A 140,022-nucleotide genomic window follows, 5' to 3' on the forward strand; every position below is an offset into this window, starting at 1 on the left:
CAGCTCCTTACTCAACTGACTCTGATGTTGCTCAATGTGATGGTGAAAATTTTTTTTTTTTTTTTTTTAATTTTAACAAAAAAGCCCTTTACAGACACAGTAAATACTTCTCTTCCCAGTAGTGACTTTGGGGTTTACCTGGTCAGAATGTGTTCAGTGTATGAAAATAAAAATTTCCCCTACCCTTAACATCATCCAATACAAAGTGCACTGGTTATGACTTGCAATGTAAAAGAGAGGTTTGAGGAAAATACTTGAGCATTTCATCCTTGGACTACAGGACATGAAAAACAAGTGTAATGTGGCACATGTAGCCCTTCATTATTCCACTCCTCCTGGCAACTTTACCGAGTACCTCTACCTTAGCAACTGATATACTACGTAGAAAAATCCAGGACCTGAAGAGTAAGAATATTTTTTAAAAATACTATGATATTTTAGTGAGATGGCAGCATTATCCCACAAGGCATTTACCACAACACCTAAGTGACCTGCAAAATCAGCTATGTAGGAGCTGGATGGTCTTTAAGAGGTCAAACAAAACTGTATTGGAAATTTAAGGGGTATTTTTAAAGGAAGTCAGTTAAGAAAGGAATCCTCCCTACTGGAGATGCTCCTTAGTGCTGGCTTCACTGTATTACCTAGCACAAGAGAAACCGCTGAGTCAAACAAATTTTCCCATTCTAAGGGAAAAAACTGACATGCTACAGCAGGAAATATGTATTAGAAAGTGGCTATATTACACTCTTGATCCACAACACACACACTTCCCACTGAAAATCAAAGGCACAGTAAGAGAGACCCCAAAATCTGTTTAGGAAAATGTGACAAAGCATTTTAAAAGGCCATTTTTATTTTCAAGGTTTACTTATTGGCAGCTTTTTTCATGTTAATACAAAAGGCCAGTCAACATCTTCAGCAAATAATACATGATATCGAGCTGATTAATGCTAAGTTACAATGTACCACAGCCACAAAGTTACCAAGAGTTTTAGCCTCATTCAGGTCAATAAAACGGATACCAAACATTTAAGAATGATTTACTACGTATGCGTCCAACCTCTTTTTCCAATTTTGCTTTAACATCAGTGTGTAAAGTCCAATGTATTATTAGAACATGGCACTAGAGGTGTAATATAACAAATACCATAGTGCTTCCACATTAGAGGTTTTATATAAAGAAATGGCCTAAGCAAATAATTATACATACATTGGTGTCTGAGACTTAAGAGTACAAAGTAACAAGAAAACTAAATGAAATCTATGGTCATGGATCCAAAAGCTATTAGAACACAGTCAATGCCAAACTGGTACCTTGAATTGCTTCTCCAAGGTACAGGTTCATAAGATGATCATTGGATGAGTAAGACACAAAATGATTCATAACAACACTTGCTGCCATTTTCACTTAAGCTTAAAAAAAACATACAAAATTGTATGCTTGCTTCTCAAGCAAGACCTGTAACTACAAGCTTTCATTACTCAAACACACTGGACTGCCATCTAAAACTGTGCTCTGCCTTTGAACCCTTATACGTGATCAGTGCAAACACAATATTTTGGTCAGATCTGATCTGTTTAGAACTCCATCAGTCAGTATTCTCAAAGCTAGTTCATTACATTAGGAAATTACTGTTTACAGAGCTTTTATGACTCAAGAAAAAAAAGTCTTTGCACCCCACAATTGACATCAAAGAAGCACAGTCCTTACCCACTATGTTCAGGCTGAGAAAAAGAGGTAATGATATTTTATGGACAGTGCTTATTAGCATACTTTCACTACTTACTCTAAGTTACACATTCAGAGGACAATAATGTAATAAAACTAGGTTTGGTCTATGAAATATTCAGCCGGAGTGCTAGCACCAAACGGAGTGACTAAGCCAGTATCCATATCTTTTTCCAAATTGTTGTTTGTTTGGAAACGTTGATATATACGTTTTTAATTCCAAGTTCATGAAAGTGCCTGCAGATGAGAGATATAACACTAATTCAAAACATACAATTGAGTCCTGCATCAGGATGCTGTGGGCATATACACATCCTAAGCATTCATTTGGCTGGCAGCCTGGAACAATGCCAGTACTGTATAGTCCAAGGCTTAAAGTTCATCTTTTTTCAAAAGGACTAAAGGCGTGCTGCAGAAGAGATCCTGCATTCTTCCGTATCATCCAGGGAGGCTGTTCTAGCCTCCAACGGAAAGTGATGTAGCAGCCCATGCTCTGGATTTGAATGAGCGCCGTGTGCAAACTATTTTTGCTAACCAACTCCAGAGACTGCAAAAAAGATTAAACCATATTATATTCTGCTATGTTGACCTGCAGGTGGAGCGGCCAGCCTGCCATGCTTTAAGATCGGGAACCTGACTTAGGTGTGAGTCAGATGGGTCAAAGTGGCAGGAATTGCCTTCACTGAGATAAATCTCTGCAAAAAACCTCTTGGCCCATTTGGGGTGGATCTTGGGCCAGCCCTTAATTGAAATTGCAGCAAGTCAAATAGCTGATACTTTTCCCCTCTCCTGGTAACGGGGATGCCACATTGTTCACAAGCGTATTCTGTCTTGCCTCACTGATCAGCCGGCAAGCTAAGTCCAGAAAGAGTTTTTCCACGTTATCCGATTCTTTAGCAGAAGTTTCCAGATAGTACATGTTTTGGGCCTCTGAAAATTCTTCAGCTCTTTGTTTGGAGACTTCTCTTTTCTCGGCTAAATCAATCTTATTACCTGCATCAATAAAATATTTTAAGAAAGGGAATTAATTTGACTTGTAAGACAAAACCAACAGAAATTGATCTGGAAGAAAGGAACCATGTGTCACCATGTGTCTCGCGTTAGGTTCTTTATTTTAAACAAACTATTCATCTTATAAAGCTACAAAACTAAATGCTCACTCTCCTGTCCCCCCAAAAAGTGGATTCTCTGATAGATAACCAAGGCTTTTTAATATTAGCTCGCTTAATGGAATTTTCCCCAGGAACATGCAAGCCATTTAGCATTAATTTTGTGCTAATGCACCTGTTTAATATCAATTGGCATTAAAGGATTTCCCTTTTAATGTCTATTGAACAATCACTGGTTCTTGCTCCAAGGAGCACTTAAAATGTCAATTATTGCATGTGGGGGCGCCAAATACAATATTTTTTTCACGTAATTATGAGCTTTAAAAAGAGACCTGCTCTCCAGTTTTAATTACATGTTTTTGTTCATTATATGGTTACTGAACATGGGGAATGAATGGATGTTAGAAAGCTGATAGAACTAGGTGAGGTGAGGAACCCTACCCCATAGGGAGATGTCATTTTCAGCTTATGGCAGAAGAGATCAACATTTCTGTAGGGAATAAACCAATTAATGATTAATCTGATATTAACTGCAGTTGGTTTGGGAAGAAGTGGGAGTTGAGAAAAGGATCCCTTTCCACTGCTGTCATTTCCATCCAATAACCTCTCCTTTACAATGTAATGGTTCATGGACATACTCTATATGAAGTTACATTTATAGAGAGTTAATAAGCAATTATTGGAGTATAGAAGCATATAACCATCTGTAATTTGGTAAGAAGCACATCAGTAGAAGGTGCTACAGATGGTTATAAGCAACCTACTGGATTCTAGCAATTTATTAGCACATTATTGTTTATTAATCTTTTATAAACTATTTATAAAATATACTGTACCTTTAATCTACAGTGTGAATGGTTTCTTGTCACAGAACCTCTAAGCATTTTAGATTGCATTGTTAGTGTGCATTAGGGCACCTAGAGTCTGGGATAAGGGTCTTTTTAATTTTAAAATCCAAATAAAGACTAAATACACCAGATTCTTCTGTAGAATTGTACTATCTACTCTTTAAATGTTAAGCTATTTAAAAGAGAGAGAGAGAGAGAGAGAGAGAGATATCTTTCTGTTGAATAACCATCTGACTAACGCTTTCCTCAAATTATGTGTCCACCATTCTTCGACTATGCTGAGACCTAGTCCCTTGACCAAGTCCCTGAAAAGTGATGTTTTGACAACCCGATTTGGAAAACAAAGTGCAGCATTGCAGAATGCTAATGGGCCTCATCACTGTGTATACCTTGGTGCACTCTTCTAGTAGCAAACTGATGGCTGGATTTGCTTCATCTCAAGCAAAGGACGTTACTCAACGTGGCATTTTCTTCATTTAAATATTTTTTAATTCTCTAAAAATCCATGTGAAATTCTGATTTAGTACCAGTGAAAGGTGTAGCCTCATGGCCCTGGAGACAGAATCCTTCTGTTTATTCACAGGACAGGGATGGTACAGACAGCAGCAGATGCTCTTCTCCACGGCCCTGCACTGTGCCTCATTAATGAGGGAGAGGAGGAAGACACTCCAGGCTCCATATGCCCACTGAGTCCTTGACCTCTCTGCTGAGAATGCCAACTGGAATGGTAGTTTTTGTGATGCTGACACATGCCACTGCAACAGGACTGAGGCCATCAAAGCATAATAACTTTCAGCCACTACCAACCTGATCTAGATATGAACTGGGAACCTAGAGGTGTAAAGCTCCAGTTACTCTTTCTAAACTGCAACTGCACAGTCAAAGCCATGGGGCTAAATAACCAAATACATAATTCACTCAGTGGAAGGGAAAGTGAAACAATCATTAAATGGTTCCTGGTTTGTTTGGGCTTTCTACCTAAATACGGCCCTCCATGCTGAACAACCTTATACGGCTTAAGATGGCCAACACTTTGAGAAGCAGCAGTTGCTATTCTGAGCTGTATTTTAGTGCATTGGCTTTATGTATTGGAGGAGTCATTCAGATACAGTCGTCGTCTTGACAATTTCACTCAGGTGAATGGCTTTATGGTAAGATGCTACAGAGATATAGGTTCAGAACCGACTGGCATCAAGGGGTGTCCAGTCCAGCATATTTGAAGGAGATCCTGGCACTATGAGATAAAATAAATGCAGTATTTTCCATTGGTAATGCCTCTACCTGCCAATGACCCTAGTCAAACTCCAGACGGACATGGCTGGTTATTCTCTCCTGGCGAAATGAGCTGTTATAAAAGCACAGTCCTCACTTACCCACTAGCACAGTTATGACCTTATTGCTGGCATACTGTTCTATTTCTCGCAGCCATTCGGGAAGGCATCGGAAGGATTCTTCACAGGTTATGTCATAGGTCAATATTAATGCATTAGCGCTGCGATAATAACTCTGCGTAATGGACCGGAATCTCTCCTGCCCTGCCGTGTCCCAGATCTGCAGCTTTTGGCACAACAGGAAGGGGAGAAAGGGGAGGAGAAAATACATATTTTAAAAAAACCATAAAAACCATCCTTTACTTAGCAACAGGGCAGCACCTAAATGCTTTCAGGGGAAACCCAATGGTGGGAAATCAGGTAACTTTTAATCCCTTTGGCTCCCTCTTCCACCCCACCCCCCAGTTTTGTTTCTCTTCTTGCATCTAAAGATTTAAATTCAAGGCACTAAGTCAGCGGGCATTCCAGCTGATTTCCCTGGAAGCAGCATGCCTGTAAGCTTTCATGTGACTGAGCATTTCAATCAGCAGTGGAAGAAGTAAGCCATGCTGGCTTGGAATTCTAATGCTGGCATTACAGGGAGAAAACAAATGCCCCCTGCATTGAGGACAATGACAACAGCTGAAAAACGACGACAAAACATCTCCCCCAGCTGCAGATGAAGTTACCCTGTTTCAAATGAAGAGTGCAAGGGAGGAGGGTGGGGAGAGAAACCATAAGAAAGAATCAACAGCTTGGACTTGTGTGTGAACTTTCAGCCAAGCATCTCAAGGTTCTCGTTCTGCATAGCCTTGCACAGGTCACCTCACTGCTCTCTGTCCCCAGTCTGGAACTGTAAGGAAGGGTATATACCCACTTACCTACATCAAAGGGGTTGTTAAAGCTGTTTGAGATCTTGAAAGGCAACACAGAGTAGAAGTGCAAAGTACTATCATTTACACCATCATATCAGGGGTGCGGTAGGAGACAGAGCTTTTAAAATAACATTGGCCCTGATCCTGTAGGGAGTTCTGTGTCCGACCACGCGTCTGCCTACACAGAAATCACTGCAGGATTGGGTCCCTAAAATCACGTTCGCTGGTCAATGGCATTTCAGATTAGTTGCAAAGATAACAAGTGACCTCAATCCATACTAAAACAGAGAAGTGCTTAATTGGAACATAACCAAAAAGGACACACTGCAGCCCATGTTTACACCGGGAGAATTAACCAACAATTTCAAAATCGTTCTAACTTGTGGTTCAGCTAATCTGGTATTAAATTGGGGAAAAGGTATGTAAACATGGCTCAGATGACAGAACCATTTTCACAGAGGTTTAGTAAATCTGCTGAAATGCCAGTCTAATCAAAATGGTACCAATCACTACAGCTTACAGCTGAACCAGTGTTCAAACCAGTCTGAAGTTTGGGGTAAGTTACTTCTCCACTCTATGCAAAGCTTTTAAGATTCTGAATTCTTAAGTGCTCTGTAGCAAGATGCCATTGGCAAGAAGGAGCTCAAAAAAAATAAACAAGTACATGTGGAACGGTAGATGCAGCCAGAGCTACAAAGAATTTCCTACGGCTTAGCAGAAATTTAGGAAAGTTTTGTTAGTGTAAGCAGATGTCAGGATGAACTCCACCCTGACATCTGGTGGTGAGTTGTGGCAAGTGGTGGAAAAGAACTTCAGGGGCTGATCTCATTTGCATAGGCAAACCCACCCCACCTAGCATGAGCCCATAGCTGCCCAAATGGTCACTTTGGCTGCTGTGGGATTCCCAGTTTCTCTGTTATTGGGGCAGGAAGAATAAATTGTTATCCTGATTATGTGAATCAAGGACAGTGGAACTGTACTTGGCCTTTTGTTATGATGGAGGGACTCGCCATCAACTAAGTAGCACTTGCTAGGCAAGGCACATGGGTTCCAAAACTCAGTGAATTGAGAGAGGCTTGGGATAGGTATCAAACGTAGGTAGTCTCTTGGCCTATCTAAGGCTGTGATCAAGTGTCTTGATGTTTTGGGTCTTTTGGCCTTGAGATGAAAACCTTGTCTGTGTCTCTTAGACCTTGAAGTGAAAAAATTATTTAAGTTGTACCTGGTGGTGTGGGCCCTTTGTAAGGGCCTGAATCATCAATTGCACCTCCTTCTCTCTCCACTGTGGAATATCAGAGCTAATTTTGGGTCTATTAGGAATCTAGTTACAGGTGCTGAGCTGAATTCGCTTTGGGCTTATGGTGCATGAGCACTGAGGCTCCTACTACTACAAGCTGAAAATCGCTAAAGAGCTAAAATTACTAAGAGCTGAAATCACTGAGCACTGTGTTAAGTAGTGGGGAGCCTGAAGATATATTGCTGGGCAGCTGCGGAGCGGACCGGCTAGCCAAGTGGAGCAGTTCGCGGGATGGCTGGCGGAGCGGAGCGGCTCGCGGGACGGCTGGCGGAGCGGAGCGGCTCGCGGGACGGCTGGTGGAGCGGAGCGGCTCGCGGGACGGCTGGTGGAGCGGAGCGGCTCGCGGGACGGCTGGTGGAGCGGAGCGGCTGGTGGATCGGATCGGAGTGAAGCCCCATGGAGAGGCGGGGCAGTCGGCTTTGGATCATGTAAGGTGCCCTTTACCTCTTTCCCCCCCACACCCCATTTTCACCCAGACTGGGGAGTAACACTCTGCAGATGAACTTTTGAACTTTGGGGCTGGACTTTTGGGTTGTTAGACTTTTGGGACTTTGGGTGATTTTTGGGTTGCTGGACTTAAGAGACCACTGGATTGTTGGACTCAAGAACCAAAGGGAAAGGACATGGCCCAATTTGCTGGGGTGGGTCTTTGCTCATGGTTTGGTTGATGAACTCTAGTTGTGGTGTTTTCCCAATTTAATGCTGATGTCATTTACCTCATGTTATTAAAGATTTTCTACTACACCGAGACTCTGTGCTTGTGAGAGGGGAAGTATTGCCACTTTGAGGCGCCCAAGGGTGTGTGTAAGGTTTTCCCAGGTCACTGGGTGGGGACTCGAGCCGGTTTTGCATTTGCTTTGTTGAGAGGGAACCCCTATGTACTGAACCCAGCCCTTGCTGCTATCAACTCGGCCTGGCAGAAGGGTTACATTAGCAAAGCCACATTATTACTGAAAGAAGAGACGTTGTAGGCCCTGTAGAAATCATGATTATAGTATGTTCTCCTGCAAAGAGACGTAAAACACTGGAAGTCCTGTCCCCTCTACACAAACAAGGATGATCTCCTGCCACTTTTCATAAAAGTAGTGCCAGAGTGCTAATGGCCATATTTCCTTTCCGCCACTGGTGGAATACTGCGCATTGGTTGTTTGCCACCCCTCGCCCACAGTGGGCTCTTTTCTGCTGTATATATTGAGATTACAGAATATCCTTTGGATGGAATTGGCCATCAACATCTGCCTTTGCAGCACATTTGTCTACCACCTACAACACATTTCTTGACTAAATTCTAATAAGTAGATCTAGAGATAGCAGATGACCTTAAAAATTCTCCAAATCATTGGTCTCATGCCTAAATACAACTGCTGCATGGAACAAAAATGTATAAAACTTTTGTCGGTTGTTAAAATGATCAACTTTTGGTCATCTAGACTAAAAGTCAATTTTGTTTAAATGTGGTCAATGATTCATAATGAAGGAATGTCTCAAATTTCAATATTTTAACTCAAAGGGGCACTTCTCTATTTCAGGCTTTGGTTTTTAAAGTGCCTATCACCATATCTGAACATCTGAATGGTTGAAATCTGATCACAAAGAACAACTACATTTTGGCAACCTTTGGTAGAAAGGTTAAAGTCAATGGGAATTTTCCCTGTACTCAGCAGACCACGACAGAGTGAACAAAACTTAAAATATTCTAGCTCAAGGGGAACATGAAAGTTAAATTGTGTCAATCATGACATTACAGGTAATCTATATTATATTAGCTTCTGAGAGATGAGAGCCCCACTTAGCCCATTATCTGATTCCAGGCCTTAGGGTCTGACTTTGAACAGCTGCCTCTGATTTTGTGGAAAGAAAATTAATTGTGGTACCAGTTCCCAGCACTCAGGCATCACACTGCCTGGTCTGTTGGCACATGGTGTTTAGATGGCTAAGTATTTAGAACTGCAAAATTGTAAGCACAATTCCTTGCGGGTGCAAGTCAGGTGTCAGGCTGAATCTGCTTTAAAAATCAGGGTCTCTGTAATTTGTTTTTCTTTCTGTGGGTTTGATGTTTCTGTTACTTTAATAATGGTTTACTGATGTGTACACACTTTGTATTTCTGCAGGATATTCTAGGGATGATCTCTCTGGACTCAAAATGGCTTTTTGATGAGGATGTTCTATCACACCAACAGGATGAACTTTGAAATTGGAAGAAACTGCTTTGGGGAACAACAGGACAGAAGCTTCTGTGATTGGATTTAGCTGTCATTCAACCCACTTGCTGGATGTTTAAGTCAGAAGAAGCCCTAGAATTTGTGTTCATTGATAAAAATCTGCTTTCAGACAAAATGTGTGTGTCTGTTTTTAATCACAGTTCAGCTTACCTCTGCCAAAGTAAGTGAATTTACCATCTATATTTTTCCATTTTATGGTCTTCCCAGGGAAGTCAAAGGATGTTGCTTGACTTACACATGAGAACACAAAGTTATCTGGATGTTATTTCTTGGGGAAACATCCTACAGGCCGGTTTCAGAGTAGCAGCCGTGTTAGTCTGTATTCGCAAAAAGAAAAGGAGTACTTGTGGCACCTTAGAGACTAACATTTATTTGAGCATAAGCTTTCGTGAGCTACAGCGCACTTCATCATGAATGCATCCGATGAAGTGAGCTGTAGCTCACGAAAGCTTATGCTCAAATAAATTTGTTAGTCTCTAAGGTGCCACAAGTCCTCCTTTTCTTTTATCCTACAGGCTGTGGGCACTGACTCTGTGGGTGCTCTGGGGCTGGAGCACCTACAGGAAAAAAATTGTGGGTGCTCAGCACCCACCGGCAGCCCCGTGGATCAGCTCCTTCATCCCCCCAAGCCCTCCTGCTGGGCCACACTGATCAGCTCCTCCTCCTCCCCCCTCTCAGCGCCTCCCGCCCCCTGCAATCAGCTGTTCAGCAGCATACAGGAGGTGCTTGGGGTGGGGGGGGGGGGGAGTGGAACAGGGTCAGGAAAAGGCGGGGGAGGGGGCAGAACGGGGCGGGATCTGGGGCGGAGCAGGAGTCGAGCACCCCCTTGGAACTGGAGAAGTCGGCACCTCTGCTACAGGCCTCAATCTCCAAAAATTCACATACATCTCTAACTTCATACATAGGAATAATTCTGTTGAGTTCAATGAGACCACCCCTATGCGTAAAGTTAAGCACATCCTTAAACGATTGCAGGATTGGGATTATGTCTGATTACCCCTTCAACTACTATCCACTTAGCTTGAATTTATTTTTGTAACCTTTTAGGCATTTCTCAAGGTTCCTTCCCCACTCTGAACGCTAGGGTACAGATGTGGGGACCTGCATAAAAACCTCCTAAGCTTACTTTTACCAGCTTAGGTTAAAACTTCCCCAAGGTACAAACTATTTTACCCTTTGCCCTTGGACTTTCGCTGCCACCACCAAACGTCTAACCGGTATTATTATTATTAGGAAAGAGCCCGTTTGGAAACGTCTTTCCCCCCAAAATCCTCCCTTACTTTTACACCCCCTTTCTTGGGGAAGGCTTGATAAAAATCCTTACTAATTTGCATAGGTGACCACAGACCCAAACCCTTGGATCTTAAGAACAATGTAAAAGCATTCAGTTTCTTAAAAGAAGAATTTTAATAGAAGAAAAAGAATCACCTCTGTAAAATCAGGATGGTAAATACCTTACAGGGTAATTAGATTCAAAACATAGAGAATCCCTCTAGGCAAAACCTTAAATTGCAAAAAGACACAAAAACAGGAATATACATTCCATTCAGAACAGCTTATTTTCTCAGCCATTTAAAGAAATCAGAATCTAATGCATATCTAGCTAGATTATTTACTAAATTCTAAGACTCCATTCCTGTTCTGTCCCCAGCAAAAGCATCACAGAGACAGACAGAGAGGCTTTGTTTCTCCCTCCCCCCAGCTTTTGAAAGTATCTTGTCTCCTCATTGGTCATTTTGGTCAGGTGCCAGCGAGGTTACCTTTAGCTTCTTAACCCTTTACACGTGAAAGGGTTTTTCCTCTGGCCAGGAGGGATTTTAAAGGTGTTTACCCTTCCCTTTATATTTATGACAGCATTAATCAGATCTACATAGAGTAGCTGTGGCTTGAGTGTTTTTTAATTTTGATTTTGTCAGAAAAGATCAGGCAGACCAAAAAACTAGCCCTGGATCACACAGAGAGTTTCATATGCTGTATCACGCAAAAGGGTATGAAGAGATTCAGAACTTTGTCTTGATTTTTACACTGACGTCTCTCCCTGAGTTTTCTTTGCTATTCTTCAAACTGAGATGACTTGCAAAGAAGTCTCACATTAGCAAGTCTGTCTGCACAGATTTTGGAATGCAATCCTAAAAGCTCTAAGGACATTTTCCCAAGCAGTCTTGAATACCAAGAACTACTCTATAAATAGTGCTGCTCTCTCATCTTAGCCCTTAACCGTGGTGCAGCCGGTGGGTGGAGTGGATGGAGTAACCACGTGGGAGCTTTGCAATGAGTTTATAGGCAGAGAAGTCCCTAGTTTGAGTGACAGGTCATTTTTATATCTCAACTTTGCATGCCTGAGTCACACCTGCTTTTCTTGGTAATATACAAGTATTTACTCCTGTTAGCACTGTTGAGCAAATACACCTGTGGGAGAGTAAGGTGGATTCTATTCTGCCTCACACATCAAGAAAAATCAATTAGGTTCCGATTGCAGAATCTCTTACCACCAGTGCTGGTGCAAGAGGCAGAAAGAACCCAGCTTGACTTTCAGACCCCAAGTAGTGACTGGCAGTTAAATCTGCAGGGCCAGTTTTCCCTTTCATTTACACAAGTTTCACATTGGTTTAACTTCACTGACTGACTTAAACGTAGTTGTTCTTGATTTACACCAGTGTCAGAGAAGAATCTGGCTCAGCATCTTTGGATCAGGACCATATAGAGCAGTGGTTCTCAAACTAGGGCCACTGCTTGTTCAGGGAAAGCCCCTGGCGGGCCGGGCCGGTTTGTTTACCTGCCGCGTCCGCGGGTTCAGCTAATCGCGGCTCCCACTGGCCGCGGTTCACCGTGCCAGGCCAATGGGGGCTGCAGGAAGGGCGGCCAGCACATCCCTGAGCCTGTGCCGCTTCCTGCAGCGGCGAACCGCGGCCAGTGGGAGCTGCAAATCGGCCAAACCTGTGGATGCAGCAGGTAAACAAACCGGCCCGGCCCGCCAGGGGCTTTCCCTGAACAAGCGGTGGCCTTAGGCTGAGAACCACTGATATAGAGAATGAACATGAGAATTCTTCACTCCTAAATGTCACCTGTCAATAGCACTGCTAAATATAATACAACCCTATCTAATTGTAGGCTGCTTGAAATAAGGGTTGATTGATTAGATAGATAGACAGCGCGCGCTCTCTCTCTCTCTCACACACACACACATTCAAATGTTTCAGGTGACCCTATCTGGATAGACAGGGCTGCGTCTGCTTTGTAAAGATTCTCGGCCTATAAGCCTTCTGCACTGTACAATGGTGGCTACTTAGGGCTGGTCTACATTAAAGGATTTTTGCACCAGTGTGCCAAACTGGTATAAAGCAAGGATTGTGTCAGTGTCACTTAACCCAGGGTGCAAAAATCCCGAATGCAGGCAAGACCTTAGTACGTAATGCTTTCTCTCCTGTTGCTCCCTCCCTAGCTTCAAAGCACTGTGCACAACATTGAGTTAATCTTGGTAGTAACGCACTTGTTATGGTAAGTAAGTGTTATCCCCATTTAAGGATAGAAAAATGGAGACAGAAAGGGACAGTCACTTGATCAAGGCCACAAAATGGGGGCGTCACCAAGGCCAGAATTAGCACTCTGGAGATTGCTGGTTCTCAAGCCTGTGCTCAGATCATATTTTGCTACCATCAGCTGCCTAGTATTTACTAAAGAACCTCCACAAGATGCAGGTTTGCACGAGCACCTCACTGACAACCTTCAGAGTGACTTTCCAGTATAAAAAGAAGTTGGAAGAGAGAAACAGAAAACTCCCAAGTTAGAGAAGAATGGGCCCAAGATTTTCAAAATCTGTTGCCTAGAACTAGGCTCCTGCATCCATAAGTGGTATGATTTTCAAGACAGCTAAGCAGCCAGCATTTCTATTCCAAGCAAGCCATTTATTTAGATGCCTAAATATTGCACTAGCAGCCTAACATTAGACTCCCACTTTAAGAAAATTTTGTCCTGGAATTGTCCTTGGGAGAATTAAAGTGGAAGAAAAACCCCTCTTTCTGTGTGGTCTGCAAACAACTCCTTCCCATATGTTATCTTGCCATAAAGGTTATGTCCCTTCTAATGCAGCCAAGGTCAGTGCGTACTGGGCTTACTGACACAGAAGTACAAGCTACATGAGTAAGAGCTGCCTGGTGCCCCTTCCCCAAGTATATCAATTGATTTTTCTGATCGATGCTCCTGTGGATTTCCATTTTTTCCTTCACCTTATATGAGCAAAGAGTCTATTCAGCCCCACTCATGAATTCTGTGTCTCTTTAAGAGGATGAATGTACATGTATACAGCACCCCTATGAAGAACCCAAATCACAAATTATACACATAGACCACCACTGGCCTGCAGCCACCCATAGTTTGAGGGTAGGAATGAAGACACCTCTGCATGGTAGGAGGTGTGTGGTAAAATGCCCTTCCTCTTTCTAAAATGTGCCATGAGAACTGTAATCCCTCTAGAGAGCAGACAGGACATCAAGGCAAAAACTTTTCAAACTAAGGAAGGAAGGATGGTCTTGTGGTCTTCAGGGGTCCGGGCTCAAATCCCAGCTCTGCCACAGACTGACTGTGTGACCTTGGGCAAAGTCATTTAGTCTTTTTGCAATTCCTTTCCCAGTTTATAAAATGGAGATAATACAATACTACTTCCTTTCTCTCACCCTTTGTCTGCAGGGATTGTAAGCTCCTATAGCAGGGACATTCTCTTACTACAGATTTGTACAAGCCCTAGCACAATGTGGCTGGGGACTCTAGACACTCCTATAATTAAAAAGAGTCAATCATTAGGTGCCTAAATCCCTATTTAGGCAAACTATAGCCTGATTTTCTGAGATGACCTGAGGACCCCAAGGGAGCTGCAGGTTCTCAGAATATCTGATAAAAATCAGGCCACTTTTCATCACCTAAATAGATTTAGGTACCCGACTTCAGGCACCTACATTTGAAAATATTGCCTTGTGTGTTTAATCCACACAGCAAGTAATTTGCACCACCTTGGCTCTCTCATCTTAGTACCCACTAGAATACCAGAAGGGAGAGAAGAGAAATCAACTATTTTTTCATTTCCATCTGTGAGCTTGTACTAGTATAGCAGGGAATTGAACTCTAGGAAAACTTCAGGGGTCAACTGAAACTTTCACAGCATTGAATGCACGGATCATCACACTTCCCACCCACCTTGTCACACTAGAGTCATCCAGTTTCTCCAAGGCCGGCCAGCTCAACCAAAATTGGAGGTATTTCTAGGGCCCTTCAGTCCTGCAGAACTCCACAAGCCTGCAGGTCTACACCAGTGAACCTTAGGAGCTCTGTAGGGACAGAGCTGCAATGACTACAGCTGGCGGAGGAGAGAGCATACCACATCCGAATTAACAGGAGTTCAGTAAATGGAGGTTGAACTGAAATAGTTCTTTGCACATCCATAAACCCTCATACGCAAGCGCTGTACAAATATGGATTGAGTTTTGCAACACCCTTCTTCAAAGGTAGACTATTATTATCCTCACAGATGAACAGAGGCACAGCACTGAAATGATATGCCCAAGGTCTAAACAAGTCGGAGCCAGGAATAGGACTCAAGAGTCCAGACTTTTCCAGGCAATAAGGCTACAAGCATGCTCTTTCTCTCCTATATGTCATCACAGAGCTTCAAACACCCAACAATTGCTTCCATCACAGATTACAAAGAGAAAAATTAATACTAATTCACCTAAACCTAGACAGTAGCACAACCAGTGGCAGATTTAGAGTTAGTGGGGCCCTGTGCACAGCTTCATTTTTGGGGGCCCCCCTTGGGACCCAGCCAAGAAAAAGAACATTCTCTCTTATCTCCCCCGCCGCCCCCCAATTTTTCATTCTTTTTTTCCTTCATCCCCCTCCTATATTAGAAGTAATGGGAAGTAAATGAAAAGGTGAGGTACCCTGATTGGGGTAGAGGGTTGGGGTGCAGGAGGGGGTGCAGGGGTTGGGCTCTGGGAGGGAGTTTGGGTGCGGGCTCTGGGCTGGAGTGCAGGCTCTGGGCTGGGGCAGGAGGTCTGGGTGAGGGAGGGGTTGGGCTCTGGGAGGACGTTTGGGTGCGGGCTCTGAGCTGAGGCAGGAGGCTGGGGTGCGGGAGGGGGGCAGTGCTTACCTCAGGCAGCGCAGCTCCCAAAGTGACTGGCATACTCAGCCCTCTGGCAGTGGCTCCTAGGCGGGGAGGGCCAGGGGGTCGCCGCATGCCACTGCCTGCAGATGTTGCTCCTGCAGCTCCCATTGGCCGCAGTTCCCGGCCAATGGGAGGTGCAGAGTTGGTGCTTGGGGCGGGGTCAGCGCGCAGAGACACACCTTCCCCAGGGGCCGCAGGGATATGCCAGCCGCTTCCTCTGCGATGTGCCACTCCCAGGAAGGAAGCAGAGTGGGCAGGGAGCCGCCTTAGCCTTGCTGCTGGCACGTCTCTTCGCGCCCTTTAGGGGGAGGAGGCAGCGGGTCTCCATGCACTGCCCGAGGGGGCAGCACACAGAGCTGCCTCCCCCCCACCAGGGGCACGTAGAGATGTGCCAGCAGCTGGCCGCTTCCGGGAGTAGTGTGGGGCCACCCGCCATGGCATGCAGGCAGCCTGCCTGAGCCCTGCTGTGGTCACCGGGGCCAGGACTCGGTGCAGGGTGTCAGATGAGATTTGTTCTGCATTTTGGGGCCCCGTGCCACTGCATGATTTGTTTCATGGTAAATCCGCTCCTGAACACAACAAAGCAAGTTGGTAGTTTCCTACCTTCACTTTTTCACCATTTATCTCCACAGTCTTAATCATAAAGTCAACTCCGATAGTGGCTCCTTGACCTGGTGGGAAAAGCCCCTACAAAGAAAGCAGTTTGGTTAAAGCAGATTCCGCAGTAAGATGAGAAAGAAGATTTCACCTGCTGATGAATCCCCTCCAGGCTTTTGTCCCATCCTGCTTCCTCTAATTCTACTTCCCTCTCCGCAAAACAGTTGTTTTCCCATCAGAGAGAAGTATCAATAGATGGGGAAACAACTCGGAGTCAATTTAGGATGATTTGATCACAGTCCATAAGTACCCACATGGGGGATAAATATTTAATAATGGGCTCTTCAGTCTAGCAAAGAAAGGACTAACACAGTCCAATGGCTGGAAGTTGAAGCTAGACAAATTCAAACTGAAAATATTGTGCAACTTTTTAACAATGAGGGTAATTACCACTGGAACAATATAATCAAGGGTTGCTGTGGATTGTCCATCACTGGCAGTTTTTAAATCAAGATTGGATGGGTTTTTTTAAAGACACGCTGAAGGAATTATTTTGGGGAAGAGCTATGGCCCATGCTATACAGAAGGTCAGTCTAGCCTTAGAATCTATGATCTATGAATTCATAGAGATCTCTGTACCACAGGAAATGCAATCAATTATTCTGCTGCCCTAGCTGATGGAGGACTGGAGTCTCCACCCACTCCATATACAAAGCTCCAATTGATTGCACTGGGAATCCAATGCTTGGAGTGGCAGCAAAATCAACTCTTACGTTACCTGGGACAAAAGAACAACTGATCATGTCTCTTGTTGTACAAAGGTCTCTCCAGCTCAACTCCAGTTGTTTTCCATAGAGTAAGGAATGTGACAACTGGACTTGTGAGGCAGGGATGGGGAGGGCAAACAAGAGGAAAAGGGGGATCGAGAAAGAGGAGGAAGAAAAGAAAAAAGAACTATAGATGTTTATACCCTTCTCTGAAGCATCTGGTATTGACTGATGTCAGAGACAGGGCACTGGACTAGATTGGCCATTTAGCTGATTCACTATCTCAAATTTCTCAGTTCCTAGGAGTGAGCGGTGGCAAAAGCTTTAGGAACATTCATTAGAAGAGAACATTTTGTCATCACAGCTTTCCATTTCCCCAATACTGTTGTGTAACTCTGTGAAAGCCACTTTCCAAGCAATCCTCTCACATTCTTGTACAAAGGTTTCTGTGAGCGAATCGACAGTCAGCTGCTATCTTGACAGTAGCAACATCAAGAGGCTTCAACTTACGTTTCGTGGTAGTATTATATCTTGGTATAGTTAAATAGAGGGACCCAAGCAACAATAAAACAACAATAGCTTTTCATTTATTGGTTTCCAGGCCTGTAGACCTACACAAAGCCACACTGATTTCTGGCCATATCTGCCTCTGCTACCAGTAGCAGCAAGCCAAAGCTTGGAAAGCAGCAGAACTGGCTGCCGATTTTACCGTTTAGCCCCTTGGGTTTAGCTCTAGTGCTGCCAGCTATTTGCTTGCTGCTGGAGTGGGAGGAAAAGAGTGAGTTTTAAGATTTCCAGAGGCTTGTTTTTAAAACCAATCACAGAGAAAAAGTGCTGAGACTTTAAAGTGAAACTTGCCCAGAAACCATAACTTGTGTTACATACAGTATCATGCAAACTTCCCCTTTACCTCGGTTACAGAAATCCTGCTCCTCCTTTTCCCCAGTATCATTGCACAGAAAAGTGCAGATTAAGTGCCCAACACTTGTAATTGTTTAATTTTCTGCAAGGCAAGCAGGGACTTGCCCAACCCCCATTTCTATTTTAAGGATTTAGCTGTATGGGTCACAGAAGAAAACAAAAACAGGAGGTTGAGAGGTTTGCTGAGCAACATATGGTCTCATTCCCCCGTCTTTTTAAGTCATCATTAAATGGCCTTTATAACGCTTGCAAAGCCTAATTTTTAAAGGGAGTGTGATGGAAGGTGCTGCATTGACAACCCCAGACATTGAATTTCTCTATCCAGATAGCAGTTTCCAGCAGCTTTAAAAGCTTCCCAGCCCTCTGCAGGGTTCAGGGTAGAAGAGGGACAGGATGCAGCAAGAGGGTACTTCAGTCTCTGTGACCCATTCAGGCCTGATCCAGAGCCCATCAAAATCATGCCCATCTATAGTCTCCTCGTTTTTCTCTCAGCTAGATCTGCCAACAAGGGGGCTAGTTTTTCAGGACATCACCCCTTGCAGGTACACTTACAGCACTAGGACTTATGCTGGGGATGTTGATATCACAACAAAGTGCTTTAGCTGATCTGCGTTGTGGGCGTGCACCTCAGTCCATAGCTACAGATTCCAAGCTATTTTAGAGACAGCTACTCGTTCAAACGGATTTACACACACGAACCAAAAACTTCCCCAATATGCATAGAAGCATTTTCCCCATTAAGAGAAGAAACATCCTACCTGAGTGAAGCGTCGGACTAAGCAGGTTTTCCCCACGCCAGCGTTGCCAATTAAAACAATTTTGAACAGAAAATCATAATCTTCCATACTCATTTACACAGCTGCAAGGGAAAGAGAAATATAAATAAGCCAAAGGGGAAGCATCAGCTGAGGTTCAACCAGCTGGTAAGAGTGTTAGCTCTGCATTGTCGCTTTACTCTCAGGAGCCCAGCATGTGATATTTCTGCAGGGCACCACTAACAAATCAATGCGTTTTTCAGATTCCCTTGCAACAGGGAAACCAGTACTCACCTTTGGGATCAGTTTAGTTACTGCTGAACTTTACTCCTCCAAATACTCAGGACAAAGGTCATTACAGAGTTTGCACTGCTGATAAGACAAGGGAATTGCACTTACAAAGGTGAGAGAACTCCTACCTTCCTGACACAGAGGCCTTTTGCATGCCCACAAACCTGACCACAAGCCGGCAGAGCCAATTCAACTTTTGCCATCCTGCCTGGCAAAAAAAAAAATCTGTTGTAAAAAGATGACTGAGTGTGGACTTTAACTCCATTCAATGAGGTCCTCAGTGTTCAGGCTGCCAACTGGACCGAATTACAAATGTTGGTTTGTGAGCCTGCCTTGCTCAGTTTCCGTAAGGAGCCTTATACGTACTACGTCATAAGCCTTGGAGAGACAGGTCCTAGGTTTCATTAAACATTTTGCTCCCAATGCATCTGGTTTGGACTAAGCCACTAATTTTCTCTTTCTAAAAAGAACATGTTAATGTTCTTATTCTGATAACTGGGCCCCATTGTGCTAGGCGCTGTGCAGACCAATGGCACAGGAGGTGTCCCTGCCCCATGGAGTGCACTACCTGCATCTGGTAGGATGTAACAAGTGGATGAAATGGAAAAAAAATTGGGAGAATGTGGCGGCGGGGGGGGGAGGGAGAGAATTAGTAAATAGGAAAACGACCTCACAATAAAATGAACACGGTTTGGCATAAAGCCAAAATCTTAGCTCACAACCTGCCTAAGTAATTCCAGAAGGTAGCAATTTGGTGGCACTATGGCTGGGGAAACATTTTAAAAGAGGATTTTAAAAACAGGATAGGACGGAAGGCTTCTTATGTTTGTCAGGGAGTTTCCCCAGGCACAGGGGACAGTGGGAATCAGCAGAGAAGCCAACAGTCGAGCCGGCCCTCACTGGCAAGGGGAAGGCAACACTGACAGCCTAATAAGCTAGTAGAGCAGAGACTGCATTGGCCAAATAGGGAGAGGCCTTATAAGCATCCTTAAATGGTATCTGGTGGGGTAGGAGGAGGAAACAGTGGAGGGATGCAAACAGGAGGGTGATGTGGCCAGAGTAATGAGACAGGAAGAGGATTCTTGCCCCTACTTTTTCAGTGGACAACATGGTCGGCATCAAGGCAGCAGAAGAGGACATTACAGCAATCAAGGCATGAGATGAAGGTCTGAACAAAAATCTTGGGAATCTGGACAGGTGGAAGAGCTTGACTATTAGAAACATTATGCAGGTAGAAATAGCAACGCTTGTATATGGCCTGGATGGGTGGACCCAGAGGAGGGGCTGAGTCAAAAAACAAATGCAGTGTGGGGTGCAGGGCAGCATGGCCTAGCGGCCAGAGTTCAATGGGGGGGGGGCGCACCCACCAAGGGGTGTGGTGGCCCCGGTAGGGGGGCCCGGGCCCACCCGACTTCATCAGGCCCCGACTCAGGGCCCTAACAATGGCAGAGCCATTTGCCACTCATTAGTGGTGCGGGGTATCCCACCAAAACACGCTGAGGTTTCCCAGGTGGGAGGTACCATTCCGTCACCCTCCCTGGGTCACTTCCTATCAGTATCCGCGTTGATGTCTCCCACGAGGCTTCGGATTCTCCATGGTCTGTTGTGCCGGTCACAGGGGTCACAGGCAGGCCCAGGGAGGCTCTGGTTCCCGGCACGGTCAGGGGCTGTGGCTGGTCCACCGCAGGAGCTTCCCAGACAGGTCCTTCCCCTGCAGCCTCCAGCCCAGAATGAGCTGGGCTCCCTCCCTTTATACTGCTAGAGCATTTGGAGCAGGCCCAGTCCTGCCTGGGAAGCGGGACTAGCTATCAATAGTATGGGCTTAACCCTGTCTGGCCTAGTGCAGGGTAAGCAGACCCCGTCACAAACAGCAACAAAACCAAGAAAAACTGACATCCCTCTTAAAATTAAATGAGTGACACCACTGTTAAAATGTTTCATGCTTCACGACTTGCCAAAGCTAGAAAACTTTGGTCAACCAATGCAAGTTCTTTTCGGACCAGTAAAAACTTCCTTAGCACTGGTTCTGGACCAGAGATCCTTGTGGTCCTTCAAAACCTGGGATATACTTTCACCCAATCCCATCTGACTCCCATTGCCAGTTCCCCGAAGCCATCCAACATTCAAACTTAACTTCTCAGGAAACTTAAACTTGTTTGTAGCTTTCTCGTCTTTACATTTATGAATGCTCAATAGCTCAGACATAACTCTAGGGTATGTCTGATCCTCTTTGTCAGACTCCAGGACTAATTGTATGAGATAATGACCCAAAACTGAAACAAGACGACAAGCCAGTTGCCAAAGCCATAAACAAACAAAACAAAGAAATTAAATACCAGAACTAAAACTAAACATAAAGGGTGTGAATAAGCAAGGATGGAACAAGCAAGAAATACAGAAAAAATAAAATGGGTTGAGCAAAACGTGAGGAGTTAAAAATCTTGGCCTTCTCCCAGTTTATCAAACCATTTCTCTCTTCATTCATTTCCCACTTACAAAAATCAGAAGGGCACCTCTAGGTTTCTGAATTCAACTTGACTAACTTTTAGGCCCTAGGTGGAATTTTCTAAAGTGCCTCAATGAGTTAGGAGCACAAGTTTTATTAAGAAAACAAGTCAATGGGATTTGTACTCCTAACTCACTTAGGCCTGGTCTATACATAGTTTGGTACCGTATAACTATGTTGGTTACGAGTATGATTTACCAGAATAGTTATACTCGTACAACCCCTCGTGTGGACACAGTTATACTGAGGTAAAATACTGGTATAGCTTAATCCTGTTCCCTTACAGGTGTAAGCAATACCAGTCGAAGCACCTTTATAGCAGAATAGCTGCAGCCACACTAGGGAAGTTGTACCATTTTAACGATACTGAACTAGTTAAAGTAGTACAGCAGCTTTTGTGCCTAGACAAGGCCTTAAGTAATCCCAACCCCCACAACCTTCAATGAGCTCTGAATGCAGACCTCTGCACCAAATCTCACTGAAGTCAGTGGGGTCCCCATGGTGTGGGGTTTCACCGGCACAGAGCTCCGTGCAGGACTGGGGCCTTCGATTATGAACTCTTGGTATTATATATAAAACACAGTGCACAGATCCTAAAACTGTCAGCACTGGACTAATCAAAAAGTTACATTACTCTTATAAAGTTTTCTTGCTTCTGCAACTTTTAGCCAAGGGACTTTTTCGGATGACTCAGTCGCATATTAATAAACTTTTCTTTCCTCTTTCTCTCTTAACCGAGCAAGCGTATTTTAACCACTATAATTGTTGTTCTCACTGGCCAGGGAATAGTGGATCTCAAAGGAACTTTGACACGGCACTTAGTAACTAAAAAAATAACTGATTCAGAGTAACATAACTCCTCATTATTCACTTGTGATCTGCTAAGCATTATTACTTAAAATTAGTAAGTAGGAGTTGGATCACACTCACCCATAGTGAAATCCAGAAGAGGCACAAAGGGAAGAAAAAAGCCCCACAAATCAGAGAGAGAGAGAGAGAGAGAGAGACTTTATTTCTTCCCAGAGAAGCACATTTGGACCCTTGGGTTATCTACAGATAGCCAGAGCCATGAAGCTGGGAGCAGAGGTACCACTTGGACATGATCCAATCACTTTTGGACCTAGCCAGACATGAGTGGCACTAGGACCCCATGCACCAAGTCTCAACACCACTCACTGAAATTTGGAGCGGGTGTGTGTAGGGGCTCATGGACCAAGGGGGTCAGGCTGCTGGTTGGGTGTAGGGGAATGCCTGGGGGGGAAAGAGGGCGGGGGAAATCTATGGGCCTCCTCACTTTAAGTCCCAGTGCATGCATCTCTTTCCAACACCCTCTCCAAACCAGATCCTCCACTTTCCAAAGAAATATCTTAAAGGGAGTACCCCAGCACAATGGGGCCACAGGCAGCTCTATCATCTCCGAAACATATTAGTGGGATAGCATGGTGTGCTTGCCCCCCTGGCTGGTCCCTTCTGACAGAGACCTACTGCCCACCTCCTGTGGGAAGTTCTGTGCTTGGTACTGTTGCCAGGAACCTCAGCGGGACTTATTCATGGGAGTAAAGTCAGCAGAATCTCCTCCCCCCCCCGCATAGTCTGCATGAGGCACAGCAGAGTTTGTGGATGATTAAGATATTTTTCTGGGTTAGTATTTTGTTCGGCATGTGCTATGGGCAAAGAATTTATCTGCAGTATATAAGTGCCCTGGGATTTATTCCCCAGGGGATTTAATTTCCAGTTTTATTTAGTTTCTTTCCAAGTGAGTTTTATTCTCCCTGAATCTGACTCACTTCACATACTAGTTCTCCCAAGGTGAGCCTGGTCTCCCACTCTAGTAGTTTTCCATTGTGCTTCCTACAGCCTGGATAGTTTCTTTTATCTGCTCTTCGCATCCAAACAGACACATGGAAGAGCAGTGCAGACAGAAGATTCCTCCTCATCTTTGACATCCTGACGACTGAACATACAATGTGCAGTCACTCAGGGTAACAGAACAAGCACCGTAAGTTCAGGGTAATGATTCAAAAGCCAGCTGGGAAATGTTAATTGCTTTGGGCAATTGAGTTCTCGTTTTAAAAGGAGTGACGTCGCAAGCATGACAGGCCCTCACACTCACATATTTGCCCCATGGGCTTTTCACATTATCTTCCTATCCTAGAGTTTTATGGTAACACCAATTTTTGATCTTTGTAGTACCTGAGCACCTCCCATGCAAAATAGATAGGCAAGGGTAAGGTCCTGAACAGACGTCATGGAGCCTCTGGCTCTTCTCCATCTCTGAGGTACAGCAACTCTGCTTGGGGCAGGGTTTATATTTGAGACCAAATTCAGACCTGGTGTAAGCATGTATACAGCATGTAAGCATATACAGCGGTGCATAGACAATCCAGGAAGTTTTTGGAAAGCGTAGGGGACAATTTCCTGGCGCAAGTGCTGGAGGAGCCAACTAGGGGGGGCGCTTTTCTTGACCTGCTGCTCACAAACCGGGTAGAATTAGTGGGGGAAGCAATAGTGGATGGAAATCTGGGAGGCAGTGACCATGAGTTGGTTGAGTTCAGGATCCTGACGCAGGGAAGAAAGGTAAGCAGCAGGATACGGACCCTGGACTTCAGGAAAGCAGACTTCGACTCCCTCAGGGAACGGATGGGTAGGATCCCCTGGGGGACTAACATGAAGGGGAAAGGAGTCCAGGAGAGCTGGCTGTATTTCAAGGAATCCCTGTTGAGGTTACAGGGACAAACCATCCCGATGAGTCGAAAGAATAGTAAATACGGCAGGCGACCAGCTTGGCTTAACGATGAAATCCTAGCGGATCTTAAACATAAAAAAGAAGCTTACAAGAAGTGGAAGGTTGGACATATGACCAGGGAAGAGTATAAAAATATTGCTTGGGCATGTAGGAATGATATCAGGAGGGCCAAATCGCACCTGGAGCTGCAGCTAGCAAGAGATGTCAAGAGTAACAAGAAGGGTTTCTTCAGGTATGTTGGCAACAAGAAGAAAGCCAAGGAAAGTGTGGGCCCCTTACTGAATGAGGGAGGCAACCTAGTGACAGAGGATGTGGAAAAAGCTAATGTACTCAATGCTTTTTTTGCCTCTGTCTTCACTAACAAGGTCAGCTCCCAGACTGCTGCGCTGGGCATCACAAAATGGGGAAGAGATGGCCAGCCCTCTGTGGAGATAGAGGTGGTTAGGGACTATTTAGAAAAGCTGGACGTGCACAAGTCCATGGGGCCGGACGAGTTGCATCCGAGAGTGCTGAAGGAATTGACGGCTGTGATTGCAGAGCCATTGGCCATTATCTTTGAAAACTCGTGGCGAACGGGGGAAGTCCCAGATGACTGGAAAAAGGCTAATGTAGTGCCAATCTTTAAAAAAGGGAAGGAGGATGATCCTGGGAACTACAGCCCAGTCAGCCTCACCTCAGTCCCTGGAAAAATCATGGAGCAGGTCCTCAAAGAATCAATCCTGAAGCACTTGCATGAGAGGAAAGTGATCAGGAACAGCCAGCATGGATTCACCAAGGGAAGGTCATGCCTGACTAATCTAATCACCTTCTATGATGAGATTACTGGTTCTGTGGATGAAGGGAAAGCAGTGGATGTATTGTTTCTTGACTTTAGCAAAGCTTTTGACACGGTCTCCCACAGTATTCTTGTCAGCAAGTTAAGGAAGTATGGGCTGGATGAATGCACTATAAGGTGGGTAGAAAGTTGGCTAGATTGTCGGGCTCAACGGGTAGTGATCAATGGCTCCATGTCTAGTTGGCAGCCGGTGTCAAGTGGAGTGCCCCAGGGGTCGGTCCTGGGGCCGGTTTTGTTCAATATCTTCATAAATGATCTGGAGGATGGTGTGGATTGCACTCTCAGCAAATTTGCGGATGATACTAAACTGGGAGGAGTGGTAGATACACTGGAGGGGAGGGATAGGATACAGAAGGACCTAGACAAATTGGAGGATTGGGCCAAAAGAAATCTGATGAGGTTCAATAAGGATAAGTGCAGGGTCCTGCACTTAGGACGGAAGAATCCAATGCACCGCTACAGACTAGGGACCGAATGGCTAGGCAGCAGTTCTGCAGAAAAGGACCTAGGAGTGACAGTGGACGACAAGCTGGATATGAGTCAGCAGTGTGCCCTGGTTGCCAAAAAGGCCAATGGCATTTTGGGATGTATAAGTAGGGGCATAGCGAGCAGATCGAGGGACGTGATCGTTCCCCTCTATTCGACATTGGTGAGGCCTCATCTGGAGTACTGTGTCCAGTTTTGGGCCCCACACTACACGAAGGATGTGGATAAATTGGAGAGAGTCCAGCGAAGGGCAACAAAAATGATTAGGGGTCTAGAACACATGACTTATGAGGAGAGGCTGAGGGAGCTGGGATTGTTTAGTCTGCAGAAGAGAAGAATGAGGGGGGATTTGATAGCTGCTTTCAACTACCTGAAAGGGGGTTCCAAAGAGGATGGCTCTAGACTGTTCTCAATGGTAGCAGATGACAGAACGAGGAGTAATGGTCTCAAGTTGCAGTGGGGGAGGTTTAGATTGGATATTAGGAAAAACTTTTTCACTAAGAGGGTGGTGAAACACTGGAATGCGTTACCTAGGGAGGTGGTAGAATCTCCTTCCTTAGAGGTTTTTAAGGTCAGGCTTGACAAAGCCCTGGCTGGGATGATTTAACTGGGACTTGGTCCTGCTTCGAGCAGGGGGTTGGACTAGATGACCTTCTGAGGTCCCTTCCAACCCTGATATTCTATGATTGTATGATTCTATGTACACTGGCAATGATTTGTACCCACTACTCTTCCCAAGGAAACCTCAAGAGAATACCAAGATTCAAAGGCCAGGCATTTCTCAGATCAGCCAGAAGAGGAGTTACCTAAGCTACCCTTTTACACACTCTGGAGATCAGGCAATAAGCTTTTCCCCAGGAATCAAGACAAAAAGTGTCCTCAATAACAATGAACTTGTCCTCAATAACAATGTTCTCAGAGCTTTAAGACAGGACAATAAAATAGGTCTCTGTCCTAAAGAACTTCAATAGCAAAATTCCCATGGGCCTCAATCAAAAAATGTATAATATTTCAACTGCTAGAGATCTGGGTCCCAAAAACTACGCCCTGATCCTGCAGAGGGATCTGCCAACATAGAGAATAATTAAAATCCATAGGATTCAACCTAGGCTTAAGAATCAACATGCATGGATCACTCTGCTGGATGGGGAGCCTTAGACGACAACATAACGAGAACTACAGATCCATCTCTAGGATGGGTAAAGGGATTGCAGGAGAGAGCGCTAAATGCACTGGAAAACAAAAGGAAGGTAATACTGAGCTTTTGTGACGTTACTGACATGAACTGTGACTGTACAGATCATTGTTGCAACCAAGGTCCTATAGTTGCACCAAATCTTGTACAATGGAGGTCAAGTGAGGTGTCTGTGAAAAGGTTGTAATTCGCTGCTTAAGATTATGCTGTCTGTATGCATGTATCATTTTTGTATTTGAAGTTATAAATATTGGCTATGTACTTGTATCTCAATGTGTTTGATTTTAAGTAGCATTAATGAAGCATTTGGTCAGCTTCTTGAGAAAGGATTTTTCAGATTAAGTGCCCAATCAAGAATCACTTAACTGACAATGGACCGTGGGAGACTCCAATCCACATCTGAGGAGCTTTCCTGGGAACGTTCAAGGTAGCATGTCAGCAATGGCTGCTCTACCTGCAAAGTGAGTCACGCATGGACATGTGACTTGCCCATGTGACTCCAAACGCCATCTTGCGCCTGTGATTTTCCACAGTAAGAACAATGGTGATCTTCCACATGGGAGAAACTGTATAAATGCCCCGGGGGACGTCCCCATTTTGTCTTCAATCCTGCTTCTGACCTCTGGAGGAACTGTGCTTGAAACTGAAGCTCTGAACAAAGGACTGAACAACCCATCCAAGATGGGATGTTTATACTCTAGAGACTTGATTGGTTTAAATCAGCAGTAATCCCATCAAGCCTGAAACAAGCCTGAACTAAGAACTTTGCAATTCTTGTATGTATTTGATTCCATTTAACCAATTTTCACTGTCGTCTATATTTCTCTTTTTATTAATAAACCTTTAGATTTTAGATTCTAAATAATTGGCAACAACGTAATTTGTGGGTAAGATCTGACTTGTATATTGATCTGGATCTGGGGCTTAGTCCTTTGGGATCAGAAGAACCTTTTTTCTTTTACTGGGGTATTGGTTTTCATAACCATTCATCCCCATAAGGAGTGGTGCTGGTGGTGATACTGGGAAACTGGAGTGTCTGAAGGAATTGCTTGTATGACTTCTGGTTAGCCAGTGGGGTAAAACCGCAGTCCTCTCTGTTTGGCTGGTTTGGTGTGTCCTAGTAGTGAAAGACTGCCCTGCTCTAAGCAATTTGTCCTGAATTGATACTCTCAGTAGTGTCCTGCCAAAGGCCGCTTTGTCACAGCTTTGAGGAGGGCTGTTCCTTGTGGGCCCAGCCAATCATACTAGCTGTTTTATTTTATTTAGTACCTTTTTGTAACATTGGCTTTTAGATGATTAGGTGCTGGAGTAGAGTAGATGGCACAGCTGTAGCACAGAGATAGTGAATTATGAAGGGAGATCTGAAAGAGGGTGGTGATGGTGCACAGCCTACAAGAGGAGGGAGGCACTGCCAGGCAAACGGCAGGAAAAAGATAAATATCACTCTTCAGAGTCCGTTAAATAGTATTAAGAGGTCCTATTGACAGAAGTGTCATGGGTAAGTAATTTTATTAAACATCCCCCACCACTGACAAAGGGCTGAACAATACAGCACAGCTAAACAGATAGACAATATAAATTAAAAGGTTATAGACGCATATTTACATTATATCTGTCCAATATTAGAATCATAGAACCAGAATCATAGGATCAGAAGGGACTTCAAGGGTTTATTATAATACACTGTAGACTATATGTATTGACTACAGAAAACCTCACTAATTGGGAGGACAAAATTTGACCTTCTAGTTGGAACACAATTACAATCTAGTCACAGAATGTTTAAGTACCTGTATCAAAAAACAACAGCAATCACTCCTACATGGAGCCCAGCTTCAACAGGACTATGCACGTGAACAAAGTTAAGTGTGTGCCGAAGCGTTTGCCGTATCAGCACCCATTTCTCTGCATGTCAATGCACACCCTCCTCTTGATACACACACACTTTTTCTTCTATTATAGCAGTCAAATGCTGTGTTGGCAGTTCCATTAGAACCCCCACTACATTTAGGAAGATGTAATTCAATCAACACTAGTTCCAGGCAGCAACTTGGTGTCTCAAATCTCCGCTCTGGAGCACAGATGTTTTGCTTTACAACTTATTAAACCTTTTTAAGGAGAACTGCCAACTTTTTCAAAACCCTAAATATAAAAAAAAAAAAAAAATTATAAAAGCAATACAGTGAGGGATGGAGGGGAAGAATCTAACTTCTACCTGAAAATTTTTCTCCATTATTATAACAAATAAAACCTAATATCATTATAAGAAAGATTAGAACAAACATTTTCTTGTTTCCCTGCACCAGTTTCTTTAACTTATGTATTTGATAGTACTTGTATATAGGTTTCAGAGTAACAGCCGTGTTAGTCTGTATTCGCAAAAAGAAAAGGAGTACTTGTGGCACCTTAGAGACTAACCAATTTATTTGAGCATAAGCTTTCGTGAGCTACAGCTCACTTCATCGGATATATAAAATAAAATGATTTATTTATATTTATGGGAGACAGTGTGGTGTCTGTAGGGGACAGAGTACTGGAGAAGGACTCGGGAGACCTAGCTTCCATTCCCAGCTCTGCCACTGACCTGCTGAGTGACCATGGGTAAGTCACTTCCTCTCTCTATGCCTCACTTAACCCCATTTTACAGATGGGGGTGACACTAACCTCCCGCGTAAAGCATTTTGAGATCTACTGAGGGAAAGCACTATTATTACTATTCCTGTTATTACTGTTATGCACAGTGCCGTGTGCAATGGGCCCCTGATCCATGACAGAAGCCTCTAGGTTCTAGCATCTATATAATAAAATTCCAGGACTGTTACCTTCTGTGTGTCACTCTGAAGCCTAAAATATCTGTTGAGTCAGTGTGAAGCGATCAAAACAGTTACCAGCATGGTTCAGAGCTCTTTTTGTTTAGAATATCACCAGGTTCAACCATCACTGGGATTTACTGTCTGTTACCATCCAATTTTTACATTCTCAGCCATTTTGACTTTACAAATTACACCTGTGCAACATTACTGGCTTTCAGCTAGAGTACAGCATGTATTTATGCCATGCCAAGAGTCCCATTGTGATATCAGAGGTAACTCGACCAATCACCACCCTCAGGCAACAGCTAATTCGCATGCAACGATTTCACTGGTTATATGAGGGAGACTGCACAGATGGTGGGTTACTTGGTCCAACTGCTACAACTGTCTGACAACATGAGCTTTCAGCTACTAGTAATACAAGTAAATTACTATTGTTCAGTGTGGCAGAATGCAAAGTGGTCAGGAGCCAGCACTTCCAGAAGTCTTGAACCAGCAATAACTGTTATTTATGTAACCCTACACAGTGTGACTCTGTCCCCCTCTAGTGGCTAGACCATATACAAGGTCATAAGTCAGTAAGGCCTTTGAGTTATCAGAGCTGGCTTTTAGCTCAGGGAGAACAGGCTCATGCTTTTGGATCCAGGGTTCAGTCCCTACTCTGGATATGATGCCCCTGGGTAGATGGTCACATATGTGGGAATTTTAGTGAGACTTTTCAGAATACCCAACTCATGTACAGTACACAATCAAAAATACAGTCACAAGGCTGTACGCTGTACAGCAATTCTACAGGAATAGCAAAGGGTTAAGAAACCAACCCATATGTCAGAAGGACAGACCTTAAAATTGTGGAAAAACTGTGTTGCCAAACGCCAGCCAAAAATGGCTTTTAATCTACTCAAAAGCTGTTCCCTCCTCCCCAAAGGAAAAAAATTATGAGAGTTTCAAAAACTACAGCCAAAAACACTAACTGGAATGGTTTCAGAGTAGCAGTCGTGTTAGTCTGTATTTGCAAAAAGAAAAGGAGTACTTGTGGCACCTTAGAGACTAACCAATTTATTTGAGCATAAGCTAACTGGAATGTCTCTTGTGTGGAAAGCCAGCAGAATTTCATGTGGGCAGCTCTTCAACAAGTAGTAAAACTTCCCTTAAAAAGCTGTAGATTTCTGAATACGGGCTATCATGCTGCCCCACGTAAATGAGCCAGAAAAACGGCCATTGCTTACTACTGTTATCTCCTCAGTCTCTCGATTCCATTCCCCTATTGGTGTTTGGGAACTATGTCACAGGAGCTACTCAAAGTCCACTGCCTCCAAGATACACTGGACTGAGACACCCCTTTGTGCTATAGTTCTACTAGGCATGGCACAAAGGGGATGGAAAAGGATACGGGCATGCCCAAACATGAACAAAAACCTCCTTCTGCCTGAGGTTCTCACATCTGGTCTCTTCCAAGATGGACGTTCCTTTTCTGACTACAATCCTCCTTTCAACTCCAGTAGCTGCTGGGGTCTTGCTGGCTGTTTGAGGCAGCATTCACATCTTTTAAAAAAACAAACAAACAAAAACAAAAAAAACAAAAACACACACTCCAGACTCTCTTCCGAGTGAAGGTGGTTTGTTCCTGCGTTGATGAGGACCATCATAGCTAACCATGGCAGACTCTCTTTGGGAGGTCTCAATTAGATAATGCACCCAGCTCAGTACAATGGGGTTTTCCGAAGATCAGCAACAGAACCTAATAGCAAGCACTAACCACAAACATTGGCATAAGGCCAAATTCAACCCACAGAAGAAGGAGCTTATGTCAATGGAGCTTATGCCCTTGGGAAATTTGGCCCACAAGGCAATGCATGCAGAAGGTATCAGTCTTCCAGAGACAGAACATCAGATTCCTGAAGTCAGATGGATAGCATGACCACCATCTTGGTCATGACAACAGGCACTGAGCCAGGGACTTCCAGAACAAACAGCATCACCCTCTACAACTGGAGCTAAAGGGCTACACTCTGTAGCAGGTATCTGTGGATTGGGCACATAGCGGGACAGACACAGACACTGAACAGTGAGTTACACAAACACCAGCCTTGGAGCAGTAGGACGGCCATGGTCTTTGCAGTTAACTTCACTGACCTTTGGTAATTCAGGGGGAAGATTTCACCATCACCGCTGCAACTCTCTGACAGCAGTTAAAATGCGGCACCACTGTGATCTTTTAGTCACAGACTAAAAATTCAGCATCAGCAAATGGATGGCCAGGTGGAGACCAGCAATCAATCTGCCCTTTTTATATGGGCCGAGAGGTTAAAATTCACGGCTGCTATATTAAGGTGAGATGCCATTTGTTCAAAATGAGCAACAGGAGCAGTGGGAGAAAAACAAAACAAAAAAAAAACAAAACCGGTCCTGGCTGAGGCTCATCGGTTTGCTCTCAGGCCTGCTAAACCAAAGAAGTTACTTTTCACAGACTGTAGGTTGGAGCCTGCCTGACAAACATTATTGGCTAGTTTTAGCAATAACAGCAAGGAGCATGGGCGGCGAGTTCTATGGGCCCGTGGTGCCCGGGCACCAGGAATATTCCTGTCCCAGGGGCCCGGCTCCAGCAAAGTTTCCCACTCCCCCCCCACCCCCCACTCCCCCTGGCCCCACCTGCTGCTCCCGGGCTATTTAAAACAGCCCTGGGGCTCCAGCCGCCACCCAGCAGTGCAGCAGGGCTGAGCGGCTTCCTGCGCGCTCGTTCCACGTGGCTGCTGGCAGGTCCTTGCAGCCCATGTGAGGGGGTTGTGCCGCTGCGCGCTGCCCCCACCTCAAACGCCCCTGTGGCCAATGGGAAGCTACTGGGGTGGTACCTGGAGACAGCAACGTGAGGAGACCTCCCGGCCTGCCCCGCCTAGGAGCTGCTGCCAGAGGGGGTGCCCCAGGTAAGCATCGAACCCCCGCATCCATTTCCAGAGCCTGCACCCACACCCCCTCCGCAAACACACCCTTTGGCACCCGAACTCCCTCCCAAAGCCTGCACCCCTCACCCCCTCCTGCACCCCGCATCCCCTCCGCCCCTAACTCCCTCTTGCACTCCCACCCCTCCCCTGCACCTACTTTTCTCCCCAAACTCCCTCCCAGAGCCTGCACCCCCACTCCCTCCTGCACCCCCACCCCCTGCCCAGAGCCTGCACCCAGCACCCAAACTTGTTCCCAGAGCCTGCATTCCAGACCCCCTCCCCCACCCAAACTCCCTCCCAGAGCCCGACCTCTCACCCCTTCTGCACCCAAATTCCCTTCCAGAGCCTACATCCCCACCCCCTTGTGCACCCCAATCACCTGAACCCCAGACCCCCTCCCCCACCCAAACTCCCTCCCAGAGCCTTAGGCTGGTGTGTGTGTGGAGTCTGCGGAGGGGGGGTGGGGAGGGAGTTTCTGGGCACCACCAAAATTTCTACAAACCTGCCGCCCCTGGTAAGGAGGGGAGTGAACAGGCAAGGTAAAAGGAGGCATCCCTGCCTTAAAACACCTTTCTGGACGTTGTAACTGATTCTTCCAGACGACATCTTATCTCCTTATTTGATCTTGCTAATAACAAGAGTGTCTAGACAGCTGCACCTCCTGAAGAGTAGCCAGAATACCTCTTATTCACTGACACCAAATGCAGCCTGATTTCCTGCATCTTTAGTTCTCCAAAGAGAAACAGACATTGGCTTTAATAGAGTTCCTAGGTTGCCCTATTAGAGGATTACATGCATGTGTGTTAAGTTTTCTTCCAGAAACAAAAATCAAAGTCAAAACTGCAAAAGCCAAGACGCTACAGCTGTAAGAACCATAGGTGCATTGTACAATAAAAAAGCCATTTTATTTTGAAATGTTCAGTCTGCTTATGTGATTGGCTTCAATGAGAGCAGAACTGGATCCCTTAATTAGCAGCACTCACATACATTTTATAGCATAGCCTGAAGTGCAGCAATGACTCCTTCCCAAGACAAGCCCTCTGGGAAATTCTCTCTCTGGATCAGCACAGCGTTCCACTAGCACAGGTGTCAATGCAAGTGCATTCTGACACAAGGAACACGGAGAATCACAGGCTCTTGCATTTGCATGTACAGAAGAAACATCTGGTGGGAACAACAGGAACGGGAAATAAGGACACAAGTCCTGCCACTGACTCACTTCATAACCTTGGGAAAGTCCTTTAACTGCTCTGCACTTTGATAATCCATCCATGAAAGGGGGAACAACAATGGTTTTACAGCTTGGTAAATAAGGATGTTTGTAGAATTCTCTGAGATTCCTAAATGGCAGACACTATGGAGATGCAAAGTATTTAGTATTTCATCTGCAAGGTGGGCTGGTCCAAGGTTACTACAGTGGACAGAGAACAACAGTGACTAGTTCGAGATGTACTTCACTTTTAAAAATCGGTCAAACTTGTTTCAGAGTAACAGCCGTGTTAGTCTGTATTCGCAAAAAGAAAAGGAGGACTTGTGGCACCTTAGAGACTAACCAATTTATTTGAGCGTGAGCTGTAGCTCACGAAAGCTCATGCTCAAATAAATTGGTTAGTCTCTAAGGTGCCACAAGTTCTCAAACTTGTTTCTATATTTTGTTTGTATCTGCTTTTACAGTTTGTACAAGAAGGAAAAAGCAAGCTTCATGTATGCTATTACTAGTTAAATACTATAATTCAGGTGTGCATACAACATGCCGTGTCGAGGCAGTAATGGTAGGGAAATCACTGCCTTATTCTCTTGTGTGAGAAAACAGAGATACAAGGCTATGTTTTAACACAAGAGCCTCCCTCAATGCAACTATAGGAAATTAGCCAACCATAATTATAGGCCATCTCCTTGCAATTGGGATAGGAGGGATGGCAATTTATAGCACATAGTTCATTCATCCTGTAAAAAGGAATCATAGAATCATAGAATATCAGGGTTGGAAGGGACCTCAGGGGGTCATCTAGTCCAACCCCCTGCTCAAAGCAGGACCAATCCCCAACTAAATCATCCCAGCCAGGGCTTTGTTCAACCTCTGTTCTATATTTAGGTACTTTTCATAGCTAGGTTTCTCTCTCAGGGATGAGAGCTCTCCTACATCACTCTGGGTTCGGAGAAGAATACAACTGACAATGTAAAGTGCTTCCAAGATGAGAAAAGCTATTGAAGTTCTAATTCAGCCTCATAACCCCCCTGTAAGGGAAGGAGGCATTCAAATTCCTGCATTTAGAAATTGAAGCAGAGGCAAATGGAGTAACTGAATGATACTTGGTTGAATGGTAATTTACTCACTTTATTGTTAACTTATCCTCTCCTTTCTGCAGCCCTGTGTGTGTCTGTATCATTCACCTGTTGTGTTTTCTTATAACCTAGTCTACAAGCTCCTTTGGAGAAAGGACTGTCTTTTTACCGAGTATCTAGCACAACAGGTCTCTGATCCTTCATTAGCCCCCCCACCCCACACACTTAGTGAAATACAAATAATAAATAAAACCTAACCAATAATAATAGGTACTAGCACCCCAACCCATATCATCATCAGAGGCAAGGAGATTAACTGAACTGGCCAAGGTCACAGAGCATCATTGTAACAGATGGGGTTTGAACTCAAGTTCCAAGAACAGTGTTGTGTTCAGACTCACATTCTGTTGACCAGATGCAAGGCTGCATCACGGGCATCCATCAAGCACTGAACTCCTTTTACGTAACATATCAAGGCTGCTCAATAATGGCAAAGAAGGGTTATTATGAAGAGATGGGTGCCAATCATTACATTCCTCTGGAAGTGGAGCAGCATATCCATCCCCTGCCCACCTTTGCAGCATCTGGGCCATGTCTATGCTGGGGAAAAGTGTCATGCTAGCAAACGTGTCAACTAAACACATTTAACTAATGCGATGTTAAACACAATTTTGCCCTTTGGGTAAATAGGGACAGTTGTATTTAAAAACATTAGCAGGCCGTGGTTAACCTTAACGATTTTAAACACAAATCATTGTGTTTAAATGTCCCTGCCTACACGAAGGGTAAAACTGTGTTTAACATCACACTAGTTAAAATCTGCTTAGTCAAGTCTGCTAGCACAATGTTATTCAAGAGAGGAGAGGAATTTACAGCTGGGACTTGCAGACCACACTGCGTACTGGAATCTGTTGTCAATGATGAAAAGGAGAGCAGCCTCACGCTGTGTCATAAAACGGCCTATTGGCCTCTCTTCGACTATTCTTGACAAACACGCTAAATGGTCAGATTAGTTCTCGGAATTTAGAGAGCGAGCGAGAAATAATACATTCAAAGAACTGGTTGGTGCACGTGCACCATTCTCCTCTACTGGTTGCAATATGAACTTTTGGGTGTCGTCAGCCTTTTACTGTTAACTGCAACAAGCATTCTCCATTAACTCAAGTGGGAAGGGCCTGTGTTTTTAGAGCAGGAGGACCTGAGTTCTGTCTGTGCTGTCACCATGGCATTCCAACTAGCTATTTTGTGGAGCACAGCAAGAACTATGAAGTCTTCAGTAACCATAAAAAGGTCTTCTTTTTCCCCCTCTCTTTTCTCTCTCCCCCCCCCCCATAGTTATGGTGAGTCACTATATGGCACGGTTACAGTTTCCAAGATCTTTTTCTGAGTGTTTTAGCACTGTTCAGTCTTTGAAAAAAAGTATGCAGTTCGTTTTGTGATGCGCTTTTTCAAGGGGTAGAGCTGTTGCAAGCAAGTTTGATCACTGCCTTATTCTAACTAGTTACTCCTCGGGAACCAGGCACTGGTATTTGGCTGAAATCCTTGAAAGAGGGGATTACCTGGGTGCTGTTTGTGACCACTTCTGTTCAAGGACTGATAAAACTCGTATTTACACACCAAGATAATCTCCAAACTCCTCACCACTGATTTCTCCTTCAACAAGAAGCAGATTTTCTTCTACTTCTAAAATCTGCTACTAGCAGAGAGGAGACTGTATTTTATATCTAAAGGTCTTATTTGAAAGGAAAGCCTTTATTGGCAATAAGCCAGCATTTCTTATAGAAATTGAGTTGCCAGGGAATATTTGAGTAGCCACTTTTTTCAAAGCTGTATCTAAGCACATATTTAGCCAGAGAACTGCAACTGTCAGTATCTCTCAAATAAGCACATGCTGTATAGTCTTCCAAAAAAAAAAAAAACAAATTAAAATGAGAAAGAGTAACTGAATGATACCCAATAGACTGGGTGCAATGCAAACCGAAGTACTAGGAAATTAAACGCTGAAGCAGAGTCTTGATCCATAAGTCATATTGTATCCATATATGTTAATTTTACAAACAGTGTAAATTATGGAGGTTGAGAGAAGATTCTGCTCTCAGTTATACCAGTGTAAATCCAGAGTGACTTCACTGTCTTCAGTGGGAGTAAATCCAGAGCAGGATTTGAGCCAGAGTCATACCTGACTTTGCGTTTTCTGATCTACACTACTGTGTCCCAGAATTTTATATTTAATACTTCTGTTACAGTTATTACATATCACAGTTACTGTGGGAGGCGATATCTAACGGTGCTAGTTATAAAAGATGCTAGGGCTCATTTCACAACAGCAAAAGGAAGTTAACCCAACCTCCTCATGTTCTAGTCAAATTTCAGCTCAGGTAATTATATTTGTGTTATTTTAAATCCCCCCTTATAATTTCACTTTGCTGTGGTCCTTCTTCACTGTGTCCTAACCCACTGTGCTGTTACTCATGTAGTGCGGCTGTGTGCTATGAAACAGCTGTCCCGCTTCAGCTCAGAGAGGGCTGCATTTCTGTGAATCTTATGGGTCAAAGTCTGGTTGCCTTTGGGCACATCAGAAAATTTGAGGGCAAAGAGGGAGCACAGGATGGAAGCTTTCCACTCTGGGTCCAACTCGCTGCAGAAATCTTACTCTATAGACTCTCATAAGAGGAGTAGAGGAAAGATGTTCCAGGGTAGGGCCTGTGGGGCAGCGATCATTTTTATTATTTAGGACTTGTGCTGCAGTAGCACTCACAGGCCCCAATCAAGGATCGAGGCCCCCCTGCACTAGGCACTGTATGTGCGCGTGCACACACACACACACCCCCCACACGTAAGGATAATCTCTACCCCAGAGGCTGTACAATCTAAGTAAGTCACATCTTCACGTTTGTGCATTTATACTCTTAGCTCAGCTATTATGCATTTCCAAACACAGAGATTAATTTACACTCCTGGTAGGATTAATTTATACATACAAGTCTACTGATGGGTGTTGCTGGCAGGAACACAGGGGCACAATAGCCCTGCTTTCATGACACTGAAATTCACCCATGTTGGTGTGGTCCTCACAATGTGCCAATATTTGGCCTTATGAACTAGGGCTGAGGCTTTCTAAGCCATCGGATTTGGAAGCCCATTTCTCATTAGATAGGAGACGGAACTGGGTGTCCAAATACCCATTATGCATATTGAGGTTTCAGGGATTTTCCTGGATGAAGAGCATTACATAAATAGAACATCACAGCCTCATTTATATGGACTTTTCCCTTTACTAATTCTGCATTCTTTAGAGTAGCCTACACCAGATTGGGAAACATTTGTAAGCATTTATAGAGCTGCCTGGCTAAAATTAAATGGTTCCATCTTGTTTACTTAAACCAAACAGCAAATGTTACCCAGTTCATTCCTCTCCCTGAGCACGAGCACTGATGTCAGCATGAGGTGCACAACTCTGGTAACTGTTACAGTTCAGCTACGGAGCTAGAGGGGGAGCTCACACACCGCTTTACAGGTGGAAGTTGGTGTGTCAGCACCATACCGGTGGCCATTTATTTTTATGCCTTAACAACCGAGAAGTGTTTGATTTTGTTTTTAAGATTACAGCAATTTTTAAGAGGCAGGATTAATACTGGTGCTATACACAGGCTGACAGTATCAATGCTTCTTCTTGCCTTTCAGCTAAGATTGAAGGCCTGAGCCTTCTCTCGCTGAAGTCAATGGGAGCTCTACCACGGATTTCAGCGGGAGCAGGCCCTACCAAGAGTACTATCTGTTAATTCTCAGATACATCTTCTGTCTTTGCTAGATCCTGCCCTGGCATGGGAATAGGCTTTATGACCCAACAGATCTTTCTATCTCTTGGCTGCTAAGATTCTATAGAAACACCAACCTATAACAGTGACACTCAGACCTCAGTAGTCCAGGAGCCAAATTAGAGATCAGTATTACCCAAAAGAGCCACAGCAGTGTGAATTCATTGTTCCATTTACTATTTATATATTCTCACAGCAAAATGACTGTGCACGTATTCTACAATTGGTTAATAATATAGTAAAAGCATCCTGATTGGTTAATAATTAAATGGCATGGTGTTTTAATATCATGTGCTGCAAAGAGCTGCAGGGAAGACATTGAAGAGCCACTTGCAGCTCCCAAACCTCAGTCTGAGTATCACTGCTGTATGAGGTGGGGGGAAACCATGAACTAAAAGACTATTACCTCCCATGCTGGAGTCATTATGACTCTGATTGTTAAACAATATTAATGTGATTCATTGTTATTACCATCTATTATTTGTATTGGGACAGAACTCCATTGTGCTAGGCTCTGTGCTAAGATTGTTATTTCAGTGCGATACTTTTTTGTTGTTGTTCTATGGTTATTAGCTAAGATCACTTTCTTAAAAGGGATCATGAAAATATTAGCATTACCAAGTTTTCTACGGCTCCCTACAAAATACCATGTAGATAAGACAGGGATATAATTCATGCGAGAGGGGTGAAAAAACCACTGAGGTTTCCTAACTCAATCAGCAATATGAATTTTTAAAATAAAAGAATAAATCATATGAAGGACAAAGCAACCACATGGTTCTGCAGTTTCTTTGGTTGTCATGGTAAATGAAAATCCCTCGCTCTCAAATGTGTATGTTCTGGAGAGAGAGAGAGAGACAGAACAAAATACCTCTTTTCATGGACTAGAGGGGAACATTTCCTAATAACGGCTGGTGAAAGCACCAGATAGTTTACAAAAAAAACCCTGAACCTTCCATATGAAAATGTTCATATTCTCTCTGATTGACTTAAGAGAGTCCGGGAATACAGGCTATTCAGCGTGAGCAGACATTCAGGCAGTGGTAATGGAAATCATGAGCAACCTCTTGCCTGTCAAAGAAAGACTGTGCTGAATTAATCAGACGGACCTATGCTACATTAGGGCTATATCACTGGATGACCAAAGGAGCTGATGAGACGGTACCACCAAGAGAGATGGTGATGTATAAGTGTTATTTCACATTCCAATACATTGCACGAATCACTAATACACCCACATGAAGTCAGTGTATTAATGCAGTGTTCCCCATATGTTCCTGGCACCTGTCTAGGGCTTCTGGTTTTGGGGGGAGGGGGCGTTATTAATTTCATTTTTCAGGGTTTATTTTTAGTAATTTGAGTTTTATATAGATTTCCAGAAATTGGGGATTTTCAGGGCTCTCTCCTTGTATATACTGTAATGAGTAATTTAGAATACATACAGTATGCACTGCTGTAATGAGTAAATTCTTTGTAATGTTCCCTAGTGCGCTTTAACATAGTACTGTTTCAAACAGCGCTATGTTAAAGAGCGCTAGGGAACCTTTAGTGTGCACAACAGGGTCTACATGGACCAGTTAACGTGCAACATATCAGCGCACTTTAGAAATCACATTCCCGCAGTCCACATTACTGCTCCGTGTAGACAAGCTCTTAGACACAAGTAATCAATTCCAATGTTTGTTGGATAGACACAGATTTCTCTCTCTTATTAAAACACCCCCAAATCAGTATTTATCGCTTAAAAACGAAAGTCAGAAGCCCTTCACAGGCCCTGCAATGGAAGCTACTCAGTGTCCTACCTCCAGGCACAGTTACTACCTTCTATTTCAGTGGTGGGAAACCTGCGGCCCATGGGCGGCACGCAGCCCATCAGGGTAATCCACTGGCGGGCGTGAGACAGTTTGTTTACATTGACCGTCCGCAGGCACGGCCACCCGCAGCTCCCAGCATGTCCCTGCGGCCTGCGCCGCTTCCCGCAGCTTCTATTGGCTGAGTACGGTGAACCGTGGCCACTGGGAGTGGAGGGTGGTCAATGTAAACAAACTGTCTCGCAGCCCGCCAGTGGATTACCCTGATGAGCCGCGTGTGGCCCACAGGCCGCCCACCACTGCGCTATTTTCTCCTCTCCCTCCCTTTTGTCTGTTGTTCTTTCTGGTTTTATCTTATTTGTGAATTTCTACTTTTATCTGCTTTGCTCCCCAATCCTCTGGTGGCCTCCTCTACTCCCCATACAGTGGGAGACTGGTCCATTGGTGGTGCCATGGAGCCAGGCCCACATGATGTTTTTGCAATAGAACGGAAAGCCAGGAAAGCAGAGACAAGACAAGAGGCTTTGTTCGTCATTTTGCTGCTGCTGCCTGAGCCCGCAGCCCTGTCCACGTGAGCCGCACTGTTGGCTGCTTTTCCCTTCACTTGCAGCTGCAGGAAGACTTTTCCAGTTGAGGGGTGGGGCAGATGTGGGGACATGCAGCTTTCCCTGCTGCCATTGCTCCTTTACTCTGCCCTGCAACCCTACTTGCACTAGAATGGCAGTGGCAATAGAAAATAGTGTAAGAACGGTAAATATCTGTACATCTTCCCCAGCACAGACCTTCAGATTAGACGTTTGAGGTAACTGGGATATAACTTCATCTGCAGGTGTCTAGAGAGCTGATTATTTCCAATGAAACTGCCTGGCCTTTTGTTCCTTGGCTACAGACTGAATGCATGGGAAGTTCAGGATATTCACAAAAGACAGATTTATGTCAGTGATTGCACCACAAGGACTTACTCAGTTGTTTTCATTCTCCGCCCTGCCCCCTCTGCGAACCTTCTCTCCACTACTGGGCTTAAATTCAAGGCCTTTTGTCTTGATGGAACAACAAAGCCCTAAGGAATAATGTTTATTATATGATGTAGTCTCCAATGCTCCTCCTCCTCTGGATGGTTAATTTTCTCCTTCAGGCAAATGTCCCCACCCCCTCTTTATTGCACGTGTGAGACCAGCAGAAGTTTCACAACCACACACACGCACAATTAGCTGGAAAGAATCAGTGCTTTAATGAGAAACACAAGCTCCTCCACTTAAAGTGCAGTGACAAGCAACTATGTACAAAACTGCACCATCTTACTTAGCAGATCTGCTCTGTGCATGCATTTAGGATCCTCTCTGTAGGCTTGAATAACCAAGGGTAAGCATTTACTGCTATACATTCCTGCTAGTCCTGCAGAGCCCACTTAACTAGAGAAAGCCAGCTGTATTCTATTCCTTATTGAACACAAAATTGTTTACTAAGTTCCAATCAGGTACACTTGGTGCTGAAGACAATAGGGTTCCACAGCTAGAATTAACAGCGTAACTGGGCCTGGTGACCCTTTATTACTTGTGATGATGCACAAAAAAGGAAAGAGCCCGCTCTGCTAGGCTCTCAGGGCCCAAGCGGTGCTAGCAGGCCTGCTTCTTAGAACCACTGTTTCCCTTGCAAAGTGAGCACATTTGATCTCGAGTCACTTAGTAATAAATACGAAGCTCCATGAAAAAAAAAATTTCTGCACAATCTTTTTCCAGTGTAAAGCCACACTGAATCCTATTCTAGTCCTCGTACGTGAGTAGGGCCCTACCAAATTCATGGCCCATCTTGGTCAATTTCACGGTCATAGGATTTTAAAAATCATAAATTTCATTATTTCAGCTATTTAAATCTGAAATTTCACAGTGTTGTAAATGCAGGGGTTCTGACCCAAAAAGGAGCTGGGGGGGGGGGGGGGGGGTTGCAAGTTTATTGTAGGGAGGTTGTGGTAGTGCTACCCTTACTTCTGCGCTGCTGCTGGCAGTGGCACTGCCTTCAGAGCTGGGCAGCTGGAACGTGGCGGCTGATGGCCAGGACCCCAGCTCTGAAGGCAGAGCCGCCGCCAGCAGCAGCCCAGAAGTAAGGATGGCATGGTATGGTATTGCCACCCTTACTTCTGCCCTGCTGCCTTCAGAGCTGGGACCTCGGTCAGCAGCCTCCGCTCTCCAGCCACCAAGATCGGAAGGAAGCGCAGAAGTAAGGGTGGCAATACCACAACCCCCCCCAAAATAACCTCTGACCTCCCCTGCAATGCATTTTTGGGCAGGACCCCCAAGTTGAGAAATGCTGGTCTCCCCTGTTAAATCTGCATAGTATAGGGTAAAAGCACACAAAAGACCAGATTTCACAGGTGGAGACCAGATTTCATGATCCATGAAGCATTTTTCATGGCCACGAATTTGGTAGGGCCCTATACGTGACCCCCTTCCCATCTGCAACCATTACTCAGATAAATTTGGAATCCCTAGACTTCCTGAGACTATAGCTACAAACCTTGGCTATGTCAAAACTCGGCCCTTCACCCTAACAGAGATAAAATAGGTAACATGCAGCTTACCATGAGATCGTTTAAAAAACAAACAAAAAAACACCCACAACAAAAACACACAAGGTCCTCCTTCCTGCTCTACATGGACATTCAAAATCCTTTGGGAATTTTGGAGGGAACAAGTAGGCTTTGAACCTTGTTTTCTTGGCCAAAATTTTATCTATTGTTGGGCATCCCGTTTACTACATTTCAGTGCTACTTACTCTCTGTATATAGTTCACAAATAAATTTTGGGATCCCTTGGGACAAAAGGCTTTTTGCACTTGCATGAAATATCCTGAATCTCCAAGTCAAACCTTATATGCCCATTTTATTATGCTCTTTTTTTTCCTACATAAGATTTTTTTCTTCCTTATAAATAAGGCCTTATAGCATCAGTGTTTTTATATCTACTATAAAGATGGTGTGGGGAAGGAGAGACACAAATGCAGAGTCCTGCCAGGTTACTGCAGGGTTCAGAAAACCAGGAGTTACAGCATAAATTCAATTCCAAGCCCATTATGAAAATTTAAAAGCAAAACAAAAAAGAGTCCTACCAGCCAAAGCGATTACAAAATGACTTGCATACGTCTCCTGAGTCCTAGCATTCTTGCAACAAACAGATAAAGTATTAAAACGCATTTTACACCACATTCCACACTTCGAAAACATTAATTAATTTTCACAACACCAGTGAGATCAAGTAGTAATATTAACCCCATTGTATAGATAATGAAACTAAGGCGCAGAGAGCTTTACTGACTCCTCAGATCACATAGTAACTGAGAAATTAATTAGTAATCTTCAAAAGATGAGAATACAAAAGAAACAAACAAAAAACGTTTAAGGAGCTCAATCCTTATAGCTTATCCAAGAGAAGTTTAAGAGGAGACTTGATCATGATCTATAAATCCCTAAGCAAGGGAGAAGACTTCCGATAGTTGAACAATCTGATACAGCAGACAAATGCATAACAATATATTTATTGTCAAATAAATTTGTTAGTCTCTAAGGTGCCACAAGTACTCCTTTTCTTTTTGCAAATACAGACTAACACGGCTGCTACTCTGAAATATAAAATGGCTAGAACATGAAGCTAGAAAAATTCCAACTAAAAATATTTCCCCCCCCCTTTTTTTTTAGCAAGGGTAATTAACCACTGGAAGAGTGGATTCTCCACCAGTCGAAGTCTTTTGAATCAAGACCGGATGTCTTTTCCAGAAGACCACCTCCAGTTCATCCATAAATTATCTGGCCTGTAATTTATTGGATCAAAGTTCTATGGACAGTGTTATAGCAGAAATCATACTGTTTGCCCACAACGGTCCCTTTCTGGTCTTAAAATCTGTGGAACCAAGTGTAAATTAATGCAGAGCTCTCTGCCAGAGTCTGCAGCCAGGAAATTTCCAGGGACTCTGCTGCTGTTCAGAACTTTTACCAAATCCTTGCCAGTTTTCACTGCTGCTACTCAAAATCTGTCAGTTTCACACAGCTGTCACTTGGGAAAGCAACAGAGGCAGGCTGTGAAGATTCACTGGGGGAAGGATCTAAACACAGATGGTAAGGAAGGCAGCAGAGAGAGGTGGGGGGTCAGGAGACAGAGGGGAGAAGCAGAGACTTGAAAGAATGGATACTGGAAGGACAGAAGGGGTTAGGCTCAGAGGAGGTTGAGGTGGGGGGCTTTGGACACTTGCTAGTCAAAGGCTACAGAAGACTGAGTCCCCATGGAGGGTCCAAAGACAGAAGCTGATAGGAATCCCTGAACCTTCCCTTATCAACAGGGGAGGGTGGGCTTGACTTCTTCCCTAGGTGTGGCCCCAGGAGAGTACACCATCCTCCTCCACACAGGTCTTTGGCTAGTACATTTAGTCCTCTGGCGGTGTGGTGTCTGGTGCATTTTACCTACCTGAGCAGATGCATTGTTGGGGAGTGGGGAACTGTTAGAGATTCTGGGGACGGACAGGGAAGAATGGGGATGGAGAAAGAGAAATGGCAAGAGAGGAGGAAAATACATTGTGATCTCTGATACAGAGAAAGAAAGAAAGTAAATGAAGCCAGGCGAGGAAGGGGACAAAACCAAAAGAGAGATTAGTGTTGTTACCTCATTAGAGCACTCCATTGACAACGCTGCTGTCCAGAGTAAACATCTCACAACTATTCTATTCCTTTAAATTACTGTACAGGTGATGTGGCAGAACAACTATTTTTCACCCTGGCTAGTAGACTTAATCTCGGGTTACCATATTTGAACATTCAAAAAAAGAGGACACTCCAAGGGGGGTGGTATTTGCTTGTGCCTCCACCCCTTCCCCACCCCCCATTCCAACCCCTTCCCCAAAGTCCCACCTCTGCCCCCTCCCTGCCCCATTGGACCCCTTCCCCGGCCCCACCTCCTCCCCTGAGTGTGCCACGTTCCCCCTCCTCCCCCCTCCCTTCCAACCGCGTGAAACAGCTGTTTCGCAGCACAAGCGCTGGGAGAAAAAGTGGGCACTCTCTCGAATGATCGACATTCTCTCTTTCTTGAATGATCAACTCTTCTTTGGGGAAAAATAATAATGGCAAAATCCCAGATGTTTTTAGATATTTAAAAACTCCTCCCAGACAGCGATATAAAAACCAAAAAGCTGGACATGTCTGGGAAAATACGGACATATGGTAACCCTACTTAATCCTCAGGCTAATATGGGTCAGTTATACTCAGACAAAATGCTGAAATAGCTTTTAACTGCATCAATCACAAAAACAACATATTAACACAAATTGTAAGTACCACACCAAGGACAGTGGAGTCGTGGTCCATGACCAAGGCTCCTAGACACTCTGATAATACAAATATCATCAGCAGCAGCAGCAGCTTCTTAAAACATTCACACACACACACATTTCTGAAAGAGTTTTCCACAACTAGCTGTTTTCCCGAAGAAAAACTTCAGAGTGCAACATCCTTATGCATTGTTTATTTTAGTACCATTATTTCATATAAATGAATTCAAAGTAATAGTATTTATCCAAGAAGGGTAGAATGCAATTTTAAACTGCATTCTATAATACCATGCACAATAACTACAGCAGAATTTTATATCAAAATTTATCACAAGTCATCTTCATGTGATAAAACAAAATACTCCTCAATGGTTCTGTTTTATCATTTATCCTGGAGTCCAGGAGCACATGATGGCACGACAAGATGTAGGTTGTGAACTGGTGAACTGAGGGTTTTTTTGGGTGTTCACGTACTCTTAACTATGATTCCTTCATTTTTATTGGATTGTGTTGAAAAGAAACATTTTTACAGCCTTACCTCAAACTTACAATTTTTCATATAGGAATTTCCTAGTTTTTTTAAAAAACATGTCAGGCAGTGGGGAGCAATAAAGGATATAGGATGGGAAGACAGGGGAACGTTTGGGGTAGTGGTGACTATGGAGGGGATGTTGGGGGCAGCAAGTGATGAGCCAAGGGTAGTGAGTTGGGAGGGTATAAACTTGTGGAGTAGCAAGGGACAGAAGGTAATAATGGGAGAGTGAGCAGAGCTGAAGAACAAAATGCAGGGTAGGCTATTGCAAACTATTTTCTATGGCTATACTTGACTTGGCTTATGTCCAAGATATTGGAAAGCAAGCAAAAAGAGTATAAAACTTCAAAAGAACATTTTTAAAAAGTGTTGTTTCTGCACAAAGTTAGTGGGTATTTTAAAATTCAGTCATCTTCTGAAGAATAATTATTAAAGCATGAATCAGAAAGATTTTAATACAAATCTCAATGCAACCTCGACAAGGGAGTCACTACCAACGCCTCCATAATAAATAAAAATATTTTATCTCATACACACACTGTGAAACAAAACATCCTTTTATCGACTACACATAGCCTTTGGATTCACCATTGAGTTTAGGAAACATCATAGGATAGTCACAGTGAAGAGAGGATGAGTCATGGAAATATATTGTTTAAATGTCAAGTGTTACAGGTATTTTGCATCCCAGTTGACCTTTATATTCCTCATGTTAGAGCCTTGCTTATGTAGTGATAACAGAGGACAGGTTTAAATACAATATTTGCCATAAGCCTACCTAATGAAGCCCAAATGAACTCTCCACATGAAAAAGGCATTTTTGTAATCGTAGGGATGGAAAACCTCATCCTCTACTGAAGAAAAAGTTCTTGCTATCTGTTCATTAAACTGCTCCTTTGGTTGACTAGTGCTTCTCTGTAGTAGCCTCGCATACCGCCTACGGGTGAAGCTGGCGGCTCCCAAATTCTCATTGAAATTGGTTTGCATATCTTTTGTTGGCAAGTAATAACTTCCCTGCAGATTCCTGACTAAAACTGGAGCAACCATGGAAAGACACTACCGAGGTGGAACACCTGATCTGCAGATTTTGAGGAATATACCGAGGGCTGCATAAGTACTTACACAGTGCAGGCATGATCAATGAAGTTACTGTAAGCTCAGAGAGGAAGGGTCTGTGTCATCCGATGTGTTTTATAGTGAGAGTCAATATCTGCCACACACAGCAGTTATAATCCAAATAGGCAAAACAGAGAAAGGAGAGAGGAAACAGAGGTGAAAGAGACTTGCCGAGGTCACAGAGTTGGTTGTTGGCAGAGGTGGAAATAGCAACCCATGTCTCCTGTCCCCTACACTTCAGTGCTCTTTCCACTAGACCACTCCCTTTTCTTCCTGGCTCTATTTCACTTTTTTCCTGCCTCATAATGTGTACTTTCACGGGTCCGTCTCAGCCCCCTCGTATCTATTTCCCTCAGTCCTTGTACTGCGTCCTCTACCTCCTCCTCTGTAGTTGGCCTCTTTTATTCTCCCACCTCTTCCGCACTGCCAGGAAAGGCAAAGGGGATGGGATTCCTTTTCGAGTGTTCTCCCTGGACCCTGATCAGGGGATCCAGCTTTTGTATTTTGACTTGTAAGTGCCAGATAAAGTTATAGCTGCTGGAATGGAGAAGGAAAATTCTCTTCACTTCCCATGCCAGGAGGTAGGAGGCAACAGGATGAGAATGGGAGGTGGGGAAGTATTCACCATTCTGTAGCACTCCATCCATTTTCTGGCTGCCTCAAGAGCTAGGCAGTGCATGTTACGACAGACAAACCCAGACAGGCGTGTTAGTCTATATTCACAAAAAGAAAAGGAGTACTTGTGGCACCTTAGAGACTAACAAATTTATCTGAGCATAAGCTTTCGTGAGCTACAGCTCACTTCATGACAGACAGGCCCTGTGTCAGTCCATCTTCTCAGTGTTTCACCAAAGGGGGTTGTATGTGGTTTCTGAGGAAAGGAAAAAAGTGTAGCTGATTATCATGGTTATTGGGAGATGTTTGTATAGAAAGTCAGTTCTAGAGTTATGTAACATGTAGGATATTATGTTCCAAAGCTGTCCGGAGTCAAACCTATCACCTGAGAGGAGGCAGTCTGAGCGCTGACTCAACCAACGTAAGAATAATGAACATCTGTGGAGACAGACCCCGCTGACTGAGTAAGATGCAGGCTTCAGCATTTGCAAAGACAAAAGAACCCCCAATAAAAATCTCTGAACAGGGTACCCCATGTCGCGGGATGTGATAGGCTAAGCCTTTCTCTGGGGTCACACTCAGGCAGTTTCAGAGTCTCATTCCCTTTCCCCACTTGGGAACTTGACTCCAGCCTTTCCACTTAAGGGGACGTTCAGTCCGAGTCTCCTTATAAAGGTCTGGTTTGGCTCACCCCGTCAGGGTTGATTTTGACCCCTGCCCTGCAGTGATAAGCTTGTCCATGGTCTGTTAAGCCCTTGTGGGTGGTGGAGGCTTGTCAGCGGTGCGAGTCAGCTACTTCTGAGACACAGCACCTTTCCTCTTGATTGCCCCTTTCTGTGACAAGCTCTCATTCTTAAGTTTGCTTCCTCCAGCTGAAGCAGGCTCTATAGGTGTGCCTATTTAGTACCGGTTGAGCCATAGGCACCAACTTCTGCTGGTGCCGGTGAGTGCTTGACCCACTCTGCCCCTGCCCCCCTCCCCAACTCTACCCCTGACCCGCAACCATCCCAACCCCTTCCCCAAAGTCCCCGCCCCAACTCCACTCCCTCCCTGCCCCTATTGGACTCCTTCCCCAAATCCCTGCCCCGGCCCTGCCTCTTCCCCGCCTCCTCCCCTAAGCACGCGGAATTCCCACTCCTCCCCCCTGTAGCTTGTTTCATGGCGGCAAGCACAGGGAGGTAGGCGGAGAAGCAGGGACACAGTGCGCTCAGGGGAGGAGGCGGTAGTGAGGGGAGCTTGGCTGCCGGTGGGTGCAGAGCACCCACTAATTTTTCCCCCATGGGTGCTCCTGCCCCGGAGCACCCAGAGAGTCGGCGCCTATGGGTTGAGCCCAGAGGAGTTGGTTAGTCTTCTGATCGAGATGGGGCATGCACCATCCCAGGGGACAATGGGCTGGCATTGTATAAGAGAATTCCTCCCCATTATAGGAGCAGGGACTCCAACAGCTTGGGGCTATCATGAAAATTGGGGCTCATTCTGCAAGGAATGACCTTCGTGTGAGAGATCTCATTAGACAGGAAAGTAATTTGTGAATAAAGTATAGGCTATCAACTGCACGTTATATCCTTTTATCTGTAACCTTCTGTTTCCAAACCCTTATACATGCTTTTCATTGAATCTTCATCTCAAGTTCTGGTAAATAAACTTCAATCTGGTTTGACTATAAACCTATTTAAGTGCCTTGTGCTAAGGAGAATGCTGAACAGAGATGAAACCAGTCCACTTGGGTGCACTGCTTTCTCTGAGGCAGTGGATCTATGTGCATTGTGGGCATCCAGATGATTAAGGGACTGGGCACTCAAGTTGAACAAAATGGGGTGTGTAAATTCCTAGTCTGCAGAGAGAAAGAGCAGGGCTTGCGGAGCCTGGAGTGGAGCTCCTGTGTTGCCAGTAACTGGAGAGTGTTTCCCCTAGTGAGCACAGACAAGGCTACTTCCCACTGTGAGCAGGTGGTAGAAATTAACCCCAGACACCTAGGGTTACCCGAAAAAGTGTCACACATCTCCACGGTTCTACTCATACTCACCTGCAGTTTGAATCCTCCTTTGTAGTGAATAGCTATAGTGCCATTTCCTTCTCCACACAGCACCAAAGTGAGACTGTTCCGACTCTTAGCCCCACTGCTGACCACAGGATTCTGAACAGCAGTAGATGAAGGGAAAGATGCTAGTCAGTTTTTCCTGTACTATAGCTTGGGAAAGTTCTGAACAGCAGAGGCAGCTGGAGCTGTCTGCAGGCTTTGGAAGGCAGTACTGCATTGGTTTTCACTCTATTTGGAAGGCTTTCACAGCCATAGCCACTAGATGGTTTTTTTGTTTGGTTTTAAATAAAAGCTTGGTTTCTCAAGAAGCTGATGGCACCTACCCAGGAAATCTTCCAACTCACCCCACAGGCCACTATGCTTTTCCCTCTGGCAATTTTGTCCTTTGTCAACTTTCATAACTCTGTCCTCTCCTAGCTCTCCTCCAACTTCCAATCATTCCCTCAACATTTCATTTACAGGATCTTCTTCAAGGAGGTCCTACACCTAGCCCCCTCCTCTTCTCCCTCTACACACACTCTGTAGGTGATCTCATTCACAAAAATACAGAGGACTCACAGATTTATCTTTTTACTCCTAACCAGTCTCCTGGGCAAACCAAAGCCTCAGTCTGTCATTCTGTAAGAACTGAATAACTTAAAAATGGCCACGCTAGGTCAGACCAAAGGTCCATCTAGTCCAGTATCAATCACCAAGTGATCCATCCCCTGGCATCCAGTCTCAGCATCTGGCAGTCAGATAAGATTTTGAGAGAGATCTGTTAAAAGTGGTAGCAGAACAAATAGAAAGTAAAATATTGAATCTTAAAATGCTGAGCATAGACTATGAGAAGAAGATCCTGCACATCGGTACTCAACTTTGGTTACTGTACCTCGCAAGTAACTTGTATTCCCTGCAAGACAGGAATCATACCACTTTGATAACCATAGCCAGCTTCAGAATGCAACATTTTCCAAAACAATGTGCGCCTCATCAGCATATGTGTCCCAACATATTAGCATTAGATTAAGATATCACAAGTCCCAGTAACACCTTACTAGGCAAAGCTTCATTAACATGTACATGGAAAGTTCACACCGATATTTCATTCACTGCACACATGACAGTTCCTACTTGAAAGGACACACAATTAAAGTCATAAGCACAAATAATAAAAGGATTAGAATGGGACTGGTTGGTTGTACATGTCACACTAATGTTTGAAAAACAACTTTTAAAGAAATAAATCATAATCTTTCTGGTAGGAATCAATTACAATAATAAATGAGCAAGAGTCAAATGCTGAAAAATATGCGCTGAAAATTCAGCATTAGTTTAGCCATTGGTTGTCAATGTATTTTTAAATGAGAAAAAGCATTAGTTTTTCTTGATGCCTGAATTCTCTGTACCTAGAATACCAAAAATTAGAACGGAGTGAATCTTTTATTCATGCTGTTCTAGCAAGTCAAAAACATGCTCTTACCCAATAAGCTACAGCTTGGCCAAAAGCACATTTGTACAAAATACGTATTTTGCAAATAGACAGTAACTGTATAACTCAGAAAGGAGTCACCTCTGACTGCAGAGTTCTCAATTAGCCCAGTGAAAATGGAACTCCAGGCACATCTGTTTGCAGAACCAAGCCCACAGAAGATCAGTCATGAGGCTAAATGAAGAGCATTATCAAAAGGAATATTAACAGGTCAAAAAGAAGAAGTCGTTTACATTTTAAGTTTTAAATTTAATTTTTTTAATTTTCAGAACAGAGTCTGACATTTAACATGCTGACCTGATTATTTAAGAGCTACTTTTGGAATTGATGTAATAGACTTACTGATATGATGAGCAACAGTCAAAGTAAACAACAATTAATGCCGGTTTTGTTATTTTGCTTCAGAGACCAATTCAGCACAAATGCAGACCTTAAAGGAGAGACTGTGTTTAATATTTATTTAGACATCATCTTCATTTATCTTAGCCAAAGTGATTATGGATTTTTGGCTGGATTTTTGTTGTTTGTTGTCTATTAGTTGGCTGTGTTGTGGGAGTCTGTGCTCAATTTATTTTGGATTTAATCATTCCAATTTTGAAACTTGCAACAAGGAGAATAATTAAAACTACTCCATTTTTGAATAAGGTTTATTTTCTTCCATGCTTAAGGTGACGTTCTACCTTTTTATGATTGCCAGCGCATTACTTCCGCTGTCTCTCTTCATAACTGCATATTAGTTCAGGAAGCAGTAGTTTTTAGTTTAAATACCTGTCAAAGCCACACACGTACTTAAAGCTGAGCACCTGCTTAGGTGCTTTGCAGAAGTGGGTCCTCAGTCACAATCTGTTTCCCTGCCCTGTACCTGGGGCAGTGTCAGGGCTGGATTTCCAATTAGGGACAGCAGACATGTGCCATGGGGCACCTAACAGTTAAAAGTGGGTTAAAAGTGTCATGTCTTATGGAAAACAAGGTCAGCTGTAGGCAGCGGGGTCACTGAAAATGCTGTGCCTAGAGGCGTGTAGGATGTAAATCCAGCCCTGGGCAGCGTGGCTAAGTGTAGCCCTGAACTCAGGCTGGATTGCAAGGAGAAAATCCAGAACTTTGTAATAAAGTGAGGCTCTTTAATGGTCCAAAATGCGCATGGCTTGAAAACCCTCTTGACAAGGACAAGCAGAAAGCCTGGGGAGCAGGCTGAGAAGAGGAACACTGCCAAAAAAAAAAAAAAAAAAAGAAGAGGACAAGGAGGTAAAACTGATTCGCATGGGAGGTGTGAGAAAGGGGCAGAAGTTTAAGGGTCAGTTATTTCTGATGGCAGCACAGTATTTTTAGTGCTGTTGCTCATGCTATTCACGGGACAAGTTCGTAAATGGTGCATAAGAGTAGCTGATTCTAGGATAGAAGAGAGGGAATTGTGGGCTTTTGATCCACAATTCCCTGAGAGGACAGTGGGGTATCTGACATTATACAGCGGCTGCCCCACTATACACAGTGGTGATTTCCCACAGGTCATGGTCCTGGAGGCAGGGCGTAGGACACTAGATGCCGACCCACAACAGCAACCTATCAGCAACAGTTTTGCTGATACATTTTGAGACCGTGTGGGCACAATCTGCCCACACAAGTGGCCAACTCCGTATGTGCTCTGCTGAACAAGTTTTGTGGTGGCACTATGACGACAGAATTTTTTACTGGTACAACTTGCTAGCGCAAACAAGACCCACGCTAAGAAGTTTCGTCTTTGGGTTTGAAGGTATAGGGGGAGTTTTGCAACACCTGAATATGGATCTATTGTTTAAGTCTGTACTTAAGTTATTATACTGAAGCAGGGGTCAGGTGGAGAGAAGTGGAGCCCTGGCAGTTTCTCCCCAATGCTATTTTTAAATACAATTTGGGGGTGATTAATTACCCAGACCCACAATGTACCTCACATTGAGAGAGTCAGGAATTAACATGGGAGCAACTATCCTTTAAGAGATGAGCATGGGGTATAAAAGTGTTTTAAACACAAGTCACATATCACAACAAATCATGTCACAAGCAGCAGCTCCGGTCTCTCAGTTCAGATACAGCAATTTCCATTTGGTTAGGTGTTCAAACTTTTGTTTGCAAGACAGTTAGCAGAAATTTCTACTCATTCTCTTCATTAGTCTGAAAGTTCAATAGTTAATGCAAATTTTTGTATGCACACACACACACCCCTCTATTCATGCTGAAAGATATTACCATGATTTGGAAATGTGAAAAAATTCTTGCATAAAGAAAATGAGCACAGTTCCCCTTTAAACAACATACGTTACACTTTTTTTTTTTTTTTAAACAAAATGTATAGGCCAACTCTTGAAATCTCAGGCTTCTTGGATGTGCAGCACAGACACAGTCTCAATGCACCAAAGTAATTTTTTGTGTACAGATCCAAAATCCTCCAGGAAATGCCCTAAATCTACATAATGTTCTCAAGCACCAATATTTTCATTGGGGAATTTTACATACCAGATATATATGTAAAAGTTACAGGCACCCAGTTGTCTCCCTACTTGCTACCATGTGACAAGGCTAGAGAGAGAGTTATTGCACCTAAGGGAAGAAATAACTGATGCTACTGAAATTTGCTTCACTTAAGCCGTTTTCCGTTAGCAGGTGAAAATGACCCCTTTTTAGTGAAAGCACTTCCCCTTCTGAAGTTCCGCTATCAGAAACATGGGAGGCATGACTGAAGGGTGATGTCGTGGTGATGTCTGCTATAGACCACTGGACCAGGGGGATGAGGCTTTCTTCCAGCAACTAACGGAAGTTACTAGATCGCAGGCCCTGGTTCTCATGGGAGACTTCCATCACCCTGATATCTGCTGGGAGAGCAATACAGCGGTGCACAGACAATCCAGGAAGTTTTTGGAAAATGTAGGGGACAATTTCCTGGTGCAAGTGCTGGAGGAACCAACTAGGGGCAGAGCTCTTCTTGACCTGCTGCTCACAAACCGGGAAGAATTAGTAGGGGAAGCAAAAGTGGATGGGAACTTGGGAAGCAGTGACCATGAGATGGTCGAGTTCAGGATCCTGACACAAGGAAGAAAGGACAGCAGCAGAATATGGACCCTGGACTTCAGAAAAGCAGACTTTGACAATCTCAAGGAACTGATGGGCAGGATCCCCTGGGAGAATAACAAGAGAGGAAAAGGAGTCCAGGAGAGCCGGCTGTATTTTACAGAATCCTTATTGAGGTTACAGGGACAAACCATCCCAATGTGTAGAAAGAATAGTAAATATGGCAGGCGACCAGCTTGGCCTAACAGTGAAATCCTTGCTGACCTTAAATACAAAAAAGAAGCTCACAAGAAATGGAAGACTGGACAAATAACCAGGGAAGAGTATAAAAGTATTGTTCGGGCATGCAGGAGTGAAATCAGGAAGGCCAAATCATACCTGCAGTTGCAGCTAGCAAGAGATGTTAAGAGTAACAAGAAGGGTTTCTTCAGGTATGTTAGCAACAAGAAGAAAGTCAAGGAAAGTTTGGTCCCCTTACTGAATGAGGGAGGCAATCTAGTGACAGAGGATGTGGAAAAAACTAATGTATTCAATGCTGTTTTTGCCTCTGTCGTCACGAACAAGGTCAGCTCCCAGACTGCTGCACTGGGCAGCACAGCATGGGGAGGAGGTGACCAGCCCTCTGTGGAGAAAGAAGTGGTTCGGGACTATTCAGAAAAGCTGGACGAGCACAAGTCGATGGGGCCGGATGCGCTGCATCCAAGAGTGCTAAAGGAGTTGGCGGATGTGATTGCAGAGCCATTGGCCATTATCTTTGAAAACTCATGGCTATCGGGGGAGGTCCCGGACGACTGGAAAAAGGCTAATGTAGTGCCCATCTTTAAAAAAGGGAAGGAGGAGGATCCTGGGAACTACAGGCCAGTCAGCCTCACCTCAGTCCCCGGAAAAATCATGGAGCAGGTCCTCAAGGAATCAATTCTAAAGCACTTAGAGGAAAGTGATCAGGAACAGTCAGCATGGATTCACCAAGGGCAAGTCATGCCTGACTAATCTAATTGCCTTCTATGATGAGATAACTGGCTCTGTGGATGAGGGGAAAGCAGTGGACAAGTTGTTCCTTGACTTTAGCAAAGCTTTTGACACGGTCTCCCACAGTATTCTTGTCAGCAAGTTAAAGAAGTACGGGCTGGATGAATGGACTATAAGGTGGATAGAAAGCTGGCTAGATTGTTGGGCTCAACGGGTAGTGATCAATGGCTCCATGTCTAGTTGGCAGCCAGTATCAAGTGGAGTGCCCCAACGGTCGGTCCTGGGGCCGGTTTTGTTCAATATCTTCATAAATGATCTGGAGGATGCTGTGGATTGCACCCTCAGCAAGTTTGCAGATGACACTAAACTGGGAAGAGAGGTAGATACGCTGGAGAGTAGGGATTGGATACAGAGGGACCTAGACAAATTAAAGGACTGGGCCAAAAGAAATCTGATGAGGTTCAACAAGGATAAATGCAGAGTTCTGCACTTAGGACGGAAGAATCCCATGCACCGCTACAGACTAGGGACCGAATGGCTAGGCAGCAGTTCTGCAGAAAAGGACCTAGGGGTTACAGTGGACGGAAAGCTGGATATGAGTCAACAGTGTGCCATTGTTGCCAAGAAGGCCAATGGCATTTTGGGATGTGTAAGTAGGGGCATTGCCAGCAGATCAAGGGACGTGATCGTTCCTCTCTAGTCGACATTGGTGAGGCCTCATCTGGAGTACTGTGTCCAGTTTTGGGCCCCACACTACAAAAAGGATGTGGAAAAATTGGAAAACGTCCAGCAGAGGGCAACAAAAATGATTAGGGGACTGGAACACATGACTTATGAGGAGAGGCTGAGGGAACTGGGATTGTTTAGTCTGCAGAAGAGAAGAATGAGGGGGGATTTGATAGCTGCTTTCAACTACCCGAAAGGGGGTTCCAAAGAGGATGGATCTAGACTGTTCTCAGTGGTGGCAGATGACAGAACAAGGAGTAATGGTCTCAAGTTGCAGTGGGGGAGGTTTAGGTTGGATATTAGGAAAAACTTTTTCACTAGGAGGGTGGTGAAACACTGGAATGCGTTACCTAGGGAGGTGGTGGAATCTCCGTCCTTAGATATTTTTTAAGATCAGGCTTGACAAAGCCCTGGCTGGGATGATTTAATTGGGGATTGGTCCTGCTTTGAGCAGGGGGTTGGACTAGATGACCTCCTGAGGTCCCTTCCAACCCTGATATTCTATGATTCTAAGAAGATCTGGAGTCAAGAATTAGACCATTGTTGCACTATTGAGAAATACAACCTACAGGGCATTGTCTTCACAGGAGGGGAAGGTGGGGGGGGGGGGGGGGCGGCAGTTGGAGTGTTCTTACCAACAAGTGGTAATTAGCATGAGGTAAAATACTAGTAAAGACAAGGCAGTTTGTAGTTTTTAACATGAGTTAGCAGATCGAAGTAAACTCTAGATTCCCTCAGACCCTTCATCTCAACCTGGCAACTTGTGAAAATGACAACTGCCTTGTCTTCACTAGGATTTTACCTCATTTTAGCCAGCACCTTTTTTCCTATGAAGACACACATGAGCATGCACTTAAAGAGGAGCTGCAAAAAGAAAAGGGAAATGTTATTTCTCCTACTTTTTCTCACGAGGTACCAAAAGTCTGAAATATTCATCCCCTGAATTCACATTTTAAAAACAAAAACCATGCTTGATTTTCACCTTGAAGTATCAGCAATGTCAAAGCAGGAATCAACAACTTCTGCTGGAAGATCTACTGAAGATCTAATATGTTTAAGGAAAGCTTTTTCAGCCCAACCATTTATTATTCAGGTCTTAAACGGCTGTTAGCAAAAAAAAGAAAAACAAAAAACCCTCACAAGATACAATTTTAAACCATCTAAAGAAAAAAGTCATTTCACCTGTTGATTATTCAGATTAAAGAGATTTTAGGACATCTGAGATGTCACAATCCTATCAGTTCTCCTGTCATCTACAGTGTTTCAGGGTAGACAAAGCCTGAAGTTCTAGTGTGAAAAAAGAAACTGAATTTAAACCTCTCTTCACTCACTAGAAAGCAGCAAAAGAGAAGGTAAACCCAATATTTTATCTTTGCAGGAGACCTATGAAGGGATTCCATTAGGTCACTATCCCAGAACTCAGGTTTTATAAGAAAACTTTTATAAGACCCACAGAATTTTTGCCTTACCTCTCCACTCCCCGCATCCTTAAATTTAAGTAGATATTTACTAAAAATATCTTCGCAACCTATAGCACTGCGTACCAGAACCCAAAAGCTGAGTACCACTATAGAGAGCACTGAGTCTGACCCTATCCCAAGTTAGGATTGAAACTGGATTTGTACTATAAAATTAATTTTGTTACACTTTATCCTAAAACAAAATATTAAACTAATTGATTTATTTCATTATTCAAGCTCAAAAATGGGTAAATGATATAATGTAGTGACGTGTAAGTTTTCTTTATTAATTTTCCAATTTTATAATCCAAGAGGTTATTTAGAACCTAGGTTTTAAGAGAATCTGCTTTTAAATAAAATCATGACTTTTAACCTGACAGGGTCTCGATCACTAACTCTTTGAACATGTGTCTATTTGAAGACAGGAATTCACCTTTAAATTGTAGTTGCTAGTCTAACACCTGAATAAGGATCTCTTCCATAGTTCTGTAGAGTCCAACGGAGTTTGACAGCAGGAGCGGAGTGCCTGCCAAGACGTTATGCCTTAATTTCATTACCCATCGGGCAGTGCATAGGTGCACTGGCTCTTTGGTCAGACATTATTTCCTTCTTTCCAGCAACCCACCCTATTCCTTATTGGTGTTACTTCTACCTCCAGACTGATGCCTCCATTTATGCTCATCCATTTCCTAATGTGACCCAGAATCATTTGCACCCAGTATCTGAGGCCCCAAAGGAGCCTGCTGCACATCACTATATAAACAAGGACACTATAGTAGAATGGGGACAAGAAAGAATCACGAAGGTGAAACTCCACTACAGGGAGGGAGCAGTTTGATACTGGCCTCTCAGCTATTTTGGATGATGCTATTCCAACAGAGACTCCTCAGATGTGACACCCTACATGACAGTCTTATTACCCCAGGCAGCTGCCTCACTGCACCCCAGATTAGTGCAGCAATAGGGTTCAATAGCAGTATTCCAGGGGGGTGAGGGATTAAAATGGTATATTTCTGTCACAATCCTCACTCCTAACTCAAACATATTCAACCAGAAGTCCCTTTCCATGACCTCTCTCAGGATTCTGTAACACAGCCCCCAGTACATTTTAAATTATCTGGCTACTTGAATTTTAATATTTAAGAGGAAAATAGGAAAGTGCTTCTTTACTGCAAAGCAAGGTAGAGAAACAGAATGGAAATCAAGGTGTAACACACTGACACAGCATGTGTCACATCCCCCACCCTGTGGCTGGTCAATAAACACCTAACTATTGCAACCAGTTAATGGAGTTAACTCCTTTAGCTCAAGTGACAAAGGTCTGTTCTATGGCTCTGAAGGTCTGAGTTTCAAGCTTCACAGAATGTTCATACAGGAGGCTGTTACACAGTCATCCCTCTCCAGTATCAGGTGGGGGTGGTAAATACATAAGACAAGATTTTCTTCAGTATTCACAAATAAAGTTAAGTCAAGTCAAGGCCTATTACTATTCTATAGGGTCTTGGGATTCTTTGGTGCTTCCATGCAGGAGAGATGAATTCACATTGAGAGACTCTGCTCCCTTTTTATATATGCACATTGCACTTTGGATTAGTGACTTTTTCACACAGTACATATTCTGCACTAACAAGGACTTTATAAAGCACAATTTAATTTTCCTGAAGGGGCCTGTGACTTTGTAATTGAAACATGTTCATCGATGGCTCCAACTACTAGGGGCTTGCATCAATGCTCCATTCTGCAACTGCCTTTAATTAGGACAGAGTTACTGGACGCCTATTTGACTCTTGTACATGTTTGTGTCTAAGATGCTATTTTTTTACCTGCACAGCGCTCATTCTGTGGGAGACAGACAGTCTCTTCAAAAGCCACATGCAAGACCATTTCTTTCCAAGCCAACACAGCTTTCCCCAATCCCCTCAACTTCCAAGGAAAAAAGGGGTCTCAGTACAGGAAACATTTGCAAAAAGAAAAGGAGGACTTGTGGCACCTTAGAGACTAACCAATTTATTTGAGCATAAGCTTTCGTGAAGTGAGCTGTAGCTAACACGGCTGCTACTCTGAAACCTGTCATTATGCAAGGAAACTTATTGTTGCATTTAATACGACTAAATACAATAAGCTAGAAGAAAATATTTCTGCTACAGGCAAAGTACACAAACTAGATGTATGCTACCCACAGCTTTAACAGGACCGAAGCATGACAGAGTATCATGGTTCATTGTTAATCCTACCATGTGGTCCCACCTACACAGGCAAGGCAAAGTCACATTACAACACAATCCCCAGGCATTTAGTTTGCACAGGCCCTAAATGTGGGTATGTCTACACTGGAGGTGGAGGTGTAATCTCCAGCTCAGGTAGACATACCCGCGCTAGCTCTGATTGAGCTCGCATGGAAAATCAGAAGCAGAACCATGGCAAAACAAAGCAGCAGGATAAGCTAGCTGTTCCGACTATGATCCCATGTGAAACCATAGGCATATACTCGGAGCCGCTTGCTCATCCTGCTGCTTGTGCTGCCATGGATGCACTTCTATTTTTAGTATGCTGGCTCAATCACAGCTAGTGTGGATATGTATATCCCAGCTGGAAAACACATCTTCAGCTCCAGTGTAGACATGCTATATAAACAGTTTTTAGTAGCGTAGATGAGGAGCAGTGAAGAACCAACTGAAATAAAGATACACTTCAATTTGCTCTCAGTTACATTTGAGCTTGGCAGAATGTGATTTCTTTAAAATAAAAATTGACAGATAATATCAATGTTTATTTGTAAGCATTTATTTTGATTTTTATCAATATAAATGTTCACAATTATGGAAAATTATGGAGGGGTCAAACAACAGAAGGGGTCAGATAATCTAATGACAGTGAGATTCAAGACGTTAAAATTTCATAACCATTAAAAAACACATATTGTCAACATCATGTCACAATATACAAAGAAAATAGCCTTAAATCAAACTAAGTTCACAAGCACCATTTTTCTTATTTTGCCTATTTGTAAATTTAAATTATCAATGGAAATGTGGGGGGGGGAGGGTTAAGTCTACATCTACCAACATTTACCAATAAAAATCAAAGCCTTCCAAGCCTAATTATGTTTAAATAGTAACATTGATTTTAATGGACCAAACTGATTGCTCATGTAATTGTAATGAATTAAATGGAGTTCTATCAGGGATGTATTTGCCTCGATTTGTTCGATTTCACCTAAATTTAAAGCATGGTCCAATTGAAAGGCATCACAGTCCAGGAAACATTTAGATCACAAACATGACAGAACAATTTTTCATACTATAAAACATGCATTAAAAACCAACACAATTTCTCTCACCAATTATGTCAGTAATTGACTAACTTATTTACTGCAGGATGATATCATAGAAATTGGACACTAAAAAAGGATCTTTTAGGTCATCTAGTTCATGCCCCCCCAACCAATGCAGAATGGTTCCCATAATCTACTTTTCATGCTTTCTCCAACTGAGTTAGTGATTTAGTAATGGAGCTGTCAGCACTTACGAGACTGGAATAATCTAAAAAAGTATCACTCTCAGAGGTTTTGCCTGATATCCAGCCCCAATTTTCCCTGATTTAAATGTTATCCCATTACTCCCAGTTTTAACCTACCTTGTACCATCCTATGCAATTCCTGTCCTACTATAATCAATACACTTATATTATGATGCATACTTTCTCTAACTTTCACATTGCCACATACATCTATGTAATCTGGACACACACAAAAACAAACCACACCTGTGCGAGCCAGCTAGGTTCAGACACGTTTCCTGACTGCCATTTCTGCAACTACTAGCAGCAACATTTGCTTTCAAGTTTTAGGACCCATTTACTAAAAAAGCAAATCTTTCCCTAAAAACAAAAAGGATTGTACCCAAATCTCGACTGTAGAATCAGGCCTGTTTTAACTGTTCATTTAATTTTATTTTACGGAAGAAAAAAAAAAAAAAAGCAGTCCCCGGCACACAAACAATACAGCTGCAGATAAATCTGCGTAAGATAGACCACAACTTACAGTTACACTAGATGACTGAAGTTCTCAATGACAGATGCCATCTTGACTAACACAGTGAAGACAGAACTGGGGACCTCCAGAACAAAGAGCAGGAGTTGCTACAGCTTGAGTTAAAGAGGCAAGGCTCCCTCACTCAAGCCGTACATGACTCATTTCATGTGAACTGGGGGGAGGGGGGGGGGAGAGGGGGAGACATGTAATACACACGCACAAGTGAGTTACACTGGTCAAAAAAAAAAAAAGAAGAGAAAAAACCTGTTTAATGGGAGGAACAATAGAAAAGGGCACACCAAGTATGCCAGACTCAGCACCCTCTTCATTTTTCTCCCACTCCTGATTTCTTATCTTCTTCCAAGTTGCCCCTATATGGATGACCACTTAAGTCCCAGTGCACCAAGTTCTCTTCATTCAAATCTTTCCTAAAGGCTCATGTCTTCCACAAGTCCCCCCCCAAGTGAGTCAAATAACTTCTCTCACCCAGCACTGTAACAGAGGAGAAGATGGAGAGAGCAAAATTTGAAACAAATCTATTTCAGCACCTTCCTTGAGTCTCCAAGTCTGCTTTTTCTTATTTGTGTCTGTATTTTAGACCCCAATTCCATATCAGGGTAGGATTCAGTAGATCCCAGTGTGGGACTGGGACCTTCCCTGACCCAAAGCACTTGCAGGTGAAGGACCATCTTACTTTGCCTCCAATACAGTGTATACCTCATTGCTGATGCTTAGCAAATAAGGCCTTGATCTTGCAATTATGTGGACTTGTGCATAACTTTGTTCACACAAGTAGTCCTATTAAATCTAGTGGGATTATTTGCATGAGTAAATGCAGACACCTACGTCTTTGTGGGATCAGGATGTAAGTTACTAAATAAACGTGAAGTTTCTACAAACCAGCTATTCAGAAGGAGTGACCTGATAGTTCTTGACTTTGCTTATTCATGGTTGTATGCAGTGTAGTTGTAGCAGTGTCAGCCCCAGGATATTAGAGAGACAAGGTGAGTGAGGTAATATCTTTTACTGGATCAAGCTTGAAAGCTTGTCTCTCTCACCGACAGAAGATGGTCCATAACAGATATTACCTCACTCACCTTGTTTCTCATTTATGGTGACAGATGACCTCCTGAATGCCCAACTTTTAAGTCTTTTTACATTTCTGTTACTCCAAGGCAAAAACTGCAACACATCCTGGTGAATACTGCATTTGCCTGCATGCTACTTGGTGTCTGAATTTCTGAAGTGCATTTTAACTCTAATTATTGCTACTTTATTATACAGGACCAGAATGCTAACACTTTAGACAAACTCATTATTATTTAGAGAAATTCATTAATTCAGCAACATGATTAAACAAGCATACGTGAAGACAATGAATAAGAATGCAAGATGGGCATAAATATACAGGCACGGTAATTAGATTAGGGACCACTCCCCCCCCAATGAATCCCCTGCTATATAGGTTTCGCATATCATTAATTTACCAAATACACTTTCAAACTGCAGTTCCAGCGCTTGCTCTTCATAGCCTACAAAATCACTGCTGTAAAGGTTCCTCTCTTACAGCCAACAGGAGAAGTCGTATATTAAATTACGCACTCACTCCCTTGACCAAAAAAAGAGGGGGAGAGGGACGCCATTCCAGGAAATAAAAGTCTAAAAAACAAAAGGCAACTGGACTGCATGCACTGCTGTTCCTCTCCTTTAACTTAGCAACAACAAGGAAGGAAGGAAAAAGAAGAGATAAAAAAAATACGAGATTTGATTTAGCTGAGGAATGTTTACCCCTCAGGAATTTAGTTGCAAGATAAGATCGCATAAAATGTTCTGCATTACACATTGACTCCACAACCATTGTGTTAGTGTTTACAAACACTTTAATCAAAAGATACAGGGAGTTTCATTGTCCACATTGCACTCATGTCACACATCCCTTAGCATTGCAATTCCAAGGAAAGTCTGCCAAAGGACAAAACAGTCACAGTTACACAAGAGTAATGCAGAAGCAAACATGCGGGGGGGGCCACGGGGGGGATTCAGTCATCGGAGTAGATAAACTTTGAAGGGACCCAGATGGGAGATGCTGCAAATGCTGCAGTGAAGCAAAACTGTGTGTGTGCTGCTAATATAGTGTTATACAAAAGAAAGTAGATTTCTCTGGAGTATACTTGTAATTGCAGTGATGATATAGTTTTAGAAAAGAATAAATAATATATTGCAACTTGTTATGGTAGCACTATTCATGCAAACATCTCAAAACACGTAACAAAAGCAGGCATTATCCCCATTTTACAGATGTGGAAACTGAAGCAAGTGACTTTCCCCACAGAGCTAAGGAGAGAACTGGGAAAAGAACCCAGATCCCTCACCCCCAAATCCTGTACTCTTCACCGGACCGTCTCCAAAGAAAGTGAGGACTGCATTGTGAAGCTGTGTTGGATTCCAGAGTTAATTTTATAGCATTTAGTCCAGCTGTTGGTTTAAAAGTATATATTCACTCACACTACTCAAAAATAAATCTGAAAAAGCTGAAATAGCTAAGAGCCAGTCACACACTTCAAGTGACTTTTTCCCCTGAAAGAGACAAGGAATGGATCTAACAAAAATCCACAATGCACACACAATAGCCCCAGGCCCCCGCAATATTTTTTCCCTTTTCCATCACCAGTCCCATGTCCCTCACCAACCAGAAACACTCCTATCTCATAGCACCTTGGCATCATTAAGCAATAGCAAATTAAGGTCAATCCCATTTGCTGCTATTTTCAACATTGAGATGGCAAATTGTACCAAGATTCCCTCCAGTTATTTGTTACTAAAAACTGTATCCCAGGGAAGTACAATCAAATGACTACTTATTTATTACTGTGTGCTTAAAGTTGCAACAGAGTTTTAAAAAAAAAATTTTAAAAAAATCGACAGATGTTCACTTTTTCAAACACTCAGAATTAACCATATTTTAAAAAGAGAATATTCTTAATAAAAACAAATCAGACTTAAACGTCCTGTGACTGGCTAAAAAGAATACTGACACAGAAATGTGAAGTGTGTGTTGTGCATTTATTTTTACACACATATTTTAACATGATTGAGCCTACTACTGCTATTTCTAATATGTTATCCTGAAGGTGTGAGGAAAGGAAAAGAAAGCATTTCATATAAGTAGTAAGTCTGCTATTTAAAATATATCACCCATTTGTTCTTTTAAACACAAGAAAAAAAGGCAATAAAGTATTCCAAAACTAAATTAAGTCACTACTTTATTCCCCTATAAATCAGCTCTTTTGAAATGCATCAAGCATTTTTTAAAAAGGCTTGAAACTAGAACAGATCCACATCTCAATTGCTTCTTCCTCTCCACACCAGACACACAACCCCTCCAACATCTGTATACGAAGGGGAATCAACACTGTCTGATAATCGTTCTGCAGGCAAGTCTAGCTCTGTAAGGATTTTCCACACGCAACCGCCCCTCTAACAAATAATAATCCAGTTCATAGACAACTCAATGCACAGAAAAAAAAGGTTTATTTTTTCCCCAGTGGTACCCATGCCCCCCCAAATAGCCCTGCACAGAACCTCCCCCATCAATTGCACTTTTCTGACTTAAAAATACATATTACAGACAAGTTGATAGCAAGAAATCACAGAACTCACCTGGATTTGGGATTTCCCCCCCTTCCCCTGCGAAACCATAAAACAAGACGCAACGTGGGATTCAATCACCTAGACATGAGGCAGGGCTTGCAGCTCCCTTGGGATGTCTATATGGTCCCCCTCCCCTTTGCTTGGGATTTAGTCACTGCCCGAGCGCTTCAGCAGCAGGGGGAGGAGGCTATAGCGTAGCACAATGAATTGCAGCGCAGAAACCTCCCCTGCCTGTTTTGCAATGACATCATCCCAATAAGGCCAGGGTGGGAGGGAAGGGGGGGAAGCCTCCCATTGGCCCCTTAAGATCGGCGGTGCGGCATTCTGGAATTTGTAGTTCGCTCCCATGTCTCGCAGCAGGCCCCGGGGGCACGGAGAACTACAACTCCTATAAGGTTCTGCGCCGCGCAGCCGCAGAGAAAACCGGGTGGGGAGAGACGGAGAGGGGGCGCTCGGCGGCCATGTTGGTGGTGTTGGGTTCGCCGTTCGCGCGGAGGAAAGGCCGGGGAAATCGGATTAAAATGTAGGCAAGGGGAGGGCGGGAGCTGAATGCTCAGGGTCGAGTAAGGAAAGGGAGGAAACAGCGAGGGGGTCGCGCCTCTTCGCTCTCTCCAGACGGACGGGTGGGCGCGGCGGCCAGTAGACCGCGCAGTGCGTTCGGTTATCACCCGCTCCCCCAGCTTTGACGGTGCGGCGTGCTTAAGTCCCCCGCCCCGGGAGGGGTCAACCGTGGTGAAGGGGGAGGGGGCGGTTGCCGACTAGGAGCGTGCGCGGAACGGCCCGGACGGAGCCCCAGTTGCGCCCGGCTCCGTCTGCCCCGCGGACGGCAGCGGCGCGAGGCCTCTGGCCCATCAGAGCGAGGCCCGCGGGTGAGCGAGCGAGCGGCGTGGGAGACCCCCTCCCCGCCCCAGCGCCGCGCGCCAGGGCTGCCCTCGCTGGGCGGGGCTGGGAGGGTGGCGCACGGGGGCTCCCAGCAGCCCGACGCGGAGCGCCGGAGGATGGTGCCCGCGTGGCGCAGTGCCGGAGGGCCCGGCCGGGGCCGCCCGCCGGCGCAGCGGGAAGACGCGTAACGGCCGGTTTGCGGGCTGGCGAAGGCGCGCGAGTTGCGCGTGGGTCGCTGCGAGGCGCGGGGGGGGGCTCGGGCGGGAGTCGGGCCCAGGCTTTAGTCCCGCTCGGGCTCCGGGCCTCGCCCGCGTGACCGTGCTCCTGGGGCGCCGGGCTGCGGGGGGGGGGGGCTTCTCCAGGGGGCGCCCGCTGTGGCCGTGGGGGCAGAAACCTCGAGCGGAGGGCAGGGCGGGGCGGGCGCACGGCAAGCGGTGGTTCAAGGCTGCTGCGTTCTGTACCGCGCCGCCGCCTCGGGGGGCGCGGCTCCACTGGCCTCTGATGAGCGGCACTAATCGAGCTCGGGGTTCACAGATGCGTGGCTAGGCCTGTGTCCCGTAGGACTGTTCCCGCCCTTCGTCCACGGAAGTTGGTGTTTTCCCACCGTACCTGTGTGGGCATTCAGTAGCACTGAGGAGTCCCTCAAGACACCAAGGCAATGGACAACGTCATCTGAGGCCAGAGGCTCCCCATGCTGTGCATGGGATCAGTTCCCTGAAGACTTTCCCCTCTTCCTTCCAGCATTCTCTCAGTCTTGACTGGATTCAGCTTTTCTTCATCCAGGTGGTGATTGCAGTTGAGCATTGTTGGGAGACTTCTTTATTAGCTTGCTTAGGAAAGGGAAGTTAGATGTTGGGTAGTAATTTGTGAGACTTCCTGCTTCAAGCACAGGTTCCTTCTAATATTAGGCCCACTGTTTCAGGCTTTAGGGTGGATGGTGCTCATTCCCCTCATCAAAGGCAGGGTTTATAGCATCTGTTAGTTAGGGGTCCAGGCTGTTTTGTTTTTACCATGCAGGAAGGAGGCCCTGTCTGCACTTGGACTCGTGATGACATGTGATTGTCAAATTCCTGAAAGGGATAATAGTTGTTTTGGGTCCTGCTCTCAGCTGGTTCTTGGTGGCTGAAGAGGCCATCAGGGATGTGGGTGATCTCTATGCTTTCTCACAGCAAGTGGGGGTGCGGGAGGCAGTTGCAGAGGTCTCCTGTAAATTATTCATAACCCCTTCTTAGGTTGGCACACCAAGCCATGTAAAGTGGTGGTAAAGTGCTTAAAAAAAAAGGGGGTGGGGCAGAAGAATGCTTGGGCTGCCCTTGGAAGTAGATACAGTACATCAAGCATCCGTTTAAGACAGGCCTTCGTGGTAGCAACTGGTAGTTTTATCTTGTCTGTTTGCCACAGTGTGAATGCTACAGTGGGAGGGACTGGGTATGGTGAGAAGTCTTTGTACAAAACAGATTTCTTGGGTAACTTTATCAGGCACTTATTAAATTTGTTCTCTTTCAGGATATACGGATATTGAGGAAATGGAATGCAACTGTCCCTTCCCTGCCCCTCTTTTTAAGCTGCAGGTACCCATGATCAGAGTTTTGAGCCAACACCCTGCCTTCTCCCTCCTCCTACAAAACTACCAGTTGGGATTGATGGAGAGGATGTACTTTAGGCCTTCTTTTAGCTGGAGTCAAATAAAAATATTGCCATGTTAGTCACTGAAGAAAAGGTAAATGATGTGGTGTATGTTGTTGGATCAAAATGGCAAAAATGTCTTACACCTCATGTTTCCTCTTTCAGATGTGGATGTTACAAAAAAGCAGTTTTACCAAGTGCAGCATTCTTTTCCTAGTTTCTTCACTGCCTGAGTCAGTATCTGCTGGAATAATTTGTGCTAAGGAGGAGAAATAAAGGTTTTTTTTAAGAGGGTTGGGATATATAATTGAAGAACAGCTGTCTAAGCTTTTCAGATTAAATCTGGCCTAGATGTGTGCAGCTGGAACCTCTTCATATTAAGCAAAAGTGGTAAGTATTTTGATAGAGTACTTAAATAATGTTTGTTTTTTCCTTCTGTGAAAGATTTTAGCAGATAACATACAGAATAGTGTTGTCAGAGATGAATCAGACTGCTTTTTCATCTTTACGACAGGCTTCCTGACCAGCAAACAGCGAAGTGTGGTGCGCAGAATCTAGAGTCAACTTTCTTCAATGGATGATGTGTGGGAAGCTGCTTTGTACACCTTCACGGCTGTCCCCTGTTTTTAGGAATATACAATTTTACTTTGATTCCAATGTTTTGTTTGCCTAAAGAAAATAGGTTTCCTCTTCCCATGAAGACATAGAAGGTTGATGCTCTTGTCACAGCAGTTGCCAGGGAAGGCTAACTTAAACAAAGCAGGGGGCAATTGCAACATCAAGTTGGCTTGTAAGTCTGGTGCATGAGAAGTGGTATAGAATAGATTGTTGTATTACATAATTCACCCCCCCTTGCCCGTGGAGCTTTCCAATCTTTATTACTGTCAATCTGCTGCCATCTGTGATGTTCATTAATCACAACTTGCCATGGCCTTCAGAAGTTTCACTTATACTGTGAATCTGTGAAGTAATTTCTAGGTTTTCAAACATGGGGTATAATTTCAAGTTACACAACAGGCTCACATGCGGACACTGTAGTGCTGACTCTAGTGTTGCAAGAGATGGTGCTGTAATAGTGGAAGTGCTGTCCTTTTGGATAACATGGTAAAAGTTTTCAGGTGGTTCTGTAGTTGAAGATGGAGCTTGACACTTCTCAAAATGAGGTGAATCCTTTGTTTAGTCTAATACTGCTTTTGTCAGTAAATGCACTCCAGTGTCTAAACACCTCAGCCCCTATTACATTTGCCTGTACTTGCACTGTTAGTGTAATTTAACCTTTTATGACAGGAAGACACTTTAGATGATCACAATTGTGAAAATGACTGTAGTCCAGTAGTTTTCAAGCTTTTTTTCTGTCAACCCAGTTGAAGAAAATGGATGCCCATGACCCAGCAGAGCTGGGGATGAGGGGTTTGGGACATGGGAGGGGGCTCAGGGCTGGGGCAGAGGGTTGGGGTGCAGGAAGGAGGTCAGGGCTGTGGGCTGGTGGTGCAGGCTCAGGTGGGACTGGAGATGATGGGTGCAGAAGGGGGTCGGCTCTGGCCTGGGGATGAGGGGCTCTGGGTTTGGGCTACAGGTTTGCCTCTGGTGGCTCCCAGTCAGCAGCACAGCTGGGGTGCAGAGACAGGCTTCCCGCCTGTCCTGACACTGCAGACCATGCTGCGCCCTGGAAGTAGCCAGCAGCTCCAGCTCCTAGGCAGAGGAATAAGCGGCTCTGTCTGGCTCTCACCTGCAGGCACTCCCTGCCTGCTCTCCCCCCACCCCCACCTCCGGGAATGGTGGGAGTGCAGAGCTGGTGCTTGGGCAGCACGTGGAGCTCTGTGGCCCACCTGCCTACAAGCTGGACCTGCTGGCCGCTTCCAGGGCACAGCATGGTGTCAGAACAGGTAAGGACTACTAGTTTTTACTGGCCAGCCACTGGGGTCCTTGGGTGCTGAACAAGGCTACCTTGCATTCTGTGACTCGGGACTGGGTCGTGACCTGAACTTTGAAAACCACTGTGGTAGTCCATATCTTTCATCTGACTGAGCAGCTGAAGAAAAAAAGTTTCTGGTGAGCATACTCTGTTCTTAATAGAACAGAATGGTCTGTGGGGAGGTAGACCCTTTCTGGGAAGGAAACAAAGGTATTTGAACATGTATAATCTTTTCCTTCCAGGCTTTACAGTATTTAGGTTAAGATGAAAAAGTAAGCAGAAATCTACATAACCAAGTTCATCTGTAGAAATGCAAGTATGAGACTGCAGCTCTTCAGAATGAAAGCCTTATTGTCTGTCTTTCAGGAAATTCTTGTTTTGTGAATTGTAACAATTCACTGCAGGCTCATGTAATGCAAGCAAATCCACACCCAAATGTAACAATAGCTCACACATGAGACTTTGTGCACAAAAATAGAAAATTCAGAGATGTGGTTCCTACTTGAATTATAACATGGTCATGGTAGACACAGCTGTAAGGTATATAAAGGTTTAAAAAAATACAGGTACAGCTACTTTAAAAAAAGAACCCACATACAATCAGCTCATTTGTGTGCCAAGTCTAAAGTGCAGAGTTCATTATCCCAGATATCAAAGGAACATAGAACTTTGAGTTAGAGCTGCTCAATTTTTTCCATAACATTTTTAATTGGAAAATGTCCAAGGGACAGTGTGTCAGTTTTCTCACCAGGAAATTTTGAAGCAAAGTTTTAAAATCAACCTGAGCTGACAGTGGTTTTTGGAAACTGAAAAAGGCAGGGAAGAGAACAAACCCAACACTGCTTTTCCAGTTGTAAAACTGAGAAGAGGTATCCTAACAAACTTCTTTAGCTGCTGCCTCTTCCCTGTCATCTCTCCCCTGCCCCCTCTTTCAAGTGTGAGAGAAGGGAATACTGAAAACACGTGACAAAAAAATGGAACTATGACATTTTAAGTCAATGAAAAATGGCATCATTTTTGAAGTAAAACTTCAGAAAAAGCTTTGGTTTCTGACTGACTATAGTTATCTTGCATGGGAAAAACCCTTATGTTTAAAGTTAACTATAGTTGTCAGCTGCTGGAATTGAACTAATTATCTTGTGTCTTTCAGCTTAAGGATACCACAGTGCTTTAACTACAGAAGAATCTCTTCATGTATCATGGACGTCTTTCTCCTCAGTTCAATACCAGTTACATGACAGAACAGGAAGTAAAATATACTGCAAATCTTAGCCATTAAGTTCCTAGAAATCCTATTGCTGCTGCAGCAGACCCTTCCTAGGAACTTCCTGGCAGCAGTGGGGATACAACGGAGATCTTCCTGATCTAGAACTCAAGCCCCTCTCACTTTAGCTAAAGGAGAATGTAGTAGAGGAATTATCCTGTATAGTGAAGTTACTTTCCCTCTAGCAAACAGAGCACATGCAAGTCAGCTCCTTACAATGTTATCCAATAAACACTTCAGGGAGAGTAATACAGGTGATATGTAACTTCTAAAAGTGAGGGCAGGCTTCATGATCAGTTAACACTTGCCCTCAGGAAAAAATAGCAGCACGTGACCCATGGCTTATCTTTATCTGTACTCTACCTCCCTTAATTCCAAGCCAGATGATTTGAAGCAGCAGGAAGAGTGCCAAATGCTGACTGGTCAACATTACTTGGGAGTTGACTGTGGTCTAGGAAGGTCCCCTAGCCAAGTAGTAATCTAGTGTTACTCTCCAGAGCTTTTTTTACTCTTAACAGTCTGATCACACAAGATGGTATGGATACAGCCTGAGCTAGCACCTTATAACTATTCCATGGTTTTGATATGCTGAGAACTATTTTCAAGCCCAAAACAATTCCTAAACAAAGCTATTCTGAAGAAGGTTGAAAGTAACCCATGGAACTCCAGTTAACAACCCCCCTCCATTCCCCCACCCCCCCCGTACAACTTAAAGAAAGCCCAAATGTTTTAGTCTGGAAATGAACTGTTGAGAGCTAATCATTTTACTGCTACCATGCAAGTCTTCCTCTACTGCCCACTGAACTTAGCTCCCTGAAATTTGCAAAGATATTCATGTAAAGGGGAAGATAGCTGTATACAAAGGCAAAAATTAAATCCTATTTCCTATTCAAGGGATTAACTTTCCATATAGTCTAAGAGTCCCTTATCTACATTTGGAGAGCACAGGCTCTGCTAAAGTATCATTAGCTTCCATATTGCTCAGCCTAGTCAGGTCCAGTTGCCAGATTAAGGCCCCAGGTCTCAACATGTTTTTTAAAAAAATCCACTAAACTGCATATGCTTCTTGCTATATGCTATAGCTTTAAACTTGCATGCTCTCCATACACTTACATAAAATACCATAAATCATATTACATAACACCTGTCTGCTGTTGCTCAACTCCAGCAGCACATTACACTGAGAAAAAACACGTACCTGATAAGATTAGGTACCTTCACTACACATTTATGGCCTGATTTACAGAAGTCCTGTCTGCCCTCAGATCCCACTAATGATCATGGGAGCTGCAGAATCCTAGCACCTGTGACAGGCCATTAACTTAAAAAATAAAGTGATTTTTTTTTTTTAAATTGCAAAACCCACCTCCCTAAAGGTAAGATTGAAAAAAATAGGTGGGTTTCTGGCAGGCTTCAGTGTATCTGTGGGATGTGTGTAAGAGGGAGCTAGCGAGTGAAAGGCAATGGGGGGGTTGCAGAAAGAGGCTGATACACATAATTGCTGGTCCTGTGCATCCCTTCTGTTTACCTTCTCCTAGTGTTCTGCATTATAGGGGACTAGGGAGACAGGACTTCTATGACTCATGTCATTGTCTCTACTTTTGTGCACTCCTTTATTTCCCACCATTCCACTTCTGCTTCCATTCCCTTGCTTGATTCTTTGCACACCACTCTGCTTTCTTTATAAAAACCTTGCTTCCAGGAAAGCTTGGAAGCACTGCTGACACTCTTGGGTTCTCTGCCAGCTTCCCTTCCAGGCTGAGTAGTTCAGGTGGTTTCATTTGGCAGTATTATACTATGTAATAGCATGTAACCTAGAGGAGTGTGAGTAAGAGGCTAATTCCTGGCAGCAGTTCACTTCAGTCACTTTTACATGTGGTTGTGCTGCTATCACATAACAGGGATATTATCCAGTAGTTACTCTTAACAGTAGTTGGTTTCAGTTTGCACTACCTCTATGTAGAGGGCTACTGTTCTGCCCTTGCAGAAATTTGGAAAAAAAAAAAAAAAGTGGGAGAGAAGTAACTGGATTGCTTATTTACCCCACCTCTTGATTTTGGAATTATTTATGCAGGATATTACCATGACAATAGTTTACCATTTAGCCTTTGGATTTAATAAATGAATTTATGGTTATTTATACAATTGCTCTAAATACCCCTAAAAAGGTAATTACCTCAACAGTAATATAACAAGCATTTGATCAGGATACTTAAATTGACTAAAATCAGGGCTGCTTAGATCCATTTTGGTCAGCTCCAACTTGATCAGATCAGTGCTAGGAATTAATTTGAGCTTTTTATATCCTTTAAACAGACAAGTAATTTCATTGCCAATTATCAGGTGTTAGCTAAGATCAGATGGGAGTTTTATATAGTCATTTATTGCACCTGGTATCCAATTAACTTGTTACTTCAGGCCAAACCTCAAGATAGATAACACTGGTATTCTGAAGGGTCCCTAAGTTTTAACATTCTCCTGGTCTCTTTTTGGTCACATGTTTTGGGCCTACTCAAGCTAATATCCCAACTCTGTTTTAAAGCCATAGTTTACCCAGATCTAAGGTGACCCTATATTCTCACACTTGAGCAGCAGGACCTAGAATTTTTTGTGTCGTGCTATTCCTCCAACTCTAAGCATTGGGTCCAAAGTGCATTAAAATGAATGGGAGTCTTTCCAATGAGCTTTAAAATCAGGCCCTGATAGCAGTCAGGAGCTATATATATACACACACACATCCCCCTCATTGCAGCAGGGGATTTAGAAATTCTCAATTCTCTCCTCCCCTAGGAAGGCCTTCCACTAGGTTGGGAGGGAAGGAGTTGGCTGTGTATGCTAGGGAGGCCAATGATGTGGGTTGATTCTCAACTGTTTTGGCTAGGCTTTGATACTACGCGTGGGGGGTGTTCTCAATGTTTTGAGGCACAATGGTCCTTTATTTCTGTTCTGCCCTTTAGCAGATATACCATTTTTTAAAAAGAGCAAAGCTTTGACACTTTTAAACAGCGTGCAATTTAAAAAAAGTTTCAGAAGTGAAAAAAATATGTATGGCTTAGGGCACTAGCCTTTTGATCAACATTAGTAGGGGATTTTTTTTCCCCCCCAATCTAAGAAACACTGACAGTTTGAGCAGAGAGCTAAATGGCTATTTTTGCCATGTGCTTATTCAAGGAGTGCAGGCTGTATGTAATTCTCACAACCCTATTTTTGTGTGGTAAATGGATTTTTGGTTACAGCAAAATGCTGTTCTGTACCTGTGACAGCCTCCTTTACGTGAGCAAACACTGGAACAGCTACTGAACTCTGCTGCTTGGTAGGGTTATGCTGATGGATATTTACTTAGCGTTTGTCTACACTTAAAATATGCTGCTGTAGCACTTCAGTGTAGGTACTACCTCCGCCAATGGGAGGAATTCTTCCATTGGTGCAGATAATCTACCTCCCCCAGAGGTAGGAGTTAAGTTGACAAGAGTTTTTCCATCAACACAACACTCTCCACACAGGGATTTGGGTCATCTTAATCATGGATTTTTTACAGTCTGATGGACACAATTAAACCAACCTAATTTTCTAGTTTAGACCAGGGCTTAGAAACCTGTCTATGGAGGAGGGGCAAAGGAGAGCTTGCCCTACCCTAGGTAACATTTTACCCATCCTTGGCTCATATTAACGCTCATCTTGTAAATCTGACTCATGAGCCAGTGGACTGTTCAGCAGCATTTTCCCCGCAGGTGGTTTTCAAACCTGCAATTACACCTTTTAAAATTGAGTCTGCAAGCAGTGTTGGAGGCTGCTGGCTACAGCTCTATTAAAGGTTTTAGAGTAGCAGCCGTGTTAGTCTGTATTCGCAAAAAAAAAGGAGTACTTGTGGCACCTTAGAGACTAACCAATTTATTTGAGCATAAGCTTTCGTGAGCTACGGCTCACTTAGCTCACGAAAGCTTATGCTCAAATAAATTGGTTAGTCTCTAAGGTGCCACAAGTACTCCAGCTCTATTAAAGGCAGATAACTAGGTGAGAACTTACAGGCACTTCATTACCAAATTAAGGTGTCTGAGGCCTGGTCTACACTACACAAGTTGACCTAAGGCAGCTTGCTTCTATTTAGTTAGGTTAGTGTACAATATATCCTTGTCCTGACGATGTAAGTACCTTACTACACAGCCATAAGTCTACCACCTCCACAAGAGTTGTAGGGCTTATGTCAATGTAATGAGGGTGATGCAGTGTGTAGACACTTACTTAAGGCTTTGTCTACACCAGTGGTTCTCAGACTTTTTGTACTGGCAACTGCTTTCACACAGTAAGCCTCTGTTTATAAATTAAACTTTTTTTTACATTTAACAGTTATATTTGTTAAGATCACTTTTCACAGCAGACTTGCTAGCTAGCTGGGTGGCATGTACTCATGACCCCCACATAACTTTGCAACCCCCTGAGATCCCCAATTTTAGAACCCTTGGTCTATACTAGCACTTTAAAGTAAAAACTTGTTGGGGGGAGAACCCCCCAACTCCCCAACCAACATAAGTTTTGCCAGCAAAACGCTGGTGTGGACGGTGCTGTTGGCAGGAGAGGAAAGCCAGGGGGCAGATGAGCTCTCAGCCCCCCACACTGCCCCTCTTCAATCAGTGGAAGTGCTCCTGGTGAGGATGCACACCACTGACAGAAGGAGGGTAGTGTGGACATCACTTACTGTGGTGGCTGTAAGTCAACCTACCATTGGTCAACTTAGGGCTGCAGTGTAGATATGCCCAGAGATCTACAGAATGATCAAGGTAGAGTGTAGGTGTTGTGGCCTCAGTACAGTTTTATGTATTTTGTTTCCTTTAGGTTCTGTGCAACTGTAACTTTCCACCTGATGAGAAAGTGAATTTGCACAAGTGTGGGGGTGGGAGGAGAAGAAATGTCACATGTAAAGAAAGATGGGCAAAGGGCTACATCTTTGTGTGAAGGATTCTACCTGTGAACTTACAAAGCAAATATTATTTTGCCTCCCCCAGGTTCTAACATTGGTGAGTTTTGAACACTCCTTTAATTAAGCTGTCTGGCAAAACAAGTGTGCTGAGGAAATACAGATCTGTGGCCATAGCAGCTTCAGAATGAAACACATAAAATTCTTTGGAATTGCTTTTACTATTTTAGTGAGCATCAGTTAGATTAACTGTGCACCAAAGGTTATGTAGTCACAGCCACTGTTCCCTCTAAGCTGTGCGCGTGCACACAGATCCTAAACCCCACGCAAACGGCAAAACACTATGCATAAAAATTTGCACAGAAGCACAAATTCTTTGCTCGCACGGCCTGTCAAAAATTAGAGGGAACGTTGGTCACAGCCCTTACTAGGCCTCTTGGGAGCAAAATGGTACAGGGCCCTTCTCAATCTCCTCCTTAAGCCTGCTCAAATTGTCACTCTCTGGGGAGCACCATGGCTGCTGGTGAGACACAACCTGCTGCAAATAGATAGCTGGAGAGGAAGCATGGAGTTGGCTCCACCCCCACCCTTTGCTACTTAGGGAGCTAGGGAGGAACCAAGGGCTCTATGAAAAGAATTGAATTAGCTTACTCCTTCCCCAGAGCAAGGGGGAGGGAGAAATCAGGAGTCCTGGTTTGTTCTCAGGTCCACCTTGCCCTTTATTCAGGACAGATAGTAAAGTTCCAGTCAAGCTCCAAATGCAATTGATGTCTGTACTAAGCTTACTACTACTACTACATAATATGTTTGGATTTACATGCAACATGGTGAATACTCTGTTACTGACCATGGTAGCTACATGGTATGCCTTTCTAGAGTCCTGGACTAGAATAGGATTATATTCCTGAAACTAGTTCATAATACTGCTAATTTGCTGTACAAACTGGACCCCCTCATTTTTGTGTAACCAGTTTGCCTCGTCCTCTTTCCTCCCAGCTCTCAGGTGCAGCAGGTCTTCCCAGAATCCATTGAACCATAGGCTATTGATGTTGCTTTGCGGACATGTCCTCCAGGCAGTCTATCTTTGAGGCATTATGGCACAACTGCCCAGATTTTTCCTCAGTGCACTGATAGAAACATAATTCAGCAGCTATGTAATTGTGGCCACGTGATGGATATCCTCTCAGCTGAGACACCAGGCACGGAACCAGGGAACTTCAGCACTAAAAGCATGAACTGCTCCAGATAGAGCTAAAGTTCTGTAATTAGGGGCTTTTAATTACTCGTATCCTCTGTGAATTGGGCACAAAGGGGATGTATAACATTCACCCATGGGCTACAGACTTACAAAATTGGTTTGTGCACATGTAATCCACGCTATCAGTGTAGCTTTTTGTCCTTCTCTTGTAGCTAGGCCACAGAGAAGTTTGAGTTTGCTACTGGCTCTGAGCTCAACAATCCGGTCCATTAGCACAGGCAGAGGTACATGCCTTTAGATCCAGAGATCCTAGGTCAGTCCCTGCGCACTACCTGATTAGGTGTGTTATTTGACTGCTGTGGAAAAGCCTGCCATGTGAACAAAATTGAGCTTGTTGTAATTTGGGTCAGATGAGTTTGCCCTAAACTGGTTACAAAGACATTAGAGTGGACAGGCCCTAAGAAATATCTTCATGCATTCTTATGCCCCATCTGTGCTAAATGGTACTGTATTTAACTATAGCAGTACTGCTGCCATCTTACAACATGGATTGCATTTGTAGATGATGGGACCAAACTGGGCTTTAAATGCATACCCCTACAGCATAGTTCCTTAATGCTTTTATAACATTGTTTGGTCCAAGTTTAGGCCTAACTAAGTTATGAAATGATCCATTTGAAGCACACTGTTAAAACTGTAAAATTTGCAGCATATTATCATTACACAGTCGCTTTCCTAAGGAATTTATAATGTAAAAGACAGGCACAGAAAGGCCAAGAGTGGAAGGGGTTAGTTGACCTGAGTTTGAGAAGTATTATTTCTCTTCACCTGCTTCTCCCCATTGTCTAGTGAAGTTGTGGACAAAGGGCCACTGTGCACTTTTTACTCCTTTTTGTAAAAGGAAAGCTGTGAAAGGCTACTCTAAAAATTCTTGCCACCAGGTGTTGGATAAAAAAGTATTGGCCCCTCAGTATCAGATTGCCAGCTGGAGCTTGTGACTCTGGTTCAGAATAAGGTGTCTCTTAAGAGACTGAAGTGTTGGCAGGTAGTGGAATTAAGGTTGTTAGTCTCTTTATGTATTTTGACTATACATTTAACATATTGTTCTGAAGGTAACTGGATAATCAAATTTTACTGTGCATTTTCCTTCTCTGCTAAATGACTGGGTTGTGAAAAGCCTTCCATTGAGGAACAATTAAATCTTAAAAAGTTAAATGGGTACTGGACAAAGTTGTAGTTCAGGCAGGCTTGTGTTGTGTAGGCATTCCCACACTCCAATGTATTAAAGTCCCAGTCCAAAACAGGAAGAGACTGACAATTTTGCCAAATTGTAGGGTAATTCTCTGACAGAAAAATGTTGACCGAGGACAAGACCTCGGCCAACCAGAAGAGCTTCACTCTCGTCTGAAGTGGGATATGAGCGCTAGGACTATTCTACACTACAAAGGTTTTGCTGGTACAGCTATTCCAGTATAGCCAGATAGCCAAAGCCCTCTAGCGAAGAGAACACGTACTGGCAAAACAAGTTATTTTGCGGATGTAGTTAAACCACCTCCCCTGTATGACAAACTATGCTCAAGGCTGTGTTGCTGTAATAGCTGAATCTACACAGGGTTTGTTTTTTGCACCAGCATAGACATTTAGATTAGGGGTATGGTTATTTGTAGGGTAGATCTGCCCCTAGTCTCCAGAGGTTAAGGGGCATAGATGCCCATTGTAATTTTAAAAAATTGAACCTGATTCATCTGTTTTGTTCAGGTGAGCTAACCCTATTTTACCCTGAGGTAAGGGGTGTAACAATCAGGCCTTTTGCCTTATTGTGTAATTAAATATGAACACAGCACACACTGATTTTTAACTATATGAACTTTAAGTAGTACAGTGTAGATAAAATTGGTGCAGTTTTCCTTGGGAGTAGACTTTGTATTGGGGCAGTGGCATTGTGTAAGACAAATCCAATAAACAGTCAGTAGTTCCTTTTGCTAACCAATGCTTGATGGGTGGAAGAAAGTCTTAAATTGCTAGACTCTTGAATAATAGCAAGAAGTGACAATAAAATTCCCCAAGTAGTTCCAACCATAGCAAACCTAGGGTGGGTAATTCCTGTTTCAAAACAAGACTGATTAGATAGCACTTTGTGAAACTAGACAATGAATAAGCCAGAAATGAGCTTGAATCTCAATTGGAATCCAAGTGTCCCCAAAGGGGTGTTTCAATTTGAGGGCTTGGTTTTGACCCATGTCCAGACTTGTTTTTTTTTTTTAAATGAACAAATTTCCCAAAGTTTCAGCTAACTAATTTCCTCCAAGGGACTCCTATAGACTATAAATGTTATAAGGAATATAAATTTTACATGCTCTACAAATATATTATAACCTGTAGTCAGGAAACACTCACCTCTCATGAGTGCCCCCTGTCAGAGTGTGTGCCTACATGCACTGTCTGTTTGTGGTGGGTCTTCAGTGACTCAGACCTCCAGTTGAGCCACACATTGTATGTGAAATAAAAACCCTTTCCAAGGAAACAGTCTGACCGGGGGCCTATCCCAGTATCCCTCAGTTGGCCTTTCTTTCCCTGTAGGCCTCCAGGGTTCAGGCCCTTGATTAGTCTGGCAGGCTTTAAAATAGTCTCAGCCCTGTTATTGAGCAATACTCCATCACTCCCTCCCTGGAGTCCTCACCTGCTCTGGCCCTTTCAAGCCCCAGCTGTCCTGCAGGGCCACTAAAAGTTCAGTTCTACTTCTGGGATGCATCCAAATTCAGGTCACTTTCCCAGAGGCTGGAGGGACAGGACCTGGGCCCACCGTCTACTCCAGGTCCAAGCCCAGGAAACCTAAAGATAGCAGCCATCTGACATGTTCATTTAACCAAGCGCATTGTTGCTATGATTTCCTGGGCCACTTCCCCACAGCCCCAGCACATTCTTCACCCTTACCTCAGGGCCTTGTCCTGGTTGAGTTCCTGCCACCAGCCCAGAGCTCCTTCTTGCTCCCTTCAATCTCTGCTAGAACTGCTGTCTGAGGACCTGTGGCTCCCTCAGCCAGGCCCATCATTCATATTCCTCCAACTCCAGCAAGGTATTGATCTCACACTGGCCCTGCAACTCCTTTTATATAGGCCAGCTAGGCTCTTACTGGTTGCTCCTTGCCACCCTTTTCTGACTGGCTATGTTCCACAAAGCCACTCTAGGAAGCTTGGAGGACCCTTTCCACTGCCCTTTTCTGGCAGTGGAAAGAGTCCTCCAAGCAGGGCAGGGTAGTGAGGCCATCAGCAGGGGCCCCCATGGCCTGGTCCACCCTGCCACATGGCTATTTTCATGCAAATGGGTTTGTATAATATTTTTGATTTTTTGAGTAGTTAGGCATTTTCATTTCATGTTCTATATCACAGCTAAGATGCTACCTGTGCCAATCGGAGAGCTCCCATTGATGTTGGTACTCCACCTCCCCAAGATGGTGGCTATGTCAGTGGGAGAAGCCCTCCCATCAACACAGCGCAGTATACACAGAGTTCGGTTGGTATAACTGCGTTGCTCATGGGTGTGGATTTTCCACATGCCTGAGCGATGTTATACTAACATAAATTTGTAGTTTTGATCAGGGCTAATTGGATACTGAACGTTCCCATTACAGGAGCGGTGAAGTGCAAAGCTGAGAGTAATCAGAGCTGGATTCAATTCCCAACTGTCGTAGAATAACTATGGGCAAAGTCCTTTAAACCTTGCTGGGTCAAATTTTGCTCTTGGTGACACTGATGTAAAGCCAGAGTTACTCTGTTGAACTCAGTTGTTTTATTCCAAGTTTGCACCTGTCTCTCTAATGGAAGAATTTGGCTTCTGGGTTTCATTAACCCGCTCTGTAAACTGGATCTAATAGTGCTTAAACATCTTTGAAAAAACTTGGAGATGAAAAGTGCTATGTATGTGCTAAGGGCTTGTGCAGCTCTGCTATGGTAGTGCTTAGTGAAGACGCTACCTGCGTCGATGGGAGACCTTTTCCCATCAGTATAGGTATTCTAGCTCTCCAAGAGATGGTAGTTATGTTGATGGGAAAAGCCCTCCTGACGATGTCGCGCTGTCTAAACTGGGAGTTTGACTGCATTGTTCAGGGTGTGGAAAATCCACACCTCTTAAGTGACGTAGTTATACCGAGATAGATTTGTAGTGTAGACCAGGACTTGAGTATCTTAAGTCCTTGCATCTTTGGTATCAGGCTATCAAAAACATTCCATAGTGGCATCTCCAGCTTTTTAAGTGGAGATACCTGTGTGAGGAGAAGCAGCTTGTTTTCTTGAAGTTAAATAGAACTCTGGTGCCATTTGTTTCAAATGCTTCATGTAAGGAAAGACAAACACGAAGTAGAACAATCACTCCAGTGTCCAGAGGCATAACACATCCACTATAAATACTTCAGTCATTCTCCCACTTTTCTAGAAGGCAATATTTCTTGCCTAATGTTCACTTGGCTTCTTTTCTCTGCATAGACCATGAGAATTTTAATTGGCCTTATATTTCAGAGCTAGTTTCACACTTGATCATCAGTGGCAGTTTATAGAGGTTTAAATGTTCTTTTTATAAAGCTATGCTGAGGCAACCTTTGCTGAATAAGGTCTGGGTGGGGTTTCTTTGACACAATGGGAGTAATTATTTCAGATTTAGGTTTTGAATGCCTGGTTTTCTACCAAAGATGAAGCATGAATATGCCACTAAAACACATGGCAAGATCAAAATTCTATTCTACGCACTCCTACTCCACCAGCCCAAAAAGGAAAGAAGATGATATATTACATATACTTGATTAAAAAGGATTTGTAAACCTTTGTTTATAATGTCAAGATCCAGTATAACTACCTTTGCTGGGAACTCACCAACCATAGATGCTGCAATGCGGTGCGTCAGTTTTCACTAGAGTGTACAAATTCTGCCTTGCTTTTAATAGTTGCTTCTCTTTAATGTGGGTTCAGGCAAACAGCATTAAGAATAAAAACTGCAGTCCTTACAAATGTTTTCAAATAATTTGCCAAGAGAAGGGAATTAAAATAATAAAATGACTGGGTATTATCATAATGCAGTAATGAGAGTACATGACTACAGCTCCTCCTTTTATTAAAAGTTTATCATGAAGCAGTCCCATTCCCCCAAATAAGAATTGTACTGCAAGGGCTTTCCTGTAATGTCACAGTTTCAACTAGCCAGAGATCTATTTTCAGAGCGGGCTTGTGGCACCACTACAGACATAGTGTTTGCTTTTTCAAGGTCTTAAAATTGTTGTATCATCCTTTTCTCAATTGTCAACATCTTCATTAGTCAGCTCATGTCCCCCCAGAGCCAAATTCACCCCTGGGGTGACTACAGGGAAGTCAATGGACAAACTGGCCTGGGATGAATTTGATCAATGATGTTTTTCCTCACCAAAATAAAAAGTTAACCAACAATTGAGACACAGGACCTAGCCCCATAAAATTCATTTTCTATAGACAATGACTATGAATGTGACTTTTAGTATGAGAACAGGCATAGCATAGCTTCACACCATTTGTTAAATCTGTGGTCTTAAAAAGATGCAGTAAGATTCATAAAATGTGCCCTGACATTTTAAAGCTAGGGATGCTGGTGATGCATTTTCAGGTAAGATGAAGGTTTGACCTTGTGACCACTAGTTTACAAGGCCAGTGCTCTAAGGCCAGGGCTGTTGTTTACTATTAAATTTGTTTTGCTTAACAGAGTGGCAAGGAAACAGCTCCAGCCTCACAGAGCAAAGAGCACATGGATCATTTTAAGAGTCATAAATCTTCTTTTTAATATCTTCCCATAGAGCTTTACAACTCCCCAGGCCAAAGCACATCCCAGAGATGTGTCATTAGGTTTTAAAACTGATGATGCTAGTTTCTTTCCTGCATCTGAGTTCTGATCAGTGCAAGGGATGGAAGCGGGTATCAGGGAGCCAGCCTAAGCCAGCCCTGACATGAGAATAGTCTAGTGGTTGCTGTAACTTACACCACTGGTATATGATCCCTTTGGGACTTTACACCAGCGGATGATTGTCGGAGTGGAGCTGTAAGGATGTATTAAGATTTTGCACATTACCTTAATTTTTTTTCCTTTACAAGAATAAGTATTTCTAAGTGTAACATTTTTAGTGTTTTTTTTTTTCTAATGTTCATGTTACTTTTGACTTTATGGTTACAGTAACATTTTAAGCTAAGAATAGAAACTTTCTCAAGTTAAACATTTTAGACTTGAAAATTTAGAAAGAGATTGTTGAGAGATCAGTGATATAGTTCATCAGTTATTTTATTGCAGGGCTAACAACTGAATGACATATGTCCATGCAACAAGGAAATAAATCTTCAGTATTCCAGCTCATAAGGAAATGAAACTTAGATACTAGTACTTTATTATTAAATCATTTATACACACAGCCCATCTATAATATCAATAATATTGGGTGATCTATCACCATAAATACTTTTTCATTGTTACTGTAGTCCAAGAGGAAGTACTGTTAAAATCATCTTCTGAAGCCAGATTTATCATGCAAGGGCCCAGTCCTCCATACAGTTACTCATGCCCATATTGCTGTTATTCACCTTTGAAATCAGTGGGATTCCAGAAGGATGTAACTGCACATGCATGAGTCACTGTTTCTAGGATTTGGCTCCTTGTGGCTAGTGAGCTGTTAGAAAGTTGGATTTTCTGTTTTAAAGCATTTTATATTAGGAAACATTGCTGGAGAATTTATCACATATAATGTATTATGTTCCACTGAGGATTTTTCTCCACAAAATTTAAGTCTTTTAATAAAGTTCAAGCAAAGATTCAAAGATACCTACACCACATTTCACTTTAGTTATTAGTCACCAGCATGGAAGGGACAATAAATTTGCAAAATTTTCCATACTAGATGCCAACTATGGTCATTAAAATCCATTATAATTGGGGGCAGAAGAAGCTGTAAGATTGGCATGCTTACCCAAAGAGCTGAGGCCAAGGTGTTCAAAACTGCATACAAGAAGTTAGGCTCCTAAATCCATATTTAGGTATCTAAATAAGCAGCCTAATTTTCAAATGGGTTGAGCATCCAGTGGTTCCCATTGTGTGCAACTACTATGGACTTGGTTATAATAATAGCAAAAATTGGCCCTTAACATTAAACTTCCTGTAGCAGATCACATTCACATTGGTTGTCAGGAATAGGTCCGTCAACACAGAGAGTTCAGGCACCGTACTGGAGATGACAATGCCCCCTCCACATTAGTTGCATACAGCAGATGTGCTCTGTCTCTGCATTCCACAAAGCATGAGGAGCATCAACTGCTTATACAAGGATGGGATTTCAAAGGAAGCAAACTATGCAGTCACTGCTTTCCGTCTTCAGTGGATTTCTACCCCTTTGCACCCAGTTTCCCATTGCTTCTGTGCGCTGGCAGCATCTCATTCATAGTAACTGGAAATAATCTCCCACTAGGTCTCCATTTCATTCCACTCTCTGCCATCCTGTGCTGTATCTTTTCAGCAGCCCAGTTGCTCTGCTTGCTTCCTACTGCTGGTTCATATGCAAGTTGAAGATCTGTACAGACAGAGTGCACCAGGTAGAAATAGTGCAGGTAAGACCTGCATTCTTCTCAGGGATGTCTTTGCACTAAAGACAGCAGACACCTGTAAAAGCAGCTGAAACAAGGAGGAGAAGCCAGCCCCATGTGACTACCTAGTTCTCTGCCAACGATCAGTGAATGCTCCACAAGCTGCCAATGGTTAGTGGACCACAATTTGGGATTGTGGGTTGTGACATTCCCCAGGGTACAATCTGGACTGTTGAACAGCAGTGTCCCCTCAATTCTCCAATCTGGGGTGCCTTTTACACTGCTTCACTGTGACAGCAACCACTCCTGGTCAGCTCACACACACCCAACATTCAGCATGTAAATCACTCCCAGCTCTATTCTATGGTGCGATAGCCAGCCAGTCATGAATTACACTGTCAGACAACACCCGCAAACTCCCAATCCTAGACTGTCGTCCAGATATGTGTATCTTATAGTGCCTAGCACCCTCCTGGACAATACAAGCTCATATAAAGTCCGTCATTTCATTAATAGAAAATGATATGCACAAATCTTGTTATCCCAAATGAAGTTTCCCAAACACTTCAATCCAAACACACTGGTTTAGATAAAATAATAAAACAAATTTATTAACTACAGAAAGATAGATTTTAAGTGATTACAAGTAATAAGGCATAGAAGTCAGAATTGGTTACTAGAAAATAAAAGATAAAATACAATTTATATCTAACTTAACAAGTTAAATGAATTCAAAGAAAAGGTTTCTCTCACCGCATGCTTTAGCAGTCTTACTGGCTGTACTCCTTTCAGCCAGGATCCCTCCCCCAATTTGGTGTTAATTTCCTTGTCCTTCTGATGTTTTTGATCCTGTGAGCACTGAGCAGAGAGAAAGGGAGGAGTGATTTGGGGCATCTGTTCCACATTTGTATAGCCTTTCCTCTTCTTTGAGAATCATCTCCAGCTGGGGTTCAGGAGACAGCAAGTCTGTGACGATGGAAACTGCCAGCTTTTTCTGTGCCAAAATGTAGATTTCTTACTCAGACTGTTTTTCCTGCCAACAAATGGCCACTTAACAAGGTGATGATCCATTTGATTTTGTTGACTGGCTGAGATGTCAATTTGCCTTTTGTCTCTAAGGAACTGGTTTATGGCTGCTTTTCTAAATTTGGAGCATGTCTCAATAATGTTACACAAAAATATTTTATAACTTTATATACAGTGTTGCCACACATATTTTACCAGGACAATAATGATCAGCAAATGATGACTTTTCAAATGATACCTCGCAAGGCACACTTTGTACAAAATGTATCATAGTCTTGTAAAAAGGATGAACATAGGGATACAGATGGTCACATGGGAAGCAGAGGTAAGCTAGGAAAATAACTGGCTGATCATTCATTTCTGTTGTAGTAGTGACCCCAATCAATGGTTAGGGCCTCATTGTATGAAACAAATTACACAAAGACAGATCCACTCCACAAAGCTCACAATCAAAGATTTAGACAACAAAATACAAAATGTGAATAAACAGACAAATGGGAGGACCAGGAGACAGGAAATCAAGGTTATAGTAGAGACAAGTGCGTGTGACAGGGTTACACTGGGTATAATTTGCTTCCAAATTTGCAATGTCGCCTCCAGAATTGTTTTCCAAAGAGACCTATGGAAAATAAGCAGCAGTATTTACAGTATTCATTTCATATTTTAACTGGTTCTGCGCTTTGTTTTTGTTCCCTGTTCATAAGCTGGAGGATATTCTCTGTGTGCCCTCGCCCTGATGACTTGCTAATATACATCAATTTTCAGGTTATTGAGCTGGTCTGTGATTTATAAAATTCCTGCTTTTCATTGGCAATTATGAAGTGACTTATATGGTCAATTCTGAACCCGTTAGTGCTCCCTGTTCAGGTTGTTCCTTATATACATTAAGACCTATAACATTTGATTCAGTGATGATGGACCACAATTTTTTTCTTGAATAAGCCACAGTGTTATGAATTTGGAATGAATGATTGCCTTTTCCCAGGGAAAATTGTATGGGTTACACTACTGTTGATTTTAACTATAATAAATTGCTTAGAAATGAGCTGTGTGCAGTTTGGATTTGAATTACTAAATTCTTGTGACTAATTACATGCGTTCATTACAAGCTCTGGTCTTTAGTTTTCCAAGCAAAGTTAAATAATGCCACTGTTTTATCTTTTCCCCTTTCTTTCAGGAGGCAGACTCTTGTTTACAGATGTTGTTTTAGTTTTGTCATGGAATCATAGATCCCTCTACACAGCCAGATTGAGTGTGTCAGGGAATTGTGTTCTAGCACCTCAATCATGTTAGCACGGATTGTCTTGGCTTGGTAGACAGGGCTAAAGCTAAATGTGGGAATTATGACTCAGAATTGTATTACAGGCCTGTAAAGATTAGAACTAAACTCATTCAAATCAGTGGAGTTATATCAATGATGAACTTGCTCTTAGGACTGAAATCCAACCCTAAAACATGCTTATAACATGACTTTGTACCATCTGCATAGACAAACTGCATTGTTTTATAATGCAGTGTAATATCTTGACCCTTCTATTCAACCATTCAAACTATATAGCCAATTCACCTGTGGAGACCTGCACAGCAGCTAAGAGCACCTGGAAAGATCGCTTCAGTCATGTACTTAGATCTCCTGGCAGTGTGCAGGACCTCACACTATCTCATTTCCAGTGACAGTTTATTTTGCCCATACTTGAATCCTGTGGAATCCATTACTAATAATTAATTTGGATAAAGGGAAAATGGGATGCAAGTTCCAGATGACTTCAGATCCTTGTATAGGGCTTTCATTTCACTCAGGCCTTGTCTGCACCAGGGAAACATTTGAAAAAATTCCTATAGTTGATAACACTGATAGTTGATATCAGCTGTATACCACTATTAGCAACACTGGAAGTACAGGTGAGTCACCAGCCACTGACAGTTGTCAACATCATGTCATCTATTATAAACCAATTTGGAGCAAGCCTAAGGACTTGTCTACGTGAGAAAGTTGCAACAGTTTAATTAAATAAGTTTTAAAAAGTTTAGTTAAATTTGTGCAAAACTCTATGTAAATTCATTTATTTTAGTTTAGTTTAGTTCAAATTGGTAAGGAATTGACTTAAACTAACTCAATATAAGCCACTGTAAAAACAAAATAATGGTGTCTACCAGGGTTTTGCACTGGTTTAATTACACATTAACTGGGTGCAAGTTTGCATGTAAAGGCTTTTAGGTCATTTTAGCGAAATCCATTTTTTAGCAGATTAAGGCCTTGGATAATATTTTCAAAAGCACCAAAGTCCCATTTTCAAGAAGCACCTAGTAGCCAAACTTCCATTCAAAATCAATGATAAGTGCCTAAGTGATTTCTGAAATGGGATTTAAGCTCCTAAATCACTCTTATGCTCTTTTGAAAATTGTATCCTTTATCTCCACACACATTTACACTGATTTAACAAAACAGGCGCAAACCCTTTTTTCAGTACTCATCTCTGTTCAAGAATGGCCTATTGCAGCTTACCTTAAACACTGCAAAAATCATGCTTTCCATAGTGCCCTGATTCTAGGGCTGCATTTAGAGTGTGAACACAGGCAGCAAGGTTGTTTTGCAAACTGATGCAATCATTGGAGACCCTATGGCAGACATGTGGTTGTTAATTTCTTGCTGCCAAGGGACGACCTTCTGATTCATCTCTTGAATGATACCATGATTAAGTCAGTTGTCTTGCTGATCATTGGAGTGTATGTAGCTGATACTGTATGAACTCAAGAATAATCCAGATGCCAGTTATGAGATGTGGCCTCCATACAGGCTCCAGGGAGCCGCATTTTGTGTTGGAATTATCCCACAGGAAAAATGAAAGACGATGGAATGGGGAAAGTGTGACATCACTGGAAGGGACGAGCCAGCAATTTTCCATGCAGCTCAAGATTTTCACTATGCTGAATAGGTTGCACTAGAGATGCTGACAATTCACAATTACTTTATTGAAATGTGGAAGTTTCAGCATCACTGACAAGGGGAAATAGGCATATGACATGGTGCTTTTTCTTTTTAAAAGCCACGTTCAACTCTCACAGCAGGATCTTACTTGATTGGAGAAACTTGCTGCCAAAGTCAGTGAGGAAGGAGTCATAAGAGTGAGTTTTAGCAATAGGGGATTTATGACATAGTAGAATAGAATTTTGGAGGGGCTAGTTCTGCTTAGAAAATGAATTTGTTATCCACATTACCCCCAAAACAAGTTTTACCCTTCTCTCATGCTCTCTGCTGATGCCTTTTCCTCAAAATTAAGATGTTTCTCTTTTTCTTGGCCTTTCACATGAGGACTTACCAAACCAGAAGGTGTACATTTTATAATCCAATAGTTTTATATTGCAGAGCTAAAACACCCAATGCAACAAACCAGGATTCTAATGTTTGCAGTGTTGTAGCCATGTTGGTCCCATGGTATTAGAGGGACCAGGTGGGTGAGATGATACCTTTTATTGTACCAACTTTTTTTTTATGTAAGAGACAAGCTTGCAGGTTACACACAGGTCACCTGACAAAGAGCTCTGTGTAGCTCGAAAGCTTGTCTCTTTCACCAACTGAAGTTGGTCTAATAAACGATATTACTTCACCCACCTTGTCTCTCAGTATTCTAATGATCATTTGTTATTAACTGATTTTCAAGTACTCTTCTGCAATAGATCTTTTCAGCTATTATAGACTTTGGGCAAAACAACCAATGCACATATGAAAGTTGCTAAAATAAAAGAGAGAAAAAACACATAGTGACATGACAAACACATCTAAAATATAGTTTCCCATATAATGAACATTAGCAGATGTGCGGGGCCTTGCAGATTGGCTTCCAAGTGGAGGAGAAATCAGTCACATAGAGTTTGGATATGCTCTAAGTGTAATTTGTTTTATTTACACACATATACAAGTCCTGGAACAGTGGCGATCTTATGCAGCATGCAGAGCGATCTCATCTTTCAAGACTCTCAGCCCAAGGCCAGTACCTGGTTCCTATGGAGCAACTCTTCCTCAACAACTGACTCCAATTAGAGGCCAAGGAAGAGAGCAAACTCTCTTGCAGCTCACACAGCTCCCTCTGCCCAAAACTTTGCATGAACAAAATTAATAACAACTCCATATGTCATCTCAAGACTGAACATTTGCTCACACTAAGAAAAGAAGTTGGAAGACTAGCCTACCATAACAATATATACAAACCCATCACTGATCACAAAGGATACAAAGATAGTGTATCCCTCTTGCAATACTAAAGATTTATCTATCAGTTATATATTTGTATTATACCCTTGTACTGTGTGATACATATAGAGCTGCATGCTTATATTTACCTGTCTAAAGTGTTATATGTATACACATCAAATATACCAAACATCCACCTATATCCATAAAGTACCGATATGCTAATACCTGCAAAATGACCTGTCCTGTCCTTAATTGCCTCATAAGGATGTTGTGAGGACTAGTTAGTTAATATTTGAAAATGTAGGGCCTGGTTTGCCACTGCCCTATACCTTGTGTAGTCACAGACTGATGCTGCAGAATAGTTGTAGAACATGAAACATTATCATTTGGATTTATATGCACTTTGCACAGGTGTAAAAGACTATAGAAGGTGCAAGACAGAGGAGAAACGTGTTTATAAAGCTATATAAGTGCTACCTACTGTTAATGGGCTATATCCAGCAGTCTTTATTCAAAGTCCCTGTGGAAGTTAAGTGTGGTACTAGACCCATTATTACAAGTGATGATCCCAAAGATGCCAAATATAGTACTTGTCCATATATTTACTAATGTATTTGTACCTCACTTGTGCATGTTCCACATAGTGTGGGTGGACCAAATATCTGCACTTGCTTATCTCTGTTTGGCAGCATCAAAATAGAAACAGGTAAAAATAAAAAGTGTAAAAAGGAGAATCAAGAGTTTCTGTAAACCAAAAGAAGAGCCAGCTATAGACAACATTAAGAGATTAAGTTTTAAAAATATAGTAAGGTGATTGCTTTGCTGATTAGTTCCACTAAAGCATCAAAAATCCTCCAAAAGCTCTCCAGTAGCAATGTGCATGTGGTACCAATGGGCGGCAGATTTTGCTCCGTGGACGGCTCCTAGCAAGTTCCACAGCACTGAAGTGGTTCATTAGAGACCAGATGGAATTCCCATTTTATCCTCCACTCACGTACATTAAAAGTTAACCCAAACTACCCAAATAAAATATGGTCAAGTATAAACCCTACGTACTCAAAGTAGCAAATACTCAGGATCCGGCTAGGAATGTATCCAGATCCCATCTCATTTAGAATGTATCCATACTATGATTATAATAATGTATTCAGATTCATCCGATGATCCTAATGTAATTAAAGCTATTCTATAATTCATCATACTAGGGATTATTAACAGGCAGGTGCATACTTCATAGCTTCTGCATGCTGCTAAATTTACTGAACACACCCAGGGCTGCTTGCATTCCTCCATTCCACCCCACAAGCTCCCTGCGTGCAATGTTCCCATTACCCTCTATTTCAGAGGCTCTCTGGAACTCTCCTCAATCTCCACTCCCTACCAGGGGTTCTGTATGCCCTCATTCCCCACTTCCAGGGTCCCCAGTTCCCACCACCACTAAAGGTGCCTCACATGCCCCTCTTTCCCCATCCCCTGTACAAGGGCCCTGCTAGTTTTGGATGCCCTTCTCCCTGCATGTCAGGGTCCTATTTTCTACTCATCATGCCAAGGGCTCTGTTCCTCCCACTTCCCTCCTCTCTTCACAGCAGGATCCCCCATTCTCCCTGTCATGCCAGAGGCTTTGTTCCTCTCACATTTCTCTTCTCCCCACACTAGTGTCCCCAATTCCCCACAGCATGCCACGGGTGGTGTGCATTCTTCCTCCATGCTCCACCAAAGTACTTTTCTTCTCCCCAGATTGGAAAGGACCGGTGGCTGGTGCCCTCTCTTCCCCAGCTAGAGCAGGCTTTAAGAAAACAGAATGTTAGGAAAGAAGAAGGAATACATGAAGCTTCTCTCTCCTCTCCTTCCGGCTGCTCCTGCTAGTGAGTAACTGCCCCAAGGCTCACAGTAGGGAGAGCAATTATTTTTCTTGGTGACAGGTTTCAGAGTGGTAGCCGTGTTAGTCTGTATCAGCAAAAAGAACGAGGAGTACTTGTGACACCTTAGAGACTAACAAATTTATTTGAGCATAAGCTTTCATGGGCTAAAACCCACTGCATCGGATGCACGCAGTGGAAAATACAGTAGGAAGATATATATATATACAGAGAACATGAAAAAATGAGTGTTTCCATACACACTATAACGAGATCACTAAATTTGTTAGTCTCTAAGGTGCCACAAGTACTCCTTGTTATTTTTCTTGGGTCATTCAGAGTGTCAACCTGTTACATTCTATTGGGAGGATGAGTGGAGGTATTGTTATGCTGCAAAATGTGAATGGGTGCCATCAACAGATGATAGTGGCTCCAGGTGTCCCCCATTTTACCTCTGTCAATGTTCCAATTGTCCTCTGAATAGGGTTCTGGCCATTGTTGCCTAGACTATTCCCTGAAATTTTGGAACAGATCAGTGCAGCAAGTAAAAGTTATTGCATTACACACAGACAGACAGACAGAGGAATGCCATTGAGTCGAGGGTAAGCCCTGTAAGCTTGGCCAATTATCCTTACTTGATGTTTCTACCTTCTGTGATTCTATGAAGACTAAGGTATATGCCAAAAGCCTATTACTAAAAAGGTCACAGATTATTTCACTATTTCAGGTAAAGTCCAGCTTCTTTCTGTTTGACTTTTTAAATCTTCTTAAAAGATCCAAAATAGATGAGTCAAAAATGTTTTTTAGTGTAGTGATTTTTTTGTAATATGGTCTCTTTTCCAGTAGGACCTGGAATAAGACCATTGGTTCCATGGAAGTCATTGAGTCTGATCCTGTTTCATCTGGAAAAAGTATGTCTCTGGATCCATGATAGACGATTGCAATCATAGCAATAGGAAGAGTCAGACTGTGCTTAAATCCTCCAGCATAGGCAGTGTAACAGGAAACTCTTGTTTTGAAGAATGAATGAGTAAATATCCCATCCTGGAAAACAAGGGGAGGGACAGCACAGAGACATTCTGCCTTCAGTTACATCTGTGCCTTTAATAGGGTGACCCATGTGTAAATAGCAGCAGAATTTGAATCATCATGGGTCTTGGCAGAGAAGTAGGCCCAATAAGGGATCAGGTTTCTTAGAAGCTCTTATGCTACTGAGATAATAAACAGTTTGCTTAATGCCTACACAGACACAGGCCTTTACAAAAGTAAATGTGTTTCAACAGTGTCATAATCCACGGTTATGGCCCAAGCATGGGTTTTTCTTGGCTGTGTGGACAGGAAAGAAAGTGTGTTATAACCATGTGCGGAAAATGAGAGTTAAAATATAGTCCTCCACCATGCTTACAACAGAGTCTGTTCTAACAGGGTTGAAAGTTCTTAGAATATAGCACACTCACAAACGTGTTTCACCATCTCATGTAGATATGGTTATTTCAGTAGTGTTGACAGGACCCTGTAATTAGCTCTCCCAGGAGTACATGCACTGAGGGGAAGAATGTCTAACCAAGAGCCATAGTGTACCTTCCCACAGAAATGTCCATGTGGGAAAATCAGGTTCTCCCCATAGTTTCATTCCAAACTAACTGAATGACAGTAAAGTTAGGAGGTGTGGCTTGCCAATGCCACAGAATACTGGGGATCTGTGGGAAAGAGAAGCTCCAGGCCTGCATTGGCTCCTCTCCTCCCCTTGGCCATAACCTGACCTCTTTCCCATTGGCCACCCACACCAGGCCTGTGTAAAACTCTATTCTCTGAAAGGGCAGGGTGCAGACACAGAGACTAAGTTAAAGTTGCTCATAGGAGCATTAATTTAGGCATAGATGTTTGCTTGGATATCCACAAGTTCTGAAAGGCAGAATGACACGAAGAGTAGTTGCTCTTCAGCTATACCTCCTGAAATTACACAGAGCCCTGATTCCACAAAGCTATGACTGGAGAGAGGTAAATAGCTGGGTCCCCCAAAGATCTCTACTTGGATCTGTGCTGCTCAGCATATTCAGAAATGATCTGGAAAAGGGGGTGAACAGTAAGATTGCAAAATTTGCAGACAATGCAAAAATACCCAAAATAGTGCAGTCCAAAGCTGACTGCAAAGAGTTACAAAGGGATCTTACAAAACTGGGTGACTGGGCCACAAAATGGCAGATGAACGTCAATGCTGATAAGTGCAAATTAATGCACATTGGAAAAAATAATCCCAGCTACACATATAAAATGATGGGATCTAAATTAGCAGTTACCATTTAAGAAGGAGATCTGGGAGACATCCTGGATAGGTTTCTGAAAACATCCGCTCAATGTGCAGTGACAACCAAAAAAGCTAACAGACTGTTAGGAACCATTCAGAAAGGGATAGATACTAAAATAGAAAATATCATAATGCCACTATATAAATCCATAGTATGCCCATGCCTGGAATACTAGATGCAGTTCTGGTTGCCACATCTCAAAAAAGATATATCAGAATTGGAAAAGGTATGGAGAATGGCAACGGAAATGATATGGGGTAGGGAACAGCTTCCATATGAGGTGAAATTAAAAGGAACGGGACTGTTCAGTTTAGAAAAGAGATGACTAAGGGGGTATATGAGAGAGGTCTATACAATCATGAATATTATGTTGAAAGTAAAGTGAATAGGGAAGTGTTATTTACCCCTTCACATAACCAGAGGCCACCTGATTAAATTAATAGGTATGCCTTAAATGGCAAACCAGCCTATGATAGATAGAAATAAGAAAAAGGTAATAACTAGAGATGATCAGAAAATGGAATTTCTGTTCCATGGGAAAGTTGAAATGTCAAAATTTCTAATTAAAGATTTTGTTTCAGTGTCAAATTTTTTCATTTCAATAATGTAAAAATGTTTTGTTTCATGAATGTTGAAATGTTACAATGTAAAATATTACATATAATGTATTATATAAAATAAGCATAATGCATTAATATATTTTAATATGGTGTAAAAGTAGAAATGAAAATGATCTAAAGAATTAAGCTGAAACAACATTTTTTTTACCTTATCAACACTAAGTGTTTCAACATTATAAAAATGAGTGGGAAAATGAAATCTTTTGACTATTTCCCGGCAAAATTTTTTACAAAGTTGATACCTTTCAATTTTGACTCAGTAGCATACTCAACGTTCAAGGTCCCCCAAAGCAGAAATTCAAAATGGTGTTCCCTCTATGTAACTTTGAGATGCTTCCAATGTGGCCCTTTTTTTAGTCCAACCAAAATATCTATTCATTCCTAACCCATGCCACCCTCTCCACTCCTGGTAGCCCTTCCTCACATCTTGGAGGACAACTCTTCCCCTTGCAACAGCAATAGCTCACTCAAGGCCCCCTGGATTCCTGTGTCCCAAAGCACTGTTTTGAAGTTTGTAGTCCCACAGTTAGAAAGTGAACTAAAAACGTCCTCAATAAATACAGGGTAGACTACTGTGGTGCATACCTGTTCTGTCCTGTGCCCATCTAACCACTGGTGTTTTCTTCTAAGGCTTTAACCTCAATGTGAAGAGAAGAGCGGCCCAGGGAAAATGTGAATTATTTTTGCCTTCTTGCTGAAAGCATGAGTGGTGTTAGTAGAACCTCGTTTGATGGAATGGATTTGTAAAGACAGTTTCTGTAGCAACACAGATCCTTGCCCAGCAAAACGTCATCTGACTTGTCATAGGTAATGCAGAAAAGCCAAAAATATTTACATGCACAGCTGGGAGTTCCATAGAAGTCCCAAGGGAAAATGTATGTTGGCTTGACCCCCTCCCCATCCTCTCAAGAGCCAAAAAGAAGTGATTAAAGATGAATGATGGGCTGCTTTGGATTCAAGAAGGAAGATGCACAGTGAGGTTTCACAGAGATCACTTTCAGACCATATTTTACGAATATTTCTATTAACAATCTGGACGACAATGCAAATAGCACAGTAATTAAACAAACAGATGGTGCTAAATTGAGAGATATAACACATAGCAGTGAAGACAGAAATAATAAAAAGGGATGTTAAGTGTTCTGAGATTGGAGAAGAGAACATACAGTAGGACTGACAATTCTGGACTGACAAGAGCATGGACAAGTGAATCCAACGGGTCTTTTCCCATCTGGGATTTTGTTCGCCTTCAACCTTGGGTCATGGTTGTTGGCAATCTGTCTGCCTCTTCTTGTAAAGACGAATCATTCATAATCAGAAATCAGCAATTTTTTTGCAGTCTGAAGATTTAATTTTTGGTATCTCTGACGTTTCCTACAGAATTTTAGTTTTCTTTTTAAAAATAAATGTCTAATACATCTGCTTGCAAAGCTGAACTTCAGACTGTGAACAAACCGATGCAGTGCTCTCACAGAACTAGTCAGCACACCAATTTTGGATTAATATGCTACTTCCTAGTGTTGACACACTTGCTTGTCTATACTACATGGACACTCAGGAAAATTAATACAAACTAATTTTTGAATTGGATTAGTTAAACCACATTAAACTCCTATGTGAATGCTGTTATTCAGGCCCCTTTAGGCCTTAGTTTGATTTAACAGTGAATTAAGATAAATCAAATGAAGGCCATTTTAATTCTGAATAATAGCATCCACGCAGGGGTTTAATGAGGTTTAATTAATCCACTTTAAATTCACCCTCCCCCCCTCCATGTGCAGGTCCTGCTGTTGAGGACTGAAGGTTCCTAGGCTATGGCTACACCGGAGAGTTTACAGCACCACAGCTGCAGATGTAAACACTCCAGTGTAGGCGCTCTAAACTGATGGGAGAGAGCTCTCCCAGTGATTTAATTAATCCACCCCCAACGAGTGGCGGTAGCTATGTTGGCGGGAGAAGCTTAGGTCGGTGTAACTTATGTTTCTCAGGGGGTGGCTTATTTACACCTCTGAGCAACATAAATTATACTGACATAAGTGGTAGAGTAGACATAGCCTCAGTGAACTTCAATGTAATACTGGTCTGGTCAACACTAGAAAATTAGGTTGGTTTAAGTATGTTGGCCAGGTGAAAAATCCATAGAAAAATCCATACCCCAGAGCGCCGTAGTTAAGATAACCTAAATCCCCATGTAGAATTGTTCCAATGACTTAGCTACCACCTCTTGGGGAGGTGGATTACCTACGCCGATGATAGAAACCCTCCCCTCAGCGTAGGTAGTGTCTACACTTAAGCACTACAGCCAAGGGTGGCAGAGCCTGCCCAAAAGTGGAGGGGGGGGGCAGGGCAGGGTGGATTACCTACATCGATGGGAGAACCCCCTCCCGTCAGCAAAGGTAATGTCTACATTGAAGCGTTACAGCGCAGCTGTTGCACTGTAGCATTTCAAGTGTAGACAAGCCCTCAGGCTCTGGCTTTTTCCAGGGTCACACCATGCTCACATGCTGGTGCTTGGCTTTCTTGCCTTTTTACCTCTCCCAGACAGTCCTGTGTGTTCCCAGTTTCTTTTCTGTGTGTTCTATCACACACCCACACCCTCCTGGTCACAAAACACATTGAACCCTGAGTCTGCTCCTATGATGCTAGTTTCTGGGCAGTCTCTATTAGGCTTTGTTTAAGTCCATGAGTGATGCAACCCCATGCTCTGGGTGTCCCTAGCCTCTGACTGCCAGAAGTTGGGAGTGGACGACAGGGGATGGATCACATAATGATTGCCCTGTTCTGTTCATTCCCTTTGAAGCATGTGGCATTGGCCACTGTCGGAAGATAGGATACTGGGCTAGCTGGACTATTGGTCTGACCCAGTATGGTCATTCTTATGTTCGTAACTGTCTCTTACAACTATCTTAAATGGAGGACTCGTTCACGCATCTGCCTGCCCCTGAAGGAGGTTTTAACTCAACCCATAACAAGGTTTCACCCACCTCATTACAGTATAGTGCTCGTGTAGACACAGTCCAAGTTATAGCTGTATAACTTTAATAGTTTTCAGAGTAGCAGCCGTGTTAGTCTGTATTCGCAAAAAGAAAAGGAGTACTTTTGGCACCTTAGAGACTAACCACTTTATTTGAGCATAAGCTTTCGTGAGCTACAGCTCACTTCATCGGATGATTTAATAGTGTAGCTCAAAACTATGTTCAAAATGAGAGGGGTCAAGAGTTGTACGAGAATTGATTCCTTTACAGGCTGTTCTCGTAGTTTCTTTACAATCATTTACAGTGCTTAGTTATTACAGTAAAAGACGATCATTTACAGTGCTTAGTTATTATAGTAAAAGATGATCTGAAAAACAGATTGTCCATCTGAAACAGGGACAACTGCAGGGCGTGTGCAGCACCTCTGGCCAGCCTGAGGGGCTGTTGGGAAGGCGTGAATGAGGATGGAAGAAGGAGTTGTGCTTAGTGCCACATGGAAGCAGTACAGGCGCCAGCCCAGCCTGCTTCGGCTCTGAAAGAACAACAGGACAGAGCAGGCTGTATAGTCTGGGTCTCCCTCAGCACTGGTGTCTGACACCACGCAGGATGTTGTGAGGACAACAGCGCGTCTAGCACACACTTGGCTGCCTTTATTGATGTTGTTTGCAAGCCACCAGGCTTGAGGGTGGTTAAGTAGGCCTCAGACCAGCCCGAGTTGCCATGCCAACAGCTGAGCGAACGGACTGGCCAATAGGAAACTAGGTCTCGGATGGTACACAACGCTTGACGAGGCAGCTGAAGGAAAGTAGGGGTGTAGGCGGTGGAGTTACGTGGAAGAAGCAATCATAATTTAGAACTTCGGGAAAGGGCGGGTTTACAAAAGAGAACCAATCAAAATTTAAACCAGTAAAGAGAGGCGGGATTAAAAACCACAACGAATCAGGAATGAGGGAAGAAATAAACCAACCAATTGTAACACAGAGCGGCGAAGAGGACCCGGGGTTTAGTGCGAGAACCAATCACGTGAAGAAATAGCCAATCACAAGTAGCTACGTTGACAGGGAGCCAATCAGAAAAAGCGAGGACTAAGATTGAACCAACCAGAACACAGTAAGGGAACAAAAGGGGCTTCCCAAGGGCCCGCCCCCCTCCCCTTAGAACAATTTCACATGACGCAACGGTTGGAGGAAGAAGAAGTTCGCGAGTCGCGGCCGCCGCCATTTTGTGTGTGTAAGATTGAGACGGCGGCGGCTGGGGAGGCGGCAGTAGTACCAGCGGCGGCGGCACCATCAGCAGCGGGAGCCCCGGCCCGGAGAATGCGGTAGAAGATCCCGAAGGCATCGGCGAGGGGCGGCATCGCTCGGCGGCGGCGGCGGCAGTAGCGGCGGGGGATCGCGGGGAGGGGGCTCTCGGTCGGTGGGTCGGGTCCTGTCGCGGGCCCCGGTCCGAGGAGGATGTCGGGCCCGGAGAGCAGCGCAGGCGGCGCCGAGGCCCGGGAGGACGCGTGCCGCGATTACCAGTCGTCGCTGGAGGACCTGACGTTCAACAGCAAGCCGCACATCAACATGCTGACCATCCTGGCCGAGGAGAACGTGCCCTTCGCCAAGGACATCGTCTCCCTGATCGAGGCGCAAATCGCCAAGGTTTTTATATTCCACCGACTACTACTCCTACCTATACTGCTGGGGGGACAGGCCGGGCAGGGGCGAGGCAGGCCGGGGCGTGGGGGGTGCCTGTGTGTGTGGAGGGGAGCCAGGGGAGCCCGGGGCGGGGGGCTGGGGGAGCCGGGGGAGGGGGACTAGGCGAAGGCAGGGAGGCGGGGATAGCAGGACGCGGGGGGTGGCGGGGCGCTAGAGGCAGGTGACTGCCCACGGAGGTGGGGGCAGGCAGGAGGACTGGGGATTTGAGGAAGGGACGGATCGGAGGCGGCAGGAGTCGAGGAGGGGCGGGTGGGCGGCTTCGGGGGGGCCTGGGGAAGGGTTCCGGGGCCAGCATCAGGGGAGTTCGGGGAGGGAGGAAGGAAGGGCCCAGAGCAGGCAGGCGGGGAGCCATAGTGCCAAACGGGGGTAGGGAGCGAGACACCGGGGCTCATCCTCTCCACACCGAGTATAGGCCCCTTGCAGGCAGGGGTGGAGCAGCCCCCCGCCCCGACACTAGCGTGCTGTCGAGCACGGGGGTAATTGTGACAGGAAATCTGACGTCCGGGGAGGTGTCGGGAATCGCCCCGCGGAGCCGCTCCGAGCGGACCATGGGTATTGGGAACGAAGGCCCGTGTAAATCCGAGAGACAACATGGCGGCCTGGCAGTGACGGGGCCATAGGACCACCTCGCCCTGCAGCCGGGGTCCCCTGGCTGTGGGGATGATACTCAGTGGCTATGTTTTGACGCTTAAACCCATCAGTTCAGTCATTTGTAGTGCAATTATAACCACGTTCTGGGGCGGGTGGAGCGGGGGACACAAAATCGTAGGTTTTTTCTGGGTAGTTTAAATAAATGAAAATAGATCGGAATTTTGTAGAAGAAAGATTTCCCGTTTCTTAGTTACTAAATGAAGCTCCCTCATAGTTTGAAAGACAGGACTCTTCCCCCTGCTTCTTTTTGAGACATCCGTGGGGTGGGGGGGCAGAATCTGCTCTGATGAAGGAAAGTTTATTTAGGCAGAGCAAGGGCGAACATCTGTTCTGGTTAGAGAAGTTCCAGTGGTGGTGATGGGGTTGTTTCCTTAGAGAAGTTTATTTTGGTGTGGGGAGTCTGTTCAGGCTATAGACTATCTGCTCTCACTAGAAGCTTAGTGTGGTGGGTGTGTGTAATCTAACTTGGTTAGAGAAGCTTATTGGTCGGGGCAGGGGAGAAGAAATGCAGCTTGTAGGATCCTAACATGGCGCCTGAGAGCACATGATACAAAGGGGAAAGAGGATGCTTCCTCAAAGCCCAGTCCAGGCAGTTGCTGACATCAGTCAGCCATGGGCACATGGGGGTTTATTACATTTTTTTTTTTAAGCAGAGGATTTTAACTAGCCCTGAATTTAATTCCAGTAAAATAGCTCTTTTTCATCCCCGCTCCCATCAACACAAGACACTCTTTCTCCCCTGTTCCTTCCGCTATTAGGTGGTCTAGGGCTTTTGTATTGTGGCTTTAAATTGAGGTTTATCATAGGGAAAATTGTAAAATTTAGATGGGGAGGGAAAGGCCTCTAAAGTTATTTATCTTACAGTCAGAGCAGGATGGCTACCTACGGTGGGTTCTCCAGACCGTTGTCCAGACTAGTTCTAAATGTCTTCAGGGGCTGGGCTTTGCCTTTTCTTTGGGGAGGTGCTTTCTCAATCTGATAGATTTCAACATTATTTCTAATACGGGGCAATGGATGTGCATATTAAATAATTTGTCATAAATACCAATGCTGTGAATTTTTTCCTTTTTGGGTGGTTTTAGAGCCTCCCTGTTTTTTTAAAGATGTTTTAAATCCTGTATCTATGGTTAGTTTTGCCTAGTTACTGTTAGTGACTGGTTACATAAGGCAAGTTTTTAGTTCTTCCTGGGAAATTGACCTCCTTTACTAAGCCACTTTAAAAAAAAAAGTGTTGCCTGGAGACAGTTTCTGTTCAGTGTAAAACTGAGTGGTTTGCTTTACATTTTAATAAATGGTTTTGAACTGTGTGACTGGTATTATAAAATTTGTAAATAAAACGTGTGAAATATGTATTTGTCTTTTTATTTACCATTGTTTAGTGCAGAATCTGTTTCCAAAATCAATATTATTTACATGGTTATTTGTTAAGTATTTAAAAGTGACATGACTGGGGGTTGAGATATCAAAATGAGTTTAAGGTTCATATTCTTCAGAAAACTAATAAAAAAAAAACAACCCACAGAGACGCACATCTTCAGCAACAAATTTCATACATTCGTTGAAAGAGAACAGCAAGCATTCTCTAATGAAGGCCAAACCCCACTGTGCAAACAAGCTTATAGTTAGTATTCTTCAATGTTCTGGTTATTATGCTGCGCTCCCCTGGCTTTTGGGTAGTGTCTTGTGGGTATCTTTCAGCTAATAGAAAGAGTTCTATGCTGTATTCTAACTGTATTGGCATCTGAAAACCATAGTACATTCCAGACTAGGATTCACTCTTGTGGTTAATGGAGAACTTGATAACTATATTGACCTAATAAACACTTCTGGAAATGAAGACTTAAAAATTCCAGCCTTATCTAAGCCCTGGTTCTTAAAATATAATACCTGAATGACTGAAGTATTCAGCGTTGGGTTTTCTATATAACTCTTTTAAATTACATGAGTCAATGCTAAAACAGGCTGACTTCCTTACCAGATTGAAGTACTTTCACGTGTGATTACTTCACAACCTGGTGTGTAATGCAAGTGACACTTTTTAAAATGACTTTATTAGTTAAAAGGATCCAGAAGATCTCAGACTTTAAGCGTAGCTGAGTTTATTGAGCCTGTGTGCAGACACACTCAGTGATGAAATGGAAAAATGTATAGCTCCTACTGTATAAGTAGCTCTTGGGAATAAGGGCTGGTCAGACAGCTGTGTGTGTTTCACTGAAATCTGACTTTGATTATTATAATCTTCCTGTTTTTTTAAACAAGCCATTCAGAATTAAAAAAGGTTTTTAATAAGCTACCTTAAGAAGAAACCAAAACCATCCCAGTCATTTTAATATCCAGCAGCATTGGACACTTAGTCTTTGGCTTACTACGGCCAGAGGTGTATCTGTTTCACACAATAGTGTTAAAATATGCACATTTTCAATACCCAGATGAGGGAGTGTACTGATGATGTAAGCCATATTGTGCATTTACCACAATTAGTTTTTATGTTTTAACTGCACCTTTCTATTACATATTAAGACATGCCATCTACTAGTTTAATTTTTCAGTATGTATACAAATTACTTTAGGCTGCTACCAGATTTAATATTTACCTATGTTTAAGAAGAAATTACCCCTTATTTGCCTCTTTGAGCAAGCTTCAGGTCATGGTAGTGGAACGGTTTGAAAATGTTGTAAATAAAAATACATTTAAGAGTGAAAACACAACATAGTTTGGCTCTGATTTAACCACATACAAGACTTGTAGACTCAAAATGACCTATATTAATTTTGTCTGCAGTTTTCTTAAGCCACTCTAACGGGAAAGGTACTAAATATAAAACTGTAAAGCAAGAGCACTTCCACACGCTTGTCTGGACAATGGGCTTTGTGAAGTGAGGTGTCGAATGATTTATGGGCCCATTGGATAACCCCGTCTAAACTTAGCTATGAGTAAATGTACTGACATTTATACATGGACTTGTGGGATAGTAGATGGGAAAAGTTTTGTCAATGGATGTTCCTGTGGAAGAGGAGCAAAGTTAACACAACATGTGCCTTTTACGTTGTCCTTTCAACAAGTCTGTGTACCTGCTGATGCTTTCTGGAAGTTTGCTGTGCCTTCTGCTTGTGAAAGCCAATGGTAGACATTAAAATTCATTTTCGGGGGTTAGGCCAACAAGGCTTCATTTGCTTTGGAAGTTGCTGTACCAGTCTCAACACAACCACACTAGTCCTACTGCACAAACTAAGTAACAATCTTGTGTATGAACTTAAAAAAAAATTCCTGCTCCTTTGACAATGGAGAGTCCGGAGTTTTGAAGACTACCTTCAGTGAAAATCTTGGTTTCCAGACAAGCTCATCCGTACTCCCATGACCAACCTCATAGTTGAATTTTGTTTGGGTTTAGAACTTCTTGTTTTAGCTGCATGTTTTGCATACAGCTTGAAAATCCGACTAAATAACTACAACTGCTATAGGAGGCTGAGACTCCTCGTTCGTTTGGATTGCGGTGACGTAACTTTAGTCTATTCCAAATGTAGGTTAAAAAAGACTGTCGTAATCAACATATAATCTACATCTACAGAGTTACATTTTTGGGGCCTTTCTGCCAGAAGTCTGAATTCTGTTAACGTGAAATTTAGATAAACAGCTTTAAGTTACAAGTCACAATTATTAGAAGTTCCAGCACTAACTAATAGTGGTTTCATGTTAATTTAAAATCTATCAAATGTACCTGAAACAGTTACGTTCAAAACACTTAATAGTAACACGGTCTGGTGTGCTAATTTTTGCCAAAGTCATTTCATACACAAACTTAAAACAAATAACTAAACTGTTTGGGTTTTTGTTTGGTAGACACACAGCACGGTACTTGTTGATAATAAACTTCCCAAGTTCAGTTGTACAAAATAATCCTTTGATTTGTAATGTCAGCCAAAAATAGAGATCTGTATTTTTGGGATTGGTTATCCTTTAATCTTAAAAATGTTCAAATGTGTTTGTAATACTAAACTTCTCAGTTTCTTCTTATTACTTCAGGCTCCTTCTACAGAGAAGCTTCCTGTTATGTACCTTATGGATTCCATTGTCAAGAACGTTGGAAGAGAATATCTTACTGCATTTACTAAAAACCTAGTTGCAACATTTATTTGTGTATTTGAAAAGGTACATATGCTTTCAGAAAGTTCTGTAGTCTAATCAAAGTTGTCTCCTGTATAAATAAATATTTGCCTTTCAGTGTTGGGTTTTCTTGCATGGTGAAGTATAACAATGAATATGTTTTTTAATTTGTCTTTTACTACACTGTTACGTATCATAAAAGAAAAGCTGTTAGAAGTACCTAAGATAGAGGTTATCAGATCGTGGTGATTATGAAGTGAAGTTTTGCTAAATTAACATACTTCTGTAGTATATCTCACTAAAGAAGTTTATATTAGCATTTTTTCTGTCATGTAATATAACACTTACCTGGTAAGATCTATTGCTGTGGTACAAGTTAATCTATTTTAAATGGTGGTTGTTTTGATTTTGTTTTTTTAAAGATAGGGCATGCCCTTTATGCAAAGAAAGTACTTGGACATTATTCTCTCTCTCTCTTTTTTTTTGAGAGGGCGATTATTTTTGCCTTTTGTAGCTGAAGTTGACTTTGTTGTTCATTTTAAATTTTTTGCACCTGGAGTGGCAAAAATGAGTGCTTAACTATGAAGAATGCAAGTCAGTGACACGCTGACATTCATTTAGTGGCCTATGGTGAAAGGCTTTCTAAGAAAGTAAAACTAGCATGTTACACATGAGTGTTTTGTTTCAATGTTGTGACCAAGTTATGGGTCCAGTGCTGCAAACTTTGTTCATGTTTGTCATCCTTAATCACAAGAAATATTTGGGACTCTTCTCCCAAGGAAAAAAGGCAAACCTGAGTAAAGTTTTTGAAGGATTGGGTCTTAATGGATTTAAATCAAACTGGAAATGAGTTACCTTATGTAATTTTCTGTATATCAAGATAAAATATCATCCCATAAATTTAGCAGATAAAATTAATTAAAATTTTTGGTGGATATTTAGCATTTTCTGTTCAGGTTTTACATCCCATTAAGGATCTCAATGTTTCTTTTAACACTTCAATTCATATGTATCTTTTTAAATGTTAATTTTTATTTTGTGAATAGTTGTTGAATAGATTGCATTGATGAACGTAAACTATTTAAAGGAACATTTCCATGTTCTGTAAAGCCTCGTGAGTTAACTCATGATAACAGGTCACCAGTAAAAGCTCTGTCCATGCTTTTCCAGTGCAACAGGATCTAGAACTGTGGATTATAATTGACATTTCTGAGCTTCATAGGTTTACCATCCCTTACTTTGAACCACTCCCAATTATATTCTATTTTAATGCTTATTTAATACCTAAATACTAAATGGATGTCACGTTTAATAGTTAAATTGGCATTAAAATGGATAGAAGCCAGTTGATACTGTCTTGGATTCCAGTGTTGACATTGTTATAAATCTTGCTTATTAGTAAGATGGTCACTAGCAAGAGTAGTCAGATTTTCAGTTCAATCCTTGCAGCTATTTTTGCTGTGAATTTCAAACGACTGTATTTAAGAAAAAATAGGTAGATCTTTCCTTTAAGGATTACAGAATACACTATTGATGGGAATTCTTTGGAATGCTTCAGTTTAGTTTGAAACTTCAAATTATAGTATGTTTTTTATCAATTTGTATTGATAAATTTAGCGCTGCAGTAAAAATTGTCTAAAAAGCAAAAATTTATTGGCTTAAATAACATGGACTATGGACAGCTGTTGAGGTACATTGAGTTAAGGGTCTTCATATTATAAGCATTTATTAATTAAGCAAATAAGAGTTGAATATTTTTAATATAAATTTCTAATTCACCTCATGGTAGGATATTTGAAACGATTGAAAGAGTTTATAAAAAGATAGCTACACTAGAGATTTAGCACTCTATGGATCCATGTCCTTATACAATTGAACAAAAACTTTAATAGACTTCTAGGTAATTTTATTTTTGCTACATTTATTCAAATTGTTTCCCAATGATATGTTGTAGTTGAGTAAAAACAGAGTCAAAACGTTGTGATGTACAAGCCAAATGTCTAAATAATGATGTGAAAGCTCAGTAAATCAGAATATTTAGAAGGCAGTTCTCTGATTTGCTAGCAGTTTCCACTTTGTCAATAGCTATAGATTTATATATTGTATAGTTTTTTGGCTGTCAGTATTTAATTTTTTTTTTTACAGAAATTGGGCAAAATTAAGAAATTTGAGCATCTTGATATACAAAATGAAAAGCCTGTTAAGGAGGATGGTAACATGCTATGAAACCCTCAAATGCCTTTCAAGCAGCAAATCCACATACACATTTGTGCTATTTTAAGGTTTTCATAGAATAACTGACATAGCTCTTCAATTAAAACCTACATTGGACAGGTGCTGTACTTGGTCCTGTTGGTATATTTGTATGTTTCTTAGAACAATTTGCTTAGTTCTAAATACTCAGCTGTGTTCATTAAAGATCTTATGAAAGGATAAAGTTTCCAAGTTAGTGCAGGTATAGAATAAAATATCTGAAATTATAATCTTTTTTTAAGCATGTGCTAAAGTTGTTTTATATTAACTTAACAAGCCATAGAATTGTTCTGTTGTTTTTAGGTGGATGAAAATACTAGGAAAAGTTTATTTAAATTACGCTCCACATGGGATGAAATTTTCCCTTTGAAGAAACTGTATGCCCTTGATGTCAGAGTCAACTCATTAGATCCTGCTTGGCCAATTAAACCTCTACCCCCAAATGTGAATACTTCTAGCATCCATGTGAATCCTAAGTTTTTAAATAAATCGGTAAGTTTTAATATGATTTCTGCATGAGCAGATGGTGATACACAGTTTTTATTGTTTACGTGTCCCATTTTGCTGACACTTTGTAAGCCATTATTAAAGAATTTTGAAGAAGTAGATGATCTGTATAGGCAGCCAGGTAAGACACAGTTCTCAGTTATTTAAAGATTAATTGGGTTTATCTTTCACATGTCAAAATTGGAGTTTAACTAAAATGCTGAATATTCATTGCCTATTTATAAATTGTATTAAATGATAGTTTTTAAGCAATCACTGTTTGAAAATTTGAATTGCGCAACATTTTAAAATGTTCTAATGATTTTTTTCATGAAATTTAAAAACTAATTTATAGTTGGTAAATTGTAATACAAATGAAATAAAGTATCCATACAGCAGTTAAATGAGATTCGGTTACAATTTTGAACTTCTTCCACTTGTTTCTCCCTCCAAGAGTTGTAATGTCCTTCAAATTATTTTTCTTTGTAGACTGAGGAATCTCCTGCACCTACTTCTACAGTCAGTTCATCTGGTACCTCAACTCCTCCAGCTGTTCCTGAAATTCAGAAGAATTTGACCCAAGAGCAACTAATAAGACAACAACTGCTGGCAAAGCAAAAACAGTTGTTGGAACTTCAACAGAAAAAATTAGAGCTGGAGCTAGAACAGACTAAAGCCCAGTTGGTGAGTAGGGAATTAGTTTTGTCATACATGGAGGATTTTATTTTGAACAAAACAAATGGAAATTTTTTGTTGTTTGAAGTATTTATAAAACAATATCTTGGCTGCACTGTTCGCTGTATATGTAGTGGAATGTGGCAGTTTTCTCCCTTTTGGGAAAGCCAAGTTGTCATAGAATAAGGCCATGCTCCTGCAGTGGTATTTTCCAACGTGGAGCTAATTGTAAAATTAGGGGTTTTAGGATTAAATATGTATTACTTCCAAATATCTTAGTGTTTTTTTATTCAAAACTGGAGTGTGATGGAAGGCTTTTTATTGCAACTCGATTGTTTATTACAGTTTACAATTTTTGTTGTTTTTGCATTCCCAAAGTGATGTATGTCTGGCAACACAGAGCCAACCCTCCCATCTTTTGTAGTAGTCACTATACTATATACATGTTAAAAGCACACAAACCATGTATTTTCGGCAGTTTTTATTCCAGTCGTTCTTTGAAAACAAAACATTTGTTTCTAACATAGACTGGAGCAGGAAGCCTATATAAATATTTTCAACAGTCATGTCAGGTTTGTCTCCCAAAGGCAAATGTGTCAGTCTTACCATGCCTATCAGGTGTTCGTATCCTGAATTTCTACTTTTTCATGATTTCTTGGGATCAGATGGAAAAACCCTGAAATACAATAATGAAAAACTTTACGTCACGTTTTGAAAGATATATATAAGTAGTCTTTTATGTAGCATTGATTTTGCATTGTTTTTCCACTTGATCTTCATTTCTGTTTTCTGTAATGCTACTGCATTTCAGTACAAGTGCTTAGAGGACTGGTCCTAGGCGTGATTATTTTGAATTTAACTGGTTTAATCATTAACTTTCGAAGCTTTTTCTTCTGTAGTTGATTTTCAAGATGCAGTGCAGCTGAGTAACACTGGTTTAGGGCTTATATTTTACATGCTAACTCTTTTTTCCCCCCATTTTAGGCAGTTTCTCTTAGTGTTCAACAAGGGGCAACCACTATGGGTTCAGTTCAAGCATCTTCCAAACAACATGTTTCACAGACTCCTCATATGACAGTCAAAGCTCCTCACCAGACTTCTGTGCAATCTGAAAAAAACAGACCATCTCCATCTTCTCAGTTTCATGATGTCAAAGTAGTAAACAGAGATCCTCGTCTTAATAGGATGGCTCAACATTCTTCTCATGTTAAAGATCAAAGTCATAGGAAAGAATTTCTGTCTACCACAAGTCAGTCTGATATCAAGGCAAACAAAACACTGCAGGCTGAAAAACAAAATTTGTCAAAGCAAGAAAAGTTAAAATCAAGTGAGAAAACACAGAAGAAAGAACTTGATCAGTTAGATGCAAAATCTAAATCACCATCCCCTTTGAAAAGCAAGTTATCCCATACTAAAGATGCTAAAAGCCAAGAATGTGAGGGTATAAAAGTATCTGAAATTAGTAAAAGAGATCCAAGATTAAAAAAGCATCTTCAAGAGAAGCCAGATGGTAAAGATGATGACACAAAGGAAAAGAGGAAAAGTATGGAGCGAAAAGAAAAAGAGGAACATAAGACATCTGAACACAGACCTGTTGGCAGCAGAAATAAAGTAATTAATGGCATTGTTCAAAAACAGGACTCTATTACAGAAGAGTCAGAAAAACAGGGTGGAAAACTTGGGAGATCAAGTAATAGAAAAAGGTCCCGATCACGCTCTCCTAAGTCTCGATCGCCATCTACCCATTCACCAAAGAGAAGAGAGAGGAGATCACCCAAAAGAAGACTGAGGAGTTTGTCTCCTACTTCCTCGACTCCTAAAATTGGAAAGCTCCGTCAGTCAGGGCCTAAGCAATCTCATGTTGAAGAGTTTACACTAACTACAAGGGAAGAAAGAAATTCTAATAAGAGGAACCTTAAACAGGATGCACGAGATCCAAGGAGATTGAAAAAAACTCAAGAAGACAGACCACAGGAAACTGCAAATCAGCATTCTACAAAGTCCACTCCAGAACCAAAGGAGAATGTGGAAAATTGGCAAGGTTCCAAATCAAGCAAAAGATGGAAATCTGGTTGGGAGGAAAGTAAAAAGTAAGTTACTGATTTTGAGCTTGATCCTGCTGATGAAATCAGTGGGAGTTTTGCTATTGACTCTAGTAGAAGCAGGATTGGCGTGCAGTATTCAGATATCAAAGCAACGGGGGCCTTTAAACATTTTTACTGGCAAACTAGTGTAATCATTGATGCTGAGTTTCTGTTGTGGCTGTAACACATCAGATCTAGACGGAATCAGTTACAATGTGAATGTAGTAAATAATGTTTCTTGTATAAAGAAACAATGTATATTTTAAATAACCTGATTTTATTATTTTCAGTCCACAGCAGAATGACGAACATCAAGTATCTAGTAAATCTCCTCATCAGAGGCACAGGGAGATCTGGGCGGCCAGTAAAGGAATTTTGTCACCTCGAGCCCCAAAGCAACAGCATCGATTAAGTGTGGATGCCAATTTGCAGATTCCCAAAGAATTGACTTCTGCAAGCAAACGAGAGCTACTTAAAAAGGTAATGTTATAATTAGTATCATATGTAGGGCTGGAAGGACCTTAACAGGTTAAGTCCAGCCCTCCATGCTGAGACAGGACCAAGTAAACTTAGATCATTTGTCCAGTCAGTTCTTTAAAACCTCCAGTGACGGGGATTCCACAACCAGCCTTGGAAGCCTATTCCAGATTTTAACTAACCCTATAGTTAGAATTTTTTTCTAATATCTAATCTCATTTTCATTGCCGCAGATTAAGTCGGTTACTTCTTGTCCTACCTTCAGTGAACATGGAGAACAATTGATCCTTGTACTCTTTGTAACAGTTATTTGAAGACTGTTTTCAGTTCCTCCTGGGTCATCTTTTCTCAGGACTAAATTTTCTCAGTTTTTTAATAGGACAGGTTTTCTAAACCTTTTATCATTTTTGTTACTCTCCTCTGGACTCTCTCCAGTTTGTTCATATCTTTCTGAAAATGCGGTACCCAGAACTGGACTTAGTACTCCAACTGAGGCCTCGCCAGTGCCAAATAAGGAGGAACAGTTACTTCCCTTGTCTTTCATATAACACTCCTATTAATACATTCCAGATATTAGCCTTTTTTTGGAACTGCATCACGTTGTTACTTCTGTTCAATTAGTGATCCATTATAATCCTCAGATCCTTTTCTGCAGTACTGTACGCTATTCAATTATTCCCCCTTTTGTAGTTTTGCATTTGATTTTTTCATTCTTAAGTGTTGTACTTTGCATTTGTCTTTATTGAATTTCATCTTGTTGATTTCAGACCAATTCTCCAATTTGTCAGGGTTGTTTTGAATTCTAATCCTGTCCTCCAAAGTGCTTGCAACCCCCTCCCAGCTTGTTGTCATCTGCACATCTTATATGTATCCTCTCCACTCCATAATCCAAGTTATTAATGAAAATATTAAATAGTACCGGATCCAGGACTTATCCCTGTGCAACTCCACTTGATATGCCAGTGAACCATTGATAACTACTCTTGGAGTACTTACTGTCTTTCAACTAGTTGTACACCCACTTTACAGTAATTTCATTTATCATATGTCCCTAATTGGTTTATGAGAATGTCATCTGGGACTGTTAAAAGCCTTACTAAAGTCAAGATATAGCACATCTGCTGCTTCCCGCCCATCCACTAGCTAGGCCATTAGCACTGTCAGAGAATGAAATTAGGCTGGTTTGGCATGATTTGTTCTTGAGAAAGCAATGCTGGCTTTTCTTTATAACTCTTTTATCCTCTAGGTGCTTACAAATTGATTAATACTTTTATTCCAGTATTTTTCTATGTATCTAAGTTAGGCTGACTGGTCTATAATTCCCAGGGTCCTGTCTATTCCCCTTTTTAAAGATAGATGCTGTGTTTGCCTTTCTCTGGTGATTTGGGACCTCAACCATCTTCCACGAATTCTTGAAGACAATAGCTAACGTTTCTGAGATTGTTGCAGCTTGTTCCTTAAGTAGCCCATGCTGAATTTCATCAGGCTGTGCTGACTTGAATACATCAAACTTATCTAAAATTCTTTAACTTGTTCTTTTCCTGTTTTGGCTTGTGTTCCTTCTCTCTTGTTAATATCAATTGTGTTGAGTATCTGGTCACCATTAACCTTTTTAGTGAACACTGAAGCAAAATAGGCATTAAACATCTCAACCTTCTTGATGTCACCAGTTATTAGCTTTCCTTCCCCGCTAAGTAGAGGACCTGCACTTTCCTTCGTTTTTCTCTTTCTTCTAATATATTTTAGGAACCTCTTAAGAGTGGCCGTACTGGGTCAGATCAAAGCTCCATATAGCCCAGTATCCTGTCTTCTGACAGTGGCTAATGCCAGGTGCTTCAGAGGGAATGAACAGAACAGGTCGTCATCAAGTGATCCATCCCCTGTTGCCCATTCAGAGCTTCTGGCAAACAGGCTCAGGACACCATCCCTGCCCATCCAGGCTAATAGCCATCGAAGGACCTATCCTCCAAGAACTTATCTAGTTCTTTTTTGAACGCTGTTATAGTCTTGGCTTTCAGAACATCCTCTGACAAAGAGTTCCACAGGTTGACTGTGCATTGTGTGAAGAAATACTTCCTTTATTTTAAACCTGCTACCTATTAATTTCATTGGGTGACCCCTGGTTCTCATGTTATGAAAAAGAGTAAATAACACTTCATTATTTACTTTCTCCACACTAGTCATGATTTTATAGGCCTCTATCATATCCCCCCATAGTCATCGTCTTTTCCAAGCTGAAAACTCCCAGTTTTACTAATCTTTCCTCATATGGAAGCTGTTCCATACCTCAGTGATTTTTGTTGCCCTTTTCTGTACCTTTTCAATTCCAGTATTTCTTTTTTGAGATGGGGTAACCACATCTGCATGCTGTATTCAAGAGGTGGGCTTACCATGGATTTATATAGAAGCAATATGGTATTTTCTATGTTATTATCTATCCCTTTCCTAATGATTCCCAACTTTGTTAGCTTTTTTGAGTGCCGCTGCGCCTTGAATGGATGTTTTCAGAGACCTATCCATATTGACGCCAAGATCTTTCTTGAGTGGTAACAGCTAATTTAGACCCCATCATTTTAGATGTATAGTTGGGATTATGTTTTCCAGTGTGTATTACTTAGTATTTATCAAAATTGAATTTCATCTGCCGTTTTGTTGCCGTCACCCAGTTTTGTGAGGTCCCTTTGTAACTCTTCACAGTCTGCTTTGGACTTAACTATCTTGAGTAGTGTTTTATCATCTGCAAATTTTGCCACCTCGCTGTTTACCCCTTTTTCCAGATCATTTATGAATATGTTGATTAGTACTAGTTCCAGTACAGACCCCTGGGGGACACCTCTATTTACTTCTCTCCATTCTAAAAACTGACAGTTTATTCCTATCCTTTAGGTCATTAAAGAGCTCCAGATGGAGCCATATTGACTCCTTAATATTTTTCCTGTCTTTTCTTCTCTTTGGGGTAGTTTGCTGTTGCACCTGTATTGTTTCTTAAAGAAACTGCCAGCTCTCCTGAACAACTTTTTCCCTTAGATTTTCTTCCCAGGGGACCTTATCTACCAGTTCTCTGAGTTTGTTAAAGTTTGATTTTTTTTTTTAAAGTCCATTGTCCTTTTTCTGCTGGTCTCGTGCCTTCTTTCCTCTGGATCTATTATTTTATGATCACTTCCACACATATTGCCTACCACCTTCACATTCACCACCATTTTAACTGTTGGTCAGAATTAAGTCTAAAATGGCTCTCCCCTTGTTTACTTGCCCTACTTTTTAAAATTAATTCCAAGACATTCCAAGAACTTACTGGAAATTTTGTGTTTCCCATATTACTTTTTCAACAGATGTCTGGGTAATTACCAGGTGTTGAGTGTTGGATATCTGTTTGTTCTAGAAATGCTTCATCTACCTCCTCTTCCTACATTGGTGGTCTATAGTAGACTGCTTCCATGACATCATCACTAATTTTTCTCCCTTTTATCTTTACACAGAGACTTTCAGCTGTCTACCTCTCACCACCTTCTGTACCTCAGAATAAGTTTTTATATTCTTGATGTGTAATGCAACACCATTTCATTTGTTAGACCTGTTTTGTGTAGTTTAAAAAAAAAAAGTTTTTTAAATCTAAAATTTGTTTACATTTTTTGTACATTGTAGGCAAATGAACGTTTGACATCTGGGGAAATAACACAAGATGAGTTCCTTGTTGTGGCTCATCAGATTCGTCAACTGTTCCAATATCAGGAAGGAAAGCACAGATGCAATGTGTGGGATAGTCCTACAGAAGAAAAATGTGGTATGAAGAAGAAGCCCCTTCTGTCTGATGCTGAATTAACGTATTATGAACATAAAGCTAAACTGAAAAGAACACAAGTTCAGCATTCATTTCCAAGACTTGATCTGTTAGATCCTGATGATATTTTAGGGTATGATTTGACTGATGCATTGCTTTCTGGAATAGAATGTGAGCAAACAAAAGGTAAACGTGGAGGAGGACAGTTTGACAGAAAAGAGCAATTTGGAGAAAGGTCAAGACGGCATTCTCCTATAAGTGGCAGTAGACCTTATGCTGATGATCTTTCACCACTTGAGAGCCGGCGAAGACATGATGAGCAAAATTCTTCAAAAGGAACAAGAAGTTCTAAAAACTTCGATCCTTACGATAGCTGGGGAGAGTCAGATGAATTCAGAGATGCACTCAGGCAACAAGGGAAAAGTACACCAGAGTTTCAGAAAATTGATGGAGATGGATTCTGCAAATTTGATAATCGTGAAGAAAGACAGATGGTTGGACAGAGTGGTACATATTTTATTTTTATATTCTTGAGGTTAGGTATCTTGCAGAATTTCAGTAAGTAACTATTTTTTTAAATTTTAGGTGTTCGAGAGGAACCGAGATCCCCATTCAGTGAACGTTTCAAGAGACCTAGATATGAAGATCCAGAGAAAACACCATTTATAGAGAGCCCAGGATCAAGATTTGCAGGCATTGACGTAAAGCAGAGATTAGGTGCACTCATGGAAGACAGACCACTATTTGATGGCTCACCTAGACAACCTGCTGCAAGGGGAGGGGGAGACGGACAAGCTGGTCATTTTGTTGATGGGCCTTCTAATAATTCAAGCTCTAGAATTGAAGGGCCACCTGCACAGGCTTCTTTGAGGTTTGAAGGGCCACTAGGTCAGGTGGGAGGAGGAGCTGCCTCTCAGTTTGATGGGCCACTGGGACAGGCAGGGGGAGGGGGTGCCCTGAGGTTTGATGGGCCACCAGGGCAGATAGGCACCCTCAGGTTTGAGGGGCCCCTTGGGCAAGTAGGTGCAGGGGGTGCATTAAGGTTTGAAAGCCCGCTGGGGCAAGTAGGAGGTGCCTTAAGGTTTGAGGGGCCTGTGGGTGGTCGCAGGTTAGAGGGGCCTGTAGGCCAAACTATGGGTGGTCTCAGATTTGAGGGGCCTCATGGTCAGCCATCGGGTGGTCTCAGGTTTGAGGGACCCCATGGTCAACCTATGGGGCCTCATGGCCAGCCAGCGGGTGGACTCAGATTTGAGGGACCCCATGGTCAGCCTATGGGGCCTCGTGGTCAACCAGGGAGTGGGCTCAGGTTTGAGGGGCCACATATCCAGCCAATGGGGCACCATGGTCAACCAGGGAGTGGGCTCCGTTTTGAGGGGCCACATGGTCCGCCTGTGGGGCCACATGGTCAACCGGGAGGAGGTCTGCGTTTTGAGGGGCCCCATGGTCAGTCTGTAGGGCCACATGTCCAGGGAGGGGGTGGTCTCAGGTTTGAAGGTCCACACGTCCAGCCAGGACTTGGTCCTAGGTTTGAGGGTCCATCAGTCCAGACCGGGGGTGGACTTAGATTTGAAGGGCCTTTGGGTCAGACTGGTCCAAGATTCGATGGTTGTCATTCGTCCAGATTTGATAGTCAACCTGGTCAGTTATCCCTTTTGCAAAGATTTGATGGTTTACATGGACAACCTGGCCCAAGATTTGAAAGGGCACCTGGTCAACAGACACCTCCTAGGTTTGATGGACCACCTGGTCAGCAGCCACGATTCGATACACCAATACCTCAAAGGTTTGATGGTCCTCAACACCAGCCAGGTTCAAGGTTTGCAATGCCCCTTGGTCTTCAAGGTCCAAGGTTTGAAAATGTAGCTAACCCTCCTGCCTCAAGACTGGAATCTTACGGGCAAACTGGTCCATACAGTGAACATCCCAATCAGACTTACAACGGACCATCCCATGGTATGCAATTCCAGAGACCTGAAATGTTTGATGCCTCTCAAGGACCAAATTTTAATGGGCCACCTGGCCCTGGAGCACAGAACTTTCCCAATCCACTTAACAGAGCATCTGGACATTATTTTGATGATAAGAATCTTCAGGGTCCTCAGTATGGAAACTTTAATACCTTGCCTAATTCTATGTCAGTAGGAAATACTCAGCAACCACAGCAGGTAAGATTGTTTAGCATTAAACTTGTCTACATCTGTATAGCAAAATTTTATGACTTTGAGGGCTTAGGAGACAGGAACCCTACAGATGGTTTCAAATTTAAAAAGTCTTAATTTGAATATACATCTCTACCCCGATATAACGTAATCCGATATAATACGGTAAAGCAGCGCTCCGGCGGGAGCGGGGCTGCGCGCTCCGGTGGATCAAAGCAAGTTCTGTGTAATGCGGTTTCACCTATAACGCGGTAAGATTTTTTGGCTCCCGAGGACAGCGTTATATCAGGGTAGAGGTGTATCAGTAATTGTCTACAATCATAATTTTAAAGGGACATAGTCTGATAATTTTGGTTCCTGATTGGTTTTTTTAGAGAAACATCCTAATCTATTAAGAAAAATTTTGTTTTTTTTATAGGTTCAGGTATTTCCAAGCATGTTTTAAAAGTTCCCCTGCAGTGTTACCTGAACGTGTAACCTGATCAAAACAATAATGAAACTGGTCTATTTCCACTACCCACTTGAATGCAAAAATAGCTATGATTGGAGTTATAAATCACGTGCAGTATTTTAACTACCCTTTGCACAAAATGAATTCCATGGAAAACATTAAACTTAGGTACATATAAACACACCTGATCTTTCTGCAAGAGAAGTAAAGGTCAAATGCTACTTAACAAGTGTAGATAAGTAGGACAAAGCTGGTGTGGATACATGTAGGGCATGTAGTACACACAGGGTTATTTCAGCTAGCCCTATTAGCGCTGTAAAATTTAGTGCCCTCATGAGGGAGGGAGGGAGGGAGGTTGTTAGGAAATACAGGATTTTGGCGTACTCAAACTATTGGACAAAAAGTGCTTGTTTAGCAGACATCTTTCATCTGTGGGTGTGGTCAGTTGGGTTCAGTATTGATGATTGTCTTGCAAAAATTCTCTTCAGTAGGTGGAGTTGGTGTCAAACCTCTATAACAAAGCCATCTATAACAAATTGATTAGAAAATTTGAATTCTACAAGCGTTCTTCATTCTCAGGATATAAATTGAATGTGATATGAAGAATTACTAATTAAATGAATATCAGTAGTTAGGTGTCCTCATACCACTTACAGTGGTAAAATTTTAAAGAAGAACACCAAAATCAACAGGCATGAATCCAAAAATATATGCTGAAGGAACTTATTAATCAGTTTGCAGAAGGCAGTTATAGCGGAAGTAATTATTAAAATTACTTTTTCCCTCTGAAATTGACTAGCATTTACTGCTTTTTTGGAGGCATCCTGGATTCCATTATTTTTTGGTATAACTGGTACCATTTACATTTTCAGCTAAAAATCCGATTATATTTACTTCATATTGGAGTTTACTTGAAAATTAGATGGGTAGGCATTCATCTGTATTTTAATGTCCAATTTGGGTGAAAAGGAACAATTTAAAAGAGCAATGGTGAGTCAGTATTGGAAAATGAATTTAAAATGTGCAGGCCTGATGGCTAAAAGAAACAAGTATCCCTTAATAAACAAGTAAGCATGGAAGGACCTTTGCATTTCATTAAGTTGTTTGTCCCCCCTTCCCATATGCTTGGCAATAAAAATATAGTTTGAAATGCTGCGTTGTCAAATTATAAGGAGCCTTCAAAAACATACGGAGGCATTCCCCCTTCATGGATATAAATAGGTAAATGCATAATGCAGAGGTTCCCAAACTGGAGTGCAATGTTTCGGGGGGGGGGAGGCGCAGCTGGGGCCTGGGCCAGCCCCTGTGGAGGGCAGGGTGTGAGTGCCACTCAGTTCCACTCCTGGCCCCGGCTGCCAGCCTTGCACCTTGGCTGCCAGCCCTGGCCCCGCCCCCAGCTGTGGCCCCAGCCTCAGCCCCCTTACCCCGTGCATGTCCTCCCCTCCCAGAGCCATGGCCTTGTTCCTGCCCCCGGCTCGGGTAAACAGAGGTAAGAGGTGGGCGTGAGGTAAAAAGTTTGGGGACTACTGGCATAATGGGCTTAAATTGCAGCAAAGGAGATTTAGGTTGAGCATTATGAAAACTTTCTAACTGTCAGGGTAGTTAAGCACTGGAACAAATCACGTGGGGAGGTTGTGGAATCTCTGTCCTTTGATGTTTTTAAGAACAGGTTGGACAAATACCTGTCAGGGATGGTCTAGATAATACTTAGTCCATCCTCAGGGCAGGGAACTGGACTAGATGATCTCTCAAGGTCCTTTCCAATCCTATATTTCTGTTGTATACTGGGGACACTTTAGGAGTTAATAGTAAAATGTAAGAAGAATTTATAATTCCAGTAGCTATGAAATAAGTACATAACTTTTTACTTTTACAGGTTCCTGGTCTATCTGTATCTTCTCAACCTGGACCTTACAGTCAAGGACAAACATATTTACCAGTACTTGCACAAAATCCTGGAAGCTTTGTTCAGACTCAAGCAGGTATGTACGGAAATTGTGTGCTGGCTATTTTAAACTAGTGTTCAAACTTTGTTAATCAGAAACCACAGAATTTAGCTACTCAGGTTGTCCACATCTCATCTGAAGGACAGCACATTACTTTCAACAGCATGTTGCCACTTAACACTATTCTGGGGCCCTGGTTCAGTACAAACTCAAGAAAGATTGCCATTTAATTGTTAATAAATACAATTTTTCAGTAATACTTTTCTATAACACTGTAATAAATACAAAATTTCTGAATACTTTAATTCTTTTGGCGGTCTCACATTCAAGTATCAATCGGGCACAGTCCTGATTAGTTTATGTAACCACATGTTTTTTGGTATGCTATGATGCTGAAAATGGTCTGCCTTTGTGTGGGTATGAGAAGACAAATGGAGACACCATAGTGCTGATTTGCATATGCCAAGTTATGCAATTCATCCCTGCAAATCAGAGCCCAAAATGAAAGGCTTCCAGAATGTAATAAGTGAACAAAGTCAAATAATGAAGCGTAAATATTTACTAGATTCAGACTAAGAAAATAACACATTCCAAAAACCTGTAGAGCATGTATGCATGGTTGTACCTTGGGTGGTAGACAGATCAACACTTTGAAAGCTTAATACTATGAGGGGAGGGAGGGACTGCAAAGGAAAGCTGACTAACAAAAAAGGACCAAGAAGGCACAAAACAAAAGGAGAAGAGACAGGGAAACAATTTGGTAAATGAAAAGGTGAAAAATGGGGGGAGCAGTGAGGGGAGAGAAAAAGATGAGACAAATAGAAGCACCTCTATTTTGCCATTCTATCTGAGGGCTACTCTTTTCTCTCAGCGAATGGCTTGGGTGATAAATTATTCTTGGTGGTGATGTATAGAATGGAATATAGTTGAGTAAGAAATGAACAACAGAGAATTGTATTTAGCAACTTCTATTTTCTTTAAAGCATTAACTTTTCAAAAAAATTATTTTAAATGAGTATCATTAAAATAAACAGGATGACATATATTAAGGCTTGATTTTCTCAAATGCATCAGAAATAATGTAGCATTGCTGTTTTTCTTCCCTTAGGATCCCTTCCACTTTCATATCCTGATAATCACCTTGGCCAGCTTGATGTAAATGAGTTGTTCTCTAAACTGCTTTCAACAGGAATCCTCAAAGTGTCAAAAACTACTGATTCCACTTCAGCACGTATGTATAGCATTTATCCTCTTACCGTCCATTTTAATACAAGAGTGCAGTGAAAAACTCCCAGTAAAAATCTTGATATACAAGTACTCTAGTTTTCTGTGTAATAGGTGTTTTAATGATTTTTTTATGGCAAATAAAACCAAGAACTTGCTTTTGTGTTTATATGAAGTCCCATAATTTGGGAGTGACCGTCTTGGTGAACATGATGAAGTGAACTTCGTTTGGTAACTTCTTTTAAAATTTCCACTATTGACCAGTTTACTTTGTAGATTTTAGCTGACTAATATAGCCAGACTTGCAGATACATCAGTCTGTCCATCCTTGGTGCCATCCCCCAATTGTTTGCTTTAATCAAAACAATTTTTTAAAATATGTCAGTGTTTGAAATTGCTTTAGCTTGTGTCTTTCATAGATTACTTTCCAAACCAAGGGTTAGGATGAATTAGAGAAGTCACTTGAAAACCGCTTGCCCAAATTCAAATTGTACACCTAGTTATTAATTTGTGTACCTTTGTTTTAAGCTGTTACAGCACCAGATTGAATTGGTTAATGCTGTATTTGGCATTATCCTGTTCATTTTATTATTTGAATAAGTGGAACTGTTTCAGAATGATATCTTGGGAAACTGACAGTGTTCCATCTGTATATTCTAGAAGTGAATGAAACTTCAACCCAGCCAGCTCCTGAGGAGGAGGAGGATGACCAGGAGCAGAGTGAGGATCAAGATATCCCAGACCTCACTAACTTTACAGTTGAAGAACTAAAACAGTACGTGTACTAATGGGGGCTCAATGTGCACTATGGGTGATCATGACACTAATATATAGGTAGTTTAATTGTCTTTGTTTCAAGACAACTTGATAACTTAATTGTACAAGATTGTGAGACATCACGATAGAGTAAGGAGGGAGAAGGGATACAACTGTCAGTTTCATCATTGTATTCATTAATGTCATATTATTTGCATAAAAACTTTTCCATGTGAAATATATTTATAAACATTTAATTCTTCGACAAGATGCATATTTTTTTAATTGGACCAAATATTTTTAAATGCACATCAAAGTCAGTGGAACTGTTCATGTGCACAAAGGTTTGCAGATTTGGGCCAAATATTTTTAGCATTCATGTCAATTTGCTTTTTTTTCTCTTGTAGGCGTTATGATAGTGTTATAAATCGACTGTACACTGGTATTCAGTGTTACTCCTGTGGAATGAGGTTTACAACTTCACAGACGGATGTATATGCAGATCACTTGGACTGGCATTACCGACAGAATCGCACTGAAAAGGACATTAGCAGAAAAGTTACTCACAGAAGGTGGTACTACAGTTTAACAGTAAGTAATTCAATAATAGCTTTCTCTGTATGTGCCTGAATGAATAGAAGGCAAAATTATTCCCTGTGCAATTGTACTGAATTTCAGTTGTGTTGCATGGAATGTAAATCAGCACAGAATTCGGCCTTTGGTAGTTAACCTTCTCCGATTTCTCCCTCCTTTTTTTTCTGACAGTGGCTATAAGAACATAAAAGAAAGGTATGGGGGAACTAATATAGTCTAAAACCGTTGACAGCTTTTTTGATAATCTCAGAAGAGAGCAGTGATTAGAATGGGATGGATGTTAAACTACATTGTCGCTCTGAAGGGTGGTCCCTTTAGAATAGTCTTGAAGCACAATGGAGCAGTGTGGGGAAACTTACACTGCTACTTGTCATGCTGTATCTGTAATGAGAGAGCTTCAGTTTCCAGTCCAGTCAAACTGACACCTTTTATTAAAAATGGTCTCTCACCTTCTCAAATATCAAATTTGGGGAACTGTATTTTTAAATGTGTAAAAGTTATGATTAATGAGAAGAAGGCTTGAATGTTATTTTTGTTAACTTCCTTAGGACTGGATAGAATTTGAAGAAATAGCTGATCTAGAGGAACGTGCAAAGAGCCAGTTCTTTGAAAAAGTACATGAAGAAGTTGTATTGAAGACACAAGAAGCTGCTAAAGAAAAAGAGTTTCAAAGTGTTCCTGCTGGACCAGCAGGAGTAGATGAGGTAAATTTGCACATTTAAACTGTCTTTGATTAGCTTACCTAAGGGGAATGGTCTAATTTCTGAGCAATCTTGCAGTTTTTCTTTTTATCCCTAAGTATTTTATGTAAACTGTAAAGTTTCATCCTTGTATCTAACAAATACAGGTTAGAAATGTACCTGTGTGGAAGCTGAAGCTTGTATTTAGCAGACTTGCAGTAGGAGAGATGATAGAGGCAAACAAACCGAAAACATTCTCAGTCGGCCAAAGCACAAGCTCTCTAACTTGTGTTTTCGTTCAGGTCTTACTTGGAGAAATTTCCATTGAGGCCAATAGATATTGGCCTTATTAAGGGCTGAGTAAGAAGAACTAATTACCTAAGCGTTTGAGCACGGGGTTGGACTAGATGACCTCCTGAGGTCCCTTCCAACCCTGATATCCTATGATTCTAACTGAATAGCAACAAAATCATGACAAACATCTCTGAATTCTATTTAGGGAGGGAAGTTATGTAATCAAATATGAGCTGTTTTAATTGGCAAAATAGAAAGATGGACAAAAGTTTGTTACCTGGATTAGCTGACACTGTTGAATTTCATAACAGTTGGCTACCGGGTGCGTACAGGACTTGCAGAAAACTGTTGTGATGGCTACCCCTCCCCTGAATGAAAGCCTTTATAAACTTGGAGATTTGTTTTTTTTAATTTAGAAAACGTAGTAACTTTGTGTGATGCTAACAGTAAATGGAGAATGTGGAATCTAGTTGTCAGTTACAATTAGTCCACAGTTCGCAAATTGCAATTAAATTAGTAAATAGTGTCCATTTATGTTACCCTTTTAACTCTACAGTGCATACATAGGAATGCAGTGTAGTCCAGTATATTTACCTTGATTGTTAAAAAGTCCCCTTTTCTTAGTAAATTGTAGTTAGCTGCTTCTCTAGAAACTGGTAAGCACAAAAGTGTTATATAAGTGTTTGTAAATTTACATAATTGTGTCTTTTCCATCTTTCAGAGCTGTGAAATTTGCCAAGAGCAATTTGAACAGTATTGGGATGAGGAAGAGGAAGAGTGGCATCTAAAGAATGCTATTAGGGTAGAGGAAAAGGTATTCTGAGCATATTACTTTTGTACGTGTGACGTTTTGGGGTTACTAAAAGCCAGGGTAGATGAGGAAATAGCATGAATGTGCAAAGGGGCATGTGGTGGAGGGCAGCCCAGTCTGTCTTCACTCTTGAGGAGTTTACTCTGCTGCTTTTTAGGTTCCATGGTGCACCAAAACATCAGCACCATAGGAGGTACCCGTAAAGTGCTGATATGTTAGCACAAATATACCTGGCTTCAGCACACCATGCAGCAGCACCATAAATAAAATACATGTAGACATAAGTTCAGTAACTTATACATAAAAAATTGCAACTAGTTTACAATAACCACTAACATAGTTCAGTCCTTTATATAAATTTTCCTAAACATTATGAAAAAAATCCAGTCACCATTTATATTTTGACACCATACCTCACTTACACCAGGATATAAATCCATGTCCAGAACTGTTCAACATATTCATAAATGATCTGGGAAAAGGGGTAAACAGTGAGGTGGCAAAATTTGTAGATGATACAAAACTATTCAAGATAGTTAAGTCCAAAGCAGACTGCGAAGAGCTACAAAGAGACTTCACAAAACTGGGTGACTGGGCAACAAAATGGCAGATGAAATTCAATGTTGATAAATACAAAGTAATGCACATTGGAAAACATGATCCCAACTATACATATAAAATGATGCGGTCTAAAGTAGCTGATAACACTCAAGAAAGAGATCTTGGGGTCATTGTGGATAGTTCTCTGAAAACATCCACTCAATGTGCAGCGGCAGTCAAAAAAGCTAACAAAATGTTGGGAATCGTTAGGAAAGAGAGAGATAATAAGACAGAAAATCATATTGCCTCTATATAAATCCATGGTATGCCCACATCTTGAATACTGTGTGCAGATGTGGTCACCCTATCTTAAAAAAGATATATTGGAATTGGAAAAGGTACAGAAAAGGGCAACAAAAATGACTGGGGGTATGGAACAGCTTCTGTATGAGGCAAGATTAATAAGACTAGGAGTTTTCAGCTTGAAATAGAGATGACTAAGAGAGGATATCATAGAGGTTTATAAAATCCTGAATGGTGTGGAGAAAGTAAATAATGAAGTGTTATTTACTCATAACACAAAAAAGGGGGGTCTCCAAATGAAATTAATAGGCAGCAGGTTTAAAACAAACGAAAGGAAGTATTCCTTCACACAATGCACACTCAGTCTGGGGAGCTCTTTGCCAGAGCATGTTGTGAAGCCAAGACTATAACAGTTCAAAAAAGAACTAGATAAGTTCCTGGAGGATTGGTCCATCAATGGTGGCGTCCTGAGCCTCTGTTTGCCAGAAGCTGGGAATGGGCGACGGGATCACTTGATAATTACCTGTTCGGTTCATTTCCTCTGAAGGACCTGGCATTGGCCACTGTCGGAAGACAGGATACTGGGCTAGATGGACCTTTAGTGTGACCCAGTATGGCCATTCTTAAGTTAAATTTATATATAGTTAGAACATATGAAAGTCACACCAACCCTGTATTAATCATTATAAGTTTCTGAGTCTCCGGATGGGGGAAGGGAGATAGTTGAGGCTCAGAAGGGGTGCTCATAAGTGGAGTTGGGGTCTTGAGAATTCACGGCTTAAATTGCATTGCTTGCTGTTTTTGCCTTGTGTTGGTAGAAGATGCAATCTAATAACCTTACCATTAAGTTTTGGTTGAGAAATTACATTTATGGTCAGCATTAAGGACAAAATATATTTTGCTCAGATTACCTTTGGGCATTAGAAGCCAAGCATGGAAGACTTTAGTTCAAAAGTGAATGTTTAGGGAAGCTAGGGGATGAGACAATGAAGTGCATAATCAAAACTGTTCCGCAAACCTAATTTCATAACCTGTAGAACTGCTAAAAATATGCATTTGTGTGTTCAAATATGTAGAGAAGTCACATGGTCTTTCTTTTTTTAGATTTACCATCCATCATGTTATGAAGATTACCAAAAGGCAAGTGCATCCCTATTTTTATTTCTGCTCAAACATTTTATTGTGAGATTGATTTTTGTGTTGAGAGATATATAGTTTTGTACTGAAAGAATGTATTCAGAGCATGCTACTCATTTCTGTCACATGTGGCTAGACAAGGAACTGCAAGAATGATGGTAAAGGAAAAGTTATAATTCAGAACTAACTGGGAAGCTTATTGCTTATTTCTGATGTTGTGACATAGGATATCATCTTGCATATCAGACAGCAGTAAATAGAAGCCATAAGTAGAATATATAGGTCAAGTATATGGGGTTAAAGCTTTTAAATCTGAAGAATTTGCTGAATGGAGTAAATTGATACTGATCTGTTTTTAGTTTCTAACTTCCATTATCTGTTTACGAATTTAGGAATTCAAATTGTTTTGTTGGGGTTAGTGAGGAGTGTACTGTGGTTTATGGCAATATGTTACATTAATGGCTTTCAATCTTTTTTCGTTCACGAACCTGTAAAAAATTTCAAATGGATGTGTGAACCCCTTTGGAAATCTTAGGCATAGTCTATGAACCCCAGGGGTCTGCTTATCGCAGGTTGAAAACCACTGTTATATGGTAGTGACAACCTTTTTTTAGACCCCTTAGATATAGTCTGCAGACCTTTGAGTGAAAATCACTGTACTACATATTTGTCCCTTATTTGTTTGATGTAATAATTCTAATTTAGGGAGCATTAGGTTTGTTTTTAAACTATATTTGCTAAGGTAAGAATGTTACAGAACAAACCAGCTCTCTAAGAATCTTGGTGAGGGGGGAAACTTGCATTTTCAATAACCAGATTAACACATCCTGTGAAGCAACATTTATAACTTTTCTCCCTCTCCTTTAGTCACAAAGGAAATAACTGTCTTAGTGATATGTAAAACTGTGTATTTATTGTTAATTTTCATTTGGCAGACATCGTCATTCGATTGTACACCATCTCCCAGCAAGACCCCTGTGGAAAACCCACTAAATATTATGTTGAACATTGTCAAACAAGAAATACAGGAGCCCTGTAACAGTCCTAAAGTCAAAGAAGAACCTGTCGACACCCCTGCTACTTGTATGGAAGAGAGCACGCCTGCGTCTACAGATATTAAAACAGAAACTGATAAGGTTGAACCAGTTTAACTAAACTGAGAGGTATGATTTTTTTTACAGAACAGAAGAGCTGCTGTGTTGACTCTAGAAGGCAAATACTTTTTATATAAATAAAATGTTCTCATGGGGCAGGGCCCCAGCTATTATTTGGTTAATAAATACATTTTTGTATTTGAATTTCTTATTGCCTGCACAGTTTCAGGTGTCGATTGTGTGAAAGTTCTGTAGATGCGTGCAAATTTAATGGAATGGAATTGTATATGTAAAAAAAAAATGTACAATTTTCACTTGTGGAAATGTAAATTATAAATAAAAGATATTTTTGCTATATATGGAGTGTAATGTTTATGCACACCATCGAATGAAGAGTTTCTGTACTTTTTTCAGCTTAAGTGGAATTAAACAGAGACCTCAATTTAGACTTCTAGCTAAGTAGGATTCTGAAATATAAAATAACTGAAGGAAGTTACTTGGATTCATAGGAGGGTTATAAGGAAAACAATGCAGGAACTTTCTCAAACAGCGAACCCTAAATTTCTTTTCTTATTAAATTTAGTTGAACAAACTTGCATACATAACCAGATATAAAAATAAAAGTAACCAAAAAGACAGTTTTGGGTAGAAGGGAAAATTAGTAAAACAACCTGTGGGCTTGATTGTGGTTACAACTGCCAACATACATTTGATTAACAAACCAGTATACTTGCTTGTTAAAGCAGATTTTTAATGCCTTTTTTCAAATAGTCAAACGTAAGAATTTAGTACAGCTGAACAATTTTTTCTTTAGGTTAGAGGGGAGAAAATGAATGTAAGAGTGCTCATTTTGAAACATGGTTAACATTTTTCTTTTGTTGGTTATGACTGGATTTAGATGGTAAACCGGATACCATGAGATGTTAATATTTCTAACATGTAATAAATAGAATGAAGCATATTTGAGTTTGAATCTCTTTATTTCATGAGGGGCTTTGGGGTAATCATGGAATCAAATGACTGGAAGGGACTTTGAGAGGTCATCTAGTCCAGTCCCCTGCACTCGTGGCAGGACTAGACCATCCCTGACAGTGTTTGTCTAACCTGCTCTAAAAAATCTCCAATGACAGAGATTCCACAACCGCCCTGGGCAATTTATTCCAGTGCTTAACCACCCGGAGAGGAAGTTTTTCCTAATGTCCAACCTAAACCTCCCTTGCTGCAATTTAAGCCCATTGCTTCTTGTCCTATCCTCAGAGGTTAAGCAAAAGTTTTTCCTTCTTCCCTCTCCTTGTAACAACCTTTCAAATACTTGAGAACTGTTATCATGTCCCCTCTGTCTTCTCTTTTCCAGACTAAATAAACCCAATTTCTTCTTTGAGTGCTTGCTCATGTCCATTCAACTTAGGTGTGTTTGCCATATGCACCCGTGCCAGAAGTTTTTTCCTCAGCAGTATTCGTAGGGGACTAGCTCCGGCGCCCCCTGGAGTGGTGCTCACATGCTGCGGTATATAGGGCGCCATTAGCTTGCCCCACCCTCAGTTCCTTCTTGCCGCCAGTGACGGTGCTGGAACCGTTGCTGCTTCAGCTAGTGCTGTTGCTGCTCGTTCGTACGAACTAGTTAATTCTTGTATTATAGTGTATATAGTTAGTATTTGTAAATCCCTTAGCTTTAGTTAAGAGGCTTTATAGGTCCTGAACGGGACTTTGCCTCGGGACGGGGCATGCCTTGGTCCCCAGGCTTTAAGCCCTGTGATCGCTGCAAGAGGCCCATGCCCATTAGTGATCCACACAGCAGTCGTCTGCATTGCTTGGGCAAAGGGCACATTAGTCAAAAGTGCAAAATTTGCAAGTCCTTCAAGCCAAGGACTAAGGAGCGTGATATTCGTTGGAGTGCTCCTTATGGAGTCGGCCCTCACCCTGGCACCAGAGCAACGCTCCCACTTGATGCCAAGCACTATGACCTCAGTACACAGTGCCCCACCAGGACCATCCACTGGCCAGCACCGGTCCCCATACGGCTCCAACCAAGAAGCCCAAGAAGACAGTGCTAGGTCGGTCTCCAACCTCCCACAAAGGAAAGGATAAGACTGCGTGCGAGCAAGGTCCCAGGCCGGGCAACTCTTCACCCCGGTCGGGATCTTGCACCCTCCTTATAGTAGCTCCATCTAGGTTGCATCCCTAGTTTGTTTGAGAAAGTCATATGAGACCATATCAAAAGCTTTACTGAAGTCAAGATATACCACATCTACCTAATTTGACTGTGTGAGAGTGGAAATTGAAGTATTTTACATCTTAAGGAATTATTTATTAAGGAACTTACACTGCATGCTTTTAAAACTGTTAAGCTAGGCTTAAACACTAATGGCCAAATTCAGGTTTACTTTGCAAAATCCTAGTGAATTTGCCTTGCAAAAAGGATATTTCTGAGACTTGGGGGACATAATTCCCCCCCATTGGGTTTGGAGAACTAGTACATTCCACTGTGGAGAAATTAAGCTTCTACTGTTCTAGAACCCAGTGTTGAAGCTGTTAGTCACAATTTCAGCTGCATTTAAAACATTTTGGGGAGGGGGAGCAGGGAATGTTTTGTTAAGTGAAACAGGGATTAGTGTTTTTACAACTTTTAAGAGGGGGGTAACCTCTTTCACCACTTGAGGTCATGATCCTTGCCACCGGTGATTAGCACCACTGCCCCCTTAATCCCTTTGAGTTTGAGGTGATGTTTTTCATTATTTAAAAGGAACCCTGGACATGAGGCTTTCCTAGGTACATAAAGATATAAGTGACATAAAAATTGTAGAAGTGCTTGGAATTTTTAAGTCTACAAATCACTGTTTGACTTGTGAACATTTAAAAACATTTTTTTTTCCATGGAGACCAGTCTATTCATGGTCACTTGTATTAATCACTAGGGACAAAAGATACTACCAGTATATTACTAAACCATAATATGAACTGGTACAACTTCCCAAGGAAGTTTCAAATTACTAATGGAGGTTATCAATTCCAGATCTAGACAACCTTTCTGGACTGAAAACCTCTCTCAAAAACCTCTTCAACATCTGATGTGCCTCTGTTACATAGTGGGTGTCATAAATATAAAGGGAACGGTAACAACCTTTATGTATGCAGTAAAATAAAATCCCTCTTGGCCAGAGGTACAGAATCCCCTTACTTGTAAGGGATTAATCAGTTCAATTAACCGGGTTGGCACCTGACCAGAAGGACCAATGGGGAAAGAAGATACTTTCAAATCTGGGGGGTGGGGGTGGAAAGGCTTTGTTTTTGTGCTCTGTTTGTGTTCTCTCTGAGACAGAGAGACCAAGCAAGTAATCCAGTTCCTACTGAAATGATACATCTAATATTACAGAAATAGTAAGTAATAGCAAGGAATGTGTCAGAGTATCTTTTGTTTTAGCTTGTGAATTTTCCCTGTGCTAAGAGGGAGGTTTATCCCTGTTTTTTGTAACTTTGAAGTTTTGCCTAGGGGGGAATCCTCTGTGTTTTAAGTCTTATTACCCTGTAAAATTATCTTCCATCCTGATTTTACAGAGGTGCTTCTTTTACTTTTTTTTTTCTTTATAATAAGTTCTGTTTAGTCTTTGGGTCTGTGCTCACCTTGTTTACCTATCTGGTTGGTAGATTATTCTCAAGCCTCCCCAGGAAAGGGGGTGAAGGGGCTTGGGGGAATACTTTGGGGAAACAGGAACTCCAAGTGGTCCTTTTCCAGAATCTTTGTCTAACTCACTTGGTGGTGGCAGCAGTACTCACCCAAGGACAAGGAAGGATTTGTGCCTTGGGGAAGTTTTTAACCTAAGCTGGTAGAAATAAGCTTAGGGGGTCTTTCATGTGGGTCGCCACATCTGTACCCTAGAGTTCAGAGTGGGGAGGGAACCCTGACAGTGGGTAATTGACCATGGATGTATTTAGGGTGCTTAGGTATTTCATTTTTGAGTAATTGTCCACCTGTATTCCAGCCCCATCCACACAATTGGATTCTTTTGGCCAGCAGTGCCAGTTGGGGCCATGCCAGTGTACTTGATGCCCATCCCAACACCTCACCTGAAGGTATAAATGGAGTGGGCCCAACCTTTGCTCAGTTCCTTTACCAATACAGAATCTAGGTATTCTAAGACTGCAGGAGCGGGGAAGGAGACTAGATTGTGAAATACACGTGGCCATCACACCTCAAAGAACCACAGTTACTGTTGGGTAACTAACTAGAGCCTGTCCACATGTATTCCACTTCTGGTGACGAGCAAACAGTGACCTCATAATCAGGAGGTTCGGCCTGTTCAGTTATTGCTCTGCTAAAGCAGCTGTCAGATATGGAAGCTTTGTAGAGGGAATAGTGCTGGGTGAAAGTGTGGACTGATCCCTATACAGCTGTTCTGCAGAATTCTGCAATGGGTATGACTCTTGCTTCAGAGGCTGCCTGAGCTCTGGTGGAGTCGGCTCTAACCAGCTTGCGTGAATCCAATCTAGCATGATTTAATTAAACTAGAAAGCCATTTAGATAGTCTTTGGGTAAGTACTGCCTGGCCTTTTACTGTATCTGCAAACGGTACTAACAGCATAGGGCAGTTCCCAAAAGACAATATGCTGTCAAGGTAACACAGAAGAGCTGTAACTACCTCAAGGATGTGCAGTTTCTCTCTCCTCTCCCTCCTCTCTCTCTCTTCCCCCCCACCCCGCCGGGTTGGAATGGGGCTAGGGTAAGAAAATTCAAAACAATCTTAGGTAAAAATCTAGGGTGAGACCTATGAGATCAACTTGTCCTTATGGAACACGATGTAAGGTGATCAGCCAGAAGTGGCTGTATTTCTCGTACCTTTTGGGTTGAGGTTCTAGCTACTAAAAAGGCTGTCTTCGTTGACAGATGTAGCAATGAGGAAGGGGCTCAAGAAGAAGGCCCATTAACCTGGCTAAAAACTATATTAATATTTTAAGGAAGGGGACTCCTAAACTGGGGGAAACACATGAACGAGGACCTTGAGGAAACTAGAAACTGTAGGGAGGGATCAGATGGTGTAATCCTGATGATGAATTGGTATTGCTGACAAGGTTACCCTTATGGAGTTTACTGATCATCCTGAATTCTTGAGGGATAGCAGATAGTCCAAAATAAGAGGAATTTGGAGTTTCTAAGGAAGACAAGTGGTGGTGTGTTGTCCAAACAGAGGACTTTTCATTTAGTTACGTAGGGCAGCCTAGTAGAGTCCTACCTATTGTGCACTAATATATAGTGGATGTCGGCTGAGCAGCTCCTACCAACAGTAGATAACTCGCCACTGTCCATGTTGTTTGCAGTGTTGTGGTAGCCATGTTGCTATCCATGTTGTCAAATGCAACAATGCTGAGTCTAGATAAAGCATCTGATCTTCATTCTGGGAGATCACATTGGCTAAGGCAGGTAATGTGATATTGGGGGCTAAGTTGACAGGTAAATCAGGTCTGAGTATAAGAACTGCAGGACAAGCTGGTGCTAGCATGATCATTATTGATGAGTCCTGAGTCTCCTCAAGACCCACAGCATAAACAGGGCTGGTAGACAAGCATGTGTTATCCCTGGAATCTACAAGATGAGGAAAACATCTGCCAGAGAATGGAATGGAACATTTGATGCTTCTTGTTCCAGTCTATAGTGAATTGGTTTACTGTGGGAAACCCACGTGCGGAACTGTATCCCTGATGGTCGGTTCATGGTTACTTGACAATTGCCTGCTGAGCTGGTCCACATGGACATGCTGTATACCTGCAGAGCTACTGGAGTGATTTGGTGATGATCACACCAGTTCCAGAGACTAACAGCTTCTTGGCAAAAGGGGGGGTGAACGTGCTCCTGTCTGTTGACATAAAACCTTGCTGTTGTGTTGTCTGACATGACCTGGTCTGTTGGTCTGTATAACATGGAAAGAGTTGCTGTGCAGGCTAGATGAATAGCTCTGAGTTCAAAAAAGATACACTGGCATTAGACAAGGTTCAGAAAAGGGCAACTAAAATGGTTAGGGGTTTGGAACAGGTCCCATATGAGGAGAGATTAAAGCGGCTAGGACTTTTCAGTTTGGAAAAGAGGAGACTAAGGGGGGATATGAGAAAGGTATATAAATCATGAGTGGTGTGGAGAAAGTGATTAAGGAAAAGTTATTTATTTGTTCCCATAATATAAGAACTAGGGGCCACCAAATGAAATTAATGGGCAGCAGGTTTAAAACAAATAAAAGGAAGGTCTTCTTCACACAGTGCACAGTCAACCTGTGGAACTCCTTGCCTGAGGAGGTTGTGAAGGCTAGGACAATAACAGGGTTTAAAAGAGAACTGGATACATTCATGGAGGTTAAGTCCATTAATGGCTATTAGCCAGGATGAGTAAGGAATGGTGTCCCTAGCCTCTGTTTGTCAGAGGGTGGAGATGGATGGCAGGAGAGAGATCACTTGATCATTATCTGTTAGGTTCACTCCCTCTGGGGCACCTGGCATTGGCCACTGTCAGTAGACAGGATACTTGGCTGGATGGACCTTTGGTCTGATCCAGTATGGCCGTTCTTATGTTCTAGGACATTTATGTGAAGGCAGGTGTCTTTGGGAGTCTAGACACCTTGAGTCTGAAGGTGGTCTAGGCAAGCACCCCATCCAATGTCACGTAAGGCAGGAAAAATTCTACTGCTTTGCATACTGGAGAGGGTTCTTCCACCAATTTAATGATGAGAGGACTTCTCTGGGATTTGCACCCTCATGTCTATGTGATGACTGTTAGGTATATGTACAGATTTCAACCTCCCATGGCTGGTGCATAGGTGAAGTCTGTCATTCAGTGTGATTTAAGTGCATATGACCTGAGCATTTTAGCGCCCAGGGAAGCAAGTATATTTGTGCCCCCTAGAGGCAATGCATGCGGGGCTTGTGGGGGCATGTACCTCCCCAGATTTCTGCCTTCCATTTAGCACAGTTTTCAAACTGAGGGGTTTGCCTCCCTTGGGGGACATACGCCCCATAGTTTGAAAACCATCGCCTCCTGCCAGGTGCCAGAGTGTAATGTAAAAACCCACCACTGACAGAGTTTGCTACCAGAAGCAGTTACTGACACCTAGGTATGCTCTCTTTTGCTGCTCTGTCACAATTCGCTACCTCTCATCTTTCCCGTTTTCTGGTCGAGGTAGCAAAATGTGACACAATTTGCTACCTCTCACAATTTATGCACTATATGGTTCTATAACCACAGCTAAACTCAGGGAAGATTTAAAAATTGTGGCTTTGTTTGAAAAAAGAGAACTAGTTCCCTGCTTACAATTAGTAGATGAAAAGTCTGCAGAAGAATTTCAGGGATACATGCCTCTTTGAAAAGGGACCTCACATGTGTACTTGATAGGCTGAAAGTGGACCAAGGAGTCTCCAGAGAAAATGAATGAATAGTGGTTGTAGCTGAAAAATGATCATAATATCTTTAGGGAATGAATCATTCCAAAATACAATTCAGAGTAGGATAACCAATGGGCTACAGCAGCCAGGACTACAGCTTTTTAAAACTTGGGCTGTCTGACCTTTTAATTTAAACCACAAATAAGGAGAAGAGGAAGAGTGCCCTTCAAGTCCGGAAAGCAACATAAACTAACTATAGTGAATGCAGCTCAGTAGATTATACTAAGTCCTTTGAAGTATATACATATCTGATTATTGTGCTTATAAATGATGCATCTAAATGCTAGCGTTACGGCCAAAGCTAATCCATCCATGATATGTTCATTTAATGATCAGATCTTCTGATGATTTGACTTACTGGTGAGAACCCTCCACTTCCTGCCCTCAGAGTCTCAATGCTGATTGGCTGAGCTGGGGGCTAAAGCTGTACCCTTTCTACTGCATCATTTTACCTGACAGCTTAGAGCGTTTTACAGGCTGTAGGTCTCCTTCTCCTGCAGCAACATAGAGCTCCTGTCCCCAAGAGCACCTCCTTGCAACTGAGACCTGATGGCCTTTGGTCAAAGTCAGGTGCTTGATAGACAATCAACTGCCTACCTGGGCTCTTTCCTTTTCAATTAGCTTCCCACATGTAGCCTGAGCCCTGGCTCCCCTTAAAGAGGCCAGCAACCCCATGACACCCCTGCGCTGACATTCATTAGTCTACTTGGAATACGGGAGCTATTTATCTAGGTTTTTCAGTTGATCTCCATCACCATAGTATCTGAGAGCGAAGTGTCTGAGTGTCATTTTTCCTGTGAGAGGCAATGTCTCCTCTCTCTTAAGAGCTTTACTTTTTTGTTTTAATTCAGCATAAAGGTGCACGTGTGTTGGTGAGCAGGGGCTTGTTCCCACTAGAAAGTTGTACGGCTTGGGCTCTACTCGTGTAGTTAAAGCAGTACAATCCCCCTACTATGGACACAGTCATGTCAGTGTAAAAGTGCTTTGTACCAGTATAGCTATTCTAGTACAGACAGGGGAATAAGCTCTATATTGGTGTAAGGCACTTTTATAAAGATGTATATGTGTCCACACTAGAGGTTGTGCCGGGACAACTATTTAGGTTAAAAATAAATACATGAATGCATCCCTACCCAAAATAGCTATATACGTATAAAGAACGATGTGTAGAGCAGGCCTTTAAATGTTAGGAAACACCAGAATTAAGGTTGCTTGTACCACCTTAGTGCAGTTCTGTTGTGCATGGATGTATTAAGACTCACAAGTGTGGCCTTGAGGTCAATTCTCTTCCCCTCACTGCACCAGTTTCTTAAAAATTACCAAGGGAAGCGGTGGTTTTACATCCCTTGATGTCTTCCAATGAAGACTAAATGCCTTCCTGGAACGTGCTTTGGTCAAAAACTAGCTCCTGGGCTATAACGGACGCCTGTGATGTGCAGGGGGTCAGATTAGATGATCTAATGGTCTCTTCTGGTCTTAAAGTGTACAAGTCTCTGAAAAACTGAGCGTGGCATGTTGAGCAGCTTCTGATATTTTCATGTGTAGCCTGCTTGATCCCCAGAACTAACAGCGAGTGAGTGGGATGATACAGGGGAAGCAGCTCAAACATCCAAAGGGACTGGCCAGGGGCAATATGTGAGCCCTGCAGGGCGGGGTGGGTGTGGCAGTGACATCACAAGGGCCTTTTGTAGGGCCTCAGCTTATTGGTCAAAATAGTATGGGAGGTGGTGACCTCACAGAGAGAACCTGACAACGGCCAGGCAGGACAGGCTGCAGGGCAGGGGCAATCTCAGAGACCCCTGTGGCTTTGCTGCAGCGTGTCTCCTTCTCAAGGTCTCTCCTTGAGGACTGAGAGAGAATTCAGGTGCACGTATGTGAGCACAAGGAAGAGCCTCTTCGGAGTTTTTCCCTTTCCCACTACTAATTTTGCTAGAAAACAGACATCCCTGCTGAGAAGGTAAGAGCCTCAGAGAAGTCTGATAGCTATTCAGCCTGATCCATCTGGTGCTGGCCAGCATGGAAAACACCAGGTGAAGGTGGGAGAATTTTTTCCCCCACATAGGCCATTGTCCCTTAGAATCTCTGGGAACACTGGAGTTTGTCTTTTTTGGTTTCCCTTTTCCCTTCTTCCCTCCCGCCACTGGCAAGAAGGGGGTTGTTCTCCAGCCCTCATTATGGGAGGCCCTCAGAGAGAGCTGGGGCTGGAAGAGTGCTCTGACAGTGATTCCCATTGGTGGCCTTGGCCATCCTTTGGGCCATCTGGTGAGAACTCTCAGCCTCCTGCCCCTCAGAATCTCAATGCTGATTGCCTGAACTAGAGGTCTAGTGACAGGAGGAGGCTCAGGACTTCATTGTTCTCTTTTAAGATCAAGCAAATAAGCCACAATCAATCAGATGCTTGATGAATGTTGCTGCTTTTCTCCATTAATTGTCTCTGAGCAGTTCATGAGTCTGTCTAATATTCTAGTTCCTCTAAAATACTTGCTGAATAATAACTGTGAACAGTTGTTGGTCTGAATCTCATTTGAGATCACTTTATTCTGATCATTTCAGTGCATGAAATTCAAAATTGATGGTTAGTTTCAAAGTCGGGACTACTGGGTCCTATTCCCAACTCTGCCACTGGCAGTGTGACATAAGACAAGTCCCTTCACTTTTCTCAGCTTTAGTTTTTCCCTCTGTCAAATAGGGATAACAATCCTCTTATACCTACCCCATGGTGAGTGGAGGCTGGGAAGCTGTGAAGATCCATTTGAGAATGTCACTAGTAGCAGTGTATAATATGAGATGTTTTATCACGTTGAGTCATGGCAGATTATGATGTAATGCAGTAGAACCCCATTCATCCAACCCTCCATTATCCAGCTTTCCATATTAACTGAATAACCAGTGCACACAGGTCCAGAATCAGGCGATTTCTCCTGTGGCCACTAGATGACGCTTCAGTCTCACACCTTCCTATTCTCCAGATTATCCGAATTTTTGATTAATCTGATCTGGCCCCAGGTCCAATTAGATTCAATAAACGGGGTTCTGCTGTATAATAGCTGAAATATTCTATTTTATTTGTATTTTATTATTTTTAAATCACTAAGAGGAGCAACTACTTAGCCCAGACTGAATCATCTCATCTAGTTTTCTAGATCAAAGTGTCTCCTCTTTGTGTGCGATGAGACAATTTAACAGTATGTGACAAACAGGAGATGCTTTTGTTTTGCAAAAAAAATTTTTGCAAAGAATTTTCATCCAAATCAATTTATGATTTCAAAAAAACGTATTTATTTAATCTTAATGGGATTTTCGAACAGAAAACTGTTTCGATGAAAATTTTCCCACCATCTCAATTCCTCGGCTCTATCCCTTCCTCTGCAGGGTTCGTTGTCTGTTGGTTAGAGCAAGAGTGAGAACTGTTGGCTTTTCTCTCTGGCTCTGCCATCGCCTTGCTGTGTGACCTGGGGTAGGTCATCTCCCTTCTCTGTACTTCAGGATCCCAATCTGTCCAATGGGAAGAGGGACACTTCTCTTAACTCCTGGCCGTAGTGAGTCTGGGTGAGATAATAGGCATTAAAGCACTTTGTGGAGGAGAAAGGGTCGTTTCAAGGTATGCTGAGTGCCAAGGCATTGTAATATTTGCTAAAATGTCTTGTCTAAAGAAACAAGAAATGGTTGGGGACAAATTTTAACCACTGGATCCTGGCTCAGTGTTTGTTTCCTTAACAAACCAGTGCTGTACACCAGTTCTCTTCTGAGATCCTAGAAAAAGAATATCGTCATATCCATTAACAAGATAGTATCTATGTTTAAAAAGGGGAACAAAGAGGACCCTGGGACATACAGACTAGTCAAGCCTCACTTTGATACCTTGAAGGATACTGGAACAAATCATTAAACAATCAGTTTGTAAGCACCTAGGGTTATAAGGACTAGTAAGCATGGATTTGTCAAGAAGAAATCATTCCAAAACAACCCTATTTCCTTCTTTGTCAGGGTAACTGGTCTACTGGATACGGGGAAGCAATAGACATGATATAGCTTGATGTTAATAAGGGTTTTGACACAGTCCCACATGACAGTCTCATAAACAAATTGGGGAAATGTGGCCTAGATGAAATTACTATAATGTGGGTGCAGAACTGGATGAAAGATCATACTCAAAGAGTACGTTTACCAAAGTTTGGCTGTCAAAATGAAAGAGCGTATCTAGTGGGGTTCTGCAGCTGTCAGTCTGGGTCCAGCACTATTTGATATTTTCATTAATGATTTAGATAATGGAGTGGAGAGTATGTTTATCACATTTGTAGATGACACCAAGCACTTTGGAGCACAGGATTAGAATTCAATGCCCTTGACAAATTGGAGAATTGCGGTGAAATCAACAAGATTCAGTGATCATAGAGCTTTAGAAGGGGATTGTTGCACCCAGGACAATGCTTGTATCCTGCAGGTCACAACTTGTCATTGTCTCTCTGTGATGAGAGATTTTTGCTCTGAATGTTCTGAAATACCTTGCAGCACCTTAATAAAGGCTTACAGAAAAACCTCACAAGGGGTTTATATATTGCAAAAATTCACTTTCCCCAATTGACATAATTAAGGTGGTGACAGTATCAGGACACTTTGGTTTGCATAAAATAGTAAGTAGTTTTAAGATTGGGGCTTTAATTAAGTAGAAATTAATGATAGTTTAAATTTAGAAAATCCAACATGGCTGACCAAAATGGTGGTGACAATGATGACGAAGTCTAAATTTTGGTAGTAGAAAATTCTAGAATCCAAGATGGTGTCAGGGGTGGGGCTCTCTTACCTAAAAATAAGGATGATGACATGGGGGGAGGAGCACTCCTAGGAGTGACATATGCTAATAAACTGGGAAAGATCTAGAAATATGCTAATTTCTGCAAGCTGATTGGCTGACCCTGAGAGAGCAACCAGTATATAAGGCCAACAGCCAGCAGGCTGAACTTGTAGGGGTTTGGGGTTTTGTGGAAAACAGAAGCTGGAAGATACCTGCAAGACGCAGCAGCTACCTGGAAAAGCGGCGGCGGCGGCGGCGGCGGGGCGGCGGCGGCGGCGGGGCGGCGGCGGCGGCGGCGGCGGCGGGGGCGGCGGCGGCGGCAGAATTCTAAGGTTGCCGTAGCAATGAGCAACTGCCTGCCAGCAAGCTACCTTAGTAGCAGCAATGAACAAGCAGCTAAACACCTCAGATCTGGCAGATAATGGCTGCAGAAGCCACAACCCTCTGAGACAACACTGACACCAGCTTTTCTGTGACAGAGCAGAAGTATCCCTTTCTATAGAGGAATCAGAGGGATTGCGAAGAGAGTGTAAGCCTAATTTTTCCATCTCTTATTAAGAAATGCTTGGGTGTGTCTGTCAATAAAACTGGATGCCTGCGTCTTGAGTGAAATTTCTCCTACCCATCCTGCGACTGGCCGATCATTCACAGGATGTTAAATGTTAAATATTAGTGTTAAGTAAATGTTTTATTTTTAATTTGTGAACACGGTGATGATTTCTTATGTGTCTATGGAGGCCACGTATACTAACTACATTGCATTAAGTACGGGGTTAAATTGTAACATTAAGACTAAAAGCCTTTGTATGTACGGAACCTCTATGTGCTTGTTACATTGAAACCACTGTATTTCTCGTATGTGTTAAGATATCCTATGTAGTCTGTGTCTTATTTTGCTGCACCACTTTAATTATATGACACTTTCAAATTATAATTCTATTGCATTTTACTCTGTTCCCATGGGTCCGACTCACGGCGCTGGTCCCATAGCCCCGACCCTCGGAGCTGTTCCCGCTTGAGGTGGTCTTTGGCATATAGGTAGTGGTCCCGTTCGAGATCCAGGTCCTGCTCTGTGACCTCACAACACCGGTCCCAGCACTGGCTTCAGCCCACGCACTGCTCAGCTTCCAGGCATCGCACGGTTGACCGGCACCGCTCCTCACCGCAGCACCACTCTCACTCTTGGCACCATTCTACATTGCGGCACTGCTCCACACCCCGGCATCATTCCCCACTGTGGCACCGCTCTACATCATGGCACCGCTACTGTTCATGGCAATCAGACGGCCGTCACTCCCCACTCAGGAGGATATACCTCCGGTGCAGTCTCATGCCGCTCCCCCTTGGCCGTCCCGTTCAAGGTCGCCCTACTTTCGCTCAGGCAGGGCACTGGGGGCATCTGAGGCACCCAGATCAGGGCCAGGGAGTTTAAGGCAGGACACTCAGCACCCCAATGGCCGCCAGAATGGCAGTTTTGGACCCCATGTGCATACCATCAGTCCCAGGGTGCCCATCCAGAATCCCTCCACCACCCCGATCAGGATCTCGCCTCCCAGAGGCAACTCTCAGCTGCCCACCCCAGGACTTTTCACAAAACCCAGCTCCAGCACCACATTCACCAACCAAGGCTACACCCGGTACCCATGAGGACCCAACCCCTAAGGAACAAGTGATTATTATGGAACTGACGCTACCAGTAGCTTCCTCCTTGTCGTCCCCTGATGAGGTGGGGGCAGTCACCTCAACATCTGGGCCGCCATCCATGGATTATAGGGTGCTGCAGGACCTCCTCCATTGAGTAGCCCTAAATATAAACCTTCAGGTGGAGGAAGTGGTTGAACAGGAGGACCCAATGGTGGACTTCTTGGCACCAGAGGGCCTCTCTAGGGTAGCCTTAACCATCATAAAGACCATCCAGTCCAATGCGAAGACCATATGGCAATCGCCTGCCTCCATC

General features: G+C 42.6%; 2 protein-coding genes and 1 long non-coding RNA gene across 6 annotated transcripts; 2 read left to right on the top strand and 1 right to left on the bottom strand.

Moving 5' to 3' along the window:
* Positions 1 to 835: 835 nt before the first annotated feature.
* RAB30 (RAB30, member RAS oncogene family) lies at positions 836 to 80,146 on the bottom strand. 3 transcript variants are annotated; one of them, XM_043528274.1, is made up of 6 exons: positions 65,293 to 65,998; positions 18,987 to 19,086; positions 18,591 to 18,691; positions 16,151 to 16,234; positions 5,060 to 5,243; positions 836 to 2,722 (listed from the first exon to the last, which is right to left on the bottom strand). In XM_043528274.1, exons 3-6 carry the CDS (start codon positions 18,681 to 18,683, stop codon positions 2,472 to 2,474), a joined length of 612 nt encoding a protein of 203 aa, XP_043384209.1. In that variant the 5' UTR covers positions 18,684 to 18,691; positions 18,987 to 19,086; positions 65,293 to 65,998; the 3' UTR covers positions 836 to 2,471. The 3 variants fall into 3 exon arrangements, with proteins under 3 accessions (XP_043384209.1, XP_043384201.1, XP_037744752.1); XM_043528266.1 differs by lacking the exons at positions 18,987 to 19,086; positions 65,293 to 65,998 and adding an exon at positions 80,018 to 80,146; XM_037888824.2 differs by lacking the exon at positions 18,987 to 19,086 and having other exon boundaries at positions 65,293 to 65,695.
* LOC119565067 lies at positions 65,765 to 73,603 on the top strand. Of its 2 annotated transcripts, none has more exons than XR_006285725.1 (4): positions 65,765 to 65,906; positions 66,700 to 66,951; positions 67,672 to 68,181; positions 68,306 to 73,603. It is a non-coding gene; the product is annotated as an uncharacterized LOC119565067 (long non-coding RNA). The 2 variants fall into 2 exon arrangements; XR_005223763.2 differs by lacking the exon at positions 65,765 to 65,906 and adding an exon at positions 66,286 to 66,392.
* An 18,655-nt stretch (positions 80,147 to 98,801) lies between the features above and the next one.
* On the top strand, positions 98,802 to 126,809 carry PCF11 (PCF11 cleavage and polyadenylation factor subunit). Its single transcript, XM_027823022.3, has 16 exons — positions 98,802 to 99,290; positions 104,023 to 104,148; positions 106,660 to 106,848; positions 107,332 to 107,526; positions 108,502 to 109,607; positions 109,892 to 110,081; positions 113,724 to 114,366; positions 114,445 to 116,024; positions 118,346 to 118,451; positions 119,524 to 119,646; positions 120,300 to 120,414; positions 120,803 to 120,986; positions 121,538 to 121,693; positions 122,685 to 122,777; positions 124,722 to 124,757; positions 125,690 to 126,809. Exons 1-16 carry the CDS (start codon positions 99,102 to 99,104, stop codon positions 125,903 to 125,905), a joined length of 5,247 nt encoding a protein of 1,748 aa, XP_027678823.1. The 5' UTR covers positions 98,802 to 99,101; the 3' UTR covers positions 125,906 to 126,809.
* Positions 126,810 to 140,022: the final 13,213 nt, after the last annotated feature.

The sequence above is a fragment of the Chelonia mydas genome, chromosome 1, assembly GCF_015237465.2.
Source record: "Chelonia mydas isolate rCheMyd1 chromosome 1, rCheMyd1.pri.v2, whole genome shotgun sequence".
Classification (NCBI taxonomy): Eukaryota; Metazoa; Chordata; order Testudines; family Cheloniidae; genus Chelonia; species Chelonia mydas.

Coding starts and splice junctions, on each gene's coding strand:
- PCF11 (XM_027823022.3), top strand. CDS start 99,102: ATGTCGGGCCCGGAGAGCAGCGCAGGCGGCGCCGAGGCCCGGGAGGAC. Junction 118,452..119,523: donor CTTTGTTCAGACTCAAGCAG/GTATGTACGGAA, acceptor TTCTTCCCTTAG/GATCCCTTCCACTTTCATAT. Junction 120,987..121,537: donor GGTGGTACTACAGTTTAACA/GTAAGTAATTCA, acceptor TAACTTCCTTAG/GACTGGATAGAATTTGAAGA.
- RAB30 (XM_043528266.1), bottom strand. CDS start 18,683: ATGAGTATGGAAGATTATGATTTTCTGTTCAAAATTGTTTTAATTGGC. Junction 5,244..16,150: donor TAAATGGTGAAAAAGTGAAG/GTAGGAAACTAC, acceptor TTGTGCCAAAAG/CTGCAGATCTGGGACACGGC. Junction 2,723..5,059: donor GGTCATAACTGTGCTAGTGG/GTAAGTGAGGAC, acceptor TTATTGATGCAG/GTAATAAGATTGATTTAGCC.